Genomic DNA, 144,179 nt, shown 5'->3' on the forward strand with positions numbered 1-144,179 from the left:
TTATAAATATAAGTACATAAGATTAGCTTACATACATAGACTGATTAATGTTTGTCTTTTACATTTCATCTTGTTCACTCTTGACTGGAATCCTTTGGTTTTGGGAAATGTTATCAATGCATACAAACAATATTCAAAAATATTATCTGACAACATCAGAACACTCCAGTTTTCACTGTAGGGAAAACAATCCCACAATGTCACTTTATAGAACCTCTTTGCTTCCACCAATTGAATGGTCCCAATTTGTATTCTGATAATAAAAGGCAGCCCATTTCCTGGAGTGTCTGTATTCATTTCCTGATTGTTTTTCAGAACACAATGCCTGAACTCATCTCAGAGTGACTGTCTGTCAGTCAGTTCAAAAGTTAAACACTGACTATTGAAAATTCTGCATCCAAATACACAAGTTGTCTGCTTCAATGCATTTTTATAAGTTTGCTTCAGTGTAACATTCCCTTTGAAGGATTAAAAAATTAGAAGTGATTTAGTGGTTTGTATAGTGGCCAGAGCTAGATTCATTCATGGTTCGGGGTGTTGAAATAATGAAAAACAGTGCAAAATTGAAAATAAAATGGTCTTATTATTGAAACATGAATACTGTACTAGAAAATGAGTAGGTGACTATTGCTTCAATTCAAGTTTCAAGTTCAAAGCAAATTCATCATTAATGTACCTACATGTCACCCATATGCTGACCTGAGATTCATTTTCTTGCAGGCATTCACAGCAGGACAAATACAATAGGATCAAAGAAAAACTACACACAAAGACTGAAAAAAGAAGACAAATTGCAAATACAAAAAAATTAGTAAATAAATAATACTGAGAACATGCATTGTAGATGTAGAGTCTTTGAAAGTAAACCATAGGTTGTGTTGGGTGATCAGTTCAGTGTTGAGGTGAACGGAATAGTAAAAAATCAGGGTAAAAATGGAAAGACAATTTTATTACTGAAACATGAATACTGGAGATAAAAACAAGTATGTAAATATTGCTTCTACTCAGTATTTAAATGCTTGTGTGGGTTCAATGTAGTCTTCAAACCTAATTCAATGCTGGACCAGTGAGGTGTAAGACTGGTCTCAATCACCAAATCGAGGAGAGGGACATGTCAGCTGCAGCTCCATCTCCTTGCGATTGAGTTGGTGCACGTCAGGAGGAACACCAAAATATTTTTTTCCCCAAATTAGTGATAAATTGGTAAATGTCTGTGTACAGGAATCTGAGCGTGCTGATTCAGGAGACACCAAGTAAACATGTTGGTGTAGAAGAGTAAATATTAGAATGGTTGACAATGCAAGGAGGCTGGAGCCCAACATATGCAAATTCTTGCTGAGATTCTGAAAGACTGCACAATGACTATAATATAGTTTGGGTTTTCGTGCCCGAGGATTTAATGGATTTGGAGCAATTACAATGTAAATTTACAAGAATAACTTCCGGAAAGGAAAGGGCAATCCTATGAACACTGATAAAGGAAGGTTTGACTTGTATTCAAAGTTCAAAATTTCAAAAGTAGACTTTTGAACTGTGCATACAATTCAAACTTCAGAGTAAATTTATTATGAAGGTACATTTATGTCACCATATCATCATCATCATCATGTGTCATCCTCTGCCAGAGCCTTGACGACCGCTTTCTTCCGCTGCGATCTGTCGGCAGTCAAACCTCTTGCATCTCTGGTGGTGAGGCTGGTCCACTTCTTGGTGTTGTCGATCCAGGTTGTCCTCTGTCTGCCTCGGGAGTGGCTTCCTTCTGCTCTGCCTTCAAGCACAGTGTGTTCCAGTGTGTCATCAGCTCTTGAGTTGTGTCCAAAATAGTGAAGTTTCCTTTGGATAATAGTTTCCAGAAGTACTGGTTTCGTGCCAATCCTTTTTAGGATGAAATTGTTGGATTTCCTTTCAATGTGTGATACCCTGAGGATCCGTCTGTATGTCCACATCTCAAATGCTGTCAACTTCTTTTCCTCAGCTGCTTTGTATATGTCACCATACACAACCCTGTAATTCATTTTCTTGTAGGCATTCACAGTGGAACAAAGAAATACAATAGAATTAATGAAAAACTGCACATATAAACTGAAAAAACTAATATGCAAAAGCAAACAAACTTCAAAAAAAATTATAATAATAAATAGGTAAATAAATAATACTGAGAACACAAGTGAGTCCACAGGTTGAGTTCAGTGATCAGTTCAGTGAAATGATCCACTCTGATTCAGGAGCCTGATGGTTGAAGGGTAATCGCTGTTCCTGAACCTGGTGTTTCCTGATGGCAGCAGTGAGAAGAAAGCACAACCTTGATGGTGGTGGGGGTGGGGGGGTGGATCCTTACTGATGGTGCTGCTTTGTTGAGACAATGCTCCTTGTAGATGTTCTTAAAGGTGGGGGTGGGTAATTTTCCCTTGATGGACTGAGCTGATTGTATTTACCGGAATTTAGAAGAGTAAATGAGATTTACAAAATTCCTAAAGGAATTGACAGATCACACACTTAGATTATTTTCTTTAGCAGCTCAGAATTTTGTACCAGTGTCTCAGTTTAAAAGCTTGGCCATCAGAACTGAGAAAAAGAGAAATTTCCTAATGCAGGGCCGATAAACCAGTACCGTATCAAGAATATCACCGGCGTTTGTCGTGAAGTTTGCTAACTTGGCAGCAGCAATTCAACGCAATACATGATAAATATAGGAAAAAAACCTGAATTACAGTAAATACATATATGTATATTAAATAGTTAAATTAAATAAATAGTGCCAAAACAGAAAGTAAAAAGAAGTGAGGTAGTGTTCATGGGTTCAATGTCCATTTAGAAGTTGGCTGGCAGAGGGGAAGAAGCTGCTCTTGAATCATTGAGTGTGTGCCTTCAGGCTCCAGCACCTCCTTCCTGATGGTAACGATGAGAAGAGGGCATGTCCTGGGTGCTGGAGGTCCTTAATGATGGATGCCGCCTTTTTAAGGCCCTGACTAATTTTACAACACTGCGGCTTACTTCGATCCTGAGCAGTAGCCCCGCTCCCCATACCAGACAGTGATGCAGCCGATTGAAATGCTCGCCGCGGTACATCTGTAGAAATTTTAGGTGACGTACCAAATCTTCTCAAACTCCTGAATAAAATATAGCTGTTGAAATGTAATCATTGAAACTCTCCACTGCAGAGTTTCGATGTTGGGAATAGTAGATGTTAGGTATCAGAGTGACCAAGAAGGAAAATGACCTGGAGAGACCTGATCATCCATGATGTTATCGAATGGCAGAACAGATTCAGGGGAGCGGATGGTTGATTCCCTGTCAGTTACCCTCCTGATTATAAGATTATCAACCTCCACTTCAATGACTTGGCCTCCACAATGTATCTAGTTAATCCAGTGACTTCTGCTGGAGGTTAATGAACATCGAGTGTGGGTGTTATCAGCCTTGCCTTCAATCTGTAAGTCAATCAATGCTTTCAGGAAGGACATGATGAAGGCAGCAATATCCATGGATAAATGTACGCTACAACCAAACTCGCCATCCTTCAGTTCAATTTTATTGTCATTCAACCGTCCAGGTGTATAGTAGAGCGATCACGCGAGCTGAGTAAGGAGTTACCTACTGGTGGGTCCTCAGCTGGCTGTAGAGGCTGATCAGGGATCCACATATTCTGGAGCAGTGTTGACACAAACAGTAACAGTGCTTAGTAGTTGGGGTCCTTTGGTTATTTATTCTGTCCTTTACAAACTACTGCTTGTTCTCTGTGGCTCATCGGAGGTCGCTCTGTGTAGTGCAGCTCCCCCTTGGACAGATTCCTCCAGGTGTATCTAGTGAGTGCAGTTTTCAAATGCAAGGCTAAATTCCTTCAGGCTGATTTTGATGTTCCCTTTGCCCACCAGGGGCTCACTGACCTTCCTTCGACTGGGAGTAAAGGATCTGTCTTGGGAGATGCATCCGAAGGCATGACCTATCCATCGGAGTTGGTGTTGCTTTATCATGGTGGGGATGCTGTTCATGTTGGCCTCCTCCAGTACCCTGGTGTTGGTGTGTCTGTCCTTCCAGATGATCCTCAACATCTTTCGGCACAACATTGTGGGCCGAAGGGCCTGTGTTGTGCTGTAGGTTTTCTATGTTTCTTTCGCGGGGTTCCTTGGAGGTATTGTTCCAGGGCTTTCAGCTGCCTACTATGGGTGGTGCATGATTCTGCTCCATGCAATCATGAGGAAGGACAACAGCTCTACAGACTAAAAGTTTTCTTTGGACCAGTAGATCGAGTCTTCAAAGACTCCTTTCTTGATCTTTCATAGGCTTCACTCGCACTCCTCAGTTGATGGTTGATCTCTGAGTCGATGTCTGCCTTTGAGGAAAGAATGCCAAGGTCGGGAAAGTGGTTTACATTTTCTGGAGCAATATCATCAACTTTTATGAAGGGCTGGAGACCCAGGGCCTTGTATGCCTTTGCAAGTACATTCAAGATACGTTGGGGGTCTCCTTCAGAGTGAGCTGTGATGGCACTGTCACCCACATACTGAAGCTCCATGATCGTGACGGTGCTGGCCTTGTTCTTGACCTTGAACTAGTTGAGGTTGAAAAGCCTGTTGTCCATTCTATACACGAGTGGGATTCCCCGTGGCAGGTCTTGGCCAGTGAGGTGAAAGATGGCAAATGGGGTAGGCACAATGATACAGCCCATTATGACTCCTGTCTTGACAGTGAAGGGTTCTGATTCAGTGCCATCATGCAGTTGCCTCAGTATTTGTGAGTACTTGCCAGGTCACCAGTGCCTTGATAATATCTGCCAGGGAGCTTAGTCGTCTACTGTATCAAATGCCTTTGTCAAATCTAGGAAATTCAAGCACAAGGGCTGCCTTTGTTCATGGCATTTTTCCTGTAATTGGCATACTGTGAAAATCATATCTGCGGTATCTCTGATGGGCGGAAACTGCTGTGATTCAGGGAGTACTTCTCCAGATAGTGGAAGGGGACGGCCGGCAGGGATACACGTAAACACTTCGCCTGTTGGGAGGAGGGAGGTACCTCTGTGCTTTCCACAATATGCCCTGCTCCGTTCTTGAATATCAAGAAGGAAGACTTGTGTATACAGCTAAGCCAAACAACGTTTCTCTAGGACCAAGTGCAAAACACAGTGCATACATTACATACAGCACATAAAATAACACTAACAGAATAATATTAACAGATAATAAAAAATATTCTGTAGGTGTTGACGTAAAGTGCATATGCAACATATAGTTACGGTAAGTATACAATAGTATTATGCTACTGGCGCTGTCATAAATAATGTGTACTGGGTGGTAGCGGGGGGTTCAGATTGGAATCGATAAGTATTAAACAATGTCTTTGATTTTCTATCAATAGTCAGATCGTCCATTTGCAGCAGGAAGCCAAGGTTCTCCTGGACATGTGATGGGATTTGAGTTATCCTTTAACAACGTGATCAGCACTTATCATCTCCTTTGGGGGAAAAAAAACTGATGTGTGTAGATTTACTGAACTACGAAAATTACTGAATGCAGGACCTCAATGGCAGGGATGGCTTCATCGTACCCAGGACACACTTCCAAAATCAGCACAGATCTGCAGAGATCCTCCTCACCAGCCACATGCTGTTTGATCCACACCTGCTCCCTGAATCCGTCAGCTGCTTCTCCGTTTACGGATCTCATTGAACCTTACCTTCATCGAATGAGTTTCCAACATTTTTAAACTCAGGCTTCCTCTAAGCAGCCCACAGTACAAGTTGGCCAAGCAACCGCACCGAGAGAAGGTGAGAATTTGGACAAGTCCACAGGTTCTGGAGATTTGACTGCATTAAATAAACAAGACCTTGCTGGCAGAGGAGCTCCTGTTTCCCATTCCCCATTTAATTGGAGTAAACATCATCTTGGAAGATTATTTTTAATAATCTAAGAATAGTTTCTGCAGAATTTTTATTCCACACTCCAGTGAAATCATAAGAGGAGCTCACAACAGCTTCAGAGACATTACAGCTTCATCGTTCACCATGGAAACCATAACCACTGCAACTTTTAAAGGAGGAATTTGATTAAAACAGCTATTGGCTTATTGCTTCTCTGACATCAGCATGTGCACGCAGTGTGGTAACCCAGACTGGAAAAAAAACACAACAGTTTAATACTGGGAACAAAAATACCTCATAATATTCAATATATAAGAATTCTAAATGCTTGTGTCCATATGGCACCTGTAATTTGAATCATTATTCAAGAAAGCACAACTTAAAAATTAACACATTCACAACACAGATCCATAGTTTTGACTTAAGAAAAATTAATATGGTTCCTATTCAGAAATCCACCCTTCGTAGTCTCTTTCCTTCTGAGGACCACAATGTGGGGTTCTTCTGCGACTGGAGAGGAAACACTGTTCCCTCTAAATAACTCGGATGCACAGCTGCGCAGTAACTGAAATGCTTCCACGCACTTAGCCTTATTACCGCACCCATCTGGAATTTTTGTTTATATAAGGTTAATATAATAATAAACGTACCACAAACTTCACTTTGAAACATTTTTGAGCTTCAACGTATTCACATTGTCAGTGTTTCAATTTTCATTCTAAATATTAATAGTATGCGTATTACAAAAAGAAAATATTTAAAGTGCTGCTCAGTGTAAGCATACCCTGCTCAGAGTGACAGAAACCACTGTAAAGAAAATTAGAAGGAATGTTGGGAGGGGGGTAAAGTTGAGTGGGGAAAGCCCCCCAATTATTATAGCAATATACCACACTAATGGGCCACATGTGTGACAGCAGTACTATTAGTGTGTAGGAAGGTAACAGTACTGAAATCATTGACTGTGAATGTAAAGAATGAAAAAGCATTGCACAGTTTATACTAAAAAAAAATTTTATGAATAAAGTTTATCTTGAAATTTTTAAAAATCCTTCTATACTATGTCCTTAGCGGCATGATGCAGGCAGTTACTGTATCCTGATTCCTCGTGCCCCATGTTACAACTGGGATGTCGATGTGACAGCAAAAAATGCAAAAACAAAAAAATTCCTTTCCTGCTCTTTCAGAAGTGTTTGTTACTTAAAATTTGTCTTTTTGTCTTTAATCTTGTTTTGTTTCTTTTCATTCTTTGACACGTGTGCTGGGATGTCCGTGCAGTCGCAAATTCCTTTTCCTGAGCTCCATCCATTGCTTGTCCATCCATTACCACAGTCTGAAGGACACAGACCCCTATTTCTCAGTACCCAGCTTCCAGGACACTCCACTGTCCTTTCCGTGAAGGTTACACCCCAGTCTTTTACATCATTCCACACACTATGCTTGGTTCCCCAACTCAGAGAAAACAGAAATTTCTTTGAAGCTGCTGTTGACCGGGAATTGAATGTTTCACCGTGGTCAGTCCAATAACATAGGAGCAAGAGTAAGCCACATAGCCCCTCAACCCTATCCTGTTGTTCAACACTATCATAGCCGGTCTGCCCCGGACCTCAAATAGTCTTCTTTGCCAGCTTCATGTGTCTTTTGATCATCATCATCATGTGCCATGCTGTCTGATGTAGGCGATCATGGTCTTTGACCCTGATTGTCCTTGGCAAATTTTTCCAGAGAAGCGCTTTGCCGTTGCCTTCTTCAGAGGAGTGACTTTACAAGACGGGTGACCCCAGCCATTATCAAGACTCTTCAGAGATTGTCTGCCTGGTGTCAGTGGCTGCATAAGCAGGACTTGTGATGTGCACCAGCTGCTCATACAACCATCCACCTCCCGTCCCCATGGCTTCGCGTGACTCTGATTGGGGTGCTGCACCCTGACCAGGGGTGACCTACAGGCTAGTGGGGAGAAGGAGTGACTTACACCTCCTTTGGTAGAGATGTATCTCCACCCCCACCCTTGATTATCAACCTCCCCTTTAAGTGATTCAGTCTCCCCAAGAGAATTTCAAAGATTCAAAGTACATTTATTATCAAAGTGTGTATATAGAATACAACCCTGAGATTTGTCTTCCCACAGGCAGCCACGAAACAAAGAAACTTCATGGAACCCATTCAAGAAAACATCAAACACCCGATGCAAGAACAAAGAACAAATCTCACAAACGGTAAAAAGCGAGTGAACACCACACAGAATATCAAACATCAAACCAGGAAACCTGTAGTATTCAGCTTAGTTCAGTTAAGTGCCGCGTCGCTAGCCCACTGCAGGCCGCAGGGACGTTCTTCACCGAATCGCCCCAGTCTGCATCGATCGCCCCGATCAAACTTCTCAAAAACAGCAGGAAAAAAAGAGTAACCAGAATCCAGAAAAACATGCAACATGAGTCTCAAAGACCCCCAAAATGAGTCCACAGTCTTGCTCGTCCATCCTTACCACCTGGATCCCAAGGCTCCTGCATGTTTTTTTTTCTGACAGCAGCCAGCGAGAGGGAGAGGATGATCAGTCAAACGCAGGCAGGCGCCACCAAACTCCCAGTCGTCCTCCGCTCATCCACCACCCTCTGTGAGAAGTTCCTACATGTAGCCACTGTTCCCTGGCCACGAACAAGCGTCCAGGGAAACAGAACTGGCAGCATCTAGCAGTGAGACCCGACGCAGACTGGGAGATCGTTTTGCTGAACACCTACGCTCTGTACGCCAGAGAAAGCAGGATCTCCCAGTGGCCACACATTTTAATTCCACATCCCATTCCCATTCTGATATGTCTTTCCACGGCCTCCTCTACTGTAAAGATGAAGCCACACTCAGGCTGGAGGAACAACACCTTATATTCCGTCTGGGTAGCCTCCAACCTGATGGCATGAACATTGACTTCTCAAACTTCCGCTAATACCCCACCTCCCCCTCATACCCCATCCGTTATTTATTTATACACACACATTCTTTTTTTCTCTCCTTTTTCTCCCTCTGTCCCTCTCACTATACCCCTTGCCCATCCTCTGGGCTTCCCCCTCCCCCTTTCTTTCTCCCTAGGCCTCCCGTCTCATATCCCTTTTGCCAATCAACTGTCCAGCTCTTGGCTCCATCCCTCCCCCTCCTGTCTTCTCCTATCATTCCGGATCTCCCCCTCCCCCTCCCACTTCCAAATCTCTTACTATCTCTTCTTTCGGTTAGTCCTGACGAAGGGTCTTGGCCCGAAACATCAACTGTACCTCTTCCTAGAGATGCTGCCTGACCTGCTGCGTTCACCAGCAACTTTTATGTGTGTTGCTTGAATTTCCAGCATCTGCAGATTTCCTCGTGTTAGCATCTAGGAGTCCCTTAGCCCGCCACTCTCTCAATGAGACCGGTTCTTGCCACGGCCTTCTGCAGTCTCCACACACACACACACACACACACACACACACACACACACACACACTTGTAAGAAATACAGCCTTAGTATGCCAAAAGCGTTACCAACTCAAATCTGCAAACCCTTGTCCTCTGAAATGAAAGCAAAAGATACCATTTGAAAAGTTTAACTTAACTTGATACATTCTTCAAAAAGACCATGAGACACAGGAGTAGAATCAGATCATTGAATCTGCTCCGCCAATCTATCATGGCTGATTTATTATCCCTCTCAACCTCATTCTCCTGCCTTCTCTTCATAACCCCTGACACCATCACTAATCGAGAACCCATAAACCCCAGTTTTAAATATACTCAGTGACTTGACCTCCACAGCTGTCTCTGGCAATGAATTCCACCCTCTGGCTAGAGAAATTCCTCTGCATCTCTGCTCTAAAGGGATGTCCTTGTATTCTTAGACTCTCCCACTATAGGCAACATCCTCTCCACGTCCAATCTATCAAGGCCTTTCAATATTCACTAGGTTTCTTATTCTTCTGAACTGCAGCCGGTACAGGCCCCAAGCCATTAAAGGCTCCTCATACCTTAACCCTTTCATTCCTGGAATGATTCTGGTGAACCTCCTCCGGGCCCTCCCCAATGCCAGCACATCTTTTCTTCGCTATTCCAAGTGCAGTCTGACCAATGCCTTATGAAGCCTCAGAGCTAAGAGAATGTAGGGAGTGCGTAGAAAGACAAATACAGGATTGAAATCCAGCTAAAATTTGAACATGTTTACTGGATACTGCAATAAATAATTCTTGAAACAGTCAGAGTGGAGTTGGGATTTTATTTTATCCGGAGAATGGTGGGATCTGGAACTCATTGCCTGGAAGGGTTGGTGACAGCAAGAGGAATTGTTCACATATCATGATGAAGACCATTTTGTCACACTGCCACAGTAGTGTAGCCGTTAGCATGACGCCATTGCAACCCGGGGCATCAGAGGTCAGAGTTCAGTCCCAGTGTCCTCTGTCAGGTGTCTCCCTGTGAAATGTGTGGGTTTGTTCCGGGTCCTCCAGGTTCCCACAATCCAAAGATGTACCTGCTCTCTCAATTGGCCATTGTAAATTGTCCTCGGATAATGTTAGAATTAAATTGGGGCTGTCAGGATTGCTGGAAGGTATGGCTTGAAAGACTGGAAAGGCCTATTCTGTGCTGTATCTCTCAATAAAATGAAATTAAAATTTTAAAAAATCATAACTGTATACCTGCTACAATATTTGATACATCATAAACCATAGCACTGGATGTGGAGCTGGGAAGTGAAATGGATCTCAAAAGCCTTTTCCCAGTCAGTGTGGACAAGGATAAAATAGTGCCTTCCTGTAAATTCTGCTGATTCTGCAGCTCCAAAATTGCTACCAAAATCCTGATTTCCAGTAATTAATATTCATTTGGATATGTAGTTTGGTTTTTTACTCCAGATTCCAACTGTAAACTAATCCTTCAAGTCTCTCCTTTATAAATGTTAATCTGTTAATTGCTCATTTAAATAGGTCAGTCTAACACGTCATTAGTCACGAAAATCTAGGCTGACATTTCTAAGTCCTGTATTAGCAGACACATTTGTCCTTTGAATATATTAAACTAATACAGTCTGCCTGATTCAAAAGGGTCAGGTAAATCTCCTAGTCCTGTTTGGAGAAGAGCATAGAACTATCCCAGTGACACAACCAGAATTTAAATTTCATTAAAGACCAACACAGAGTAACACAGGGTCTCGGACCAAAATGTCATTCATTCCCACCTACACTGCACCCTCAATTAATGCTACTCGACCCGCTGAGTTCCTCTAGTGGATCATTTTTGGTCTCCAAATTTGAGGAAGGACATTCTTGCTATTGAGGGAGTGCAGCGTAGGTTCACAAGGTTAATTCCCGGGATGGCGGGACTGTCATATGTTGAAAGATTGGAGCGACTGGGCTTGTATACTCTGGAATTTAGAAGGCTGAGAGGGGATCTTATTGAAACATGTAAGATTATTAAGGGATTGGACACGCTGGAGGCAGGAAGCATGTTCCTGCTGATGGGTGAGTCCAGAACCAGAGGCCACAGTTTAAGAATAAGGGGTAGGCCATTTAGAACGGAGTTGAGGAAAACTTTTTCACCCAGAGAGTGGTGGATATATGGAATGCTCTGCCCCAGAGGGCTGTGGAGGCCAAGTCTCTGGATGCTTTCAAGAAAGAGATGGATAAAGCTCTTAAAGATAGCGGAATCAAAGGTTATGGGGATAAGGCAGGATCTGGATACTGATTGTGGATGATCAGCCATGATCACAGTGAATGGCGGTGCTGGCTTGAAGGGCCGAATGGCCTACTCCTGCACCTATTGTCTATTGTCTATTTTATGTGCCATTCATCTTGGCTGTTGTGAGATTTTGCTGAATGTAAAATATTTGAGCCAGAGAAAGAGGCCATTCATAGAACGTGGAACAGTATCACAGAGTACAGGCCGTTCGGCCACAATGTTATGCCAACCTTTAAACTCACTCTAAGATCAATCTAACCTTTCCCTTCTACATAGCCCTCTGCTTTCTATCATCTACGTGCCTAGCTAAGATTCACTTAAATGCCCTTAATGTATCTGCCTCTACCACCACCTGCGTAAGAAATCTACCTTTGACATCCCCCTGTACCTTCCTCCAGTCACCTTAAAATCACGTCCTTTCATATTAGCCATTTTCCCCCCTCGGGAAAAGGCTCTGGCAACCCACTCAGTCTATGCCCCTTATCATATTGTACACCCCTTTCAAGTCACTTCTCATCCATTTTTGCTCCAAAACATGCTCTCTAATCCAGGCAGTGTCCTGGTAAATCCCCTCCCTGAAGTTCCTCATCCCTTCTTGTACTGAGGCAACTGATACTGAGCACAATATTCCAAGTGTGATCTGACCAGGGTTCTTGAGAGCTACAATATTACCTTGCGGCTCTTGAGCTCATTCTACTGACTAATGAAGGCCAACACACCATACACCTTCTTCATAATACCACCAGCTTGCATGGCCATTGGATTCACGCCGACCTCCAGGGAATTCCAGGGAGGCAATCCCATTCCCTTGGAATTTATCCTCACACAGGCATGACTAATAACTCCCCTCTAATTCTTTTTCCTATGAATCTACGGTAAGGAGCAATTTACACAGCCAATTAACCTACTTGTGTGTCTTTGGGTGGCAGGGTGGAGATTTGTCTTGTTGGAAACCGGTCATTTTTTAAATAATACCTTTTATAAGATTTTGTTATTTTTAACAAAATCATGTATTTATCACAGTATGTCACGGTCTGTCCCCTCTTACTGCCAGAGAGCTGTATAGCAGTTAAGCTAATGGTTTGCAGCTCTTTCATTTTCCATTGGCTAAGTATTAGCTCATGACCCACATGATGTAATAGTTTTAATCATGTAGAACATTAACTAGTTTATTTCTATCTAAGGAATTTCCTTACCTTATTTGTAAAAGCAATGGAGTCTTCAGACGCGTCATCTTTATTCCTTTGTCTTCACATTCTTTGCCTTGAACTTACCTCTTAGCATCGTTTCTCAACTCTTTTATTTAGTTTGCTTAGTGTTTGCATGTTTATTTGTACCGTCCTTTGCTGTCAAACATCCACCTGAAGAACAGAGGAGCTTTTTACCAGTGATATTCTTCATTTGTTGATGTAACCTTTTTGGATCAGTAATAGGGATTCTTTCTAGTTGCTCACATTCCTGGTTTAATCATTCTTCTTTGGCTTTTTGACATAAGCTTTTAACTTTTTAATCTAAGGATTTATATTCTATAGGATTTGCTTTCTTCTGTCTCCTTTCTTCCATTAGATTTTTGATTTCATCTGTCTTCCATTTATTCTTTGTGCTTTTTTCTTTTTTAGGAATCACTGACTTTGCTGATTCTACCAAGGCATCCTTTAGAGAGTTAAACTTCATTTCTACATGATTGCTATCATCTTCAGATAGAATGAATACCTATTATATTTCTAGACTTTGAAATCTAGTCCTCACTTCAATTGTAAATTTTTGTCTTAAGTTTTCTTCTTTAATTAATTGTGAGTAATCAAGGGATCGTTCAGGTTTTTGTTTCTTTACTTTTTTAAGTTTTACTTTTACATGACATACTACTGGGTTATGGTCACTATTACAGTCTGCACCTGGATATGTTTTGCATTGAGTCACTGATTTTCTAAATCTTTGGTTTATAGTAATAAAGTCAATTTGATTTCTGGTGTTATCACCTGGACTTTTCCAGGTCCACAAGTGCCTTGGATGGTTTTTAAAGTAGGTATTCATAATGACCTGATTATTCATCTTGCACCATTCTACCCATTTCTCACCTCTTTCATTTCTTTCCCGTAATCCAAATTTTCCTTTGGTATTTCCATCAGCACCTTGTCCTACTTTAGCATTTAGATTTCCCATGGCAATAACAATATCTTGAGATTTGCATCCATTCTTTGCTTGTTCAAGTTTTTCATAGAATTTATCTGTATCCTCATTTGTTCCATCTGTTGTTGGTGCATATACCTGAATAATTGCTAAATCAAATGGTTGTCCTCTGAATCTAACAAGGAGCACTCTTTCTGATATTGCCCAATGTCCTAAAACACTTTTTGCCATGTTTTCATCCATAAGAATTCCTACTCCATTAGTATGGGATGTTCCACAAGAATAAATTAGTGTTTTATTTCTATTCTTACATGTTCCAGCACCTATCCAACAAACTTGCTAATTCCCATGATGTTAATCTTTAGTCTTTCCATTTCATTTATCACATTGTCCAATCTTCCTGCTTGATATAGGATTCTTACATTCCAAGTGGCAATAATTTTCTTTTGTGTTCCTTGAATTTTATGAGCAGCAGCTTGATGACGGTCGGGGATCCCCTGCTGCCCAGAATCAACCCTACCGAGCGAAGCACCTTCGGAATTGAATGACTAAGGGGTAACTCCACTTTCCCCAAAGCTCTGAAAATCCCCAATCAGAGCCTCATCACCGGTTGCAGTTTAGAGTCATACCCAGGACAAGTTACTGTCATAATGCACTTTACACAGCAAGATCCAAAGCACCAGTGAGATACCAGGCGACTCATTTCAGATAGAGACACAAGAGACCGCAGATGCCGGAATCCGAAGCCACAAGCAATCCACAGGAGGAACCCAGAGGGCCCGAGCAGCATTCGTGGGGTGAAAGGAATGGGCATCACCTCAGGGCGAGAACCCGCTTCAGGACTAAGGATGGAGAAAAATGACAGCCACTATCAAGAGTAGAGGGGGAGTGGTGAATGATTGGTGGGCAGATTGGGGCAGGAGAGTGGTGAAGCTGGGAGACACAGGCCACTGGGTGGTAGCTAGAGACAGGCAGAAGCAAAAGGCAGGTGGAATCAGATGAGGGGAGGGTGAAGGTGGTAGCAGCTTATCTCAAACGTTGGCTGAAGTTCAAAAGTAGCCTAGGTACTATCAAACTGCTCTACTGCTTTGCAAGTTGTGCATGGGGATCCTTTACAACCACGGGGGGCTCTGTAATAGCCTCTCCTGATAGAGCATCGTCCCTCTGCACTGCCTCCATGTGATGACCTACAAGCTTAAAACCTTGAACCCCCCCCCCCAGTGAGACGCAGATGGCCATGTGTCAAACGGACCTGAATCCAAAATGTGGCAAAGAAAGATGAAAATACTAAAATATAAAAAAACTAAAAACGTCAAGAAAAAAAAGCAGATTGAAGACTGAAATCAAATAGAATTTGTTATTTAAAGTTATTAAAGAAATGGCAGGTTCTGGTAATGTGCCCAATCATTACTTGGTACCGTGCATACAAGTTCTGTCATGTTAGCGGTTTTCCTCTGAAGAGCTGCCAGACCTTCACTAAGAGTGACTCGGGGTCAAGACCATCTTTCTCTTCCAGAAGTAGACTAGTTTGGGTCAAATCACAAGGACACGGCACTGTGCAAAAGTGTTAGGCATATACACAGCATGTATAGCAGGGGGTACCTCAGACTTTTGCAAGAGCGAGCTTGCAAATCTGGAAGGGGAAAAGGATGCTGGGAATGACGAGGGTGGAGCGCCGTGGGAGGGGTGTGGGACAGGTGGCAGAGGAGTGCCAGGCAAGGGGGTGGCACAGGTGCTGACACACCCAGCCCTGAGACACCAGGCAAGGTCATTTGATTCCAAACAATTGGTTTATTAATTATTACAAAATATCTCCCAAGTGTTTCCTGCTTCTTCCTCTCCTACCTTTCCTTCTTCCAAGCATGATTCCCCTCTCCCTGCTCTCTTCCCATTCTCATTCCCCAACAGTGACCCACATCAGGATCAGGTTAATCATCACTCACGTCTTTTTTTTTGTAGTATAGTGCAATACATAAAATTGCTACAATACTGTGCAAAGGTCTTAGTCTCTCTCCCTCTATATATATTTCAGTATCTAAGGAATTGCAGATCTCCTGGGATTTTCATGCACAATAGTCTCTAGAAACATAGAAACATAGAAAATAGGTGCAGGAGTAGGCCATTCGGCCCTTCGAGCCTGCACCGCCATTCAGTATGATCATGGCTGATCATCCAACTCAGAACCCTGTACCAGCCTTCCCTCCATACCCCCGATCCCTTTAGCCACAAGGGCCATATCTAACTCCCTCCCACAAGGGCCATATCTAAACTCTGGAGTTTACAGAGAATGGTGTGACCAACAAAAAAACATCCAGTGGGCAGCAATTCCGTGAATGAAAACGCCTTGCTAATGAGAGAGGTCAGAGGAGAATGGCCAGCCTGGTTCGAGCTGACAGTCACTCAGACAACAACACATTACAACGGTGGTGTGTAGAAGAGCACCTCTGGATGCACAATCACATTGAACCTTGAAGTGGATGGGCTACAGCAGCAGAAGACAGCGAACATACACTCAGTGGCCACTTTATTAGGTGGAGGAGCTATCTGGTAAAGTGACCATAGAGTGCATGGTCTTGCTTCAAGAAAGAAAACAAAACATTCGTTCAAGTCACTGTAAAGTGGTCACAAATACCTTTTCCAGGCACAACAACAATTCCTAAACAGCATTGTCCCAAAATCATCTTTGGATATCTCCCAACAATGACAAGTCAGGAAAGGTAGCATCAGCTCAGTTTCTGTTTATCAAGAACATCCCCGTTCTAAACTCTGATAACAAAAGCATCCATTGAAATGTGAATTAATATGACATCAAACCCATGTCCTGTCAGGCTGTCCCTCAGGACTTCACAGTCGTAAATACTGCTTGTGCAGTCATTATTGCAAAGGACACAAACAAGGCAAAGAATCTGTGTACAGCAAGCTCCCAGCCACAACCAATTTTAAATATGATATTTATTTATCGCGATACAGTGCGGAGTAGGCCTTGAGCAACAACGCCCAGGAATCCCTTGATTTAATCTGAGCCTAATCACGGGACAACTTACAATGACCAATTAACCTACCAACTGGTATGTTTTTGGACTGGGGGGGGGGGAAACAGGAGCACCCAGAGGAAACCCACACGGTCACGGGGAGAATGTATAATCGCCTTACAGGCAGTGACGGGAATTGAACCTGGGTGCCTGGTACCGTACAGCATTGTTCCAGATGAGTTCAATGCCTTCTATGCTCGCTTTGACCACCAGAACAGAGAGGAAACCCTGCGCACCCCCACAGGTCCCGAATGCGAGTTTGCTAATGACAGCACTGTTGTGGGCCGGATTAAATTTGGTGATGGATCAGCATACAGGAGGGAGTCTGAAAACTTGGCAGAGTGGCGTCATAACAACAACCCCTCACTCGATGCCAGCAAGACCAAGAGACTGATTGCAGACCTCAGGAGAGGGAGACCGGAGGCCCAGGAGTCAGAAAGAGGAGCAGAGGTGGAGAGAGTCAGTAACTTTAAATTTCTGGGTGTCACTATTTCAGAGGAGCTGTTCTGGACCCAGCATATAAATGTAATTGCAAAAAAAGCACGACAGCGCCTCTACTTCCTCGGGAGTCTGTGGAGATTCGGTACGTCATCAAAAACCTTAAACTTCTATAGATGTGCGGTGGACTGCCTGCATCACGGCTGGTATGGAACACCAGTGCCTTTGAGTGAAAAATCCGATAAAAGGCAGCGGATTCAGCCCAGTACATCAAGGGTAAATCCCTCCCAACCATTGAGCACATCTACATGAAATGTCGTCGTAGAAAAGCAGCATCCATCATCAAAGGTCCTCACCACCCAAGCCATGTTCTTTTCTCGCTTCTGCCATCAGGTAGAAGGTACAGGAGCATCAGGACTCGCACCACCAGGTTCGGGAACGGTTACCACCCCTCAACCATCAAGCTCTTGAACAAAAGAGGATACCTACACTCATTCTATTTCTTTTTGTTCCCACAAGCAATGACCTCACTTTAAGGACTCTATCTTGTTATTTATTGCTATTAATTTATATTTGCACAGTTTGCTGTTCATTGATCCTGTTTACAGTTACCATTCTATAGATTCACTAAGTATGCTCGCAGGAAAAGGAACCTCAGGGTTGTATGTGGTCACATATACAGTATGTACTCTGATAATAAATTTTACTTTGAACTTTGTGCTAAGTACTACACTATTGTGCTGCCCCAAGGGTAAATATTGGCCTGGGGCACAGGAATATCTTTGCATTTCAAAACATTGCCACGGGGTATTCTGCATCTGCCTGAAGGAGTAGATAAGGCCTTTGGTAGCGTCCCGGCTAAAGACCTACACTTCAGTTAGAGTGCAGTTAAATTTGCTCAGGTCTTTGAAGTGAGGTGAAGGTATTGCCAAGGCTTAGCTGAGTACCCGGACAAGAAAATGTTCGACTGCAGGCTCACTCCAGCTTAACACCCACCTTCCGACTGGTGTAGAGCCTTAATTGCCTTGTTCAGGGTGTCCAATCAATTTATCTTTTGACATCTTCCGTCTGGGGGAGCACCAGCCCCACCATGTATTATCCCAACTCAAACCAACTGTCCTACATGAACTACATGTTTACTCACTGCAAATAGCACCAGAAAGAGAAATATGTTGGCAAGCTTATGGTATATATACAGTTATATAAAGAAATCACCTCTTCCCAATGAGCACTCAATGGTAAAATAGTAGTCAGGCAAGAGTGATGGGAAAATATGCAAACATCATCTCATTAGACCATAAGGCATTGGAGCAGAATTAGGCCACTCCCCCCCCATTCTAATAAACTCCAGCGAGTACAGGCCCAGAGCTGTCAAGCATCCATATACATTTGACCCTTTCATTCCCAGTATCATTCTTGTGAACCTCCCCTGGACCCTCTCCAATGCCAGCACATCCTTTGATAGATAAGGGGCCCAAAACTGCTCACAATACTCCAATTGCAGACCAAACAGTGCCTTATAAAGCCACAGCTTTATAAGCTAACCAGATCACAGAGCTGGTCAATTTGATTCAGAACCAAAGAAATATTGTTTACATTTTGGAGAAGGTAGAAGTAGGTAAATCTCCAAACAGACATTAAACTGGATGGTTTGGATTCATTGACATATCACGACCCTGATGGAAATGTATTCAAAGTAAATTTCTTATCAAATTACGCTCATGTCACTCTATACTTCCCTGGGGTACAAAGAAACACAATAGTATCAATTAAAAACTACACACAAAAGATGGACAAACAATGTGCTGATGACAAACTCTACAAATATAGAGAACAAATAATAATAAATAATAAATAACATTGAGAACACGAGTTGTAGAGTCCTCAAAGGTGAGTTCATAGGTTGCGGAATCAGTTTAGTGTTGAGGTGAGTGAAGTTATCCACTTTGGTTCCGGAGTCTGGTGATATTAACTGTTTCTGAACCTGGTACTGTGGGACTTATGGCTCCTGTACCTCTTTCCCGATGGCTGGAGCAAGAAGAGAACATGGCCTGGATGCTACTTTCTTGTGACATCATTCCTTGTAGATGTACTTGATCGAGGGGAGGGTTTTTCCTGTGATGGACTGGATGTGTGCATTACTTTTTGAAATAGATACATTTTTCACTCCCAGTTCTAGGATCTAAATCTTATGGACATACAAAGTAGCAGACACAGTTCATTCAGCTCTTTAAGTCTGCTCTGCCTTTTAATAAGATCACAGCTAATCTGGTTGTAATTTCTGTCACTAAGACTGAAAGCCTTAAAAGGAAGAACTGGCATTGAAATCAAAGAAGACAGCAATAAATTATAACAAGGCTTTATATTTTGCATCTTGCCAGTTCATAAAGTTATAATTAGCCAATGAAATATTAACGGTGCATTGGGAGCCAAGGTCACATTTACAGTTGAGTCGAATTGACAAAGTTGGAATTGGGTTACCAGAGAGGACAACTATTAGATGAACCAATATTCTCATGGGGACCTCAAGAAATTTGCTGCTCTGGCCTTTTTAAATTGGTCCCAGTTCCTCTGGTGGAGGTCTCCTTCACTAAGGTAAAGGCACATTGATGGTAGTTATGTTATAGAATCACATCATCTCTTCCATTATTCATGATGAACGTCAACTGCACGGAAAAGTGACGACGTGTTCAATCTCACCCCCGTGTACACACTATTCCCACAGGAGGTTGCTGACACACAATATCCATTTTTCAGTCCAAAACTTGTGTTACTGTACTACCCATACAACTCTTATACTGCTCTGGGTGGCAGAGATGAGGACAACTTTCCACTCAGTCCCCACGCAGAACTAGAGGATCAATATTCTTAGTGCAGACTTGGCTGCTTATACTGTGCCTATTAGAAGTATTCACCACCCCCCACCTCCAAGAATTTTTCATGTTTTGCTTTACAACATTGGATCACAGTGGGTTTAATTTGGCCTCTTTTTTGACACTGATCAACAGAAAAAGACTTTCCTCTCAAAGTGAAAACAGATCTCCACAAAGTGATCTAAATTAATTACAAATATAAAACATAAAATAATTGATTGCATAACTATTCATCCCCTTCAAGTCAGTGTTTAGTAGATGTACTTTTGGCAGCAATTACAGCCTTGAGTCTCTATCAGTTTTGCACATCTGGACACTGCAAATTTTCCCTATTCTTCTTCACAAAACTGCTAAAGCTCTGTCAGATTGCATGGTGATCGTGAGTAAACAGCCCTCTTCAAGTCCAGCCACAAATTCTCAATTGGATTGAGGTCTGGACTCTGACTTGGCCACTCTAGGACATTAACTCTGTTGTTTTTAAGGCATTCCCATGTAACTTTGGCTTTATGCTTAGGATCATTGTCTTGTTGGAAAACAAATCTTTTCCCAAGTTGCAGTTCTTTTGCAGACTGCATCAGGTTTTCCTCCAGGATTTCCCTGCATTCATTTTACCCTCTACCTTCACAAGCCTTCCAGGACCTGCTGCAGTGAAGCATCCCCACAGCATGATGCAGCCACCACCATAGTTCACGGTAGGGCTGGTGTGTTTTTGATAGCGTGTGGTGTTTGGCTTAAGCCAAATATAGCGCTTAGGCTGATGGCCAAAAAGCCTAATTTTGGTTTCATCAGACCATAGAACCTTCTTCCAGCTGACTTCAGAGTCTCCTGCATACCTTCTGGCAAACTCCAGCTGAAATTTCATGAGAGTCTTTTTTCAACAGTTGCTTTCTCTTTGCCACTCTCCCATAAAGCTGCAACTAGTGAAGCACCAGGGCAACAGTTGCTGTATGCACAGTCTCTCCCATCTCAGCCACTGAAGCTCGACTCCTCCAGAGTTGTCATAGATCTCTTGGTGACCTCTCTCACTTATCCCCTTCTTACACGGTCACTCAGTTTTTGAGGATGGCCTGCTCTAAGCAGATTTATAGCTGGGCCATATTCTTTCCAAATTTTGATGATTGACTTAACTGTACTCCAAGGGATAATCAGTGACTTGGAAATTTTCTTGTATATATCACCTGACCTGTGCTTTTCAGTAACCTTTTCAAGGAGTTGCTTGAGTGTTCTTTGGTCTTCGTGGAGTGGTTTTTAAACCAGGATACTGACTCACCAGCGGCTGGACCTTGCAGATACAGGTGTGTTTTTACTACAATCAATCAAAACACCTTGACTGCACACAGGTAGGTCTTCAAAAACAGATCTCCATTAACTAATTATGTGACTTCTAAAACCAGTCGGCTGTACCATTGATGATTTGGTGTGTCATATTAAAGGGCGGGGGGGGGTGAGAATACTTATGCAATCAATTATGTTGTGCTTTATATTGGTAATTATTCAAGTGAGTATTAATCTCACTTTGTAGAGCTGTTTTCAATTTGACATGAAAGTGTCTTTTTCTGTTGATCAGTGTCAAAAAAGACAAATTAAATCCACTGTGAAACAATAAAACATGAAAACTTTCAAGAGGGGTAACTACTTTTTATAGGCAGTGTACATTAGAGTAAGTTTATCAAAGTACATATATGTTACTATATTCAACCATGAGGTTCATTTTCTTGCGGGCATACTCAATAAATCCAATAACCATAATAAAATCGATGAAAAACCACACCAACAACCAGTGTGCAAGACAACAAACTGTACACATACAAAAATAAAGACAAAAAAATAAAAGATAAATAAGCAATATTTTGAACATGAGATGAAAGAGTCCTTGAAAGTGAGTCCATAGGTTGTGGGAACAATTCAGCAATGGGGCAAGTGAAGTTATCCTCCCTGATGTTTGAGGGGGTATTAACTGTTCCTGAACCTGGTGGTGTGAGTCCTGAGGCTACTGTACCTTCTTCCTGATGGCAACAATGAGAAGAGAACATGACCTGGGTGGTGGAGGCACTGATGATGGATGTTTCTTTCATGTGTAGATGAGCTCAATGGTGGGGAGGGCTTTACCTGTGATGGACTGGGCCACATCCACTATTTTTGTAGGATTTTCCATTCAAGGACATTGGTGTTTCCATACCAGGCTGTGATGCAGTCAGTCAATATTCTGTCCACATCTCTATATAAGTCTATCAAAGTTTTAGATGTCATGCTGGGCCCAGGGCAGGTCCCCTGAAATGATAGCACCAAGGAAGTCAAAAGTACTGACCCTCATCTCTTTTGATCCCCAATGAGAACTGGCTCATGGACCTCCAGTTTTCTCTTCCTGAAGTCAATAATCAGCTCCTTGGCCTTGCTGACATTAAGAGGTTGATATTGTGGCACCACTCTGCCAGATTTTGTGTCTCTCTCCTATATGCTGCTTCATCACCACCTATGATTCTGCGCACCAGTAAACATAACTACGGTATTGGACCTGTGCTCAGTTATAAGTGCATGCAAGATGACACGATCTGAAATCAAGCCTCTTCAGTTAATTATAGACACAAATGTATACAAGAGAAGTCTCTCCAATTGAAAGTAATTGATCTTGTTCTATGAACGGAAAGGATAAAGCTGATTGTTTCCAGCCAAACAGATCAGTAAGATCACTGTTTGGTAGAAAGAACAATTTAAGACTTCCAGCTTCCTGTTCCTCAAGGATGGCTTTCAGCTCAAAGAGACTAAAAGGCCCGTGTGGGATCCCATTCATTATTCCAAGAGCCTTTAAATTCTTGAATGGATTAAAGAATAAATAAATTATTATTTTTCTCTGTGCCTTTCATCATCTTTCTTTACTGCAGAACACTACTAAAATATATGCAGAGAAAGTTATAACAGAAGTAATTCAACTGAGAAAATGGATAAGGAAATGGTAGATGGAATTTAACACAGACGAGTGTAAAATGATGCATTTTAGGGTAGGATGTGCACAATGACTGCAGGGCTCTGGGCAGTGCTATTGAACAAAGACTTCAAAATAATTCCTTCAAAACGTTGCAGTTATACAAAACACTAGTAGCACACACATGGATTATTCTGTGCAGTTCTGGTCAACAGATCAGAGAAAGAGCATGATTCAATTAGAGAAGATGCAGAAAAGATTCTGAATTAGAGGGCTTAAGCTACTAGGAGAGATTGGATAGTCTTAGGTCTGTTTTCCCTGAAGTGAAGCTGAGAGGTGACAAAAGAGGTATGTAAAATTATGAGAGATAGATAGGGTAGACGGCCAGAGTCTGTTTCCCATGGTAGGGGTGGCTAAAACTAGAGGTTGCAAGAAGTGAGGGAATGGTGATCTGAGGGGTAAAGATTTCACACACAGTCTAGTTGGTGCTTGGAATGAGCTGTCAGAGGTGTTGGCAAAGGTAAGAGCAATAAGGAGGTATCTAGACAGGTTGAGGGATTTGGAAATAATGCAGGCAAGTGGGATTAGTATAGATAGCATGATGGTTGGCACAGACATTGTGGGCCAAAGGGCCTGTTTTCATGCTGTACAACTCTGATTCTAAATGACAAGTTCTTGCACTAAGTTCTGGTCACTCTAAGCATTCAGACTATTAACTGGCAACAGCTTTTCGAATGATTCTACTACCCTGTACAGTCTGAAGACAGGCTCTTACTCTCTCTCATTAGGAGATTCCTCCAGCCTTGAGTTGGATTCAGGATTCAGGATTCATTACAGATCCTTGCCCCAGTTCCAAGTTATCAAAGCATCAGGAATGATCCTGCAAAGCATGGGGCCTCCCTGGAAATAAAATCTGGTTACAGGTATGGTCCTGGCCAACAGCACCAGATCTGAAATGAAGATGCAGGTTTGGTAATTACAAGCAGACAGAAATAGGGTATTCTCCAAACACCATCCAGTAACTGGATCAAGTTGTATTTACTCATGTCTCCATCTCCAAAGGCTGTCCATCTTCCTTTGTAACTTGCAATGCAAAGGTCACTCTGCCAGACAGGTAGCTTGTGACCCCATACTTAGCTGCAGAACAGAAAGGGGAAAAATGTTTCTAGCCAAACTCACACACCATCTAGTGGCAGATTCCTGAGAAGCAGAGCAAGTAGTTGCCAGCATTGCCACAGATTATCTGGACACATTTTCAAAAAATCACCTTGGTAGTGTGTAAACTGGAGGTTTGCAATTTATTTCTGCATTGCCCCAGTTAGAAAGTGTGTTTTTTTTTTTGGTAGACCTCCCTGCATTCCCCATTCCAATTTTCATACCAGGCTATTTCTCTAACCACAACTTTCCCTCCAACTTTATCAAGTGTCCACCATTATTAGGGCCTGATTTGAAAACCTAGAAGTCCAGTCATTTAAATAGAAAGGGTCACATCTAGTAACAAAAAGAAATTTATTCAAAGTTTCAATAATACATACTGAACAGGTTATCTACAAATCTATGGTCAGGTAACATTTTCTTCCTGCTAAAAGTTACACTGAATATACAGCACAAGATATAAAAGCAAAAAAAAATTATAACACAAGAATTTAACAGAAATAATTTTTTTATCATGACACAGTTTTGTACTATATGCAAATACTAGGCAGAGCAGTAGACATAAAAGGTAGTTTTAAGAATTTAATACAAGCAGAGTATGGCAGCAGGTGTCTTCGCTGCAGATGATGTGGCTTGATAGCAAAACACAGTACATCTATTGTGTTCAAAAACATAACTAATTAAAATACATCTAAAAAAAACATAGGCAATGATGGAGAAAGCACTGACTGCAAGCGCTGACACCTCATGGGTATGCATGGCCAACAGTGCAGTACTGATCACTCCAGATGTTCTCTTGGAAGGGATCTAACTCACGAAACCATACTCCAACAGACTTAGCAAGAGAACTCGTAGTTGGAAGCAATTCACAGATGACTATAATTCTGAATAGGGAGGATTAGCGACTGTAAAAATGAATCCCAAAATGAAATCACATACAGACATTCACTACTTTTGTTATTTTGCTTGCAGACTGCAGTTTTAAAGGGTTAGGAACTATTTTAGTTTCTAGGAAAGCTTCAAGGTCTGTGCTGTGATGTTCATATCCCTTTGTGGACATCACTGCAGGAACAGCAGACAGAAATTTATATATACAGTGCAAGTATTAAGCTGCCCCCATAAATTCATTTGTAAATATTAGTTAGAATTGCAGGCCACCTTCATAACATTAATTACAAGAGTACCTGTGCTTATCAGTGGTAAACTTCATGCAGTGAAGAGTGGAGTCTTTCAATTAAGTTATTGTGGGAAGGGAATAGTTTGCTGATGTTATGTATGAAATATGCAGGTGTACTATAATCACAAACACAAAAGAAAATCTGCAGATGCTGGAAATCCAAACAACACACACAAGATGCTGGAGGAACTCAGCAGGCCAGGCAGGTGGAGAAAAGAACAGTCGACTTTTCAGGCCGAGACTCTTCAGCAGGTGTAATATAATGTAATATTGGGGGAAGTCTGGGACCAGAGGGCAAAGCCTCAAAACAGAAGATCATCCCTTTAGAAAAGAGATGAGGAGCAATTTCTTTAGCCAGAGGGTGGAATTCATTGCCACAGGCGGCTTTGCAGGCCAAGTCACTGGGTATAATTAAAGCAGAGGCTGATAGGCTCTTAATTAGTAAGGCGTCAAAGGTTATGGGAAAAGACAGGAAAATGGGGTTGAGAGGGATAATAAATCAGCCATGGTGGAACGGCAGAGCAGACGAAGAGGGCCAAATGACTCAATTCTGCTTCTGGGTCTTATGCTCCTATAACTAATATACCTCAGGAATGGTAAGCATAGTTAGCAAAATTCACTACAAATTTTAAAAAGTACTAAAATCCAGTTTCCTATAATAGTTGCTGTACTTTTACGAAAAGATTTCAGCACGCTTAAAGTGAGGTTTTCAACATGTGATATTATATATAACGGTGGAAGCTTATTCTTTTGGTATGATTTCTGGTTCAATTAGGTTTTGCATTGCTCATGAAGCTAGCTAAAGGTCAACTAATAGGAAAAAAAGAATTGATTTAGGTGATCCACTCTGTATCAGCATGCCAAAATTTGGCATACAAAGGCAAACACACAAGCTACCCTGGGAGAAATTAACAAATAAACTAATTTGTACTAAAGATCAAAAACTGAAGAGTTTACAACATCATATGCTTGACACTGGGGACTAATATAAAGCAATCAAAAATCTTTTTTTGAAAAATGAATCAAAACCAGATTTGCACCCTTTTGTGATAATATTCCTTGCAACATAAATGCACCTCCCCCTCCACAAGTTACAACATTCCAGGTTCATGGAGAAAAAAGCTGGGCACTTTTCCCTTAAGGGAATATTTTCAGGCCCATTCAAATCAAAAGTATACAAATAATGCCGCAGGAAATCTAGCTCTTTGCAGCACCATCTGAGAAGCGTCATTAGCAAAATAAAAACTCCACGCCATGTTAAGAGCCAGCTGTACATCTTTTTTGAGGTGGTCTTAACGGGACACATATTCAAACATGATGGTAGTTACCACTTTAAGCAGTATTGCCCCCATAAACAGACAAAATAAAAGTACAGATTGTGAACTATACTGGGTTAATTTAAAACCTGCCAGCAAAAGCTTTACTGTTTCAAACAAGTAATTTAGTTTCATCTTACATTTTTAATTCATGGAAGAAACCTTAAAACAACAAGCATTAGCGACAGTAAAATTAAAATATAGGAACTCCATCAGTAAAGTATGCCATTTCTAACAGTCAGTCCAAAGAGATGTTTTATTTTAAAATTCCATTTCATTTTTTTTTAAACTAATGACTTGGAAAGGTTATTGCAATGTTTTTGTACATAGGTCTGAACTCAAATAGTATAAAGCTCACTCCAGTAGAGACTCATCAATGGAGATGTTAAAACATTCCTTCCTAACTTTTGATAGGACACTGCTGCCTGAAATAATGTTCAGAGACCTACAGCAAAAAAAAAAGTGCCATTTATTCACTTGCATCTGCTCTACCTACTAATTTGATCTCGGCTTATTCGTATGTTATTGTCATTCTTGTTAAAAATGTTCCAAATACTTTATCTTGAAGGCTCAAGATCAAGAGGGGAGGTGATTCCAAACTTCTACCATACTGTTAGTAAGAGTGTTTCTCAATTCTAATTTAATTATCTTATGAAAGCTCTACATTCAATAAGACTTTCAATGTAGCACTTCACCGACTTTGCAGGAACAGTATAATCAGGGAAATGTAATGCTGCCAACAAAGTTAGGCCTAAGTATTCACCAGTTACATGCAAATTTCAATTTCTGTAACTATGGGGAATCCACAATGCTCATGCATATTATTGTCAAAATCAAAACATTTCTCCTTAACTCAGAGCACTGAGAAGCACTTTTAGCAGCAGGAAAACGTCAAAATGTGATACTACTTCAAGTTGATTTGAATAAATGAAAAACAAAATCCATGTCACTTCTTTCAAACAGGTTTGTGTCCTATTGTTGGTGTATGTACATTGTAAGTAAAGTTGCCATTAAGAAACTATCCTTAGTTGCCCAAAAGTATATGTGGCCACTTTATAGGTACACCTGCACATTAATGTAAATATTTAATCAGCCAATCATGCAATAGCAACAAGAAAAGCATGCAAGCACAGTCAGGAGGTTCAGTTGTTGTTTAGACTAAACATCAGAATGGGGAAGAAATGGGATCTAAGTGATTTTGTCCAGGGAATGATTGTTGGTGCCAGATGAGGTGGCTTGAGTATCTCAGAAACTGCTGACCTCCTGGGATCTTCATGAACAGTCTCTACAGTTTAGATAAAAAAACAGGAACAAAAAAAAAAATCCAGTGTGTGGCAGCTCTATGGGTGAAAATGCCTTGTAAATGAGAGGTCAGAGGAGAATGGCCAGACTGGTTCAAGCTGACAGGAAGGCGACAGTAACTCAAATAACCATGCCTTACAACAGTGGTGCAGAAGAGCATCTATTAACACACAATATGTCAAATCCTGGAGTGGATGGGCTAAAACAACTGAAGTCCACACTGGGTTTCAAGGTGTACTCAATTAAGTGGCCACTGAGTGTAGAATCAACAGATTAGCATTGTTCTAGAAGTAAAGATCAGAGCAGGTATGAATGGTGTATTCCTCACCTGAAAACATTTGAGTTTTCCCCCATTAATCCAATTGGTTATGCAATTTTATTTTGTGCAAAGCTACAATCATCACATCTGTTTCAATGTATTCATTTTCCTATTCATCAATAACATTTGAACTTGCGAACCAGAACTATTTACATTAAATTTCAGGCTTTCTTGTATCAGCCGTAAACTGCTGCAGATTCAGAAGTCAAACTAAAGAAATCCTTTGAACTGTTACCAGTTGTCAACTGCTGAGCACTCAAAGTGTAGGGCACCACATGATCAATTTATTCCTAGTCAAACCACTATTTGGCAAATGAAGATGCATTATAATTCATGGTCTGTGGAGGTTTTGCCATTAAATGCATAGTGAACGACATGCAAACATAGCAACAGCACACCTAAAGAGAGGAATGGCCAATTATTTAACTGTCTTAAATTATATTTTTTTTATATATAGGTGACAGAACAGTTTAATTTCCTTATAAAAGCTGATAATCTCTTTTTTCCCCCAAAACAGATCACCCAGAGTTTATGTCATCAATTAGGGAAATAAGGCAGTAAGTATCTTGGGCAGCAAAATAGTTATTGTTCAACCATAATTAAGTCATAAAGCAGATTAAGTAAAATAAAATACTGCAGCAATGCATTACATACATACAGAATGCATAATTGTAACAAAATAGGTCTGCAAAAATTAAATTTACAACAGGGTGCATAATTCTTCAACAACTTTTAAACATGTATAATGAGTCACACTGTGTTATTTCCCAAGGAGGAAAGTGAAAAAAAAGGTTGCTGAGGTAGTGAGCAGCGTTACTGTACAGAGCACAGTTGTAAACAGTATTTCAACATATGCACATGAAAAGCAATGATAAGGAAAATTGGCCATTTTCTCTATTTTACAATTATTAATTTCAAACACATGGTGACGTGGCAAAAAATAGTTTTCAGTTATAAATAAATATTACAGCTAAACATTAACTTCCGTTTCCTTGTGCTCCAAAATGAAGGAATGGCTGTACGTTTCCAGCCTTTGACATTTTCCTTTTTTGTTGTTCGTTCCCTCAAATGGTATTTTAGTTTAAAATAAAACCTTTTATTTGAACCCAGGACATTTCTATAATCTTCACACCAGTTGGTTGAATTCCAATCTATTTTTCATTAGGACACTCTCATGAAGAACAACATCTTTTAAAAATATTGCTTTGTCCTTTCAAAGAGTACTTCCCCAATAATCCACTTAATCCTGCATGGAAAATTGGAAAAGGGCCCAAATTTGGAGGAAGAACTTATCCTTAATTCAGATACAATGTACTACATCAAAGACACAAACTTTGATACTCAGATAGTAAAGAAATTGATGTTTTCATGTATGTAAAATTACATTTTGAGTAAAGCAATAAAAATATTAAAACCCTGATGTGCTTATGAGAATTTTTAATTATGGATCATACTATGAGTGCAATCACCAACCATAAAAATGAGGCAGACTAATCCTCTAAGAAACTATAAGCTACAGTACTCTAATGACCTATGGACATGGGATATTTTGGATCTTAAAATGTGTTATAGGACTATCACCATATGAAGTGGCATAAAATTAAACCACAGCCTATTAAGTACTGTAGCTCATTAAAAATACAGGACAGTTAAAACACAGAAGACTGAACTGTAAAACGTAATTAAAAGTGTGATCAACTGTGAGAAATTTCATGTTAGGAAATAATTTCCAAAATGCTGCACATTTAAGAGAACAAAATTACATCTGGTCTTGGACACCACAGGTTCGTAGTTAAACTTCCATGAGAAAAGCAAAAGTGGGTCTTTTTCTTGATCTGCTTGGCATGCCATACAAATGGAAGAATGATGATGGTCAATCAACATTTCAATCAATCATGGAAAATAAATTGAGCAACTCAAAAATTAAAGTGCACAATTCAATTAGTAGTTTTTCTCCTATATTTCTTCCTACTCCTTAAGACACCTACTGCCCTGCCTTTGCAGGCAACCACATCCATTTAATGCCTCACACCATCTATTTGTCATGCATGACCTGTGACAACGAGCATCAGCTGGACATTCTAACACATGGGCTGTTTTATCAATCCTAATCCACATGCAGAAACAGCTAGGCAGCAATCAGATCAGGAGAGGGATTTCTACCCAATTCACCACTTCTCCAAAAATGAGCTTTCATTCTTTGCATGACTCAGGACAGTTATCCATTAGATCCCAAAACATTTTAAATATATGTTCTATTTTTACCCATTCACAGGTGCTGCAAATGCCACCACGAACAAAACAGCAATCCAACAGAAAGAAAAGCATGTGATGCTCAGAAAGATTCTGTACACAGAAATCTCATTAAAAGTAGTCTTTTTAAATAATAAGACATGATTCTGTCAGTTTTGAAGAAATAAATGCAGGGAGCGATGTGCCATCTCAGAGAATCCCAAGACTACTGAAATCTTTAATAACGTCAGGAGAAATAGAGCAGAGACAATGACAACCACTTCCTTCATGAAAAAAAGGCTACTTCAATTTAGGACCTGGACATGCAGAGGAACTACTTCCTCAAGACTACTGCCAGTGATGCAGTAGACAAATTCAGTATAGCATTATAAACTACCATTTGTTTCAAAAATCTGCTGGTTGGAACGAAAATTATCATAATGCTGGACTTCTCAGACCTCAAATTTGACTAAGTCCCAGTACTTATGGATATAAAATTCTACATTTGAATAACACATTCTAGAGGGAACAATTATCTAAAATGGTATAGCAACAGAGATTGGGGCATATGTGCATTAACTGTTAAAAGTAACGGGGCTGAGAAAGCAATTACGTAGCATAGAAAATCTTGCCTTTTATGAATAAAGGCATAGAGAGCAAGAAGTGATGATGAAGTGTGATTAAAAAAAACATTTGCCTAGAACTGGAGTACCATGTGACTTTTTTGGCATCACACTTTGGGAAAGAAATGAAGGTCTTAGAGAGACAACACAATAGAATCATTAGAATGATTCCAGAGATGAGGAACGTTGGTTCCCTGGATGTAGTGGAGAAGCCGAAGTTGAAAGGTGGAGAAGGTTGTGCAAAGTATTTAAAATGATGACGGGTCAAGACAGAGTAGAGAAACTGTTCCTACTGGCAATAAAGTGAAGGACTGGAGAATGTTACATAGAGATGACAGGAAAAAGAGCCAAAAATAAAATAGGATAACCTTTTTTAAAAAAACACAATCACGGTCTAGAACCTGGATTGCACTGCTAGAGAAGGACAGTGGAAAACTGATCCATTCATGAGAAAACTGGAAAGATATCAGAAAAGAAAATATGTGCTGAGTTGTGGGAAGAGGGACGAGTTGGATTGCTCTTTCGTAGCACAACTATGATCTCCAAGGGCCTCCTTCCATGCTGTAACCAACCTGTGATTCTGAAAAGCACAAGGTGGATGTGTGTGTGTTGTTGTGTTGTGTTTTTTTTTACAAAGAACAAACAGCAAAACCAAAAACTGGAGCCACAGAAGAAACAGTACAATAGAAACCAGCACCATCTTGTATTTGATGCCCATTTTCAATCCCTCATTAATATAGGGGAATTCATACACCAGTGCAATGTAACACCAATGTGACTCCGAGCATTCTTTTAAACAAAGTTGCAACTTCCACACTTGCTTATATAGTAAATGACAATTTATGAGAATACAGATTCTAAGATAAGTGCAGGTACTATATAACATTTTAAACACCTGCACATTCCAGACTGTCCATCTAGGAATTTTTCTGTTTTTTCCCCCCTCTTGATGTCTATCGTTCCCCAGCATAATCAATTTCACTTGAACAATTAGATGGAGTATTTATCATAGGTGACCATGTACAGCAAAGCGTATCCACATGCATTTCCTCAGCCTTCCACTAATTGCAATCAGCTTCACATTCCTGTTCTGACAGAACAGTGTCCATCAGTATAACTGCTGTGTGGATTTTTCAGATGTTTGCACTAGTGTCCATTCCTGACGAAACATGGAACACCAACCTATTCCCAGATGGAGATACGGGAATGATGCAGACAGATGTATAACCTACTTGTAACTAGTCATTAAATCCAGAGTCCGGACATTAGACCACAATTTTACATAGTCAGTAAAACCACAAACCGATTCTTTGTTTTTTCCTCCTTGGAGAAAAACCAGAAGATTTTTTTCTTCTTCTTCTTCTTCTACTTGATAGAATTAATTGAAGATCCTGGGTTTAAGTCATTTTGGGGAACAGCGAACCTGCTGATCGGTAAGGTTCTAATTCAGCCACTGATAGCATGGCAGCTGCTTTCAAAACTTTTCACCAAGGTGGAGATGATGGCAAGACCTGGGATAGGAAAGGCACACTATCCACAGGTCTGACTGTTATATTCACAGGGCTTGGAGCGGGAGCTGGAGCTGGAGTATGGCAGACCTCAGCTGTGTCTGGAAAAATAAAAGATTGTGAGGGAGAAAGAGAAAATGAAGTCCATTAGCAAACAAATACTCTTCAGAAAGTAAAGTTTAATACTACAGAAAAAAATAATTTAAAGATGGCGTTAATCTGCTCCATCCCAAATAAATGAAGGAAAACAGATTCTCATTAATTTTCCCACCTCTAAATTTTGGTTTCTGGAAACAAAATCAATGGCAATTCCTTAATATTTCCATCGATAAGACAGCTGGCTTGATATCAAGGTATTTAAGGTTTACAGAAATATTAATGAGCTATCTGAAATTCAAAGACTAGCAGGATAGTCTGCAACATTTTGCACTTGTCACTGTATTTATTGGATTTATTAATATCTTGTATATAGTTTACTCTGGAGCTTTATACAACAAGAAACTTCATTGCACCATGGCGTATATGGCAATAAACTGATCTGAATCTGATACCAAGTGATTGCAGATATTCTGTGTCTATTTCAGATGATAAAAAGATTGTTCACAAACTTAATCTCACATTGGATTTGTCTCTGGGAACTGGATAACACAAAGCTACAGACAAATAAAAAGGTTCATTCAGAAGAATGGACCTCTTAGACTTTTTTACTCGGTGGGTGAAAGTCAGTGCAAGAGGTTGCCTAGTTTAACAAGTTTAAAAAGAGCTCGGGAATTTTTCAGCTATTTTCTCGGCAAGTTGCAATCAGCGCGTGGCCAATAAAAAGAAAGGAGGTCTAAGCAGAGTGGCTATTATTAGAGTGGTCCTGCATTGGCTCAACAGACTTGGGCAAGCACAGGCCAGGTTCTAAGCTAAGTAAGAAAGTTTCTTCTAAGTTTTCTTTTTTGTTAGTACATAGCTAGTGCACTGAGAATGGATCTGAAGGCAGTGGTATGTTCCTTGTGTGAGATGTGGGAAATATGGAAGACCTCCAGTCTGTCTGATAACTACATCTGCACAAAGTGCATCAAATTACAGCTCCTTGGAGACTGAGAATCTTGTGAGTTAGGCACAGAGCTGAAAAGCAGGATCTCCAGGATAATAATTTCTGAATTGCTGCCTGTGCCACATGGCATTGAGGGTAAGAACAGGGTGATTTGGCAGATGAAATGCCAAATTGGTGCAGGGTGCATAGTTGTAGATTTCTGGATCATTGGAATCTCTTCTGGGGAAGGCATGACCTGTACATAAAGGACAGGTTGCATCTGAACCTGAGAGGCACCAAAATCCTTGTGGGCAGGTTTGCTAGAGCTGTTGGGGAGGGTTTAAACTAATTTGGTAGGGAAATAGGAACCAGTGTGATTGGCTGAGGATGGGGCTTTTGGTATACAAGTAGATACAATGTGTACTGAGACTATGAGGAAGGACAAGCAGATAATAGGGCAAAATTACAGTCAGTGGAATAAATTATCCGTGTAAAACAAAAAGGGTGATGAACAGAGGACTGAAGGTGCTATATTTGAATGCACATAGTATACGGAATAAGGTAGATGATCTTGCAGCACAGTTAAGACTGGCAGGTATGATGCTGTGGGTATCTCAGAGTTGGGGCTGAAAGAAGATCATAGGTGGAAGCTTAACATCCAAAGAAAGGACAGCCAGGTAAGTAGAGTTGGTGGGGTGGCTCAACTCTATTTGTAGAAAGAGCTGACAAAGGATCAGCAGATGTAGAGTCCTTGTGGGTAGAGTCAAGAAACTGCAAGGGTAAAAGAAACCCTGATGGGAGTTATATATAGCCTCCGAACAGAAGCCAGAATATGGACTACAAATTACAACAGGAGATAGAAAGGGCATGTAAAAATGACAATGTTAAAATAATCATGGATATTTCAACATGCAAGATAAATTGGGAAAATCTGGTTGGCACCGGCTCCCAAGGGGGGAATTTGGAAAATACCTACGAGGTGGACTTTAGAGCAACTTACGGTTGAGTCCACTAGGGAAACAGCAATTCTGGATCGCGTTTTATGTAATGACTCAAATTTGATTAGGGAGCTTAAGGTAAAGGAACTCTTAGGAGACGGTAATGATAACATGATAGAATTCACCCTGCAGTTTGAGAAGCAGAAACTAAAATCAGCTGTATCAGTATTACAGTGGAGTAATGATAGAAGCAGGAGAATGTAGCCTGCCAAAGTTAATTAGAAGGGGACACTAGCAGGTACGACAGCAGAACAGCGATGGCTAGAGCTTCTGGGAGCAATTCAAAAAGATACACCATAAGATACACCCAAAGGCATAATATTCTAAAGAGAGGATGAGGCAACTGTGGCTGACAAGGGAAGTCAAAGTCAGCATAAATGCAAAAGAAAGAGGATATAATGTAGCAAATATTAGTGGAAGGTAGAGGATTTGGAGGCTTTTAAAAACCAATAGAAGTGAATGTAAAAGGCCATAATGAGTGAAGAAATAAAATATGAAGGATAGCTAACCAATAAAATAAAACAGTTTGGGTTATTTTGCACATTTGCTGTTTTGTCAGTCTTTGTGTGTAGTTTTTCATTGATTCTATTGTATTTCTTTATTCGACTCTGCTTGCAAGAAAATTGCAAGCAAAGGTGCCATGTGTTAATGCAACACTCTTACAGCTTGGGTCGTTTTCAAGAACGGCGTTTAATTCAGGTGCTGTCTCTAAGGAGTTTGTACATTCTCCCCAGGACTGCGTAGGTTTCCTGCAGGTGCTCTGGTTTCCTCCCACTAAACAAAGACCTAACAGTTGGATGGCTAATTGCAATTGTAAATTCTCCTATTACTATGCTAGAGTTATATCCGGGTTGCTGGGCAGCACAGCTTGAAGGGCCGGAAGGGCCTATTCTGCATTGTATACCAACAAACAAATAAATAAATAATACACGACGTATAGGAGGAGTTAAAGAGTAATATTTACATAGCAGGGCTTGTGTATTTGCACAAAAAATCCATTGAGAAAATATTTTTGACTAGATTATGCATTTTATTTTCAATGGGGAAGGAAGGTGGGGCAGCTGAGAGGTGTGAAATGCAAGTGGCAAGATAGAGAAAATAAGAGATGCTAATCAAAGATCAATTAACTTCCCATTACGGCAAAACATTAACAGAGCTAAGGCATCCCTTTCTCACATATCCAAACTGTAAACACAAAGTCCTGGAACCTGTCCAGTTGGCCAGCTCAGACCCATACTGAAGTGCCAATGGAAAAGGAATTCAAAAATGAATTGCTAATTCAAAATGACAATACTTTGGACAGATGCAAGTCTTACAAGAGCAACCTTTATTGGCTACTTACAAGGAGTGGGGCAGAAGGTAGAAAATAATTATACTATTGGGGTAATCTCAATTATTTGGAATCTCTAAAAATAAACCAAAGTGATGAAGCCGCCAATAGTTTCAGAGAATGAAGGTAGCTGCTGACTTCAAAAAGAGTTCCTACGGCAAGAAAACAGCAGACTTTATTTTCATATTCACCAGCGAACCTATGGTGAAGTCAAAGCAAATTTTCCTCAGTGCATTAGTGGAGCTGTGAAAATAAAAATGGGCCTTTGCAACTTTTTTGGCTTACAGAAGTCCACCTAAAGGCAAAATTATACAACTTCTTATATGTTGTCTTATTGAATGATGATGTCCGAAGAAGGATCACTGAATGAAGTACATTAAAATTATTTATGCTATAAGGTTTACACATGCAAGCACTTATCAACTTCCATCCATAGCAAATGCATTTGGTTGCAATAAACACTTGTGACACCATTATTACTATAGTATCAGTTGGACATGCAATATACAATTTATAATCAGTAATATAAAAGAGATATAATGAATGACTTTGAAATGGTAATTGAATTACAACTGTGAACCAGGCATTAACTGCTTCACCTGCAAACTCAGAGGAGATTTCAATTAAATAGACAGTAAAAATGATAAAATGAATTAGGTAGATTCGTACCTGTCATTAAACTAAAATTAATAGTGACTAAAAAAAAATCTTCATTGGATTAATCAAACAAAATTAACAAATAGGAGTTCATGAAATGGGCCAAGGAGACACCCAACTAAAATCTCAGGGAAAACCAAAGTTTCTGCCAATTTATTAACAATCCATAAAATGCTCCCCATTATCAAGCAGTATGTTGCTGGAACCCTGCCAGCTATAAACCCTTAATCTTTTTCTGTCCATTCCATTCCCTTTATGAAAAACCAAAGGCAACCCAACAGCCTCGCAAACGAAGCTCGCAAGTTCGAGTCCCCGAGACTGCCTGTCACTCCAACTCACTTGCCTCAGCTTGGTAAGTTTTGTCAGTTCTCAACTGGGCCGCTAGGTGAAGCGCCACGCAGTACCAATGCATTCCATGTCAGGTGGGGTGAGGCGGCAGGAAGGCAGGCAGAATCCAACTCGCCCCATTTCAATTGCGCTTCCTGCTGGCCAATTGTGGAGTGGCACTGACAGCAGCTGTAGTGAAGTCCTCCCCTGAAGGGGGATGCGAGGGAAAAAGTGGCATCCATGGGAGGAAAATCTAAATTAAAAAAGCAAACTCAGGCAATTGTTTGTTATAACACTAACAAAATAATAAGCAGCGTCAAGTTTTTGTTTCTAATGTCTCTACCTTGGGTTAGTGGATTGAAAATGGAAATTTAGAACTAGAGTTTAAAGATTTACTGGACAGCATTTTAGGAGATGTATATGAAATAAAACGTGGCAACTATAAAACACAGCAATCTTTAACATAATAAAGTCATCCATGCAATATAGTTACCGGATAGAAAACTGGATATTAAAAATACATGGAAAATATTAGTATACAATATATTCAAAGCTACCAGGACAATGCTCTCACTCCCAGATCACTTTTAAAGCCTTGTATTAAAATTCAGCTGTGTACCCAAAGTTGTTAACACTTTGCAGTTTAAATCAATGAGCATTAATATATAGTGCACTGCACTAATTGAATTTGTAAAGCTGCAGTTATGAACGAAATTACTCAAACCAGTATTTCAGCTTTTACCTCCTAGAGGCCTTGACGATTAGACACTGATTGGCAGAGAACTGACAACAGTATGAGTGGATTCTAACAACACTCTTTCAAACAATGACAAGAAGTTAGTTTGGTTTTAGTAAAAATATGATGTTTGAAGATGACTGGTTGTGCTGCTTGTTACTTGCAGACTTGACGTAGTGTGCAACTGTGATCAATAGTTATAAGCACGTTGCTTCCTTTGAATCAAAAAATCACAACCTTCTACAGGTGGATGTGATTTACTGATTGAAAGAACAACAACTGAAAAGTTCCACTGAAAATATTCACTGGCATTTTCCTGACATCAGATTCATACGATATTCAGAACTCTTCCTCCTCACCCCAATGTCAGAGAACACAAGAACACCAGGAAACAAGAGCTAAAAGCCACCTGGTCCCTCAAGCCTGTTTGTCATTGAATATGATCATGGCTGATATGCCCTAGGCATTGTCTCCTCTTCTGTGCCAATTGTCTATAACCCTCAATTTCCCAACCTTTCAAAACGTAATCCATCTCCTCTCCAAATGTATCCAATCATCCAGTCTCCACAATACTCTGGATCTCAAATTCATAGAGCACTCACGGAGCAAGAGCTACAACATGTTACAAACTGTGAGGGGTTTACCACTAAATGCTCAAGACCAAAGGAACAGTACTGCCATATTTCATTTCATATAAAGCCCTTACTATCACAGGTAGAAAGCATCACTTAATTCAATTCAAGATGAATTGAAGGAAAATAGAAATAGTTCCACGCATTTCAACCACCATGGTACAAGTAGATGATTCTACTCTGTCTCTGATGAGGAAGCAGCATCTATCAGAGATCCTCACCACCCACGCCATGCTCTTTTCTCACTGCAGCCATCGGGTAGAAGGTACAAGTGACTCAGGATATGCATCACCAGGCTCAGGAACAGTCACTACCACTCAACTATCAGGCTCATGAACAAAAGGGGATAATTACACTCACTTGCCCAGCCATTGAGATGTCCTCACTACCAATGATCTCACTTTAAGGACTCTTTATCTTATTATTTCATATTCTCGTTATTTATTGCTATTTATTTATCTTTGCATTTGCACAGTTTGTCATCTTCTTGTTGATCTTTCATTGATTCTGTTATAGTTACTATTCTATAGATTTGCTGAGTATGCCCGCAGAAAAATGAATCTCAGGGTTTTATGAGGTGACATACAAGTACTCTGATAATAAACTTTACTTGGAACTTTTAAAACTTTGCACAGCGTTCCAGCTGCTCTATCAACAGACTACACAACAACAAGAGTTAAGTAGTACTCCTCTGGCACATGAAAAACTTACCCGCAATTCAGCAGTTGCACTCGATAAGGGACATCCTAAGTACTCGATGGTATTTCATGATGGAACATGAATTCAAGTTTAACACAGCACCACTGGGTGTTCAGAATATAGCAATAGACAGATGACTATAATAAAACAAATGTACTATCCCATATGTTCTGAAGGTTAAGTATAATTATAAAATTAAAAATACAATGATTGACATACAGTTGTTAAAAACAAAGCTCCCTTGTTTTATATAACTTTAACAAAATTAATTTTAATTACACGCAAATCATTTAATAAAGTGTAAGGTGTTGTCATGGCTTGATTCCCAAACATTAAGAATGAGGATTTGGTTATTTGGTTTTAAAAGGAAACCAGTGCTCTATAAATTATAATAAAGAAAATTAACAGAATTCAGAATTACATACACTTTAAGTAAAATAAGATAAATAATTTCTATTTGTTCATCAGTCAAAATTCTGCAAGCACAGGTTTAATTAAGATCACTTCCCAAACAATTAAAGGAAGATCTAAAATGTGGTTATGAAGATGAATTTTAGGGCATAGAACTGAAGACAACCGACAGTAGCTTTTCTTTTCTTTTTAAATCTTTTTATTGAGTAAGTATACAAAAAAGGTAAGCCATATAAACATTAATACAATGTTAAAGTATAATAAAATTCCAAAAGATAACAATACCAAAAAGAAAATACTACAAACAATGTAATTTAAGCATAAGAAACCAAGATAACATAATAGTATACTAGATTTTATATATATCAATGGAAAAAAAAAGAAAAAAAAAAAACCCCAAAAAAAAAACCCACCGTGCAACTAACTAAAAGCAAAGCAAAGCAATGGGCTAACTTGAAACCAAACAGAGTTAAACTTAAAATCACGTCCTCAATCCCGACCTCCATTAAAACAGTGAAGAAAAAACAAGAAGGGTAAATATTACATTAAATGAAAATATCGAATAAAAGGTCCCCAAATCTGTTCAAATTTAAATGAAGAATCATAAAGGTTACTTCTAATTTTCTCCAGATTCAAACATAAAATCGTCTGAGAAAACCAAAAAAAGGTAGTTGGAGCATTAAGCTCTTTCCAATGTTGTAAAATACATCTTTTCCCCATTAAAGTAAGAAATGCAATCATTCTACGGGCTGAAGGGGAAAGATTACTAGAAATTTTAGGTAGTCCAAAGATAGCAGTAATAGGGTGAGGAGAGATATCTATATTTAATACCTTAGAAATAATATTGAAAATATCTCTCCAAAAAGTTTCCAAAGTAGGGCAAGACCAAAACATATGAGTTAAAGAGGCTATCTGCCCCGAACATCTATCACAGAAAGGATTAATATGCGAGTAAAAACGCGCTAACTTATCTTTGGACATATGTGCTCTATGAACCACTTTAAATTGAATTAGGGAATGTTTAGCACAAATAGAGGAAGTATTAACTAATTGTAAAATCTGCCCCCAATCATCCACAGAAATGGTAAGCCCCAATTCCTGTTCCCAATCTACCCTAATCTTATCAAATGGAGCTTTCCTAAGTTTCATAATAATATTATAAATCATAACCGATGCACCTTTCTGACATGGATTAAGGTTAATTATCGAATCTAAAATATATATAGGAGGAAGCATTGGAAAGGAAGTAAGTATAGTACTTAGGAAATTTCTAACTTGTAAATATCTAAAAAAATGTATTCTTGATAAGTTATATTTATTAGATAATTGTTCAAAAGACATAAGGGAACCATCTAAAAATAAATCCAAAAACCGTAAAATACCCTTAGTCTTCCAAGTTTGAAAAGCGCGATCCGTAAAAGAGGGAGGAAAAAATATGTTACCTAAAATAGGAATCGCTAACCCGAATTGATTAAGATCAAAAAATTTTCTGAATTGAAACCAAATGCGCAAAGCATATTTAACTATCGGGTTAGAGACCTGCTTAAGACGTTTCGAATCAAAAGGAAGAGAGGAACCTAAAATAGAACCAAGTGTATAACCCTGAACAGATTGTAATTCCAATGCTACCCATTTAGGAATAAATAGTATGTCCCGGTCAAGTAACCAAAATTTCATATGTCGAATATTAATAGCCCAATAATAAAATCTAAAGTTAGGTAATGCTAAACCTCCATCTCTCTTAGCTTTCTGTAAATGTATTTTACCCAGTCTCGGATTCTTGTTCTGCCAAATAAATGAAGAAATTTTAGAGTCAACTTTATCAAAAAAAGATTTAGGAACGAAAATTGGTAATGCCTGAAACACATATAAAAATTTTGGCAAAAAAAACATCTTAACTGCATTAATATGACCAATCAAAGTTAAATATAAGGGAAACCATTTAGATGAAAGTTGAGTAATATGGTCTATTAATGGTAAAAAGTTAGTCTTAAATAAATCTTTATGTTTACAAGTAATTTTAATCCCAAGATATGAAAAGTAATTATTAATCAATTTAAATGGAAATTTATAATATAAGGGAAGATGTTTATTAATCGGAAAAAGTTCACTCTTACTAAGATTTAATTTATAACCTGAGAAAAGACCAAATTGTGCTAATAACTCTAAAACAGCAGGAATGGATCTCTCAGGATTAGAAATATATAAAAGTAAATCATCAGCATAGAGTGATAATTTATGGGACTTTAATCCCCGAGTTATCCCAGTAATATTTAAAGATTCTCGAATAGCAATTGCAAGAGGTTCTAATGCAATATCAAATAATAGGGGACTAAGAGGACAGCCTTGTCGAGTACCACGAAAGAGAGGAAAAAAAGGTGAGTTTAAGGAGTTAGTACGAACCGAGGCTACAGGGGAGTAATATAACAGTTTAATCCAGGATATAAATTTCAAGCTAAAATTAAACATTTCAAGCACCTTAAATAAATAAGGCCATTCTACTCTATCAAAAGCTTTCTCGGCATCTAAAGAAATAACACACTCAGGAACATTTTGTGAGGGAGTATAAACGATATTTAACAATGTACGAATATTATAAAAAGAGTAACGACCTTTAATAAAACCCGTTTGGTCTTCCGAAATAATAGAAGGAAGTACTTTTTCTAGTCTATTTGCTAATAACTTAGAAAAAACTTTAGAATCAACATTTAATAAAGATATTGGTCTATAAGATGCACATTGAGCAGGGTCTTTATCCTTCTTTAGTATTAAAGAAATTGATGCTCTATTAAAAGATTCCGGAAGTTTACCAAGTTTCAAAGAAGCCTCAAAAACCTTATAGAGCCAAGGAATCAATAAAGAAGCAAAACATTTATAAAATTCAACGGTAAACCCATCAGGGCCAGGAGCTTTCCCCAGATTCATAGAAAAAATAACATTCTTAATCTCATCCATTGTAATGGAAGTATCTAATAAAGAAGACATATCCTGTGAAATCAGAGGGAAGTCTAACTTATCTAAAAAATCATTCATATATTTAGAATCTCGAGGAGACTCTGATTGGTATAAAGAAGAATAAAAATCACAAAAGGTTTGATTAATCCCCACATGATCCAATATCAATCGATCATTTTGGTTATAAATCTGATTGATTTGAGATTTAACATAATTAGATTTCAACTGATTAGCCAGCAGCTTGCCAATTTTATCACTGTGAACATAAAAATCACTTCTTGTTTTCTTTAATTGGTTTACAATCGAGGACGAGAGTAGTAAACTGTGTTCCATTTGAAGTTCAGTTCTTTGTTTGTATAGCTCCTCAGAAGGAGCCATAACATATTTCTTATCAATTTCTTTAATCTTGTCCACAATTACCATCTCCTCCTGCTTCTGTTTCTTCCTCAAAGCAACGGAATACGAAATAATCTGACCCCGAATATAGGCTTTAAAAGTGTCCCAAAGAGTGTTAACCGAAATATCTTCTGTATGGTTAATTGTAAAAAAAAGCTCAATCTGTTCATTCATAAAATTAACAAAGTCCGAGTCCTGAAGCAACAGCGAATTAAAACGCCATTGTCTATTGTTTGGTATATTGGCCATAATTTTAATAGAAAGCTTAAGTGGAGCATGATCCGAAATGGTTATAGAATCATAATCACATTTAATCACTGAAGGAATGAGACGAGAATCAATGAAAAAATAATCAATTCTTGAATAGGAATGATGAACATGTGAAAAGAAGGAAAAATCTTTTTCCTGAGGATGCAGAAAACGCCAAATGTCCGTCGACCCAGAATCAGAAAGGAAAAAATTAATCAAATTTGCAGATTTATTAGGTAAAGTCCGTAAAGGAGCCGAACGGTCCAAAGCTGGAGATAAACAGGTATTAAGATCTCCGCCCCAAATCAATGAAAACTCGTTCAAATTCGGAAACTGATCAAACAATGATTTATAAAATTCCGGACAATCCATATTAGGAGCATAAACATTAACCAAAACTACTTTTTTATTAAATAATAAACCACTAACCAATAAAAATCTACCATTCGGATCAGAGATAATATCCTGTTGTATAAAAGTAACTGAGGAGTCTATAAAAATAGAGACGCCTCGAATCTTAGCATTGGAGTTCGAATGAAATTGTTGTCCCTTCCAAAATTTGAAAAAACGTAGTCTGTCCCCCCTCCGTACATGGGTCTCTTGTAAAAATAAAATTTGTGCTTTAAGTCTCCGGAACACTTTAAAAACTTTTTTCCTTTTAATAGGATGATTAAGACCATTAGTATTCCAGGAGACAAAATTAATAATAGACTCCATAAATCCTAAAGTCAACCCATAACAAGGAGGATTGACAATAGGCGCGACCCACAGACCCGGAGAGGAAACAGAACATACAAAAGATACCGGGGAAAAGGACGTAACCAATACTTCAATAATGTATATAGCCCAAAGAGAAACAAACTAAAACGTGAAGCCCCTCCCACCGCCCCCCACCCCAGGACCCCAAGGCGAAATCTAAAGCAGACCCGCCAGAAAGAAGCAAGCGCTAAAACTACCCCCATGACTTCCGGTATACGCTCCCTAAAAAAAAGGTATAAATATGAAAAGGATCAGCTAATTGTAAAACAGTAAAAAAAATAAGTAAAAAAAAGTTAGCTCAATTAAAATACACACAGAACAGAACAAAAGCCGGAAAGTATATATTAAAAAAAAACCACAATAAACCTCAAACTCATGAATAGACACAGCAACAAAAAAAATAGGATTATTAACATAAAATGATTATAAAAAGCAAAACAGAATAAAATTTAAAAAAAACTACAAAATTTAAGGCCGCACAGGAAATACGTAAGATGACAAAAGGGAAGTAACCACCCAGAATCCCCTGGAAAAAGAAAGAAATGACGCAGTTAAAAAGAAAGTTTAGCAGCCATATTAAGAAATCAAAAGTAAACTTTTCTGCCCAAATAGGGCACAGAAAAGTTAAAACCAACCAATTCACAGCCTCCGATCAACGGAGAAAATTAAAAAAAAAGGCAATTAAGATGTTGAAGATGAAAGTTGATCCAGATAACTCTGGGCATCCGATGGAGAATCAAAAAAACGAAGAGCTCCATCTAACATGCGAATCCTTAGACGTGCAGGGTACAGCAGCGCTGGTCTTAAATCCATCTTATAGAATTCCGACATCACGGATCTGTAACGGACCCGTTGGTCCCAGATTGGTTTACTGAAATCTTCCACGAATCGGAACTTAAGATCCGAAAAATCAATGAAACCTTTAGATCGAGCGAATCGAAACAGTCTCTCCTTGTCTTGAAAGTAATGAAAACGTAAGATAACATGCCTAGGTCTATCTGACCTAGACGAGTATGATGGGATTCTGTGAACACGATCCAGTAGCGGTGGTTGGTCAGGAAATACAGTAGGGAATGCATCTTTTAAAAGTTGAGAGAAATATTTCATAGGGTTGTTAGCTTCCACGGCTTCCCTGACGCCAATCATTCGTAAATTCTGCCGTCGCATTCTAGATTCCAAGTCAGAGTTTTTAAAAGTCAAAAAGTCAAGTTTCTTCTTCATTACATTAATTGTTTCTTCGACTTTCCCCATCTTAAGCTCACTTTGTTGCGCGGATTTTTGAAGACCAGATATAGCCGACTGATGTTCCGCAATACATGTTTGCATCTTATCAATTAAATCGGCAATTTTCTGGAAATTAGTTGAGATTTCCATATGAATCAGGTCTTTAACAGAGCCCATAATTTCTGTACGAATCATCTCCCTAACAGAGGTTGAAATTTCCCTCTGAATTAACTCCGATATAGCTTCCAAAGTCACCGGTGATTCAGTCGGAGGGAGATCCGTAGCTTTCGGTTTAACCGGAGGTTTACCATCCTTGCCGTCTTTCCCGTTCTTAGACATAGCCGATCTCAGTATCATCCAATTGTCAGAGAATTCAGTTTAATTCAAAGTATTGTAAAAATTGATGCCTTAATAGTTAATTAAAGTATAGCTGACCATAGAGAGAAAAAACTCAGAGGTAATGGAGCGAGTCAAGAACGCGACTTCACTCCATGAGCGCTACCGGAAGTCTCCGACAGTAGCTTTTAAGGATAGGAAATAATTGAATGAAAAATAAAAAAAAGAATGCAGGTGAATAAGTCTTGGTGATTATCTGCAAAATGGATCCACAATGCACAATCAACAATGTACTTCAGAACTCAGTATTACAATATTCTGTCCTTCTATAAAATATTTATCAAGGCCCAGCTGGGAAAGCGATTGGAAGTTTTAGATGACATAACATTATATTGTGAAAGTGTGAAAGGGGAAAGGAGTGTTGGTGAAGAAACAACAGGTTTCTGGTCATGTTTCTGCTACATAGTGACTGCTCAGCCTTACCTAAAAAGATCTGAAGAGTAGAATAACTGATCTACACTCAGTCTCACACATTAAATACTGTCACTTAAAAAAGAAACTATATAGTGAACAATGACGTATAACTGTATAATTGGATGAATATACACTTCAATTTTTGCCCAAGTTATACAAGCATTTTTAAGCAATTTCTGGGATCCAATGGAGTTTTTGAATCAAAGGAAGGTGTAGGTTAAAACCGTAAAGTTCCCACCATTAGAAAACGCAAAGAAGTGGATCAAGGAGATAAATTAAGGGAATAGGACTGATAGCAATGTTCTAAGAGCTAGCACAAACTCAATGGGCCTACATCATAGGGAAATATGGAACAATTAAATTCGCTAAATGGACTTCCAGATCATTGAAGAAAAGACACAAAGAAGCTTCTATCCAACTGCAAATGGGAATCACTTGTCTGCAGATTTTCATTGCTGCCATGCTTCTGATTTCCCCATTTCCCCTCAAGGAATGGTGTAATTTAAAGAACAGATTTCAGAACAGCACTTGCCCAAATGGCTGTTCTTAGTGTGTCAATGTAGAGCATTACTGGACTCTACACCGACAGAGCTACAACACTCATCCAGTTCAGATCTACAATATGACAGATACATCAGCGCACTTCAGCCACCATCTCAAAAAGGATTTGCAAGCGATTTTCCACACGGGGTTTTATCTGACACCTCTGCATTTTAATTACAAAAATACAACTGTTCATTAAAAATTAAAAAGATCATAATCACAAAATTATAGATCATCCTATCAAAGTGATTACTACCAAGCTCTCAGGATAACAAAGCATTTATATACCATGACATTCCAGCTCTTATAAATTTCCTGAACTGCATCAGGAACAGAATAATAAACAATGCAACCAAGAACAATTAGCCTGAAGATTGGGAAATTTTCAAACCAAGGGAAGGGAAGCAATGACACCAATCAAGCAAAGAACATTAGACTGTCAATTTGCAAATAACAATTAACAAAGGCTAAGTGCTACCTTTACCGACTGATGGAAGAGAAATTATAATGAGAAAATAACACAGAAGTATTTTTTTTGTTTCCCCTTTGTGGATGAAGGCATAGAAAATTTCCCAGAAGTAATGGAAAACAAGAGATCCAAAGTGAATCAGGAGTGAATGAAATCAGTATAAAATTGAACATTATATTCCTAGTATCCAATGATCTTCATCTCAGGATTTTGTAAAAGGTGGCTAAGGAGATGGTGATTGTTTTTAAATTCCTTAGATCTGAAAATGAATCTCTTATTATGGAAAGATATAAGAGATTCACTTTCAGATCTAAGGAATGTGAAAACAATCACCATCTGCAGAAGGGAGAAAATGGTAAACCACACTATCAAGTTCCATAAGCATTCTATATATTTCTATGAGATAATTTTTCATAGGTCCAGTTACTCAGGTATCACTGGTAAAGATGTTTCAATTATCAAGGACATGTTAGCAGGCAGTTAGAAGATAACAACCAGACCAGATACAGCCACTGTAGTAAACCATTTTTGATAAATCAGTCAGTATTTTTTCAGAGGCAGGAACCAATGGATGTCATAAATTTGGACCTGTAGAACATCTTCACTACGGCCCCACACAAAATTACAGCATATAGGATTAGGCTAAATTACTCATCTACACTAAAGATTGGTTAACAAACAGCAGGAATAAATAGGTCATATTCCGATTGAGAGACTGAATTATGGGTTGCCACAGAGGTCTGTGCTGGTGGTCCAGATTCACAGACTACAGTAATAGTATGGATGACAGAAGCAAATAATTATCAAATAAACTAACTGCTGGAGGAACTCAGCCAGTCAGGCGGCATCTGCAGAGGCAGAATAACATGCTTAGGTTGCATCAGGAGAACATCAGATGCTGCCTGACCACGAAGTTCCTCCAGAGGTTTGGTTTTAAATCCAGATTATAACATCTGCAATCACTTCGTGTCACCAGGGAAATACCAAAGTTTGCTGATGGTAAAAATGTTAGTGAGGGTTATCTGGAGCTTCCAGAGATCAAGGAGCAACCAGAAACCATCAAGGCGATATTGACAGGCCGTAAGAACACAAGACATAAGAGCAGGATTAGGCCATTTGGCCCATCAAGTCTGGTCTGCCATTCCATCATCTCTGATTTATTATCCCTCACAACCCCATTCTGCTTTCTTATTGTAACATTTGACACCCTCACTAATCAAGAACCTATCAACCTCCACTTTAAATATACCCAATGACTTGACCTCTACAGACATCTGTGGTAATGAATTCCAAAGAATCACCACCTTCTGGCTAACTTAATTCCTCCCCAGTCTCTATTTTAAAGGGACATCCTTGTAATCTGAAGCTGTGCCCTCTGGTCCCCACATCCCCACTGTAGGAAACATCTTCTCCTTGTCCATTCTGTCTAGGCCTTTCAATATTTGATGTTCCAATGAGATTCCCCCTCATTCTTCTAAACTCCAGAGAGCATAGGGCCAGATTCATCAAATGCTGCCCCTTCCTTCTTGGGAGCATTCACATAAACCTCCACTGGACCCTCATCAATGCCAGCACATATTTTCTTAAATACGGGGTCTAAACCTGCTCACAATACTCCAAGTGTGGTCCAAACAGTGCCTTAAAAAGCCTCAGCAATACACCTTTGCTTTTATATTCTTGTCTTCTCGAAAGGAATACATTGCATTTGTCTTCCTTACCACCAACTTAACCTTTAGGGAATCCTGCATGAGGATTATCCGAAAACCTCCAAAATCTGATTTTCTTTCGAGCGCTGACATGACACACACAAAAGGAAAAGGTGCTGGGAAAGTTCCCAGGTGATCCGCAGGTCTCAGTGCACCACAGACTTTTCTGAGAAGTGACTTTACATATGAACAGAAGTTAATGAAAAATAGAAAAATATTGCAGAGAACGAAAAATGAAGATCTTGTTGTATTGAAAGAATAAATTGTCAGCAGAGTAAATATATATTGCTTAAAAGATATGCTTATTATGAAACAACCAAAATCTATGACAAAAAACTGAAAATTGAAGGCAATTGTGAAAATTCAGCAGGCCAGGCTGATTGCAGAAATTTAAGAAAAGGCACAGCATTAATTTTTTTAAGATTTGCCGTGATAAAGTGTCTGCTGTTCATGAAGCAACAGAGAAATTCATTGATGAGATTGCCAAGATCATTGCTGATGAAAATCTAACATGATGAACAGCTGCAACAGTACATATGTATGATGAACAAGTGTAAGATAAAGACTTCTTACTGGTAGCACATAAATTCAAAGTTGGAAATGATGGCAATGCCAAACAGCTACTAACTGTCCATCTGGGCGGCTGAGATAGACAGCTATTAAAAATATTGTATAAAACTACTCTGAGTATATGTAAGAGCTGTTTATGTAATCTAAATGGATTTCATGTTTAGACTTGGGTCCCATCCCTAAAGTATCTCATTATATAGACACAATAATTCCAAAATCCAAAAAAAAACTGAAATGCTTATAGCCCGAAGCATTTTGGATAAGGGGTGCTCAACCTGTAATATGTGAATGAGCAAGGCTACAGCAGATGAAATACCGTACAAAGTGATGTTTATCCACTTTTATAGAAAAATAAATGAGGAGAGATTGAAAGATGTTTGTGTTCAAAACAATCTGGGGCACTTGAACATGCATGACTAAAAAATGCAAGAAATTAGAAAAACTAACAGCACACTGGCCTTCACTGCAAAATATTTTTTGAGCATGAGCAAAATCACTGCAATACATACATGGCCCTGGAATATGGTACCTGCATTTTCTACTCAAGAAAGCCGCAATAGTGACACAGAGAATGCAACAAAGGCTTCCTGGGATGGGAGCTTGTACTGAGGAAAGAAAAGGCACACTTAGATTATATTGACTTTATTTTTGGAAGAACGAGAGGCGTTTTCCTATTAATAAAAAAATCTTATGGACCTGACAGGAGATATAGGGAGGTGAGACAACAGCAAATTCCCTGAATATCTATGCAACATCTAATTGAGTGTGCTATCAAGGAGCCTTGTAAAACTAAACTGAATCAACAACAATAGCTTAACACTCAAACAGGTGGAGTCATCACTTGCAGAGAGGAGTATGACTTGTTCCTGACGGACAGTCATTTCAGCCCCAGGACATCATAGCAGGAGTTCCTCAGGGCAATATCTTATGCCCTGCCAACTTCAGCTGGTTCAATGACCTTCTTTCCATCAGAAGATCAAAAGTGAGTACATTGTCTGATGATTTCAGAGTTTTATTTCTAGTTGCAATGCTGAGAGATAGCAATCCAGCCTATATGCAACAAGATCGGACAACATTCAGGCATGTACTAATAAGTTGTAAGTTACACTTACGAGCCAGTCAATGACCACGACCAACAAGAGAGTCTTAACATTCAATGGCACCACAATCAATTAATCATCTGTCGTCAACATCATGGTGGAAGTAGGTGGTGGTGGGATGGAAACGTAGGGAAAAAGGGGTGGTCACCCTTGACCAGCAACTCAACTGGACACATCACATAAATATTCTGGCTTGCGAGCACAGGTTAGAGGCTGTGTGTCCTGTGGTGAGTGACTCACTCCCTGAGACCTGAAAGTCTTTCCACCATCTACAAGACAAGTCTGGAGCATGATGCTTGGATGTACATGGCTCCATAACTGAAGAAACTTTGTTCTTTGCAGGCCAAAGCACCACAACTTGACTAGTAAACCACTCTTCTCCCAACTACACCATCGTACAGTGGATGAAGTATGTGCCATCTATACAATGCAATGCAGTTGGCTAGGCTATGGCTGACCTGCAATCTCTATTGCCAAGGACAAAAACTTCAAGCACATTGGAAACTTTCAACTGCAGGTTCCCCTGCAAGAGCATGCCATGCAGACTTGGAAATATTACCCATATTTTGTTATTCACTGGGTTAAAATAGGACAATACAGGAACCTTTCGCCTATATTGTCCATGGTAACCATTAAGACCATTTAATACCAATCTCATTTACCTGCACTTGGCCTGTGATCTTCAATGCCAAGGCAATTTAAGTGATCCTCTAACTAGTTAATCTTGGAACTTCCAACCCAACAGCATTGTGGAAATACTTTCACCAGGACTGCAGTTGTTCACAACCATGACGCATCATCACTGTCTTTTCAAGGACAATTAAAATGGGCAACAGATGTTGGCCTTGCCTGCAGCAGCCTATTGGCAAAAAATGAATTGAAAACCCTGGACAGCACTTCTTGGTGCAGTTTAGCATGGAAATGGCAATTAATTTAAACAGGTAGTAATATTTCTATAACCTCAAAATAAGGCACAAAAGAAATTAACATTTTATATTGAGTGCTACCATTGTCTACCCCCAATATGAAGATTTCATGCAACAGCTATCTACTGCAACTAAAGGGAAAATCATGTTATTTTAAATGCAGGACTGTAGAGGGTTAAAATAAAACCTGAGATACTGGATGCTTATTTTGATGAGTAAATTGCAATGGTTTTATTTAAAATCACTGCTCCATTTAAACTGGAAGTACAGTTTCACAATTCTTGCAAGGCTCTCAAAAGAAATGATGGAAAAATTGTGATTGAAATGATTTTTGCAAACCAATCTTTCAATCAGTGCCAAAAACACTGACAGGCAGCAAAAAGCATAAACAGCTTGAATTGTACATGATTAAATAAATTTATACTTAAAAAATGGTGCCACTGGTCCCAGATAAATAAAAACTGATTGTCAATTACACTAAAAAAGGAACATTTCCTCTTTTACTGAAGGATTGACTCAAGACTGCAATCTTCGGGATTACCCACCACCCCAACCACCACCACTCAAGAATCCCAAAGGGCTAATCTTTTGATTACAAAATGACCTGGTAGGAGTGGAGCTTTCTCCAGGTGACATTTATGGAGATGCTTGCCTTTTAAAGCCACTGCTGCCACAGAGGAGGCACTGGAAGTTGGGGTCTCTCCCATGTGACTTTTCTTGTGGCCAATCAGGTGATTGTGGGACTGACACTGCAGGCCACACTGCTCGCACACAAATCTTTGAGACTTGTAATGGACACCGTGGTGATTTCGAGCATGGACCCGAAGGTAGGCAGCCGTGGTGAAACCTACACAAAGATAGGGATTTTAGGTGATGAAAACTAAACACAAACAGCTTCACATCCACAACTTCAGGGGTATTTAAAAGCCTTATTTCAAAAAAAAAGTTCATAATGTTAAACAAGTCAGCACATTTTATCACAAGACATCAGGATTACATTTAATGAAACCTGTTAAATTGTATTTTAACTGGAAATACAAAATTCGAGAATTTTTATGCAACTGCAGTATGCAATGTCACTGATTTATTACACTAAAGATTTGCTTCAGTAAGTTGCTGTCTCATTGCATAAATAATACGTCAGAATTATTGTAACGTTTTGAAAACAGCTGTAAGCAAGGGAATCCAAGTTTTAAAATAATGAAGCAGAAATTACTTGTTGGAGAAGTTTCGGGAACACTGACTTCGGGAAAAGGAGTTAGAGAGAAAAATAGCCAAGCTGCGTTCTCAAATAGGTGAGGACTTGCAAATATTTTTGTTATCATGCCAGAGTCAGGAATTGTGCCCTAGGATTGAAAACTTTCCTCTGTTATTTAAGACTAAAGGTAAGATAAGATGAGGAAATTATAAAACAATCTAACTTTAATTTTAGGTAGCCGTGTTGCAATATATCATTGGGATCAGAAGAACCGAGCACTTATATGAATATGGAAAAGGGCACTTTGGTGTGGAAATTAAATTAAAACTTTTGGAAGCTACAGCTTCATTGGCAAAAGCATACTTCAAATGGAGCTCAGTCAGGCTATTTCTTCTAAAAAAAAATGCATCAAGTAGTTTGAACAGAACATTTTTTAGGGACTAACTGAGTAGCAGCAATGGGACTCTAAACTGGAACTTCCATTTGAATAGCTAAGCACTCTTAACCATGGAATAAAATTTTCTGGGAATTGGCTTGTAAATTTAAAAAAAAAGGAATTCTTTTAAAAATGCGCAAGACATTTCCAGTTACAGAGTAACTACCGCAGAAAAATATCACATCACAACTGTTCAAACTTCATGTCATTACTTTCCAATTTTACCAACACCTGACTTAAGGGTGAGAAGGAACTCGTTCAGGGAAGCACTTGATAATTTATGTCAAAAGGTGGCAATGTTAGAAGCTGTATTTTTTTCTTCCAGTGTTTTTAATTTCTAATTGTAGTTTGAGCACAATTTAAAAGCACTCAGTTGGCATGATGACTGTTGACTAAAAGTTCTCCACTTAAAATAGAAACCAATTTTCTCAACAAAACACCTGCAATAAAGCCAATTTTTTAAAATTGATTTTTGAAAAATAAAACAGTGGGCTAATGCCTTTCTTTCCAAGTTTACGTAATTATAATTTGTGACTATCCAAGAAAATTGCGATAAGAAACCACTTTTACTAAACACCTTCATCAAGAGATACAAAACTCTTTTGCCCAATTGCAGAAAGTGGAAGCAATGACTCTTAGCACCAAGGAATTAGTTTTTTAAGCATCTCTATATTTGCTTCAGATTCCAGAATGTGCAGTTGTATGTTTTCCTTTAAAATGTATCCAAGAATTCTACAAGAATACCATACCTTTGTTACAGACATTGCAGTTGTGATTTTGATTGTGATTATGCATTTTGATGTGGTTAGAGATGTAAGCTGCACTCAGCAGTTTACCACAGATGTGACAGGACACCTTCCCTTCGTGGCGGATCATGTGTGAACGCAGGCGATCTTTGGTGGCAAAGGCTGCATCACATGTCTATGAGGATACAAGACAGCTATCAGTGACTTCATTTGCTTCACAAAATGTATTAGCTAAGTCACATTTTCATATTGAACAACTAGGAAAAGTCAGCATACTTAACATTATACCACTATATAATTTCAATTATTTTCCAAATGAATATCTTCTATATATTAAAACTAAATTTAGTTCCAAGAACTAATTCCTATAGGCATTCTATTAGTCTTGACTGATATACTGTAGAACACAACACACAACTCTTCTATTGTTTCACACTTCGACTTCTCTGTAGGGACAAGATGCTGTAACCAACTTCATATGAAACAAAGCAGATGTTGGATAAACAGGAATTATTTTATTATCATTAATGAAGAGAGCATCACGGCTGGTTACAATGACACTGACAGAACCCCAGATGCTGGACCCTGCTTGATTATCTAGATGGAAAATTATGTAGTTAGTACAAAATGTAAAATAACGTGAACCCCATGTGGGTTTGCTTACATAATAAAGTTGGTATCTCATTGCCATAAGTGTGGAGGAACTGGAAGGTTTTTAAGATATAAACTCAACTTACTGTTGAAAATATTTAACAGTATTAAGGAATTAATATCTGATGATCTTTGATGATCGATTACTACAATAAATTACAGGGAGTCAGTGTATTCAGCTTTGGTGTTCAAGTGAAGTCAGATATATGGCCGGCTAGAGCCATTTTAGCACATATTTGCTACTCACCCTCTCACTTCTATCAATTACTGTATAACACGACTTACCTGTTTGATAACTCCATTTGCTCACCTTGGCTATGATATTTCAACCAACAAATGCCAATTTAGAACCTTTTAGAGGATCTAATCTAAATAATTTTAAATTTGGGTGTGCATGGGAAATGGGAGAGGGGATGATGATGAGAATCGAGTTAACTAGGAATTCTGATATCACTCCTGATATCAAAACACTTGCTTTAATCAATCACAGGAATAAATTATCTTTTCCGTTTGTGATTGGAAGTAGGGAGTAGGGACAAGTATTAGGACCAGAATATCATAAAATAGAAATACTCTTCACATCAATCATTTGCTTGGAGCTTTAAAATAAAAAGGTACCAAGTAGAAGCCAAAACTCATTGAAATCAACCAAAAACTGAAAGGCTTAGATGGAGAGAACATGTAAAGGATGTTTCTAATACTGGGAGAGGACAGATCCTTGAATTAGAAACACTTCCTTTTAGAAGAGAGATGAGGAGGATGAGGAGAGATGAGGATTCCTTTAGCCAGAGTTTGGTGAATCTGTGGAATTTGTTGCCACAGATGGCTATGGAGGCCAAGTCATTATACTTAAAGCGGAGACAGATAGGATCTTGATTAGTAAGGATGTCACAGGTTACAGGGAAAAGCAGGAGATTGGGGTTGAGCATGATAATAAATCAGTCATGATGGAATGGCAGAGCAAACTAGATGGTCAAATGGCCTAATTCCGTTCCTCTCTTTTATTATCTGAATAGGGGGAGAAATAAAATAAACAATATATTCTCATAAGACACTTGCTTGCAAAGGTTTTGTTTAAAGATTTCTAATGCTTGATACTATTGCCTTTAGTACACTGAATTCTCCTTTTAACTAATATTGTTTCATGAACTATATGTGTAATTACCTGTATTTCCACCACCCCAGTCATAATAGGAAACCTTTTAGAATCAGTAAGAATGTAGTTCTCCCTATTTATCAACCAATTCAAGAAACATTCCCAGTAATCTGTTTTCCCTTTCTTGAAACCCAGGAAACAGCCTAACCTTGCTGCAATTTCAAAGCACACAGTTGTTCGTACTCATTTTTTGAAATTGTCCTCCATTGCACAACATTAACTTTGGACAGCTTTAACTTTTTCTCTGTTAACTTTGGAGAAACGTGTAATAACAATAATCACAACCCCGCTTAAAGATGTGCATTTCTATAATACTTTCCCCAAACCAGAAGAACGTTAATTAAACACCACAAAGCAAATCAAGCAATTGTGATCCTCAGTGAGCAACAGGTGGACACTAGAGCACTTGGTTTGTAATTGGAAGACCTTCTCTTTTGTTTGTTGAGTCAGTCTTCCCAAAGGAAGGGAGGGATGAAATACGTGCAGGTTGTGGGAGAGGGGCAATGGGGAAGGAGAGAGAGGAAACAGCATTGAGTAAAGTTTGGGTAGCAGCCCTTCCCCGCATTCCTCAACTGAGCTAGCTAGTAACCCAAGGGAATGTCCTGGTAGCACTAGACAATGGACCACTTCTTCACCTCCCTCCCGTAGGAATCGCAAAGGTGTGCAGTAAGAAAATTATATAAAATACTTTGATTTAAAGAACAGTTTTGGAACTTTTGACAGCCTTTTGAAATTGACAATCTTTGAACATTTCTTTATCCATTTGGACAATACCTCTTAACTGGCTTTAAAACAGAAAAATAGGAAGTTACTTGGCATTTGAAGGGTCTCTCTGTGGAATGAACATGTTTGACATGACAGCTCAGATGATCAGGCCTGGAGAGGGAAAAGAAGGCAGCGGATTAGATTTAAACAGAATAAATACCACATTTACATTTTAAAACTATCAGAAAAGCTGTTTGATGATTGTATAAGCATATGCACACCCCAAGATAATATCTGTCCACATTACAGAGAAGCTCCAAAGTATCAGTCTGTGATGTTAGCTGATTTTGCCTGAGACAAATCCTCAGTGTCTTAGCAGAGTCCCCAGTCAAGCCAATATCATAGTCATACTTTATTTATCCACAACAAAACAGAGTTAGAAGTCAAAGGGTTAAAGAAAAAGATGTCCAATCGTGTACCAACCAAGTTGAACCTATAACATTTTCCTGTTGATATTTCAACTTATTGAAACTAGTGTTTATTAAGGGTTAGCCAATAAAAAAACAGCCTTTGAAACTCTGACAAGTTCATAAAATTATATATGTACTAAGTAAAAATTATCTTCCAAGTTTCAAACCCTTTAACCAAAACATATATATTCAATTTGCAATTACCTATATATTTTAAACGAAAATATTTTAAAACATACAACATAAATTCCTGATAAAAGCTTAAGAGATAAGCATAAATCCATCTGGCTGTTGCATGGAGAAGCTGAAATGGTATCTCTGAGCAAAGCCCCTCAAAAAAACCAAACTTAGAGCATGTTGTACAGCACTGCTATGGCAACTAAAGCAGTCGAAGTAAAATTTCCCTCAGCTGTTCCATTACCATTTTCGCCCCAACATCACTTACTCCACCTTTATTTTTAATCTCCCCTCCCATACTGACAAAGGGTCTCTTAACCTGCAACATTAACATGAATGGTGAATGGTGATAACCTGCTGATTACATTATGCTACATGCCTGTGATGCTATTGCAAGTAAGTTTTTTTAATAATTTTGCATACACATACTTGCGCAAGTGACAATAAACTCGACATTGAGTGTTTTCAGCTATTTCTCTTTTGCTATTTGTACTCTTATCAGCAATGACCCCCGCTCTTTTCCACATCATCCTACTGAACCTCGTCTTGTTTACCTGGAGAATCCCTTTCCACAAAGGCTGCAGATGTAAGGTTTGTTGATGCCCCCTTCGTGTGACCGCACGTGATAACTCATGCGATCCTTTCTCTTGAAACGCTGCTGGCATATTGGACACTCAAACGGCTTTTCGTCTGAGTGTGAAAGTTTGTGCCGGTTGAGGTGGTAAACGTCACGGAATGCTTTGCCGCACAGTTCACAGCCGTGATTCTTCTTCACTCGCCTGTTTGCATTCTTGCTGGCTGTGACTGCCGAGGTGCTGCTGGTGACGGTGGATGTGGAGGCAGCAGTTGTGGTCAGCATCCCTGCTACGGTCGACACCAGTGACGCCGTGCCAACCACACCGGGCGTCGATGACATCAATGAAACCATGGTTGGTACTTTCCTTGGCCGTGAGACCAACTTGATTCCTGTGTGGCAAGACTCATGCCGCCGCAGGTGATAACTGTCTCTGAATGCCTTGCTGCAGTAACTGCAGATCACTGGTGTTCTGGTTTTCTCCTTCTTTTCCACCGTCACAGCAGGCTTTGGCGCTTCTTTGGGATCAGGGGTTTTTGGAGCTGCAGGCAGTGTTGTCACAGGGACTTGCTCACGCGGCTCACTGGCTGAATGCAATATCGGCAGCAGGTTATTCTGCACATGTTGCTGGTGTTGCTGCTGCGAGACATCAGCTGCCTACAAAACAAAGTGAGAGTCAGCTGAAAACTGTTGTTCTTCAATACCACCTCTCTTTGTTCAGATGAACTGATCCCACCTACATGTTGAGAAGCTGACACACTGTTTAAAGCCCTTCATATACTTCATGTACTTGTATAAACTTGGTGTTCCCTTACCCACATAATAACTCATTAGAAGATTAACTGAAATATGGAGCCCCAAAGAAATGTGAATGCTGCAATCTGGAGCAACCCGACTGCTTAGGAACTCAGCAGGTCAGGCCGCATCCAGGGAGACAAAGAAATCATCCAGATTTCTTGTCAAGACCCTACTTCAGTACCCCAATATCCTGATGTAGGGTCTCAACTTGAAATGTTGACTATTGTTTTGCCTCAGCAGCTACTGTCTGACTCCGAGATCCTCCAGCAGTGTGTTTTTTTTTGTGTTAACTGGCATGATTGACTTGGATTGGCTTCGTGCAATCTGAACTTGTAACAGCAATGGAACATTGGTGAGTGCATCCATAACCTCAGCCGCCATTGTACAAACAAGTATTTTTACAATACATCCCCAAATGACTGTCTCAAACCTCCAGAGCCCCCAAATTAAATTCTATCCAGATCTGATCTGTTTTAGTTGGCACAAGACTAACAATTATATGTGACTGTGCGGGTTCCCTCTGGTTTCCTCCCAGAGAGCAAAGACATAATAGTTGATAGGTTAATTGGGTATTGTAATGTGGCCCATGATTAGGCTTGGATTAAATCAAGGGATTATTGGGTGGTGTGGCTCAAAGGTCCGGAAGGGCCTAATCCACGCTGTACCTCAAAAATTAAATACACTGACACTGTTTCAGATTATATTTTGATGACAATCACAGAGTCCAGACATTTGGACATGATACCGGCAAAAAATAGCCCCCAGTGTATCTTTAAAATAATGGATTCTCAGGACATAAACAATCCTTGCAAGGTCAAGGTCAAATGCTATGTCAGAGTTCACTGAGAAGTTTGTGGTCAATGTTCAAAATCAGCTGTAGTCCTTGTAATGAACATCATCCTCAAAGGTGCAAGGTAGAAAACTCACAGATTACTGGGTAGAAAATGCACCAAAGTTAGAATTGTGTTCAACTCGGGGGGGTGGGGTGATGACATCCCCTTGACATTATCATCATTCTTCTTAGTAACAGAAATCAAGATGTCTGTTGAAGTTTATCTCAGCAAGTCAGTATAATACATTTGGCAGATCACAAATACTATAACCATAGCATGATCACAATGGGGTGGGCAGCCGGCGAATCAGTCAAGTGTAACAGCATATCCTGAATGCCATCAAGCCACTTGAAAACAGGTTAATTTTTAACAAATCAAAGAATTTTGCGTCATGGTGTTGCTTGATCTAGGGCACCTCTGGAGCTAATGGCTTTGGTTGAGACAAACCTGTGAAGCTTTCAGCCAACACCAGCAAGTGGGAATTTAATGGCCATCCATTTGTTCAGGACTGTCATCAATTGGATACTAACACTCATCACCTGCTTTAAGGATCACAGTGGCAGTTTCATTATCAGTGAATGATGCCAACACTAAGTCCTATTTCTGACCTTGCCAATTATGAAGCAGCTGGGCAAAAAATTGAGCACACTACTCTGAGAACTCCTGGGAAACTTTCAAAGAACACTCTTGAGTTCACGAGTGTCATAAGTGATTTGAGCCAGAGGGGTTTAAATTTCCTCATGTTTGCATGTTTAAAATTATTCTCAGTCACTTTGAAAAAGGACTCCTTGGTGCTCCACCCAACTGATGATTACTTTGATGTCAAGGCAATCCTTTTCATACTCTCAATGCTATTCAGATATTGCATCCACAAAATCTTTTTTGCACAAAGTGAATTAAGCATCAAAGAGATTATTGCAGTGTCTGAGTAACAACTTGACTGAGTTGTCAATTACATTATCACCTCTATAATGATAGGGTGTTAACTGCCCAGGTAATATTTATCTTACTTGTGGATAGGTTCCATCTGGGTTATCTCTATTATTGTACTGAACAGCTTATTGAGATTGAGGAACAGGATAGAGAGACATTTTGTTCCTTAAATTTCCTCTCATCTATTGTCATAAGTGACCTAACACTTCACATGAGTTTTTGCTCAATATCCTCCAGTTAATTTTCTTTTTGAGATTATCAACCAGCCCAGATTTATATAGTTTGCCAAAGACAATTCTAAACTTCTATGACAATTTTGTAGAAGTATTCTTGCTTGCATTTTATAAGACCTTGTTTAAATTTTAGAACAATGCCCTTGCCGGCAACCTCCCCAAACAGTGTCTCTCTTTCTTCTTAGTATTAGTTCTTTTTAATATCTGGACAACTTCAAATCACCTCCTCAATGTTCTGAATTTCAAGTTGTACACCCCTACCTTGTGCATTGTTCCCCATAAGCTGCGCGGGTGTGAGGCTACACAGTAACTGAAATGCTCCCACACACGTAGCCTTTGTTGCCATGCAGCTGGAATTTTCTTAACACAAACAATTAAGGCGCCACGTAGTTTTTAGGACGTATAAAAAATTTCTTGCTCGGAGCAATGCTGGGCCGTCACAGCTGTTTAAAAAAAAATTTAGAGGGAACATTGATCATGTGTCCAAATAATATTCTGGCAATCTACCTCCAATCCCTCCAAGCACCTTTCATGCCTCTCAGGTTTGCAGACTGTACTCCCTCAACATTGACTTAACCACAGCATATATTTCTACCACAAACATGAAAAAATCTGCAGATGCTGGAAATCCAAAGCAACACAAACAAAATGCCGGAGGAACTCAGCAGGCCAAGCAGCATCTATGGAAGAGTAAACAGTCAATGTTTCGGGACAAGATCCTTCATCAGGGCTGGAAAGAAAGAGAAGTCAGCAGAGTGAGAAGGTGGAGGAGGGGAAGAAGATGTACAAGGTAGTAGGTAAAACTGGGGGAGGGGTGAAGTAAAGAGCGATAAAGTTGATTGGTGAAAGAGATAAAGGACTGAAGAGGGGGAATCTGATAGGAGAGGGCAGAAAACCATGGAAGAAAGGGAAGGAGGTGTGATAACCAGGTAAGGAGATAAGGTGAGAGAGGGAAACAGGAATGGGGAATGGTGGAGGGGCGGGGTGCAATACCCAGAAGTTTGAGAAATTGATATTCATGCCATCAGGTTGGAGGCTACCCAGATGGAATCGTTGCTCCTCCAACCCAAGTGTGGCCTCATCGCAGCTGTAGAGGCGGCCATAGACTGACATAATTTCTACCTACCTTGTACTTTAGTATAACTGGTTTACAATAACCAGCGTTCACAATCTTTTATGTTCTGTACCAGATCCCTGGTATAAAGTGCATTGAACACCACCCCATTTCCCAATGTCTCTCTCAAACTTCTACCATTACAGATGTATCATTATTTAAAAGTTTAGATCCAAAGTGAATGACCCCATATCTATCTACACTGAAACCAATGTTAATTTATTTAAATTTATTAATACCTCTGTTAAGTAATATTTCCATCCATGCTGCTTACAATGTAGCCTACCTTTGTGGCACTGCCAAACTTACATACGTGGGTTTCTATCACACGATCCAAATATAACTATGGTGATCAGTTGCAGCTTAAACAAATCCTGGCAGGAAACCGCAAGTCACATCCTGCCAATTTAATCCTACCGTCACCTGCCTCTCACTCAATTTCCTTAACAGTCAACAATCTGGCTTCAATTCTATGAATTTAACTTTAGCCAGTGGTATTTTGCACAGGAATTCACTGTAGACTTCCTTCAAGTGCATTTGGTGTTTGTCATCACATGGACTATGCAATGGTTGTTCTTACCAAGGTTGATACCAGTGGCCAGATCTTCAATCAGGTGGAAATAAAACAAGTTTCGGATCCTTCATCACATGACCCATGAAGATGAGTCACCTAGGTCACCTAGCTTTCAATGGCATTACCTGAAGCATTCTCCAGTCCCCTATCAAGAGTATATTGCTTATTTTTGCTTTCTTCATCTCCAACAAGTTGAATTCAATATGGGAGAATATAATTTGCCAGTTAAGATTTGAGACACTGGAGAGAATGAGGGGGTGACAAGAAAATCTTCAAGTTTGTTTACCCTGAAACCACAAGACTGCTTGGGAGCAAGAAGCAATGCTGAGGCTGCCAGAAACATTCTTACTTTGCTATGGGTCTCACTGCAGGGATATTTTATTACAGTTATATGTACAAACGTAGTAAGTTATGTGCTCCCTCTGTTGCATATAGCTCAAGATGCAAATAATGAGAGCTGATGGCATTAAGGCCATATAAACACTATGAATAAGAACCCATGACATAAACAATAGGGAGAATATGATGCTACAAGTACAATGTCAAGCTATTACTTGATAGGCTTAAAGAAGAAGAGAAAAAGACAAAAGACAATCTCGTGGGTGGTGAAGACGAATGGTGCACGGTGTATACTGACTTGCCATGTCCACATGATTAATGTTGCAGCAGGATACATTAATCTTTTGAACAGGTACAACAACATACACTACTTAATCTTTCTGACAAAATAGAATCAGAATTTTTAAAAAAACAAATTTTCTGAGTAGCTGCACTCAAAAAAAGTTACCTCAGGATATAGGTCATTAAATAATGTTTTCATTAATAATTAAAAGGGGCTCTAAGTGAGTTTACACGCAAGTTCAGTTTCTAGAGATTCTGGGACAATACAAGCACCTTTTTGATATAAAAGTACATAAAAGTATTTATACTACAAGTACTTGCCTGATCTTAGCTGCAATACTACAATTCTCTTCAGTACTTGGAAAGATACAGAAGCCATAACAAACACCAAGGCTTTAACTTACTACAACAGTGGAATAACCTGGCTACACAGCAGAGAAGTTGCTTCCATGAGATGAAATTGGCTGCTGCGGATACACTAGGAAACATGCCCAGCAACAGTTGAAGAGAGATGACAAGATTGCTGAGAGAAAAGATCAGTAGATGTTTAAGGTTACTGATTACATCACTACACTCAATTGTGCCAAGAGTCATCTAACCCACACAAACAACCAGAGCCTTAAGGCAGACTCTTCATGAGAATTGCCATATGTTTTCTGAAAGAAAAACGTAAGGTATGTTTGTGCACTTGCAAATCCTGTAAGTAACTGTGCCAAAACGTTTTATCCATTTAAGGAACCAAATCATTGGCCCTGGTCTGGAATGCAACCTCCATGCACCACTATCTTACATTCATGCATGAATTGGTTCTGGTCTCTACACTGGTGAAAAGAACGACCAATTGACACCATAAACTGGTGTGAGCACTTCAACAATGTGTATGTATAGAGAGTAACTGATATTGTGTCAGTTTTAATCTATCAACACCTTTGCATCAAAGCAGTATGTAAACAAAGTTGGATCAGCACATTCAAAAGGCTATCGACTGAACTGAAATTCTGACCTCCTACAAGACTTCAAAAATCTTTCTGCAATGCAGGTCTTTGTGAACTGATGTTGTTCACTGAATGAGATGCACATTTGATTGCACTGAGGGCAGGAAAAGAATTCTCACTTGACCTGGAAAAAAAGCTGCATTTCCTTCTCCCATAAATGCAAAATTAAAGTGTTATCACCTGTCATTGGTTAAGACAGAGAACATAGTGCAGAATTGGTGAGTGCGATCGACATCTTCAAACAGCAGTCTCCATGAACTACAGACTAACCAACTTCTAATTTGTGAGTTTCAAATTATCAATGAAAATTGTTAGTTTAAGATGCATACTCTTCTGGATTCCAATCAATAAAAAAATATATTAAATACTGGAAATACTCAAGTCAGGCAAGCTTCGTGGAGAGGACTCACGTTTCACAGAAATGACCATTTATCAGAAACCTCAAAAGCATTCTGATGAAAAGTCATCAACCTAACATGTTAGCAACACACACAAAGGTTGCTGGTGAATGCAGCAGGCCAGGCAGCATCTCTAGGAAGAGGTGCAGTCGACGTTTCAGGCCGAGACCCTTCGTCAGGACTAACTGAAGGAAGAGTGAGTAAGGGATTTGAAAGTTGGAGGGGGAGGGGGGGTCTCGGCCTGAAACGTCGACTGCACCTCTTCCTAGAGATGCTGCCTGGCCTGCTGCGTTCACCAGCAACTTTTATGTGTGTTGCTTGAATTTCCAGCATCTGCAGAATTCCTATTGTTTGCGAACCTAATATATTAATTTTATTTCTCTCTGCCTGGCTTATGGATCATTTCCAGCATTGCAACATTTCACTTTTCAATTGTGTACCTAGCTGAATTGATTCAAAATTAACACTCTAAGAGTTACTTTCATAACAGGAGTTGGGAATGCAGGACAACAAGGACGACTTGTGACTAGTTACGATGGAAGCCTCAACTACAGAGAACACAATGAGAGGATGTGTGCTTAAACTTCACGGGGGAGCCTTTTCCTTTTGGATTTTCTGTGTACCCATTACAGTGGTAGGTAAGATCCACTCTCTTTCACGATAACCTCATGAGCTCTACCGAAAACTGCAAATAAGGAAGTAAGGAAGGAGGAAGAGGGGTGTTAAAGGAAGCAAACAACACTGAGAACTCCTCATTGCTCACACTCTCAAAACTCTCATCAGCTTCACTGCAAATGGTACGTTTCAAGTAACAGAAGTTCTAACATTAAGCATGTGAAAAGCAGGCATCTACATTAGAGATTCAAGATTATGTTGAAATTATGGATGGTTTTGAAACTTTCCAACAAGTTTTTTCTGGCATAGGATTTAATATACATACAAAATGACATGTCTCACATAATAATTGCAAAAAACTGTTTGTGAACCCTTGGTAATTACCTGGCTTTCTGCATTAATTATTCATAAAATGTGGCCTGATCCCCACCTAAGTCACAATATTACACAAACACAATCTGCCTAAACTAGTAACACACCAACAATTGTACTTTTCATGTCCTTGTTGAACACATTGTTTAATCAATCACAGTCCAGGCAGGAAAAATATGTGAACTCTTGTATTTAATAACTGGTAAAACCTCTTTTAGCAGCAATAACCTCCAAACATTTCCTGTTGTTGATCAGACTTGTAATGGTGAGGAGGAAGATTAGACCATTCCTCCATACAAACCTGTTTCAGTTCATCAATATTTCTGGGACACCCTACCTCAACAGCCCTCTTCAGGTCATGCCACAATTGGGTTAAGGTCTGGACTCTGACTTGGCCATTCCAAAACATGAATTTTCTTCTTTTTAACCACTCTGTTGTTGATTTACTCTTGTGTTTCAGATCATTGTTTTGTTGCATCATCCAACTTCTATTAAATTTCAGGTGATGGACTGCTACCCTGACATTCTCCTATAAAAGTCTTGATACAATTTCAAATTTATTGTTCCCTCAACAATTGCCAGCTGTCTAGGCTCTGAGGCAGCAAAGCAGCCCTAAACCATAATGTTACTTCCACCATGCTTCACAGTTGGGATGAGTTTTTGGTGTAGGTGTGCAGTGCCCTTTTTCCTCCATAGAGGTGTGCATTTCTGCCAAAAAGTTCTACTTTCATCTCATATCTCCAGTCTCCTCAGAACATTGTCCCAGAAGCGTTGTGGAACATCCAGGTAATCTTCTGCAAATATGAAACATGTGGCAATGTTTTATTTTGAAGAGCAGTGGTTTCCTCCGTGATGCCCTTCCACGAACACCATTCTTGCTCAATGTTTTCTTATAGTGGACAAATGAACAGAGATTCTAGCAAGTTCTAGAGATTTCTGCAGCTCTTTGGTTGTTACTCTTGGGTTCTTTTTCACCTCCTCCAGCATTGCACATTGTGCTTTTGGTGTGATCTTTGCCAGATGCCCACTCCTAGGGACAGTAGCAACAGTACTGAATTTCCTCCATTTGTAGACAATTTCTCTTACTGTGGGTGATGAACACTCAGGTATTTAGAAATGCTTTTGTAGCCTTTTCCAACTTCACGTATCTCGACAATTATTCTAAGGTCCTCTGAAAGTTCTTTTGATCAAGACATGGTAATCTTTCTTGAGAAGAGCAGGCACTGTCAGTAACCTGACTGTATGTCTTTTTTTTATATAGGGCAGGGCACCTTCACAACCCTCACCTCCAATCTCATCTCATTGATTGGAACATCCAACACCAAATGGCTTTTGTAGAAGACATTACCCCAGAGACTCTCATACTTTTTTTGAATCTAGACTGTGATTGTTTAAATGGTGTACTCAGTATTGACAAGAAGTACAATTGTTTGTGTGTTGTTGGTTTCGACAGATTGCGTTTGTCTATTATTGCCACTTAGATGAAGATCAGACCACATTTTATGAGTGATTAATGCAGAAAAGCAGGTAATTGCAAAGGTTTCACAAACTTTTTCTTGCAACTGTAATTATGTCTGGATTTGGACCTTTGAGACAGCTGTCATCCTTACTTACTCTGTCACCCAGCTGACAGAGTCCCTCAGATGACTATACTTCTGGTTAACTAATCAACGGCAGAACATGTCCAGCCATGACTTTTCCTCTCATGACCTCAGTCTCCCGAGATCCATCTTTGGTCCCCTTTCCACCCTCAAACATGTGCTGCTACTTAGCAGTCCGGTTCAAAGACACTGCCAGCAACACACAATCCCCACCCTCTTTGATCCATCCCACATTAGATGTCAGACATCAACTCTTCAATTAACCACCTTGTCTCACACTATAACCTAGAGACCAATCACCACCCTGACTCCAGCCACTGAGTATGCCAAAATTAGATAATTTTAAAATTAAGTTAATTTGACTAGCTGCCATCTTCCCCTTCTGCAACTTCGCTCACCTGGACAGTGCCAGCTCATCTAACATTTGAGAAATCTAGTCCAAATATTTATCAACAGGTTGGATAATTTCTTTACTCTCCTGGCCATCTTCTCAACTATTATTCTGATAAACTATACCCCATCCAAACTCTTCTCTCTAAACCACATTGCATGATCTCATTCTAATCTACATTTTCCCAAATTCTGCATTAAAAATCCTGTGGTCCAGTTTATGTCTCCGTGTGACCTTAGCAGACTTGTCTAAAACTTCAGCCAGTTTTGCACACCTTCTTCTGCTCCTATTTGGCCATAGTGCTCATGGCTATGGAGAGCTCATTTGTTTGCACTCCCTACTTAAGAGCAAAAAATCTGCAGATGCTGGAAATCCAAGCAATACACACAATGATGCTGTAGGAACTAAGCAGGCCAGACAGCACCTATGGAAAAGAGTAAACAGTCAACATTTTGGGACAAGGCCCTTCATCAGTTCTCGGCCTAAAACATCGACTATTTACTCTTTCCTAAAGATGCAGTCTGGCCTGCTGAGTTCTTCCAGCATTTTGTATGTACTACTCTCTCCTTAATCCTGTACTCTTTAAAAAGAATCATTCTGATGATTCTGACCACTGTTCCTTACTATGTTCTCCACTACAGTGTTTACTTATGTCTGATTGTGCCTCACGAACAAATCGGTTGGAGAAGAAGCATAAAAAATACAACACTTGCAAAGCATCTTGACCAATATGCATTTTTCATTAGGGAGTTAACTCAGTCCCAGAAACAAACAGCACACATGAAATTTCAACTGGTCCATTCCAACAAAACTAATGTTGTAAAAATATTGAAAATTGCAAATGGTGGTTACACAGCTACATGACTTGAATTGAATATTTTGTTTGAAACTGGTGCTCAAACTTCTCTTGACTTTCAATGGAGCCTGTCAATAGACTCCAGTCAGAGCAAAGTAACTAGCAATGTCAAATCTTTCATTTTATCCTTTGCTATTCAATAGTTAAGCCACTGATTCCTGCAATATTGCTCAAGTAATTTGTCTAAGTGAGTCATTGTTCACCTAGACAAATTACTTTTAAATAAAGGGCTGAAGATCAAACTTTGTAATCTAACTTTTTACAAAATCACACTTTCCAGGACTCACTGGCTAATTTTTCTCTCAATAAACGTGTATGTATTTATATATCACTGTCAGCTGAGCCCAAAGGGTGCACCAAGATCTTCCCAGCTGGCACATCCAGGTACCAAAACAGATGCAGTCAGCCACTGAACCACAAGGGAAAACATTACAATTTTGTAGAATTGCTTACTGTATTTTCAAAATTAATAATTACAGAAATGGAAGCTAAAATTGCTCATTTTAAAATAATGACAGGAATATACCCAATTAAGTGTGCCTTTATTTTTATGCATATCCTGTTGCAGTACAACGTCAGGGATTATGATATTTTCAAAGGTAGTGTCTTTCTGATTGCAGCAAAACCTTGTCTGCTTGTTCTAGACCAGGCCTTCCCAAACTTTGTTTTTAGTACATTAGCCAAGGGGTCAGTAGACCCCAGGTTAAGAACCCCTGCCAAGACATTAGAGATGCCAAAACAATAGTTATAGCCGGAGAGACAATAATCCAGTTAACATTGCCACTATAAGGCTATGTGATTCACCTCACTATGTGGTTTCCATGTGAAATAGCTGCCACATATGACAATGTACAAGCCACAGCTCAAAGAAATTCGATGTTTTTGACAAGTCCGGTTCTTCTAAATAAGATTTAAAAGAGACTTCATTTTCATCCCTTCTTTATCTAGGTGTCAATATTTTGCTTTCTGTCACATCATGGAATAATCAGCTGCCTTTAGCTTTATACACACAACCATCATTTTATTCAATACACCGGCTTGTTAATGCAAATATCTCATCAGCCAATCGTGTGGCAGCCACTGAATGCATAAAAGCATACAGGCATGGTCAAGAGGTTCAGTTGTTGTTCAGACAAAACATCAGAATGGGGAAAAATATGATCCCAGCGACTTTGACCATGGAATGATTTTGGTGGCAGACAGGATAGTTTGAGTTTCTCAGAAACTGATCTTCTGGGATTTTTACATAAAACCATCTTGAGTTTACAGAGAATGGTGTGAAAAACAAAAACAACTAGTGAGCATCAGGTCTGTGAGCAAAAACACCTTGTTAATTCAAAAGGTCAGAGGAGAATGGCCAAACTGGTCATGCTAAAAGAAAGGCAACAGTAATTCAAATAACCACATTACAGCAGTAGTGTGCAGAAGAGTATTGATAGTACACATCAAACCTAGAAGTGGATGAGCTACAGCAGCAGAAAACCACAAACATAAACTCAGTGGCCTCTTAATTAGGTACAGGTGCTATCTAATAAATAAATAAAGGCATCCGTTAGTCTTGTGAGACCATGGATCTGCGCATGGAAAGTCTTCACTCTCCAGGGCGCAGGCCTGGGCAAGGTTGTATGGAAGACCAGCAGCTGCCCATGCTGCAAGTCTCCCCTCTCCACAACACCGATGTTGTCCAAGGGAAGGGCATTAGGACCCATACAGCTTGGCACCGGTGTCGTCGCACAGCAATGTGTGATTAAGTGCCTTGCTCAAGGACACAACGGCTGGGGCTCGAACTCACGATCTTCAGGTCACTAGTCCAATGCCTTAACCACTTGGCCACGTGCCCACGCTAACTAATAAAGTAGCCACTAAGTGTATAAATACTTAAGAAAACATTCAACACAAACATAGGGGTAGATTGCACTTTAATTTACAATTAATAGTTATTGAAGTAGAAACTAATGACCACACTAAGAGAGTGGGTCCACATTTGGGCAGGAGTACCAACATAAGTAAAAGATAATCTGCTACAGCTGCAACAGGACTAGCAAAGATAGAGATAGACAGAGGTACTAAAATCCCCAAAAGTTTCAGTCAACCCTGTGATCGCTGCATATTTAGGTCAATTGCTCACAGCAAGTTAACTAATGTAAATATGCCAATTTGAAGCATTCTCTGGAAGAATTTTCCTTTAAGAAAGTGATGATACTGTAAACAGTCACACAATACGAAAGTATATTAGAATGAGATGTTAGTATACAAAGCATGCTGTGAGCTCACTATAATTTTGTAAGAGTCCCAGGCATTCAATTGAAACGGATGATAAAAAAACATGGGTGTAGTGCCTTGCAGAGTTTGCAAGTACCAATAAGGATCTTGTTACAGTGGAGATCTATTACATACGCTAACCTGAAGAGTCCACAAAGGTGATTTGACGGTGCTCCAGAGTGCCAAGTACCCACCAGTTTTGAGGTATCACTTCCATTAGCATAATAGAAATTTTGGTCATATTTTATATGGATAAGAATTACATAGCACCACAGTTAGCTTACAAAATATTATGTCAGACAACATATTCAAGCTGGGATGCTGCTCACAACTGAACTTATGTAGTAAGCCCAACAGAAACCGAGAAGGATATTCTGCACTACCACCCACAATAGTTAAGGGCACAATGTGACATTGAATGCACCAAATTTGCCCAGGAATGGAGCCTGTGGAATCTTCAAGAAGCTCCTTTTACCCATCTGATACGATGGGGTGCTCCAAGAAATACACTCACTGGTTACTTTACGAGGTACAGGAGTGGAACCTGGTATGGTCTTCTACTACTGTAGCCCATCCACTTCAAGGTTCGATGTTCTGTGCCAATCAGAGGTGCTCTTCTGCACACTACTGTAGTAATGCGTGGTTATTTGAGTTACCGTAGCCTTCCCGTCAGTTTAAACCAGTCTGGCCATTTTCCTCTGATCTCTCTCCTTAACAAGGTGTTTTCACCCACAAAACTGCCGCTCACTAAATTATTTCTTTTTTTGTTTTTCTGTACTGTTCTCTGTAAACCCTAGAGGCTGCTGTGCATGAAAATCCAGGAGATCAGCAGTTTCTGAGCAGCTCAAATCACCCGATCTGACACCACCAACCATTCCACAGTCAAAGTCATTTAGATAACTTTTTTCCCCATTCTGGTGTTTGGACTGAACAACAACCTCTTGACTATGTCTGCATGCTTTTATGCATTGAGTTGCTACCACATAATTGGCTGATTAGATATTTGTGTTAATGAAGTGTACTAATAAAGTGATCATTGTGTGTTTGCCACAATGAGTTCCTAACTTCACATGCACAGGCACAACCAAACATTTTTTTTTAAATACATGAAACAAAAAAGTTCCAGCTTTTCCACAACATTCACACTAAACACTGCTGCCATAGCTAAAGTCTGATCTAGTTCATTAGCTAGATGAGATTGCAGTTCTACTCAATTCAGTCCAAAACGTGATTCGATTACTAAAACCAAAATGACAAAATTTTAAATAACATCTGAGTTATTTAGAATGACATCAAAGTTACAACTGAATTAAAAACCAACAGCTCTAAAATGCAGCACTGCTCAGTTGTATGACAGCCCTGGGGAAAAAGCTGTTTTTCAGTCTGGATGTCCATGCAGAGATGTTTCTGTATCACCTGCAGGATGGTAGGAGATTGAACAGGTGATAACTGAGATGGGATGAGTCATGAGTGATTATCATTAAAAGAGACATCATTGAGCCAATCAACCTGAACCAAAATCACTCCCTGGTAAATCCCCACAAAACACATGTCAACCAAGTTTGCCTTCTGATTGAAAAAAGCAGTTCAGGAAAGCCTGACTGTTAGACAAGTTCTGAGATAACAGAAGAGGAAATCGAGAGCAGCACAACTGAATTTGCCAGCTGCAACAAAATACACAAGGCCAGTACGGCTCATCAAACCACAATTAAACATTTCAGCATGAATACCGCCATGAAGCAGTAAAACAATTCCACAATCAGAAACTATATTATTTGTAAAACAGTATAAAAATCCAGTTCAAAAAAAGAATAAGATTTTTCCAAATTAATTCAGCTGTCATTCCATTAAAAACTACTGAGCCATTCAATGGGTAGTCCTGACTAAAATAATTTTAAACTTTTGTGATTCTGAAAATCATAAAATTTAAAGTGAAAAACAGTTCCTCAATAGTTTGACAGGTGAATATTTATGGGTAGGGGATGTATTGCTTCTGGCAGGAATATTTTTCTCTCAGATATAGATATGTCTGTTGGGTAGTGCAGTTTCAATAAAATTATAGTCAGCTTTTTTAAATACAGGATTTGCTGCTAAATCCAACATTTATTACTCCATCCTGAATGTCCTAGAGAATATGACGTGCTGCCTTCCAAACTCTTGCAATCCTGCTGGTCATGTAATTCCCCAATTTATATCTAATGAAGGAAGAAGAATGCCAATAGCATTTGTTTTAATATACACGAGTTCAAGGGAAGCCTATCCTTACTGATAGTGTTCACACGTAGTTAAGGAACTCAACATCCCCAAGAATGACCAAATAAATCTTGGCTCTTCCCAACCTTCAAGTAAGTCAATTTATGGAAGTATATAACTTGATCGGGTCAAAAGTTCGGGTTCAGATACAGTACTGATATCCCCACTACAGGAATCAACAGGAGAAAAAACCCTGCCAGGAATTCTGCTACTTTAAAGCAAATGGACCCATGAGTACACAGGAACAAAAATATGAAAATTCTAGAAATGAATCATAATCAATCCAAAACTTTGTCTACCCGACATAGACTGGGAGACTGCTGAGCAACTATGTTCCGTCTGCCAGAAAAAGCAGAATCTCCTGGTATCCACCCATTTCAATTCAACTTCCCAATCCGACATGTCAGTCCATGGCCTCCTCTACTGCCGCAATGAGGCCACACTCAGATTGAAGGAGCAACACTTTATAGTTCATCTGGGTAACCTCCAACCCGATGGGATGAACATTGATTTCTTGAACTTTCAGTAATTGCCCCCCACCCTTCACCATTCCTGTTATCCTCTCTCACCTCATGTCCTTACCTTTCCATCACCTCCCTCTGGTGCTCCTCCCCCTTCCCTTTCTTCCATGGTCTTCTATCCTCTCCTATCAGATTACCCCTCTTCCAGCCCTTTATCTCTTTAACCAATCAACTTCCCAGCTCTTTACTTCACCCCTTCCCCCCTCCCAGTTTCACCTATCACCTGCCACCTTGTACTTTTTCCTCCCCTCTCTCAAACTTCTTACTCTGACTTCTCTCCTTCCTTTCCAGTCCTGAAGAAGGGTAACAGCCTGAAATGTTGACTGTTTATTATTTTCCATAGATGCTGCCAGGCCTGCTGAATTCCTCCAGCATGTTATGTGTGTGACTTTGGACTTTCAGCATCTGCAGATTTTCTCATGTTTGTGTTTCCAAAATTTTGTCCTGTTTCTTTTTCTACAGACCCTGCCTGAGTCTCTGAATATTTTTTCGCAGTTTCTAATTGTATCTTCGATTTACAGCATCTACAGTACTTACCTTTTAAAATTTAAGCATAGTAAATGGATGTGGACAGTCAATCCACATTGTAGTCTTCACCCTTCATCCTCCAGGTTAAAACAATTTGCCATTTGCAGGGTTAGGGTTAGCAATATTTGACAGCATATGCTACCTAATAATAAGAAAAATACTAATTCCAGAGCAGTGGAGAAAATAATCTCTACCAGTCTTCTATAACTTAATTTTTTGGTCAAAAAGTTTATTAACATTCCAGTTAGCACATTTACCCTGAAAATACAGTGGCATGCAAAAGTTTGGGCACCCCTGGTCAAAATTTCTGTTACTGTGAATAGCTAAGCAAGTAAAAGATGACCTGATTTCCAAAAGGCATAAAGTTAAAGATGACGCATTTCTTTAATATTTTAAGCAAGATCACTTTTTTATTTCCATCTTTTACAGTTTCAAAATAACAAAAAAGGAAAATGGCCCGAAGTAAATTTTGGGCACCCTGCATGATCAGTACTTAGTAACACGATGTGATGTTTGCTTCCAGAATTTGCTGGTATTTAACTGAATTCATTCTTCCCTCTACCAGTAAATGTTCTCTGTGCCACTGGCTGCAACACAAGCCCAAAGCATGAAAGATCCACGCCAGTGCTTAACAGTTGGAGAGGTGTTCTTTTCAAGAAATTCGGCACCCTTTTTTCTCCAAACGTACCTTTGCTCATTGTGGCCAAAATTCAGCATCAGAAGTTTGCAAAGGAACATTTAAACAAGCCTGATGCATTTTGGAAACAAGTCCTGTGGACTGATGAAGTTAAAATAGAACTTTTTGGTCAATTACATGGTATTCAATTAAATACCAGCAAATTCTGGAAGCAAATATCACACCGTCTGTAAAAAAGCCAAAGATGAAAAGAGGATGGCTTTTACAACAGGACAATGATCCTAAACACACCTCAAAATCTACAATGGACTACCTCAAGAGGCACAAGCTGAAGGTTTTGCCATGGCCCTCACAGTCCCCCAACCTAAACGTCATCGAGAATCTGTGGATAGACCTCAAAAGGGCAGTGCATGTAAGACGGCCCAAGAATCTCACAGAACTGGAAGCCTTTTGCAAGGAAGAATGGGCGAAGATCCCCCAAACAAGAATTGAAAGACTCTTAAACTGGCTACAGAAAGCGTTTACAAGCTGTGATACTTGCCAAAGTGGGTGTTACTAAGTACTGACCAGGCAGGGTGCCCAAACTTTTACTTTGGGCCGTTTTCCATTTTTGTTATTTTGAAACTGTAAAAGATGGAAGTAAAAAAAGTGATCTTGCTTAAAATATTAAAGAAATGTGTCATCTTTAATTTTATGCCTTTTGGAAATCAGGTCATCTTTTACTCGCTTAGCTATACACAGTAACAGAAATTTTGGCCGGGGTGCCAAAACTTTTGCATGCCACTTTTGCAGTTTAAATAGAAAATGATCTTTTCATAGAAACATACAACCTACAGCACAATACAGGCCCTTTGGCCCACAATGCTGTGCTGAACATGTACGTACTTAGAAATTACCTAAGGTTACCCATAGCCCTCTATTTTTCTGAGCTCTATGTACCTATCCAGGAGACTCTTAAAAGACCCTATCATATCAACCTCCACCACCGTTACCGGCAGCCCATTCCACACACTCACCAACCATTCTCTGCATAAAAATACTTACCCCTGACATCTCCTCTGTACCTACTTCCAAGCACCTTAATACTGTGCCCTCTCATGTTAGCCATTTCAGCCCTGGGAAAAATCCTCTTGACTATCCACACGGTCAATGCCTCTCATCATCTTATACACCTCTATCAAGTCACCTCTCATCCTCCGTCACTCCAAGGAAAAAAGGCCCAAGTTCACTCAACCTATTCTCATAACGCATGCTCCCCAATCCAGGCAACATCCTTGTAAATCTCCTCTGCACCCTTTCTATAGTTTCCACACCTTTCCTGCAGTGAGGCCTGATGAGTGTCCTATATAGTTGTAACATTATCTCTCGACTCTTACACTCAATTGCAAGGTTGATGAAGGTATGCCTTCTTAACCACAGAGTCACCTGCGTAGCAGCTTTGAGTGTCCTATGGACTTGGACCCCAAGATCCCTCTGATCCTCCACACTGCCAAGAGTCTTACCATTAATGCTATATTCTGCCATCATATTTGACCTACCAAAATGAACCACTTCACACTTATCTGGGTTGAACTCCATCTGCCACTTCTCAGCCCAGTTATGCATCCTATTGATGTCCCGCTGTAATCTCTGACAGCCCTCCACACTATACATAACCCACCCAACCTTTATGTCATCAGCAAATTTACCAAATCATCCCTCCACTTCCTCATCCAGGTCATTTATAAAGATCACAAAGAGAAGGGGGTCCCAGAACAGATCCCTGAGGCACACCACTGGTCACCCACCTCCATGCAGAACATGACCTGTCTACAACCACTCTTTGCCTTCTGTGAGCAAACCAGTTCTGGATCCACAAAGCAAGGTCCCCTTGAATCCCATGCCTCCTTACTTTCTCAATAAGCCTTGCATGGGGTACCTTATCAAGTGCCTTGCTGAAATCCATATACACTACATCTACTGCTCCACCTTCATCAATGTGTTTAGTCACATCCTCAAAAAATTCAATCAGGATCATAAGGCACTGTTGTAGTCTGGCGTACTGACCTCTACCTTGCCGAGGCACAGCGACAACTCGCAGATACCTCCTATTTACCCCTCGATCGTGACCCCACTAAGGAGCTCCAGGCCATCGTCTCCCACACCATCACTGACTTTATCCGCTCAGGGGAGGTCCCATCCACTGCTACCAACCTTATAGTTCACACACCTCCTACCCAAGATCCACAAACCTGCATGTCCTGGTAGACCTATTGTCTCAGCTTGCTCCTGCCCCACAGAACTCATTTCTGCATACCTTGACACTGTTTTATCCCCCCCTTGTTCAACCCCTTCCCACCCATGTTCCTGACACTTCTCACGCTCTAAAACTTTTCGATGATTTTAAGTTCCTTGGCCCTCACTGCTTTATTTTCACCATGGATGTCCAGTCATGTCAGGAAGATCAGGAAGGTCTCAAAGCTCTCCGCTTCTTTTTGGATTCCAGACCTAACCAGTTCCCCTCTATCACCACTCTACTCCTAGCGGAATTAGTCCTTACTGTTAATAATTTCTCCTTTGGCTCCTCCCACTTCCTCCAAACTAAAGGTGTAGCTATGAGCACCTCTATGGGTCCTACCTATGCCTGCCTTTTCGTTGGCTTTGTGGAACAATCTATGTTCCAAACCTATTCTGGAATCTGTCCCTCACTTTTCCTTCTCTACATTGACGACTGCATTGGCACTGCTTCCTGCACGCATGCTGAGCTCGTTGACTTCATTAACTTTGCCTCCAACTTTCACCCTGCCCTCAAGTTCACCTGGTCCATTTCCGACACCTCCCTCCCCCTTCTAGATCTTTCTGTCTATCTCTGGAGACAGCTTATCTACTGATGTCTACTATAAGCCTACTCACTCTCACAGCTATCTGGACTATTCCTCTTCTCACCCTGTCTCTTGCAAAAATGCCATCCCCTTCTCGCAATTCCTCCGTCTCCGCCACATCTGCTCTCAGGATGAGGCTTTTCATTCCAGGACGAGGGAGATGTTCTCCTTTTTTAAAGAAAGGGGCTTCCCTTCCTCCACCATCAACTCTGCTCTCAAACTCACCTCCCCCATTTCACGCACATCTGCTCTCACTCCATCCTCCCGCCGCCCCACCGGGAATAGGGTTCCCCTTGTCCTCACCTCCCACCCCACCAGCCTCCAGGTCCAACATATTCTCTGTAACTTCCGCCACCTCCAACGGGATCCCACCACTAAGCACATCTTTTCCTCCCCCCCCCCGCTGCTTTCCGCAGGGACCACTCCCTACGTGACTCCCTTGTCCATTCGTCTCCCCCATCCCTCCCCACCGATCTTCCTCCTGGCACTTATCCTTGTAAGCGGAACAAGTGCTACAGATGCCCTTACATTTCCTCCCTTATCACCATTCAGGGCCCCAGACAGTCCTTCCAGGTGAGGCAACACTTTCACCTGTGAGTCGGTTGGGGTGATATACTGCGTCCGGTGCTCCCGATATGGCCTTCTATATATTGGCGAGACCTGACGCAGACTGGGAGATCGTTTCGCTGAACACCTACACTCTGTCCGCCAGAGAAAGCAGGATCTCCCAGTGGCCACACATTTTAATTCCACGTCCCATTTCCATTCTGATATGTCTATCCACAGCCTCCTCTAATGTCAAGATGAAGCCACACTCAGGTTGGAGGAACAACACCTTATATTCCCTCTGGGTAGCCTCCAACCTGTTGGCATGAACATTGACTTCTCAAACTTCCGCTAATGCCCCACCTCCCCCTCGTACCACATCTGTTATTTATTTTTATACACACGTTCTTTTTCTCTCTCTTTTTCTCCCTCTGTCCCTCTCACTGTACCCCTTGCCCATCCTCTGGGTTCCCCCCCCCTTTTCTTTCTCCCTGGGCCTCCCGTCCCATGATCCTCTCATATCCTTTTTGCCAATCAACTGTCCAGCTCTTGGCTCCATCCCTCCCCCTCATCTCCTCCTATCATTTTGGATCTCCACCTCCCCCTCCCACTTTCAAATCTCTTACTAGCTCTTCTTTCAGTTAGTCCTGACGAAGGGTCTGGGCCCGAAACGTCGACTGTACCTCTTCCTAGAGATGCTGCCTGGCCTGCTGCGTTCACCAGCAACTTTGATGTGTGTTGCTTTGTCAAAGTCATGCTGATTATTCCTAATCATATTATACTGCTCCAAATGTTCATAAATCCTGCCTCTCAGGATACTTTCCATCAACTTACAAACACTGAAGAAAGACTCACTGGTCTACAATTTCCTGGGCTTTCTCTACTCCCTTTCTTGAATAAAGTAACAACATATGCAACCCTCCAATCCTCTGGAACCTCTCCCATCCCCATTGATGATGCCAAGATCATTGCCAGAGGCTCAGCAATCTCCTCTGCTCCTGGAGACTTATCCAACTTGATGCTTTCCAAAAGCTCCAGCACATCCTCTTTCTTAATGTCTATATGTTCAAGCTTTTCAATCTGCTGAAAGTCATCCCTACAATCACCAAGATCCTTTTCCATAGAGAATAGCGAAGCAAAGTATTCATTAAGTATCTCTGCTATCTCCTCCGGTTCCATACACACTTTTCCACTGTCACACTTGATTGGTCTTATTTTCTTTCGTCTTACCCTCTTGCTCTTCATACACTTGTAGAATGCCTGGGGGTTTTCTTTAAGCCTGCTCACCAAGGCTTTCTCATGGCCCCTTCTGGCTCTCCTAATTGCATTCTTAAAATCCTTCCTGCTAGCCTTATAATCTTCTAGATCTCTATCATTACATAGTTTTTTTGAACTTTTCGTAAGCTTTTCTTTTCTTCTTGGCTAGATTTTGTACACTATGATTTCTGTACCCTACCATCCTTTCCCTGTCTCATTGGAACGTACCTATGCAAAACACCACACAAATATCCCCTGAACATTTGCCACATTTCTGCCATACATTTCCCTGAGAATATCTGTTCCCAATTTATGCTTCCAAGTTCCTGTCTGATAGCTTCATATTTCCCCTTACTCAATTAAACACTTCCCCAACTTGTCTGTTCCCATCCCTCTCCAATGCTACGGTAAAGGAGATAGAATTGTGATCACTATCTCCAAAATGCTCTCCCACTGAGAGACCTGACACCTGACCAGGTTCATTTCCCAATACCAGATCAAGTACAGCCTCTCCTCTTGTAGACTTATCTACATGTTGTGTCAGGAATCTTTCCTGAACACATCTAACAAACTCCACCCCATCTAAACCCCTTGCTCGAGGAAGATGCTAATCGATATTTGGAAAATTAAAATCTCCCACCACAACAACCCTGCTATTATTACACCTTTACAGAATCTGTCTCCCTATCTGCTCCTCTACTACTGTTACTATTGGGTGGTCTATAAAAAAAAACACCCAGTAGAGTTATTGACCCTTTCCTGTTTCTAACTTCTAACCACAGAGACTCAGTAGACAACCCCTCCATGACTTCCTCCTTTTCTGCAGCCGTGACACTCTCTCTGATCAGCAGTGCCACACCCCCACCTCTCTTGCCTCCCTCGCTGTCCTTTCTGAAACTGACTCTCATTGCAGTGTAATTCCCTGCATTCCCAACATTAATTCAAATTAAATGCTAATGATTTTGGCAGACGAGCTCTCTGGGACAAGTCACTGAGCCAGACTATACAAAACAACCAATCTACTGACGAAGGGTCTCAGCCTGAAACGTTGACTCTTCCTAGAGATGCTGCCTGGCCTGCTGTGTTCACCAGCAACTTTGATGTGTGTTGCAACCAATCTACTAGATCACTCTTTCAACTTTCCATTATATCAATCTGATACAGGAGCTCCTCCCTCACGGAACCAGACTAGGTAGTTCACTGAGGTCACTGACACCAAACAACGATCAGAAAAATGACAGATCAAATCAGTCTCGATCTTTCAGTTTAATTGCAATATACAAGCACTTTCCTCTCTAATTAATTTTGTGACAATCAAACAATGAAAGACTGATTAAAAGAGAAGCAAAGGAGATACAATCCTAGAACCTGGAGAAATAAAAACTGTTTAGAAAGCTGGTACAGGAGCATCAGGACTGGGTAATAGCTTCTTCCCTCAGACTAATGAATACCCTGCCCCCAAGATCTCATCACTTAGACAACAAGTTGTTTACTGTACTGTTTACCTCTGCTGTACATGACATGCATGTTGGGTTATATTTTATTAACTTGTGGTAACATCTTGTTTTTCCTGTGCTGTGCATGATATATGTACTGAGGGTACACCATTTGTTTAGTTTGGTTGTATATATACAGTCAGATGACAATAAACTTGAACTTATTGAACACAGCAAGTCAAGCAGCATCGCTCGAAGCAAAAGGATGTTTGATGTTTTGGGTCGAGACCAGCATCAAACATCAAAGGAGCCTCCAGGTTAAAAGCTCACTGAAAGTGGCAGAGATACGTTAATTGCTCTCAATGAGACTAACAATGGGAATGGAATAGGGAGACATTGGAGAAGAGGACAGGATTTCCTTCTGCCATGATGTACTCGATAACAATAGGCAAGAACAAGCTCATAGAAGTGAGGCATTTTGCTAACACTGACCATCAGGTTAAGTAATGCAAGGCTACTTTGGTGACTGAACAGAGGGTTAACCATCTGCCATGAAACCTTACTCCACTTTGCCATTTTACTTACTTAAAAAAGCAAATCAAAATTGGACAAAAGTAAAACAAATGCATGTGCTGAAAATTTTGAACTGAAAATATGGAACAAGCTGCCAGTGTAAGTGGTTAAGGCAGGCACAATAACAACATCTGAAAGCCATTTGTACAAGTACGTGCAAAGTAGGGGTTTAAATAGGAGCCCAGCGGAGCCAAGTTTAATGGCTGACATGGCAAAAAGGTCAAAGGACCCATATCAATGACGTATAGCTCGATGGATGGAAATGCTCAGTAGGTCAGGCAGCACCTGTGAACAGATAAACAGGATTAACATTTCAGGTTGATGAGCTGTCACTGACCTCAAACGTGAGCACTATGTTTCAGCTCTGCAGACGCTTGCTGAACAATAATTAACTGGTACGGTCACTCTTTAATACTGAAACAGCAATGCTCTGGCAAAATGTATGCTTGCTGCTTTAATACAGCAACAAGTTAGATTTACAAAGAAACACGTTATCTTCAGCTATTGATCGATTTCTCTCACGTCTGCTGATGTCCGAAGCTCTCCATATGACACTTCTGGAGAATTGGAATCAAGCTCCATGCATCCTTTAATAAAATAGGTCTCATTCATCAAACACGCTCATTCTCAGTAACAGCAAATCCAAAGGTCTCTAAACTTTGTACCAGTCTACCTATTCACCAGTTCTGGATTGCAGTACGTACCTTTCCCTATCTTCCTCACTCCAGAGAACGTCAGCCCACTTCCTTGGATTCTCCTACTTGTCGACAGCCTTCTACCAGACAATTCCCCAACACCCAGCCCCAACTCCTGCCTGTCCTGTCTCTACCCCATCTGCTCTGCCACAACTCTTTCAACTTGGCCTTTACCAGCAAGTTGTTTTACCCACCTCACGCCCAAGTAAAGCACTGAGGTGATTTATGTGAAAAGACACCACACAAATGCAAGCAGCTGCTACATATCAAAAGAGAAGAAAAGCTGTAGGCCATTAAATCCTTAAACGAGTTCCATCATTTAATGACATGACTGAACTATGACCATACTCCATCACATCATACATCAAAAATCCATTACAGATTAAAAGGTAATAACTGGCCTATCATCTACTTTTTACAGGGTTTTAAACAGCTACATCCATTCCAAATGGAAATGTTTGCTAACTTTTAACCCTCTGACATTCCAACTTTAAAACCAGTTCGCCTCACTAACTTCCCTGGAGAACTGAAACAGCTTTCTCCAGCTTACCAGGAGTTACTGCCAGTATTCTGACTTTTCCTTAAGGCAGTCCAAGTTTATGCAAACTTTGTAATTTGTCACATCAGAGACCGTCTTGGTCATTATTAGCCATAGCAGTCCAAGGCTAATATCTCTTTCCTAAAGGAACTGGTTCCAAGCCCTATGCAATTTCCACAGTCCACCTATATGGTACTCCATCCATGCCTTGAACATCCCTGCCCTCCAACAGCTCACTGTGGCTGCAATGCACCTCTTCTGCAAAATGCACTCCATTCAACATCGTCAAGAGTGTCCTGTTGGGCTGCATCATTGTGTGGTGCTTAAGCTGCAAGGTATCAGACTGAAAGATCCTACATAGGATTGTAAAAATCCCGGAGAGGATCACCATAATCTCCCTCACCCCTTTTTGTAACATTTACTAAAAGTGTTATATACAAAGGGCCCAAAGCATTGTCTCTTTGACCCACTACCATCCGGAAGGAGGTACAGAAGCCTCCTTCTGTAGTAGTACAGAGGACAAGGAATGCCAGACTGGGTAAAAGCTTCTTCCCTGCCTCCACTGAGATCTCACCACTAGAACAGCGAGCTGCTAACCTGTACTGTGCACGACATGCACTTTGAATTATATTTTAACAACTCATTTATGGTAATATTTAATTTTTCTGTGCTGTGTGAGATGTATGCATTGAGGGTGCACAGTGGTCCAGAGGAACGCTGTCTGCTATGGTTGTATATATGTAGTCAGATGATAATAAATTTGAACCTCTTCAATCTGAATTGAATAGACTTTATTACTTACATCCTTCATATACATGAGTAAAAATGTTTACATTATGTTTCCATCTAAAGTGCAACGTATAGTAATTTATAATAAATAGTATATACAACAATATAACATAGAAATACAGTTGTGTCAGCATGAATTAATCAGTCTGATGGCCTGGTGGAAAAGCTGTCCCGGAGCCTGTTGGTCCTGGCTTTTATGCTGTGGTACCATTTCCCAGATGGTAACAGCTGGAACAGTTTGTGGTTGGAGTGCTGTGGGGAGTTTTGGTCTCCTTATTTAAGAAAGGATGTGCTGACGTTGGAGAGGGTACAGAGAAGATTCACTAGAATGATTCCGGGAATGAGAGGGTTAACATATGAGGAACATTTGTCCGCTCTTGGACTGTATTCCTTGGAGTTTAAAAGAATGAGGGGAGACCTCATAGAAACATTTCGAATGTTAAAAGGCATGGACAGAGTGGATGTGGCAAAGTTGTTTCCCATGATGGGGGAGTCTAGTATGAGAGGGCATGACTTCAGGATTGAAGAGCGCCCTTTCAGAACAGAAATGTGAAAAAATTTTTTTAGTCAGAGGGTGGTGAATCTATGGAATTTGTTGCCACGGGCAGCAGTGGAGGCCAAGTCATTGGGTGTCTTTAAGGCAGAGATTGATAGGTATCTGAGTAGCCAGGGCATCAAAGGTTATGGTGAGAAGGCGGGGCAGTGGGACTAAATAGGATAAAATGGATCAGCTCATGATAAAATGGCGGAGCAGACTCGATGGGCCAAATGACCTACTTCTGCTCCTTTGTCTTATGGTCTTATGGACTCGGGTCCCCAATGAATCCTTCGGGCCCTTTTTATACACCTGTCTTTGTAAATGTCCTGAATGGTGGGAAGTTCACATCTACAGATGTGCTGGGCTGTCCGCACCACTCTCTGCAGAGTCCTGTGATTGAAGGAAGTACAATTCCCATACCAGGCAGTGATGCAGCCAGCAGGAAGCTCTCAACAGTGCCCCTGTAGAAAGTTCTTAGGATTTGGGAGGTGCATACCAAACTTCTTCAACCATCCGAAGTGAAAGAGGCACTGTTGTGCTTTTTTCACCACACAGACGGTATGTACAGACCCCGTGAGATCCCCGGTGATGCTCTACAAAGAGCAGCAGGTACAAGGAATGTCACCATCTTCAGGTTCCCGTCCAGGTTATAGGTTAGCCTGACTTGGATATTATCACCATTCCTTCATTGTCACCGGATCTAAAAGTCCTGGAACTTCTGTCTTATGGTCCAACTCCCTACCCACCAGCACTGTGAGAGTAACTCCATAACAAGGTCACTGGGTATTCAGTAAAAGCCAGCCTTAACACTGCCCACACATTGAGAAATGACTAAACATAAAGCAACAGTAGAAGTACATAATTCAGGAACAGATACTATTTTCCCCTCTACTATAACATTTCTTGATAGTATTTGGTTCCACAGCTTCTATACTTCAAGTTATTATTTTATATCTGAATGTTGATTGTAAGGGAAAGCACTTCCAAATTCAATTTACATACACTCAGAAACTGATCTCCTCAGTTTTTCCACACAACAGTCTCTAAAGTTTACAGGGAATGGTGCACAAAACAAAAACCATCCAGTGAACAGTTCTTTGGGTGAAAATGTGCTGTTAATGCGAGAAGTCAGAGGAGAATGGCCAGACTGGTTGAAGCTGACAGGAAGGTGACAGTAACTCAACTAACAACAGTGGTGTGCAGAAGAGCATCCCTGAACGCACAATGCGCCGAAGCTTGAAGTGGATGAGCTATAGCAGCAAATGACAATGAACTTACTCAGTGGCTACTTTATTAGGTACAGTAGTAGGTATCTATTGAAGCAGACATTAAGAGTATAAGTTTCAATCTACTTTTAACACTACCAGGAGAGGTTGTTTAAGAGTTCTTGCATGGCAATTTTTCTGCTTCCTCACCCAAAAGGACTAATGCTGATTATTACTACTCCTGCACCAGCTGATTCAACAGATATCAAACGTGACTAAGACTGCAGCAAAAACTATTCAGATAGTCACTTTCACTACCTCCAGCATTTTATGTCAAACTGCAGAAACAAATACCAGCTAATACCCTGAAGAGTAGAAGTGCAAAAACATGCAGGATTTGACATGAAATGCTATGCTGACAAATTTACAATTTAAACTATGCACACACACACACACACACCAGGATGTTCTCGTCACAAGGAAAAACTGACCAAGTAACTATTTAATCACATTTGTTGTGCACAATACACAGTGAGAATCAGCGTTAAGTTCCAAATAAAAATCTGTGTTCATTTACAGAATCTGTAAAGTTGGAAATTAACATTAACACTAATGCACAAACGTCAACTGAGAGCAATCAGACTTACATCAATAAAGCAGATTCTGTCTTAACAAGACCATCACATCTCTACACTGTATATGCTGAAAGTCAACTGAAGTCCTACACTTCAGTAAATTAGTATGTTTTAAGTTTATTCACTGCAAACAAAAATGATCTTTTAAAGCTAAAAAATGTTGAAATTGACCTGCTTGATCTATATCAAATATTGCAATCATTGCAACTTCTTGTAAGGTCATGGCGGATAGGAAAAAATTGAAAACAAAACCTATTGCTTGCCATCATCCCATTTAAAATACAGAAGAAATGTGTTACCATTTTGCAAAGTTAGAAAAGCAGATTACCAAAACAGTGGATGATCTGCATCACACTTTAAAATTGCAGTTCAGCTGCACAGTGAAATCAGATATTTTGTTTTGTTGTACAGAATCGAAATATATACAAAAGGGTCAAAAAAATGGGTATCTGTAGGTATGGACTGGATCCCATCCGATTGAAACTATTTGGAACTTATATGGGGAGAGGTGGACATAACAGCTATTTGCTTTTACAAATAGAAAATTTACTTCTGTAAAGTTGATTGTTGGGCTTGAGTTCGGAGTAAATAAATTCATTGTAACTATTGGGCTGCAGTTCTGCCTAAATAAATGCACTGTAACTATTGGGCTGAAGTTTGGAATAAATAAATGCACTAACTGTTCGGCTACAATCTGGTGTAAATAAATGCACTGCGTTGATGGACTACAGTTTAGAGAGCAGATAAATGCATTGCTGTTGAAGGGTTTCAACTCGAGATGATTGCATTACATTCTGCGTGTTTGTGTGTGCAGGGAAGGAAAGTGTTCTGTTTGCTGCGTGTTGCACTGCCGGGTTGGAGCCCAGCTGGGTGCCCGCCTGCCCGCCTGGGCCATTATGCTGCTGCCTGGCCGGGCTTGTCTGCAACTCAGCCCCAAGCAGAGCACACACACAAAAAAAAACCCTCCTTCCTCGTCGCCGTCTCCTCCGAATCCCGCCTCCCCACCGGCCAAACCGCCGCGCCCGCCGTTCGCGGCCTCACCTGAAATATAAAGGCGCCCCAGGTCGCCTCCATTTCAACCGCGACACACGGAGGAGAAAGAGCCACAACAAAGCTGCTCAGAACACGGCGCCGGGGCAAACATGGCCGCCGCCGCCACTTCCTGTCACCTCTCACCCCTCCCCTCCCCTCCCCTCCCACGCCGGCCGCTCCGACCAGCACTGCAGCATCCTCGGGCGGGAGGGCGGCCAGGCCGCCGCGGTCACCGGCCGAAAGCAAAGGAATAGGGAGTTTCAGTATTTCAGATCCTCCGAACCCCTCAGAAAGACCGTCCTTCCCTTCAACCATTCGGTTCACGAACCAACCTGCACAACCCTAATTACTACCCCTATGGCCACCTATAGTACAGCGAACTTTGTTTTATTTTTGCCTCGAGTGCGTTCTTTCCCGTATAATTGTTTAATTTACGTTTTTCTTGTGGATGTTTTGTATGTGATTCTGCTGATTTTTTACTGCACCCGTGCATTACATGTACTTGCGTACATGACGATAAACTCAAACTTTCCGACTTTAAAATATACGAATCACTAATCAACTGATTATTTAAACTTGCGGATTAATTTCTATAGTTATCACGATGACATTCAAGCCCCAGCGTCGGCTGGATAGACACTTCCAAGCAACTAACTACTATGTCTTCTCAATAGTGGGGTACGAAGGCGCAACCCTCTTTCTGAATATTCTTGACTGGCACAATTCAAATATAATCCCACAGACTCACTTCACATAACTGTTCCTTCCTCATTTCAAATACTTATTCAGTTATTTCTCCCAGGGTGCAACGTCCTCTGCTCCAACTGCTCTTTACATCAAAACATTTCAAGGAGGTCCCTTGACGTGAATTTGTGATCGACTATTTCTCATTAGCCATGGCTACTTCAAAAGTCGCTGGGGATGGCCAATTAACATTTCAAATAGATACAAGCTCATCACAGGTCAAACGCCAGGGTAACTAAGATTTTTTAAAAATCTCTCTGGCAGGGCCAGGCAGAATATTAATTCTCTTTTCAAATGAAAATAATGGAAATAAATTACCAGAAGCTTATAGATAAAAGCATTTATACTGTTCTAAGGTCTGAACTACTATTGTAGTAACTGGTGGGGAACCCTTAAATCTTCCATCTCATAATTTAACTCCCAACTGAAATATTTGAAAAATAATATCCCACAACTGCAGTCTGGTCCATTTCACACGCTTATCCAAATTTCTCCTACATAAGATAGCCAATCCTTTTTAATGGATTTTAGATTCTTTAAATCAGAAGTGTTGATCCTATCAGGTCAATATGTTATCTGCTGCCAACAGACAAAAGCCAAGCAATCAGTTGTGAAAAACTTCCCTCTCCCTCCACCCAGAGAATTCTCAATAGGACACCAAACCCATTTTCTCTCCTTAGAGCCACAAATCAAAAGTTTAAAGTAAAATCTATCATCAGAGTGTCACCATATTCCACCATGAGATTATTTTTCTACAGGCATACTAGGCAAATCTATAGAACAGTAACTGTAAACAGGATCAAGGGATAACAAACTGTGCAAATACAGATATGAATAAATAGCAATGAATAATGAGCATGAAATAACAAGCTAAAATAGTCCTTATAATGAGTTCAGCTATCTATCCCCATTTGTTCAAGAGTCTGGTGGTATATTCCCATACCAGGCCATAATGTAGCCAGTCAGCATACATCTTTAGAAGTTTGCCATGGTTTTTGATGACGTGCTGAATCTCCACAGACCCCTAAGGAGATAGAGTCGTTGTCATGCTTTCTTCGCAATTAAGTAAATAACATTGTTCATGTCTGGTGCATTATGCAGTTTTTCATAAGACCATAAGTCATCTGCTAAGGACAGCCTTGGATATAAAGACATGGAATCCCACGTTTGCCTCAGAATATTGTTTAAATTGCTTACATATCATTTCAAATGACATAACTTACAGTTACACTTCCTGTTGGTCCAGAAAGTCCTTTGTAAATGTAAAGACACTGGCTTGCAAAATTATATACAGAGCATCCCAGGGTTACTAAAGCCTGACTTACAGACAATCCTACAAACTAACTCTCATAAACAATTTCAAATGTCTGATGTACTTTTGCTTTTACCAACAGTATAACTAATTTCCTGTGTCTCTCCACTTTTAGTATTTGTTCTTTCATCATCAGTTTTAAGAGCTTTTGAAACCATTCAGTGCAATAATCTGAAGGTAAGGTTACCTTCAAGTGAATTTTGTGTATTTTCCAAATTAAGGATAATAAAAAGTCACTTACTTACATTTTTAAGTAGGGAACCAGTCCATCTAGGAGAGGCCTACAAAACAAAATGAGCAGAATCTAATTTCCAAAGGTATGGAGAATCAGACTTTTTGTTATTAGACAATGCTGGACAGCATGTGATGAAGCTTGGTTGGTGATTAAAAATCACATTCTATAGTAAATACCCTGTGGTTATAGACCACCTTTAATATAGAAAATATTTCAATGCTTTTTCTGGATACACAATAAGGAACAGATGATCACTAAACATTGAAGAGAGATCTGGGAAAGATGTCTAAAAGGTATAATCTAGATAGAGAGTTAACAACAATTCTATTTTTTAAGACTGAGACATCTGAAATTTCTGCCACCGACCACAGGCCGAAGGATATGCCAGAGTTTGAGAACTAAAAGATGTAGGAAAAGAAACAAAGCTGAAGAGTAGAGGGTGAAGACGATAGAACAATTACAGTATGGTGATTTTAAGAAGTGCTATCAGCCATGTCAAGATTTTCTTGGCTCAGTCATAAGGTATAAACAGCTCAATTGTGACCTCTAATTCTCAGTCACATCTCCAAGCAAATGAGAAACACAGAAAATATTAAGCTCTTTCTGGAAGGGCAAAACATACTAAGAACATCATATTTGTGTGGTGAGCAGTGAACCCAGCTACTCACCAGTTATTTATAAAATAACCTTCATATTGAATAATCACAGTGAACACATACAGTACCTTATAGTCAATAGAGATTCAGAAGAAACTATCGAACTTCTTACAGTTCCAAACCAGCTATAAACCACACACCCCTGCACTATTGTCTGATATTTTAGAATTCTAGTGAGAAACATTGGCACAATGAAACACGAGCACTTTTAGACTTGCTAGTTCATTCCATCATATGATGAAAACTTCACTGATCTGTGTGACCTGATTTCACAACCCAGCATTTTATCTATAATCATTACAGAAGATTGTCTTAGAAATGTCTGCCAGCCTCATGGTCATATTTATCACTGAACGAGACTGAGTTTGCGATGGACCTCACAGTCATTTCGTTATCTGTGAAACCCCTCTTCTGGGTATTGAAGGCTATTCAAAAGATCTTCTTCCTTATTACCATTGGCTTCTCTCAAAACCTTTGGAACTGTCCTTAAATATCTTGAATAATCAGAGACATGAAATCAGTTCAAAAAGTTTGATGTTTTAATAATTAGAATTATTTGAAAATAGCCAATAATCTTAGAAACTAAGGCCAAATAATGAAAAATCTTTTATTTAGAATCAGAATAATTCCAGAATAAGAGGCTGTTATTAAATCTACTACAGCAATGCTGCCTCTTTCTCAAAGCAACACACTATTTCCACTCCCTGGCCCCTTTTCTGTAGCCCTGCAATTTTTTTCCCTCATTAAACATTTACCCAATTTCAAAGGCTTCAATGGAGCCTGTCTCCATTACCCAGTCCATTCTAGATTCCAGCTATATGTATTTGCATAAAAAAAATTTCCTCATGTCTCCTCCCATTTCACAGCTCTAACTCTAAGCCACAAGCTTTTCACCAGAGCCTCCCAAAGTTCATCCTGTCTTAGCCCTTCATTATTTCTTTATATTTCCATCAAATCTTCTTTCAACCTTCTCTAAAGCAACAATTCTTATGCCTGCAACCCTTCATCCAAAAAAATTATTCTCATAAATTGTTTCTGGACTGTCTCCAATGTTTATGGCCAGAGACACCATTCAAATGGATGCAGCTGCTCGGCTTACATCTGTGAGTTGCAGTAGCTGGACTCATTTCTGTGCAGGCCTACATTCCATTAAGTTCCGAGATTATTTTCTGTAAGTATAATACTTCTTGTTTTTTATGTCCAAGAATTTGGAGCATCAGAAGTTCATATGGGTCCCACGAAGCCTTTGTCCCTTATGGATTTTCTCGGTATACTCAGGTACTCTGGTCAACATTATATTTCATAGGTCTGCATTGAAAAGAACTTGGCTTGCAAATTCCATGTTTAATATATCCTTGTATTTTTATATAGTGTGTCTACCAACTCTGATGACAATAATGCCAGTAAGGGCACTGAGTATAGGAGTTGGATTGTTATGGTGCAGTTGTACTAGACATTGGTGAGACCGCACCTAGAGTGTTGTGTACGGTTTTGGTTACCATCGCAGGAAAATCATCACTAAACTGGAAAGAGTGAAAGAAGAAAGGCCGTGATAGAGAGGAAATTTCCAAAAGTGGAAGAGTCTAGAAACAGAGGGCACAGCCTCAGAATAGAAGGATATCTCTTTACAACAGAAATGAGAAGGAATTCCTTTAGCCAGAGGGTGGTGAAGCTGTGGAATTCATTGCCACAGATGAATTTGTTAAAAAATACACGTGGACTAAGATGTTAACTGTCCTGTGCTATCACCAGTGAGATCATCAGTTGATCTGCCACCTGTCTTCAGGAGTTTCGGCCCGCTTATGATCAAGACTCCCTCGAGGTGGTGGGCCAGCAGTGCTAAAACACCACCTCCCACTGGTGAGCTTAAAAACTTGGCATCTGCCTCTATCAGAGTTGTTGGTCACTTCCATCCAACAAATAGTCTACTCTTCAGGTGTCTATGCAACCACTGAAGGGTTTGCAAGATATGTATACACTGTCAGACTATCTGCCCCTCTGGACATACTTGGTCCACACCTATGCTGATCCTGTCTCCGCTGCCTCAGCTACAGCCCTGCTGGTTGACTTGATCTCTCTTCTAGTGAAGCCAAGGTCACGCAGCCACTTCTGGAAAGTGAACACAATAAACCCATATAATGAATATATACATTGGGTATATTGAAAGCAGAGGTTGGTAGGTTCTTGATTAGTAAGGCTGTCAAAGGTTACGTGGAGAAGGTAAGAGATCTAGGTTGAGAGGGATAATAAATCAGACATGATAGAATGGCGAAGCAGACTTAATAGGCCAAATGGCCTAACTTTGCTCCTAGGTCACATGGCCTAAGATTTACAAGAATATTGCCAGGAGTCAAAGGGCTGAGATTGGGCACACCAGGAATTTGAATGTAGGAGACTGAGGGGTGACCTTATAGAGGTGGATAAACTCATGAGTGGCATAGATGTCCCATCTTGGTCGGCATTAGCAAGTTGAGCCAAAGGGTCAGTTTCTATGCTGAGGTACTCAAGGCCTACCCATGTGTCAGTGGTAAGTTTGGATCTGTTACCCTCTGCCCCATTATTTATGTAATTTAGTCACAGTCTGCCAATTTGATTACACGCCCATCATCCTCACTCTCCGCTTCCTGCCATTCAGCCAATTTCCCAATCGGGTCCTCAATTTACCTTCACTCCCATCAGCTTTAATAGTCGTTGTCTGAGGGATTTCATCAATTACTTTCTGGAAATTGGTAACAACCAATATGCAAAGATACTCCGTCACATTCACCAGGTGTAACCAGCTCTTCACACAGGTCTTCCCAGATCGTCTGAAAATTTAAGGTATTCAGTTACATCATCCTTAATTATAGATGTTGGTAACATTCAGAAAGAAATTTTAGGCAAATAATTCTTTGGGTTCTTTCTCACACATTTTAAAATTGTGGAATGTCATGCAATTTTCCCATCTAAATGAATAGTTCCTCAAATCAGTAACTCAAAGATGGAAAACCAGTTGGGAATCTTGACCAGGTGAAATGTGAATACGAATACTTGTCCAGGAAGTGACTCTGCACCCTAACTCTGAATTTCACAATATTGTCAATTCTTTGTTTGGAGCTCTCTTGGTCTATGGGCAAATTTATATATGGAACATTATCATTATGATTGTAACAACGTCTGGTAGATATACAGGAGCAGAACACCCACATTTTGAGTCTTGAATAAGCTTTGTAAGGAAGCTTGATTGCTGATTCATATTCCCCAGAAGTGACTGAGAAAAACGCCATTATCCAATTTTTAATCTAATTTCAACAGTCTAACGTGTTGAACTCAAAGAATAAATGACTAACTTACAGCAAGAATAACTTGGTTCAATTACACTACATCCATTCATGATTGTGTCCATGACTTCATGACATCCCAAGTAATTATCTATAACATACATTGTGTGACAGTATTATTTTTCCAACTGTAATAAGGCTAAGATCATACTGGTTAGATATTAGAATTGTTCATTTATCGACTCTTCCTCAGACGCACAACTGATTGTGAGGGCATCCTGAGAGAGAGAAAATGGCTAGAACAGGTTTTAAGGAAACAACATGGTATGTTTGACACCCTCTATGAACAATTACTGTGAAAAACACTCGACTATTTTTTAAACATTCAACCAGCTTTGGGGGAAAAAAAAGTTGTGTAATTGTTGCACAGATTAAGATTCTTCAGCATATTTTGTGGCAAACATTGCAATTCTTGATGCTGTAGTTAAGGAAGTGCTATATTTGGAACAGATTTTAGGTGTAAGTAAAATTTTGCAATTTTCATTGGCAGTTTTGCTTAACATAATCAATCTGTCTTATACTCCAGCACAACAGAAAACCAATCAAAATGAGCTTTGCTGATATTGTGAAAGTAGGGCAGGAACATTTAGAACTGAAACCATTGTTGATTGCAGAATGCTTTAGGTTTCATAAACAGAATCAAAAGGAAGGACATTTTAACTGTATTTTACAGCAGCACCATTGAGAGCATCCGGATGTTGCATCTCCACCTGGTACGGGAGCAGTCGAGCATCGGACCAGAAGGCCCTATGAAGGACTGTGAGAACAGCTTAGAGGATCAGAGGGGTCTCCCTACCATCCATCGGAGACATTTATCAGGAGCACCACACACACAGGGCCCTCAGTATTATTAAGGATCCCACCCATCCATCCAGCATCCTCTAACTTTCTACCATCAGGCAGGAGACTATGATGCATAAAAACAAGAATGGTTTCTTCCCCCAGGCTGTTAGATTTCTGAACTCTTGGCCGCATTGTATTCGAGGTGTCACTAGTTAATCTGTTCTGTACCTTAAAATATTTAATATTAATGCACTTTAGATTTCCTCTATAGATTTTATCCTTACCTTCATAACTCACCCCTGTGTTATGTGCTTTACACTCTGCTTCATACATTATATACATGTAGTTAAATGACAAACTTCACTTGACATTTCAGCTTAAGTGCTGAATGGAAGAAATTGAGCTTAACGATGCACTGAAAAATCATTTATTTTGTGGACTCTTACAAGAAAGCATTCAAAAACAACTAACTGAAGCACAAGTCACATTTAAAAGAGCAGTTGAAGTCACTGTATCAATGAAAACAGCAGCTAGAGATGCAATTGAGTTTCAGTCAGGAATGAAAGTGAGCACAAACAAAATTGCAACATCTAAACCAGAGTTTCACAAACTTTTTTTTTTAAATGGCATGGACCCCTGCCATTAACTGATGGACTCCAGCTTGGGAATCCCTGATCTAATCAGAAATCTGCCTGGCTGAATAAATTGTGCAGCCGTTGTGGCAGAGGCTCACATACACCAGAACAATGCAAAGGTGAAGCTTGCAGAAAAAACAACGAAGTAGGACGCATAGAAAGAGCATGTTGGACAGACAAAAATAAATGGACTGCACAGGGAGGAGAAAAGGATAAAGAGTCAAGTTGCAGTTTCAAAAAGAGCATTAATCTGCACGCTTTTGATGAAAAATCTGATAATGACGAGTGACACAGGACTGAATAGACTTGAGATTTACAATGTGAAAACTAACATGAGATGAGCAATATGGCTTACACCAGAAGTGAATGGCAAATTAATGAAATGAATTAAAATGGAATTAGACACTGGCTTGGCTGTTTCAGTCATTCCACTAAATGTGTTTGAGTGGCATTTCAAAGATTCTGAACTGAAGCCTGCAGGTATCCTGTGGGAATCGTATTTGTTATAGTGAAATACAACAACTAACAAGCCACATTGTGGTATGTGGTAAAAACAGGAGGGCCAGCGTTGTGTGGTCATGATTGACCAGGACAACTGCAAAAGCCCGTGTTCAAGGATAGAATTGGAAAACTCAAGCACATCAAGGGTAAAATAGTGTTAAAGGAAAATTTCACAGAGCCCATCCAATTTCTTATACCATCTGTGATAAAGTAGCCAGCGAGCAAGATCACTGGCTACTTTAAGCTCAAGGAATTCTTTCTGAGGTTGAGGTAACACCATTGGTCGCAGTAGGGTGGGTCTGTCAGGATTTGTGGTGATTTCAAGGTCACTATCAACCTACTTGAAGTAGATCAATACCCCCTGCCCAGGACAGACATCTTTGCAAACCTTTCTGGAGGGAAACACTCCAGCAAAGTAGACTTAGCTTAAGCCTACCTACAGATGAAATGGAAGGGTCCAAAGTGCTTCTCACCATAAAAACTCACAGGGGAGTAGCATCTGCACTCTGGCAAGAAAGCTACAGACAAGTGCTGCAGGGCTGCCCAGGCACTCAGTGTTAGTTGGATGACATAATTGTTACTGGTAAGGATGACAGGAACATCTCCTAAATCTTACAGGTATTAAAAAGATTATAAGATTATGGGCTCAGAACATGACACATCAAGTGTGAATTCTCTAAACCAAGCATCACTTTGTGGTCTCACCATTGACGCACAAGATTTGCACAAGTGTGCTGAGAAAGTTCAAGCACTGGTGGATGCCCCAAGGCCAAAGGATATGTCACAGTTATGATCCTTCTTAGGATTTGTCAATTACTATAACAAGCTCGTGCCAAACCTGGTTACTGTGCTTGAACTGACTACTAGAGATAGGGAAGAGATGGCAATGGACAAAGCAGTGAGAGGTGGCTTTCCAAAAGATAAGTGGTGCTATCAGACACTATACTCACACATTATGATCCATGTCATCCAGTGAAGCTTGCCCGAGATGCCTCGCTTTATGGTATCAGGTGCAATCATGTCACATGTTATGAGGGATGGAAGTTCCCTTACTGCTGCAGAGAAAAAGACTACACATAGATTGACAGAAAGGCTTTGAATCTGGTTTGGGGTGTAAAATATTTCAACTAATACTTGTATGGGAGAGAGTTTACCCTCTTTACTAATCATCAACCACTAGTGTCCATTTTTAATCCACAGGATGTTCCATTAACAGCAGCAGCAGGAATACAGACAGGCACTATTTTTTGGAGGACTCAATTAAGAGATCGAATTCAGAGGGCAACTAATCATGGAAATGCTGATGGATTGTCACATTTACCCTTGGAAAATGGAATACCTGAAAAGATTACAAAAGAGGACACAACTCTTTATTCTCCTAGTGCAAATCAAATTCTTCCTATTACAGCAGAGATGATCCAAATTGAAACCAGAAAAGACCCCACACTGTTTCAGGTCTACATGGATAACTTAAACAGCTGGAAGCTGCAGAAGTTCCAATTCCCCCACCTTTATCAGCTCTGGGATGACCTTGCCCCTGACAGGGGTTGACTTATGTGCTGATTGAAAAGTTGTTAAAACATCTAAATTGAGAGCTTAAATGTTGGAGGAGCTAAGCATGGTCAAAATGAGAGTGTTGACTTGAAGCTTTGTCTGGTGGACCGGGACAGATCAGCAGATCAAACATCTTGCCATACACCGATCAGATGCCAAGATGTCCAAAAGGTGCCAAGATTAGCACCTCTCCAACCCTGGGAATGGCCTGCATTGTCCAGGCAGAGGATTCATGTGGATTTTGTGCCCAAGCATGGTCCAGCAAATCTCTTGATGGTAGTGGATACAGCTACAAAGTGGCCAGAAGTATTCTCAATAACACCCATGACAGCCTTGCACACTGTTGATGTGTTGAGAAGCATCTTCCCAAGGACTGGTATTCCAGAACACTTAGTCAGTGACAATGGACCACAGTTTCAATGTTTCACTCCTGGACAAGCAGTCCGTGAGGGACTACAGCCATGATTGAAAGTGGGTATTTGGAAAGATCAAGGTCAGAACTGGACCATTCTCCCACACAGTGGAGATTGCATCTGAGGTCTCCCGGAGACAACACAATGATCAGTTGAGGAGAGCAGAGTCATTAATAACTACTAGAGAGCAATGTTACATATCTGAGTTGTGATGCATTTTATAGCTAAGCAGGGAGGAATTGTGCATTTATTATTTCAGTATATTAGAGTAATATTGTAAATATATTGTTTGATTAAGCATTCTTTGTTCACATAATTCATTACAGATCATAGGTAAGAAGTATATGAATGGCCTATGGCATTAAGTGCACCTCTATACAGGTAAAGTTAAGCATATACGTTCTCCTGGGCTTACGTTTTTCATACAATTAATTTCTGGAGTTACAAAACACAACAAAAAACATGATACTTCTGACCAAGCACCCTTTCTTGTTGATGAGCAACAAGCTGACCCATAGACAGCATTGATAAAAGATCTTTTGGCCTACCAAGTTGATGCAAACATTAAGTCATTTATGACACCAACAATTCTAACTTTATTTCCATCATTTCCCCTCAAGTTTCTTCCACACACAATCTATAAAGGCCTATTAACCTTCCAATTGATATGCCTTTGGGATATGGGAGGAAAGCAGAGTACCCAGAGAAAACCTATGTGCTCGTGGGGAGAGGATGCAAACTTTAAGCAGACAGCACTTTAAGTCACTTTGAACCTGGGTTACTGCTGCTAAGAGGCTATAGCTGTACTGGAGCAGCACAGGGACAAAGCACAAGTTCTAGCAACCTACATTTAATCCCGAGTTCTGGCTACATCTCACTGGATCTTGTACGTTTGTAGAGATACCTTGTAAATGTAACCATCACATGCATTAACATTAACTTTTAACTTAAGAAAGCCCAGTGTTCCATCATTTCTTCCAAAGTGACTGTATGCGTTTCCTCCCACATTCCGAAGACATGAGTTAGAGTAAGTTGTGAGCATATTTTATTGGTCTTGGAAGCATGGCATCACTTGCAGGCTGCCCCAGCACACCACTGTACTGCAATGGCTGTTGATGAAAAAGATGCATTTCACTGCATGTTTCGATGTACGTGTGACAAATAAAGCTGATCTTATCTCTTTAAAGCAAAATGCTCTTCAAAATCTATCTGCACTGTTGCTTGATTGGATATGTAGAGACCATCGCACTTACCTCTGTGGAACAAATCATCTGCTTCATTAGGCCTTTTCATCAGATATATGTAGCTTTACTCCATTCCCTTGTAAAGCATAGTATTCATGTTTTCATTCTCCACGATCATTCCGTAAGAATTCCAGTTAATGGGCTTGGTGTCGCTGTGTGAGTATGTGAGCTGCATGATAACTCTGGAGTTCACCTGTACAGTTGTGTTTTGGGCAAGGTTGATGCACCCCATAGCTTGAGTGACTCTAGGATTTCATCACAATTCTTCAAAGCACATAATCCCCTAATTTAAGAACTCAGTCCAATCAATGACTGTGATTGCTGGATACAGCACTGGGCCATCATTGTGTTAGATAACCAAACTCAATTTACTCTGCCTCAATTAAATGTTCTTTAAATATTTCTCTGAAACTCAGTATCTTGTAGCAATGTCGATGTGTATTCAATTGCAAAGAATACCACCAATACATTATTGCCAACTACCCATAAGATATAGGAGCAGAATTAGGTCACCTGGCCCATCCGGTTGGCTCCATCATTTCTTCATGGCTGATCCATTTTCCTTCTCAGCCCCAATCTCCTGCCTTCTCCACATATCCCTTCATGCCGACTAATTAAGAATCAATCAACCTCTGCTTTAAGTATACCCAATGACTTGACCTCCACAAGTGCTTGTGGCAACCAATTCCAAATCCACCATCTCCATTCTAAAAGGTCCACCCTCTATTCTGAGACTGTATCCTCTAGTCTTAGACTCCCCACTATAGGGAACATCCTCTCTCCATCCACTCCGTCAGGGCTTTCAACATTTAATGTGTTATTAAATAAGGTCTGAATCACAGTGGGTACAAGCCCAGAGCCAAACACTCTTCACATGACAAGCCTTTCAATCCTAATGAACATCCTTTGAATCTTCTCCAATGTTAGCACATCCTTTCTTAACTAGGGAGCCCAAAACTGCTCACGTATACCAAGTGAGAACTCACCAGCACTTTATAAAGCCTTAACATTACATCTTTGTTTTAATATTCTAATTTTCCTGGGGAAAAAAGATAGCATTGTATTTGCCTTCCTCACCCCCGAGTTAATCCGCAAATTAACCATTAGAGAATCCTGTCCAAGGATCCTGCACCTCAGATTTTTAAATCTACTCTCCACATAGAAAATGATCTATGCTTTTATTTCTTCTACCAAAGTGCATGATCATACACATCCCAAGTTATTCCATCAGCCACATTCCCCATTTTCATAATCTAAGACCTTCTGTAGTCTCTCTACTTTCTTAAAACTACCTACACCTACCTTCATATTGTCTGCAAACTTTGCAACAAAGCCATCAATTCCATCATCCAAATAATTGACATATAACGTAAAAGGAATCAGTCCCAACACACTCCCGTGGTACACAGCAATCAAGGATGCCTACCGTTCCATCCACGACCTCACTTTGGAAAATCGGACCATCAGGTCGTACTCCCCCTCCTGGCTTACAAACAGAAACTGAGGCGGGAGGTCACGGTGTCAAAAGTAGTGTCGCGTTGGACGGAGGAAACGGATGAGGTCCTCCGTGACTGCTTTGAATCAGTGGACTGGTTAGTAATATTGGATTCCTCTTTTTGTGCATGGTTCACTGGCTCTATATACTGCCCTTCCCAGAACCCTAACATTACCTCAACAACAATGTCATCTATTCTATCTACAGAGAAAACAACAACCTCATTTCCCTGCAATCTGCTATTACTGCTGCTTTCTACACTCATGTACTCAATCACTACCCTACTCCTCCAGCAGCATCCCATGCTCATCAATAGTGTTCTTAAGACACTTCAACTTGCTGCTTGGCAGGACAATTAAAGAATAGAGCTACCAGCCGTTTTGCTTTATTGATGGTGAACAGCACTCAATAGCAATAAACTATAAATACAAGTCAGTCTGCAGATGCTGGAAATCCAAAGCAACACACAGAAAATGCTGGATGAACTCAGCAGTTCAGGCAGCATCTATGGAAATTACTAGAAACTTGACGTTTTGGGCCGAGATTCTTCTTTAGGACTGATGAAGCACCCCTTCAACCTGATGGCATGAATATCAATTTTTCCTTCCAGTAACCAAATTCACGGCACCCCATTCCTCCATTTCCCATTCTGGTCTTTTAGTTCTTCTCACTTGCGTATTACTTCCCACTGGGTCCCTTCTACTTTCCCTTTCTCCAATGATCCTTCCTTTCCAGCCCTTTACTTTTCCTACCCACCTGGCTTCACCTATCACCTTCCTCTTTCCCCTCCCCCCCACACTATTCTAGTATCTTCCCCTTTCCTTCTCAGTCCAGAAGAGCGTCTTGGCTAGAAACATCACCTATATATTCATTTCCATAGATGCCACCTGACCTGCTGACTTCCTCCAGCATTTTGTATGTGTTACTCGATAGTAGTGATTGATACATCAACTTATCAGAACTCGCATGACACACAGTACAGAATTAAGGTATATATACACTGAATAAATACACAATAATGTGTTTCTAATTATGGCTGATTCAGGTCAACCTTAAGAAAAATAATGGGAAAGGTTGAATTGTAACAGCAACATTTTTTCTAAAACTGATTTCAAATATACAAGGTTGAGCTTTTTTTTTCTCCAGTGTACAAAAATATTCTTTCATCATTCTAGGATCTTTCAATTATAGTTATTTTCCATTTTTAAGTAATGATCTCTCAATCCCAGCTTCCAAATATAAAGTTCTGATCCCAGTCATAATTGTGGAATCTGTAACCTGCCTAAACAAGTCTTTTTAATCACAGTCTTAGGTCTGGAAAACAAAATTCCTGGAAGTGGAACTCACTAGATTGTACTTTAATAGTGACAGTGGAATCCAGACATTTATATTATTCTCCAATAAACTGAAGGATCAAGATTCTTTCATGGGCACAGACCACAGACAGAAAATGTTGTTCTAAGCATTGAGTAACTAGACTGATTTTTAAAATTACATCACAATCATTATATCAGTGGAATATGATCAGCTAATTCATGTTAAGGATTTCACAAATGTTAATTCACCAATTTTTCTTTTCAAGAGCAGTATCTGTTGCAAACTATCACAAAGTTGTAAGGAATACTGGAGTGACAGTGACAAATTTCCAGAAGGTAAAATGTTCTACTATAAGGCACTATCTATAAGGCTTTAGAAACCCATCTGGTACCATATGCTTTAAGTAAGAAAATCGGCTTTACCCAGTACAGTATAGCCCTTTTCTGCCACCAGGTGGCTAATTCCGAGTGGGCTCTGAAACCGATTCAGAGTTCTCAAATTCTGGTAAAGTAGGACTATGTAATCTATCACAAATCAATAGGGTCACATCTTATGATGGAATAAGCAGAGGAAAAAAGTGGCTATTAACAGCAATAGATTCAAACACAAGGAAATCTGCAGATGCTGGAAATTCAAGCAACAGACACAAAATGTTGGTGGAACACAGCAGGTCAGGCAGCATCTATACATCATCCTGACAGGCAGGGTCTTGGCCTGAAACGTCGACTGTACCTCTTCCGAAAGATGCTGCCTGACCTGCTGCGTTCCACCAGCATTTTGTGTGTGTAACAGCAATAGATTGTTGTCTTTAACTGCAGTCTGGACATACAAGACTCTTTTGGAAAATATCAAATGTATTGCATACAATGGGTGCTTTTCTAACAGAGTTTTTAAAATTTCATTCACTTCCCCCTCTGAAACTAAAAAATACCGAATTCAGTGAATTGGCTCAAATTAGTAGCCAATTTGTATCACATTTATATTCTAACCAGCACAATCTATTTGCAGTGGTATAAAAATAAATTGTCTACATAAATCAGCATTGTAGGGCATACATATACTGTATCTATTTTTCAAAACTAATCAATTTAAGAGTTATGTCTATGGGATCAAATTTCTAGGCTTAATCACACGCACAAAGTATAACCACACTGTATAATAACCTAGCCACTGAAACAAAACAACTAAAATATTGTGCTTTCTAAAATAATCAGAAAACCCAGATATCAAATGCAAAATTTCCATTCTGAAGGTGGCAAAACACAGCATGTAGAAGTTGCTGCAAAACTAGGCCTCTAAATGTTATAGAAATTTGCATTATACAGCAACTATAATAGAGTAATAGAAAAAAATCAGCTAGTCCATGCTGAGTAAGGTACCCAGCCCAGCTAATACCAATTTCCTGTTTGGCCATATTCCTCCAAGCCACACCATTCACGTACCTATCCAAGTGTTTCTGCATCAGTCTTATTGCCTCAACCACTTCCCCTTAGAACTTGCTTCATACTCTGAACACCTTCTGCATGAACAAGCTGCCCCATCAGATCCATTTTAAATCTTTCCCCTCTCACCCTAAATCTATATCTGCTAGTTATGGACCTTACTTATGGCTCTCACAATTTTAAATATTGCTGCAGGACACAGTTTCAAGTTCTATGCCAACCCCTCCCAACCCACTATTCTGTATAACATTCAGAATTGTTTACCCCTTTAATAGGATTAAATCTGACACTTTTACTGATAAAATTTAAGGTACCTATATAAATGGTTGGACAACTATCTTCACTGATTTTTCTGGCTGCATCTTGCTTGCACAGTTGTTAATGAGACTTGTTTGGCATTAGGAGTGTTCTCCTCCTTAGGATTCACTATACTCACAGGTAATATTTGCAAATGAGTTATAAAGTTTGATAAATTAAAATACACTAAGTTTATTCTACAGACCAATAAGGGAGGCGTGAGAAACATTGATTAGCTCAGCTGTTTCTTCTTCTAAGGCACTGACAAGCCTACATGACTAGTTATACATTCACAGGAAAACCTCTGTACAGCAGTAGGGGCACATGGCCAAGTGGTTAAGGCATTGGACTAGCGACCTGAAGGTCGTGAGTTCGAGCCCCAGTTAAGGGAACATGTTGTGTCCTTGAGCAAGGCACTTAATCACACATTGCTCTGCAACGACACTGGTGCCAAGCTGTATGGGTCCTAATGCCCTTCCTTTGGGCAACATCAGTGTCGTGGAAAGGGGAGACTTGCAGCATGGGCAACTACTAGTCTTCCATACAACCTTGCCCAGTCCTGCGCCCTGGACAGTGAAGACTTTCCAGGCACAGATCCATGGTCTCGCGAGACTAACGGATGCCTTTTTTTTTACAGCAGTAGAAGATTCAAAGCCGAGAATGAGTAAGAGTATCAATCATTGACTTTCCAAGGAATTGTTGTTCTGTGAAGAAAGCTGACTGCAGTGATAACAATAAGCAGCCCTACATTTAAAAACAAATCGCCAACTTAAGAGTTTATCAGGCAATACAAGACCATATGACACAGAAGCAAAATTAGGTCATTCAGTCCATCAAGTTGACTCCATTGTTTCATCACAGCTGATCCATTTCCCTCTCAACCCCATTCTCCTCTTCCTTATCTCCATAACCTTTCATGCCCTGACAAGAACCTATAAATCATGCCTTGTATGCACCCAGTGACCAGGACTCCAAAGCCGTGTTTGGCAACAAATTCCACCTCACCTGCCGGCTAAAGAAATTCCTCATCTCTGTTCTAGATGGATGTCCCTCTATACTGAGACTGTGTCCTCTGGTCTGAGACTCCCTCACCAATGATCCCTCTAATTTGCAATGACCAGTGTGCAAAAAAAATCTTGTGCCATTATTTTTCCCAGTGACAACATGTGCGCATTGAATTTTTAAGCGGACGTAAACCTGAAGCTACTCTAAGAATAATAAATAAGTTCAGCTTGTTGTTCATTGCTTAAAAGAAATAAAATAACTGTCAATAAGAATTTTTATCTCCTCTGGGTTTCATTGTCTTTGCTCTCATTCATTTGCACTCTCATAAAACATACATAGCAGGCTTTCAGTGGATAATGAAAGATTTTCTCATGGGAGTTTTTGCACACTGTCCATGTGTGATTTGCTTGCTAAATGATGTTTTAAAAAGACAAGTTTCCAAATATCACTCCACTTCTTCCCACTTGCAAATTCCCCAGCAGTTTTTGCATCGCAACAATACACCCAGGTAACACCAGTTTCTGCATTGTACATGAATATTTCTCATAGCTGCACATTCCTGACTTCATGAGCTTTAAATGAACTCGTTCTTCTACACTTCATGCTCTTAGCTTATTCGGAATTTAACACAGTGAATCAATATTTTTTTTCAATAAAAACAGTACAACTAAGCCAGTTCTACAATGTGCAGACAAATCATTACAAACTCCATATTGTCAACACCATCTGCATTAGAAGCTGGAAAAGGAAATATGATTCTGCGCAACTGTGAAATACACTTTAACATGCCAATGACATAGAGGGTGATAAGCTTTTTTGCAGAGTTTAAATTCCTTTGTGTGCTAGTAGCAAAAGATATGTGCTCACGCACATCTTAGAGGGAATACCCTCTCCCCATCCACTCTACCTAGGCCTTTCAACATTCAATGGGTTTCAAAGAGATTCCCCCCACCCCTGGCATTCTAAATTCCAGAGCACAGGCCCAGGGCCTTCAATCATTGCTCATCTATCCATTTCATTCCCAGAATCATTCTCCTGAACCTCCGTTGAACCCTCTCCAATGCCAGCACATCCTTTCTTAAAAAAGGGGCCCAAAACTGCTCACAATTACTACAAGTGAGACCGCACCAGTGCCTTATACAGCTTAAGCATGACATCCATGCTTTCATATTTTAGTTCTCTTGAAATGAATGCTAACATTGCATTCACCTTCCTCACCACTAATTCAACCTACAAATAAACCTTGAGGGAACTCTGCACAAGGACCCCCAAATCCCTTTTGCATCCCTTGAATTTTTAAATTTTCTCCCCTTTTACAAAATAGTCTATGCTTCTATTCCTTTTACTGAAGTGCATGACCATACACTTACCGATTTTGTATTCCATCTGCCATTTCTTTGATTCTCCTAATCTGTCCAAGTCCTGCAGCCTTCCTGGTTTCTTAACACCACCTGCCCCTTCAGCTATCTTCATATCATTTTCAAACTGGACCACAAAGTCAACAATTTCACGATTCAAATCATTGCCATACAATGTAAAAAGCGGCCTCACTACAGACTCCTTTGGAAAACTAGACACTGGCCACCAATCCAAAGAGGATCCCTTTATTCCCACTCTTTGCCTCCTGCTAATGAGCCAACGTAATACTCTGGGCTCTCGTTTTATTTAACAGCCTCATGTGTGGCACTTTGTCACAGGCTTTCTGAACATCCAAGGGCACCACAACTAACTAACTCTCCTTTGTCCATTCTGCTTGCTATACATGCAATTCTTCAGTCCCCCAGAACCATGCCAGAATCTATTGATTCTTGAATGATCATTAGTAATGGTTCCATAATCTCTTCTGCTACTTCTTTTAGAACCCTGGGGTGTAGTCCATCAGGTCCAGATGACATCAACCTTTGGATCCTTTGTTTCCCCAAACACCATCTCCCTCATAAAAGCAATTGCACTCACTTCTGCCCCAACACTCTTGCATTTCCTGCATACTACTTGAGTCTTCAACAGAGGAGACTGATGCAAAATACTTAATTCAGTTCATCCATTTCCTTGTCCCCCATTACAATCACCCCAACATCATTTTCCCAATGGTCCAATTACTCTCGCCTCTCTATTCTTTCTATATCTGGAAAAGCTTTTGCTATTATTGGCTAGCTCACCTTCATATTTCATCTTCCACCCCCATGTTTCTTTTAGTTACTATCAGTTGTTTTTGAAATTCCCAATCCTGTAACTTCCCACTAATTTTTTACTCCATTATATGCCCTTTCTTGCTTTTATGTTGGCTTTGACTTCCCTTATCAGCATTATTGCCTCATCCTCCCTTTAGAATACTTCCTTTTTCGTGCAATGTATCTATACTGTGCCTTCTGAGTTGCTCCCAGAAATTCCAGCCATCGCTGCTCTGCCATCATACCTGCTAGTGTCCCCTTCCAATCAACTTTGGCCAGCTCCTCCCTCATGCCTCTATAATTCCCTTTACTCCACTGTAATACTGATACATCTGACCTTACCTTCTCCCTCTCAAATTGCAGTATGAATTGTATCATATATGACCTGTTTCCTAAAGGTTCCTTTTAAAATTGTGTATCCTTGGATATTAAGCTTCCGACTACAAAGGCAGCAGCCCACAAAGGCATATGAAATAGTTTCTGCAAGAAACTGCATATCATGCCAAGATGAGTATCATTTAAGAATGATTAACCACTTATAACCTCCAACAGCACCATAACCTTATCATCCTTCCGAGGCTTGCATACCTCAATGACTCGGAGAACTGTGCTGGCTGGGGTCAGGGCCTTATGATTTGGCTCTTTGTAGGGTCACCCATGTCGAACAGGTCAAAGGGTAGAGGCCAGACTAAGAGTGGTCCACCAACCCTGCAGGTCTGGCTCAAGGATGACAATCCTGACTAGTCAATCAGATCTTTTATGGAAACGGCACTGAAGAGTCTTCTTACATCACCCTGCAACAATATTCCTAAGTCTCCAACCCAGGATTTGGATGGCTGACAGTAGTGAAAACCGAAAGGAAACTACTGGCACAATAATGGAAGCCGTGAACAGTGCCAAGACCAAGAGATGGAGGATCTTCATTGCTGCCACAGCAGGCAAGTCCACTTAAGTCAATTTGACTGCACACTGTTTTACTAAAATTTACTAGCAATTTATTTGGAACAATTTATATGAATCGAGCCTATTGGTAAAAGTAAATAAAAATGATCAACTTCATACTATATCTTCGTGGTAAATAAATTGAATTCCTTTCCAGCTTCATAGCGAACAAATTTATGGAGAAATTGTACTTGGAGAAACTGGATTAGCTGGAGTTAACTTTTTTTTAACTGGAAATCAAAAACATAAACCTTAGCCAATCAGGCCACAACTGAGAAGAAAGCAGTTAGCATTTCAGATCCAAGGTCTTTCATCAGAACTAGGAAGGAGAGTAACTTGTTAAGCTGCAGGGAAAGGGGACATCTCTGATGGGGAGAGCCTGAGTGATCATGGGGATAAGAGATAAACAAGGTAATCTGTCCATGCAAACACAAAAACAAAATGTGGGTTGTAGTGGGGGATTTGTTTGAGTAAAACATTCATTCTAACATTGAACAATTTCTGCTGAAATGCCAGTAAATTTTTCCAGATCAAAGGTGTAATTATGGGCCCAAACTATTCTTTGTTTCACTTTACTCAGGTCTACTTTCCTAACTTTTTACAGTGCATCAGTAACTGCATTGGCCTTACTTCATGTACTCAGGAAAAAAAAATTCTCACTACTCTACTGCCAATCTCCAATTCATCCTTTTCTAGTTGGTTTGTCCCTAATATGTGCACCTTATTGACTCCCACAACTCTTCACTCAAACCCGCCTCCTATAAGGATGTCTTTCCTCTGTACTTCAGCCTTCATTATACTTCCTGAGGCTTTCTAATAAGGTGCCTCTTAATCACAGCTGTCTTCCTGGGGGTGGGGGGTGGGGGTGGGAACATTGCCTTTCCTAGCTCTCATACACCTCCACATTTTATACTCAAATTCCATCCACCTTCAAAGTAATTCCACCACCAGTCTCTGCCCTCTTCCCCCTTAGCATTCTGCACAGTGCATTTGCCCCGTGACTACCCTATCAACTCCTCTGGTCACTACAATTACCACCCCATCATAACAGCATTTCTCTTCGCAAATATAGGCATTGCATACTTGCCCTTCCCTATCCAGTATCCAGAAACCAACACAAACTGGAGCAGAGTATTGACCATCTGGACTTAATGCAACTTCAGTTAGCTCTTCTTCTTCCTTCATCTGCTGTACATCTGCAAAATTGGCTAAGCACCCCCCCCCCTCCATTTTTCCCTGCAACTGAAGGATCTGCTGGGCAGGTCTTCCTACTCGGCATTTTGTAGCTCCTACATTTCTGACTTTTCTCCCTCTCCAATGCCTTCCACTGACCACATAATCTTCTTTCAGTTTATCAAAGTTCAAAGTAAACATATTATCAAAGTACATATATGCTACCATATACAACCGAGATTCATTTTCTTGTAGGCATACGCAATAAGTCCAATAAGCATAATGAAAGATCGCACCAACAGTGCAGACAAGTGTGCAAATACAAAAAGTAAAGAACAAATAAGCAATATTGAGAATGAGATGAGGAGTCCTTGAATGTGAGTCCATAGTTTGTTGGAATAGTTCAGTGATGCAGCGTTATCTTCTCTGGTTCAGAAGTCTGATGGCTGAGGGGTAGAAACTATTCCTAAACATGGTGATGTTAGGGTTAGGAAAGCTCCAGTACCTTCTTCCTGACGCAACAGCAAGAGGAAAGCATGACCTGTGTAGTGGGGGTCCCTGATTATCTCCATAAGACTGGGCACTTAGATAGCTGACCCCATTCCATGCTTCCTACATGTTTTTCTCTCCTTCCCAGTTCGTCTTACACCTAAAATGTCAGTAATTTGTCTTCCCACAGATGCAGCCTGAAACACTGAGCAGTTCCAGCACTTGGAAAAAAAACTATCAGTAGGCCAGTTCAATAAATAGCACTTGCATAAATACAAGATTTATGAACTTCGATTCACTGCCTTGAACAGTATATTATTCAATTGTATTTTATTTAAACAAAGCACAGGTTGATGTGATAGTACATTACACTCATTTTACAAAAGGAGAATGTTGCACAGGGTGAGAATTGCAATGTGGAAAATCATAATAAGAACCAGGTCTATGCAAGTACTCTGCACAACTACAGCCACCATATTTTAAAAAGATTAATAAAGTACCGAGAGACAATAGCTCTCATAAAATTGAGTTAACTGGATGCCTGCATTCCTTAAGTCTTTGAAGTAACTGAATAAAACTGTTTTTGCTTGCAGGGAATCTAACACAGGAATCACAAGTATGACAGTAATTCCAGTGAGGCAGAATTTTCTTTATCCAATGGTGCACAAGGAAAACCATTTAAGCAGTGACAAATGATCCCGATGAAGTTCTTAGGAATATTGGCATTGACACCTTTAGCCAAGAGACCTGCATCAGTGCAGTACTATCATGTATTTTATCATCCAGTAACCACCACACTTCCCATGCAATCCTGGGTCTTGGTATCATTTACCTGGAACTTCAGCAGGGCATCAGATACTCTGCACTCCTTGGAGCAGCTCTTGATGCTGAACAAAAAATATAGAAACACGACAGCTAGGTTACAACTGCATATCGAAATGCGAAAGTTTCAAAGTGGATCTTGGTAATCAAATGGGAGAAAAACTAAACTCGCACAATCAGAAAAGCACACCACCTTAGATGTTGTAATTCTAGAACAAAAACAGAATAAATGTCATGTTCAGCAAGAGGCAGTGTTTCAGGTTAATATATTCAAACTATTTTGCTTTTCAATCCCTGGCTTGCTCTTTTAAACCTTAGCACTCCGTTCCCATATGCTATTTGGCCTTCCCAGTTTATTTCAGATATCTAGTGACTACTACTCTACATTGCAACCCTAATGGATACACTGCCCTAACTTGTTTTCCCCGTTAATTTGGATCATCTTCTAAACACATTAGGCCTTCGCTGCCTCCTCAGTCAACACCAATCATCTATTTTCAAAGTGCACCCTGGCCTTCCTTCTCCACAGATGCTCAGATTTTCTGTTATACTATGAGAACGGTAGATACGATGAAATACTTGCTCCATTGTGTAAAATAAATAATTGTAATTCCAAGTCATGTTTTCCTATTATTTTCAGTAGGGTGGTCTTATTTTATTGTAATGTAGATCTAAAATTCCACCGAATTCTGCAAATGGTCAACAAAGCACTCAGCATTTTCCTCAAAGCTTGAGGAAAGCATTTTTAAACTATGTGAAGCCAAATCCAGGGTTAGATAAGCAAATGTACCATCACTTAAAACATTAATATTTCAAAATCGCTTAACTGGAAAAGCACTAAATTTCCACAGTGGAAAGCACCCTATGAATTTGGCTTTCAAAGCTTATATACTCAGAATACTCTAAACAATAGAAAACACATGAATGGTATGATTATCAATGTGTAAACATTATAATTTCACATTTGGAATAAATTATAGATAACTGATGTGCAAAACTTGTAATCAGCAATGGGTTATAGCAATAAAGGGGGAAAAAATCTAATCTGGACTTCTCATTATCCCAGAACCAGATGCAACTAATAACACAGGTAGTCTTTGTTCGAACTTCCAGGTAACAATTTTGGAAGCCAAAATAAATAAATAATGACAGAAACGCTCCATTAAGTAGCATCTGCGTACTGGTAGAGTAATATTTCTGGTCAGGAAGAATCTTACATCACCCTAGTAGCTCAGAAACAGGGTGGTTTGGAAGGGGGTAGTAAACAAGGGCCACAAGTTGAAACCAAAAAAATTTAACAGCATCCCGGGCTTCACTCAAACACTCCAGTAAACCAAGAACAGAATAAGGAATTAAAATACCACCTATCTAGAAACCTCATCACTGAAGCAAGAAACAAAGCTATTTAAACACGCAAACACGAGGAATTCTTTTAACCAATCTATCTCTGGACCCCAACGTTAAGTGAACGTCATGCCTAAGACTAACAGCAAACTTAAAATTATAAAAACCTGGAAGGAGCATTTGATTTTACCAAAACCACCTAATCAACCAAGAGACTCATCCCCCCCCCCACCATTAAATCAATTATAACAAAATAATTATAAACTGAGTCTAAATGACATGGAACAAACCATACTCATGTAAAACAAGTTTTCTCATCCTGGATTGCCCCCTTTCACTATCAGTAAACCACATGGACAAGCACCTGAACCACCAAGACAAGGAAGTGCTGTCAGTTGGTAGTACTAATTCTGCAAAATGCCTTTGATTTATCATTTCCCAAGCTCCTAAAATTCGATGACCTTGAGCATCTGCAGCTTCCACAATTTCCCATTCACAAATCAAAGTGTCTTGTTTGGTGCCAGCATTTAAAAAAAAATTAAGGTGGTGAAATTTCAGGCATTTTTCCAGCCACAGTTCATTTATGCAAGTACGACGACGCAGCTATACTCGTAGGTAACCCATGTACTACTAAATTATTCCAATTCTTGAAATTTCACAAAATGCTCAAAATAAAATTGTTCACTTGCAATGTTGTGGAAAGGTACCTATGTAGTCTTCTCTGAATCTTATCCCAAAAAATCAATGCTTCTCCCTGAAGGTCTACTGACACAATTGTAAAATATTTGCAATTAAAAAAATATTTTTGAGTAAAACGTGAAGACAACTCAAGTTAAGAACAGTATTGCAATTGGGGAAAAATCTCCAATGATACACACTGACCTTTGACTTCTTTCAGCTTTGGAGAAAGGATCTAGTGCGTTCCCAATGTACAAACGTTTGTACATGATAAATAAATTCAGGAAGCCTGAGAAACTTATTCATAACATTCCCGAAAGGTAGTCACAACAGACAGCATCAAAGATGCATAGCAACTTTTGATGGTTAGCTTAATAAGCCAAAGCACCCAACTTGCTTTCCAGACCAATGCCATTTTCCTTCTCAGGAATCCAAAAGAACATTTCATCCTCCAGTCCGGGTAAAGCATCCATGAGACAGGGTCCAAAAATTACGTGGATGCTGAGTCACTCAACGGTATTAGTTCGTCAAAATAACACTGAATTAAGGCTCTTCTAGTGGCCAGCTCCAAGCGTGCCCTCCAGTTATCAGCCTATTTGTCAACGAAGTTCAGGCTTGTTGCAGGTTGTCTATTCAATTCTTGTGTTCTAAACAAACCCCCCGCCCTGTCAGCTCCCCTTCTAAATTTTATAACCTGTAACCTAGTGCTCATAAATCACTGCACTATCCTCTCAAGTGTGGTAACCCAGCACTGTGACCTACAGCTGTCAGCAAGATCTCATTTACCTATCACAATCTTCAGTGGTCTTGGAACATTCAAATTTCCAGTTCTTCTAAACGTGGGATTTTACCACTTCACCCTTTGGTATGTTGCTGCTTTCAGAAGACAGCACCAGCGCCAAGTTACCATTGCTGCTTGTACGCCCAATTCTTGCATGCAAAGCAGCCTTAAATATTAATGCAAATCTATCCTATTTACCAACTTTCAAAGTGATTTATATTTAGACAAAGGTAGTTCTTTCAAATCATAGCAAGCATGTTGAAATGCTATTTGCTGCTACTTTACTAGCTGGTTTTAGCTGTAACATGTACATTTGCATACTCCACTGGTGGTCAAGTCTCAGCCAATTGTTCATTCGGTTAAAAAAATCAATGAAAAATGCACTTTTCCAGCATCACTGCTTAAAGGCATACAGATCCAGTACTCTTTAATATTGATCTAAGGTAGAACTACGTAGATTCTATCTCGGAGTTTCTTTTGAATTAGATTAGATGGAATAGGAGTCTATGTGATGGAAGAGCAAAAATTAGTCACAAAATACTTTCAAATAATCACAGCATTATTAATCACACAAACAAGGTTCAGCTGCAGAAAGCATTGCTCCAAATTAGTTCAACTCCAGTAATTATGTATTCAAGGGATTTGTGATGTGTAACTTTCCTTATAAACACTTACCTTTATATTTTATTACTATAGAACATGTCAGTGTTTTTATTTAAAGTGGGTGACCTCTAAAAATCACTTTCATTCTCCCTCTGCAGATTCATAAGGCAACGTATTGTGCCTATAGAAACCCAGCAAACTTCGACAGCAATACTGACCACTATGAAACTCAGTCCAGTTGAAATACAGATTTTAAAAATTCACAGGGAGCAATGGACATTGACGCTGAACTTTTTGCTTGAGAATGTGCGTGTGATTTGTATCTACTTGTGAATGTTGTTTTAGCAAAATCAAAATATCTTTTATTTCTAGGACATTCGCTTGCTCAGAACATTTTGCAATCAGATACCTTCTGAATTTCTCCCTATAGATACTGTTCTACTAACATTTAAAAACCATGAAACCAAAACCTACTCAATGAGCACTTACAAGTTTTCAAATGTGCAACACCAAAAACTCTAAGCAGGTTAGAATTCATTACCTCTTACAGAGGTAATTTTTTTTTAAGGAGCAATGAATTAGTCAACTGGAAGGAAAAAGTACTAGTGATCAGTCTGTATCACGCTTTGAAAGACTTAATTCTCCCAAAATAATTTTGTCAATGCCATGATGCAACACCTGCATAACTGGACTTCAGCAATTGTTCAGAGCTACTTTCCAATTCAAGGTCTCAAAACATTTTAAAGGAGCAATACAAATATAATTTTGCACTGATCTCAGTTCAGGCAATGTTTTCAAAAGTTCATTATCTATTCTTTTAATCTACCTCACTACTAGTTATCCTTCTAGATGTGATTAAATTTCCTGGCAACCAAATGCTGTTATCAAAATTCCCAGTAATTGCGTCACAATTGTTAATCCGTCAGTTAACGTCACCAAGCATCAACTACATGGAGCACATGGTCATTTCCATCCATGACACCTGCAAAAAAAAGTCCCAAAAGAGTAAAACCACAATAAACATTTATACTAAGTAACTAAACTATAATTCAAAGGCAGCAATCTTATTTATCTATTTGTAACCATTTACTGAGATCATTGCCTTATCTAGTAACTAGTTGAACCACTTGTACCTCCTCTTCACCCCGCCCCCAAAAAAAAGCATTCATACTTTGAAGACTTGTGGTCAATAAAATAACAAAATAAAGCTCCACCTCCCTTTAAGGTCAAGTTTAAGTTCAATCGCTCAAAATAAACTCAGAAAATCAATTTTGAATACAAAAGGATTTTAATATCTGGTTCCAGAGCTGAACTATTGTCATTACAAGTAATCCCCAAGCTAAGAATTCCCTTTTAGACTGCAGACACTGTATGTTGGTAGCATTAGTTACATTGGACAGAATTTAAGACTCAAGTTTTGCATTGGAGATATTTTTCTGCTATTTCTAGTCCAATCAAATGAAACCCTTCACATCTGTGTTAACCCTATTATTGAACATGCTTGAGGTGGTTTGAAGGATGGATAAGTGATACAAGCAAAAGCATATCTTGGACACAGTAGATTATTTTAAATACATGGATGCTTGGAAGATTAGATGCCAGGTATGCATCCTCGTGACAGTTTTTTAGTAGGTGTGAGAATAGAGGTGGCTACAGCATTAGGAATACTACACACATGGAATAGCAATCTAAGTTGAAAATGGTGTTAACATTTGTGCAATTTCTCTCTGGTAGGTCAATTCTGTTACTTAGGAAACAATGCCTCAAACTTTCAAAGGGGCCAAGTTCAGAATAGACAAATGAAGGAAATTGTGACAAAAATAGATTCAAGTCTCTAAATGACCCCCCACCCACCCCAAAGCTAGAAACAATACTTCCCAGATAGCAGTAACTACACAGGGCTTCTTAGATAGCACCAAGAACATGTATAGAATGGTCTGGAAAACATCTCAACTACCAAACCAAGGCCAAGTATACATCAGAACTTACGTTTCAATTCCAACATAGATTTCAAGCAATTAATAACTGTTGCCTCAGATCACAAATGGGCATAGCACAAGTGGACAGGAAATGTTGGGAATCATCTTAGAGAGCTAGCTTATGTTCGCAAAATACATAAACCAACTCAAGATTCGATAAGGATTTATTGAATTATGTCAATGACACTGTCTTTTAGGCACACAAATTTTGTTTGAGCTCTAGAGAAAGGCTAAATATTTAAATTCCTGATGCATCTTAAGATTTCTGTGCCTTAATATGAACCTAACCTTTGGTAACAAGCAATTCGCAAGCAAATGCAAGGTTGATTTACTACTCTACAATGAAAATTTCATGTTTGATGGAAATTTGGCATCAGAATAGGCAAGTCTGAACTATTACACATCATCCAGTATAGTTAAAGACAGCAATGAAAACACAACCAAGCATACGTCTGAACTCAAGGATGTTGAATTACAAAAAGGATAAAAAGAAATTTAGAGCAAGTGGCTCATGTAGCTCAACTGAATGTCTTGTTAAAATACGTATTTTGGGGGCAATAATTTCTATTTCAAAAGCAATGAATATGACTGAAAATGAAAGGGACGAAGATCACCTTTCTACAGAGGGAAGGTGCCATTTGTAAAATTTAACATAGGCAGTGTGTAAATGGAGGTCAATAGATAATTATTGCAATGAAAGGCAAAATTAAAAAGAACAGCAACAGCTTTGTTGATCCTTTATTAAAATTCACAACATTCTTCGCTCACTGTGTTCTGCTATTACACTTATCTCGGTCGTGCTATCTAATGTCTCAAGGAGCGAGCATACAATGTACACAAATGATGCTAACCACAAGATGTCTCTACTGCACTTTAATTAAGTGCTTTAGGGACAACTAATGGCAACACACCACATTCTACTTTTCCATCCCTTTGTTAACAAAAGTAGCGATTTTCTGGAGCAAATGAAAATTAACCCAAAAATGATCATCCCCATCTTTATTAGAAATCACCATTCCATGTGGCAAGTTTTTTTGATATACAAACTAGGAAAATGCATTATTACATTCTAATATATTTGAGTTGTAAATTACTCTGAAAAAGGTTAACAATTTAGTAGTGGAAATACACACTATTGTAGATTATCTTAATTACCTGTTAATTGTTTCATTTCCATCATGAAGCAGACAAAAGAATTAAAACTGGAAACTACTGGCTGGTTCCAGCACAATGAACTTAATACTAATACATTACACCCCCGTCAATTAACCAACTTTTAGAATATGAATTTGCAATGTGCTAATAAAATTTGTATATGAATGGGAATATATAAAATGTATAGTATTTACAGCATTTTGGCGTGAACAGTTTTGGGATTACTTAACACCTGACAAATTACATAAAATGGAAGCCAAACATCTGTCCACAAAATAATCAATCCAAACATACAATTAAAAAGTAATTTATTATCAAAGTGGATGTTAAACATTAAAGTCTGAGACATAATTCTTTTGGGCCAAAAATAAATCAGTTTTGTCTATTCCCTTAAATTTAGAATGCATAGCCAAATCATAACTTTAACAAACACCCCATAAGAAGATACAAAAAAGTTAGATATCACCCTTGTTAAATTGTTACCAAATCCTGAACGTTGAATCCATCCAAGGAGATTGCTCCAGCGTACCTCTCCTGGTCCTGGGTTCACTCCATTTACGATAAAAGGCAAAAGAAAAAAAAATTGCCAATCCCACGGGGCATCCTTTGGAATCCAACTGATAAAAATAAAAGGGAAGGGCTTTTCGAATAGCCAATTGTTGGTATGAGGGGAAAAACAAAAACAGGAAACAAAAAAAAAAATCCACAAATACACGATTTGTTTGGGGCAGGAATCCACTCCTACAGCTCCTGGTAATATGATCCCGCTCCATGAATCCATGTTATGATCCTCCCTATCCTATCCTCACAATGAATTGAATCCAAAGATCCAGCTCCAAGGATTGGGATCCAATGAGCCCTCTCCAATCCAAACCTTTAATAACCAGCAAAACCAAAAAAGGAGGCAAACGTTAGATACAACAAACAACAAGGTTTATATGGGATGGGACAGTCATAGCTGTCATCTGGTCAATATATACAGATGCTTTGACAGATGAACAGCACAAACTGCATCACATCCCTACAATGTGAAAGCTGTTACATATTTTAACAAGAAATTTTATTTCACAATACCATTAAAAATGACAGCTTACTTCTGTAGTTAAGTATTCACTAACCCAACATCATGGTAACCCACGAATGGGCACATGATACAAGTGTTACACTCAGTTTACTTAGCTACATTAATGTCTATAGATACTGCTCTTTTATTAGAATGCAAATGAAACAAGGACATGATGTTGGTCTAGTGGATTTCAATTCAAGCCCTGATAGCATCTACTACATGTATTTCAGTTAGAACAAAATTTACTGGTGCAGTATTTACTTTCATCAACACCTTCATTTCTAGTTACCCAGTGAAATCTAGTAATTGAGTTGGACTATACATGTAATTCACCACTTAACTGTATTACAAATTAAATTGATGTATGTTCAATCCAGGTAACCAAACTGCTGAGTCAGCCATTTTACTTGTATTTCCTTTAGAAGATTGTAAAGTTTTATTTAATGGGATTTCTGCTCAAAATGGTGAAAACCAATGCCAGACTAGTCACACAGAACATGCAAGCTCAGCAGTATTGATGCTGCACAGAACTTTGTAATGCAACACAGTAACACCATAGTTTATGGATTATACAACCTTTTGTACAAAAGAGAAGCACAACTTCAATACTGCCAAGTTTAATTGTGACAATAGCACTTGGAGTCATACCATTGCCTCCATAAATGATCAGATTCCTCCTCCTCCTCCAATTAGACACGATTTGACATTCCTAATATGACTGAAATGAGCTCCACAATCCTTTAATCCAAAGAATGCTTAATCCATCCTCAGTTGAGATATGTCTATAGGAAGATACATGAAAAGGTAAGATAAGGTACAACACAAGGTTTTCACAAACATGTTTCACAACAGCCCTACCTACATTGCCTCCTACAATTCTTACATTAGAATCTATTCAATTCAAATGAAGTATAAACATTAACAAATTACCGCAACAGTTTACTGTTAATTCATGTCAAGTTGACACCATTTGAAAACTTCCCAAACTCCAACCCTATTCTATCTATACAATTACCAGATTTCAGTAACGACGAGGGAATGTTAACAAAAGAGACTCAACCCTCTTTATGTGGTATCAGTTTAAATTGTGTACTAAACTTGAATAAAACAAGTTAACGTGGATTTAAAAATAAAGAATCCATTCTATTTAAGGAAAAGAGTGGTGATGTTCTACAAGAAATTCCAGCAATGGATTTACAATCTAGCTACGAGAACGCGATCTGCTATGACGGGGTGAGTAGCGGGGAGATCCTCTGCTTCGTCTGGGAGAGTAACTACGGCTTCTGCTGCGACTTCGGCTACGGCTTCTGGTTCGACTGCGGCTACGTGAACGAGATCTTCCATAGCTTGGACTTCTTGGACCATCAACTTTCACACGGATATATGCTGTTTCTCCCTATTGAATATGTGAAGAAAAATGTTCACTACTTTTAAATGTAATCCACAAAAGCCACTGAATAAGGCTAGTACTACGTTTATTTCTTCTGACAAAGAATTATGTCCTTATACCATTCAATGGTGTCTTTCAACCAAAATAGTTTGCTTTTCAACTTATGGTATGTTAACAAGAATGCTGTAATCAGGTAACTTTTCATTAAGACAAAAAAAAGGTTTAATTATAAAAGCCAGCACATTACATTTGACTCTACAAAAAAGGGCCAATCACCACAGTAAATCTAAGATAGTTTTATTAGCCATAAACAGAAACTCATTTTCTTGAGCCATTCCTTGTGATTCCTTTGCCTTACCTGAAGCTCCAAATGAACAGTTAAGTTATGGCTCTTAGTGATCATCTTTAAGCCTTTCAGAATTAGGTAACATACCTCATGTGATCGGAATTTTGTGTTATCCAGCTTTCGCACTGCATAGCTCATATCTTCTTTGCGAACAAACTCCACGACACCAGTTCCATCACGAAAAACATCAGCGTAACATACATCACCTGCTTCCCGCATGTGATCTTTCAAATCCTGCCAACTACCACTGGGAGGAAGTCCTGGAAAAAGATATAATTTGCAGTAATTAATAGCTGATATTCAAAAACAAAACCATGAAAATATTACTGAGGTCTTAAATCTCACCTGATACCACCACTCTGTACTCTGAGCGCCTAGAGGGGGGTCCGTATCTTCCCCTTGGTGTTTGGCCACCTCCACCACCACCACCTCCTCTTCCAGTCCCTCTCCCACTCCGTGGAAATTCAACACGCAGACGGTAGCCATCGTAATCGTAACCATCGCGACCATATACAGCATCTTCGGCATCTCTGAAAGTACAGCGAAATGCTGAAATTCTCTCGGAAATTGACAACGAACAAGCATTGTGATGGGGCATATTTAATAAAAGAGAAAAACCGCCAGAATGTTATCATTATAAATTCCCATTGCTCTTAACACTTATTTTGGAGAGCCATAGCCATGTGGTCTACAGCATGCCTCGGATCAATCACACCGTATTCCATGATCAGCCAACAACACGCTACTGAATCCCGTGTTTTTCCTGTAAATTCCACTGGATCTTGCGTTTGTCCCCAAAGCATGCAGTCTTCTCCCGCTCATTTAGCTCTGCAGCAAATCCTCGCTAAACAAAAGGGCTGCGTGGCGCGCTTTCTCTTCCAGCAAAATGGCGTTCAGACTTTAACAGACACAACCAATAGGTTAAATTTAAAATAAAAAAAACCTCTGAACGGCGCCGAATAACGAGCGGGTGCTTTGAGTGTGCGGCGTACAGTGGATTAAAAACAGCCTCTACCTCACCGTGGAAACCATTCATTTTCCACAATAGATCCTAAATACAAATCAATAAATCCTGGAAACACCAACCCAGCGGGTAGCACTATTAGCATTTTATCAAATGGTGGTCTCCCTCTTAAAGGACACCTCCACTCCTTAAAAAGATAACAAAGCTACGCCAAATGCAATTCCTCCAGGAGTTAAACCGGCAGGATGAATGATTATATCCCGACTGAACTGAACGATTCCATACAAAGGCATTGAATTTACCGCAGTCCCTCCCCCCAGCCCCGGGAATCACAGAAAACCAGTTTCTACAATACTATGATTACAAACTGAATCCCGTTACCTATCCCCATTATCTGTCCCCACAGCAGTCCAATTGTAATGGGAAATCCACGGCCCCAACACCTCTCCACCCCTAAAAAGTTGTAAGGAAAATCGTCCCTCGAAAACAATCCCTACAGCTTTTCCACCCCATGTTAACGGAAGATGCAAGTAGATCGCACCAGTCCCTGCAGAGTTTGCAAAACTGCACTGAACACGACCCACTACTCCGAAAACAAAGTCGTGGAGGGCCAAGCATGCAATTCCCGACACGTCCATAGAAACTGCGAGGGTCGCCCCGCCGAGTCGATGCTGCGGGTCACGCCGATGGCTGCGGGCCAAGACGACCCGCGGGTGGAGTGGAGTGGAGTGGAGTGGCGTCGGAGCCCGGGAATAGAAGGTAGCGGCGGTGTGGGGAGAAGGTGAGGGAAAGGGAAAGTCACATTTTGCCCACGCGGCCCTACCTCGGGTCCTCGAACTCGACGAAGGCGAAGGGCGGGCCGCCGCGCCGATTTTTCAGGTCGATGTCCCTGATGCTGCCGTACTTGTAGAAGACGTCCTCGATGTCCTTGGTGCGGATGTCCGGCGGCAGGTTGCCCACGTATATTCGACAGTCGTTGTTGCCCGCCGGCCCACGGATCACACCGCTGTGGTTCTGCATTCCGTTCCCCTCCAGCCCGACGGTTGGTGTGGCTTAAGCTATATGCGTAAAAAATATAAAGGCGCGAGTTGTTTGCGCGACTCCGGCAGCGCAAACAGGTTGCAGATTTTAAAACAACTACGTATAAATCGCAGAGTAAAAGAAAATGGGCCGACTAATTAATCTTCCAGCCACAACGTGTCAGTTCAAACCGCCGACCTCCACGCTCCAAGATCACAACAAAATGGCGGCCGCTCCCCTTAACTCATTCCCGGGGAGTGCGGCGGCCGAAAGTAGTGCCGGATCGGCGGATGTCTACCATAGCAATAAAAGAGTGCGGCTTTCTTTTTTCAGAAGCTTTTCCCGCACAACGTTGTCACTTTGGCGATCCGAGCTGTGGAAGACGGCTTTCATCGAGCTTTGAATTTTTAAAGCCTACCATATTCTCTTTCGCGGCCCCCTCTTCCTACTTTCGGTGTATTCTGGTAACGGGGCATGCTGTTCGCGCCGAGGCTGTGACGTCACGGAGCTTGGCGCGCTAGGCGGCCCCTCGCGCGTTTTTTTTAGTGGCTCCCCTTCCCCCACCTTGCTCTCTCTCGCTCGCTGCCAGCAGGAGCGGCGAGGCGAGCCGGCCCACAGAGAAGCGTGCGTTCCGGCAAAATGCGAACTGAAGAAAGGCAGACAATGCTGTTACCGCCAGACAACACGTGTTTTATAAAATAGAGGGGGAAACAAGCTGCATTCAATTGCTGCTTGGACCCGAGGGAGACTCGGTCTGCTGAGTTAGGGCCAACCATCCTTTCAGTTTTGCTGTTTTCCTTCTTCCCAAGTTCACCAATCGACCAGATGCTTTAGCAACTGTTTGTCCTCATTTCATTCTCCGGTTGCACCACTCACCTGCAATTTGCAGCGGCCTATTTTCTACCTGCACGCCTTTGGGATGTGCAAATTATCTAGAAAGCCACAAGATCATGAAAGTCCATGCAAGCTCTACATTTCCAGCATCCCGGGTCAGCACTGAGGCAGTAGTAATACCACTACATTCTTACTCAATGTCAGCAAGACTAAGGAGCTGATTATTAAACTTAAGGAGAAGGAAACTAGAGATTCATAAGCCAATCCTCAATGGAGGATCAGGAGAGAGCAGGCAACTTTTAATTTCTCTTGTGTTCTTATTTTGGAGGACCTGCCCTGGGCCCAACACTTAAGTGCAATTATGAAGAAAGCAGGGCAGCACTTCTACTTCCTTAGGAACTTGCAAAGATTTGGCATGACATCTGAAACTTTTTACGAACTTCTGTACATGTGCAGAAGAGAGTATATTGGTTGGCTGCATCAGAGCCTGGTACGAAAGCAACAATGCTTTTAAACGGAAAATCCTCCAAGAAGTAGTGGATCCAACCCAGTGAAGCCTTCCCCAGGGGGAGGAGGGATATCTATATGAAATACTGTCACAGGAAAGTAGCATCCATCATCAGGGACCTCCACTACCCAGGACATGCTCCCTTCTTGCTGCTGCCATCAGGAGGAAGGTACAGGAGTCTCGGAGCTCAGCCCAACAGCTTCAGGAACAGTTACTAGTCCTCAACAATCAGGCTGTTGAACCAAAGGGGATAACTTCACTCAGCTTCACTTGCCCCATCATTGAAATGTTCCCACAACCAATGGACTCACTTTCAAGGACTCTTCATCTCATGTTCTTGATACTTATTGCTTATTTATTTTTGTATTTGCATGGTTTGTTGTCTTTTAGTCAGTCATAGTAAAGTACAGCACAGAAACAGGCCCTTCACCCATCTAGAATGTGCCTACTCTCATCAACCTGCACTGGGACCATAGCCCACCATACCCTCCTGTCAATGTACCTATCCAAACTTCTCTTAAACATTGAAATTGAGCTTGCATTCACCACTTGTGGTGGCGGCTCATTTGACACTCTCATGACCCTCTGAGTGAAGACATTTCTCCTTAAACTTTTCACCTTTCACTCTTAACCCATGACCTCTAGTAGTAGTCTCACCCAATCTCAGTGGAAAAAGCCTGCTTGCATTTACCCTGTCTATACCCCTCATAATTTTGTATACCTCTATCAAATCTCTCAATCTTTTACGTTCCAAAGAATAACATCCTAATCTTGCCTTATAACTGAGGTCCTCCAGACCCAGCAACATTCTTGTAAATTTTCTCTGTGCTCTTTCAACCTTATTTACAACTTTTCTGTAGGTCGGTGATCAAAAGTGCACACAATACTCCAAATTAGGCCTCACTAATGTCTTAATACAACTTCAACAAAACATCCACTTCAATACTTTTTAATTTATGAAGGCCAATATGCCAAAGGCTTTCTTTATGCCCCTAACTACCTGTGAAACCACTTTCAATGAACTATAGACCTGTATTACCAGATCCCTTTGTTCTACCACACTCCTCTGTGCCCTCTGTCCCTTTGCATACCGATTGAACACCCAAGTTGGTGTGCTCTTTCATTGATTCTGTTTTGATTATTATTCTGTGGATCTATTGACTATTCCCGCAAGAAAATGAATCTCAGGGTTGTATATGGAGACAGACATGTACTTTGGTAATAAATTTATTTTGAACTTTCAACCTTACAAAAGACTTTACAGCAAAATTTTTAAAGAATTGTCATTTCTAAGTAGTGCCGAGGTTGTAATATTCTCTTTCTTGTTTTCAAGTCTCCACTCCTATGTTAAGTTCCATTCCCACCAGTTACTCTCTTCTATACTTCATTAAATTTGTTTCCTCTGCCATTGATGGCTACACGTTCTGCTGTCAACTAAGGACTGGTATTCTCATTCAGATTTCATTACTACGCACAAATTCCCCTCCCCTTTGCACATTGCGAAGGGATAATTCCCTCTTCCGTATTCACCAAACTTTCCCTTTCTCATCGCACTTTCCCATTCAACAATAGGAGGTGCAAGGTCTGGCCTCCTTGCCTTCCTGCTAACCAGGGACGCAAGAACTTACTTAAGTCTAGAGTACCATTTGATGCTCCTGATTTGGACTGTTATACTGAGGAAACAAAACATGGACTGGATGATTGTTTTGTGGATCTCTCATGTTTGTCCCACAAGGGAGACCCTGAGCTTCCATTTGCCTCTCATTTTAATTCTCCCTTACTCCTACTGTCTGTAAACGGCTCCATTCTAATGAAGGCAAAAGTGATCTCAAGGAACAATACCTTATCTTCTGTCTAGGCAAGTTATAGTCTTCCAGACTCAATAATTTTGATAACTCACTTTCCCTGTTTGCATCAGATATGACCACGTCTGCTCTAAGTCATCCATCTGAAATAGTAGCATAATTTTTCTCCCTTTTTACTGACTCTGCCTAATCTGCTGGGAATTTGCTACAATTTTGAATACAAATTTGCTACAATACCTTTAGTTTGTTGATACTTTCTTTAACCCACTTATTAGGCCATCAACCAGATGATTCGTCAACTGTTTATCTTTCTGCAATCCTGACTTCACCCTAACAGAAATATTCCCATTTTTTATATGCGTCCCTTCCCACTTACCGTGCAACCTAACTTGAACTTGTTCTGTCTCTTTCCCAGTTCTGACAAAAGGCCTTCAACCTGCGAGGTTAACTATGTTTACAAACACAAGCGGTTCTGCAGATGCTGGAAATTCTGGCTTTTTCCCTCTTCCTTTCCAGTCTTGATGGAAAGTCTCAGACTGAAATGTCAACTGTTTGTTTATTTCCATGGATGCTGTCTGAACTGCTGAGTTCCTCCAGCATTTTGTGTGTTGCTCAGGTTAACAATGTCTCTCTTTCCATGGCTGCTTCTGATCTGTTGAGTGTTTCCAACATTTTCTGTGCTTTATGTTAGATGACAATCTACTTGCCCTTTGGATCAAATCCATCTTTAAGATGCTAACAACCTAATGCCTTTGCCTTCATTAAATCTATCTATCCACATTTATAAATAGAAAGGGGCTGAATAATGAGACAGAGATAGAGGGGAATAAATTATTTAAGTGTCATTGGGTCTTGGCTAAGGTGGGATGACATGTCATATAACAAGGCAGCAGAAACTGAAAGTAAGTTTTATTAATTTATGTTTGTGTGGCGTGCTGCTCCATATTTATGTATCGCACATGAAACCTTCGTTTCCTTAGGCTGCGTAAGTCTAGGGAATACACACTCAGGTCCTGCCAAATCCGTGAGATTGGGACATCTCTCCCACCCAAACCCCAGTTTGTGTGAATGCTGTGTAATTTGCTACCTCATTACAAGAAATAACAGACAGCCCACTGCATACAATTACAGGAATTATATTTATGAATGCTAACTAAAGAGTTAGTAAAGGGAAGAAAGTAAAATACAAAAAAGGCCCATTATAGTTGAAGTCAAATGTGCACAGGTTGGAGCAACATTCCAAAAGTCATATTCACTGATCCTCAGCAGACTTCCACACCTTGCTCAAATTGAACATGGTCCCCACCAGGTTGAATGCTATGACCGGTTCTCTCCAGCGTCTTCTCTGTCCATCTCCTGCTGAACAAAAGCCCCAGTTCACACTAGTGTCAGGCACTCAGAGAAAAAAAAGTCCCCAATTGGATGGCTCGCATTCCGAAGCACCCGTTATCTCTAACCTTAACTCAAACACTGCTTCTACAGAAAGACCATTATGCTAACAGTGAAACCTCTACCAGGGCATTACACACAGAACTGCATCCACAAAACAACACATTTTATGACATACATACTGATAATAAATTTGAGTCTGATTCTTTACCTGCTTCTCCGGAGGGTGCAACAAGTAAGGTAATCATGCCTCTCTTGGTTGCCATTTCCAGATTCTCTAAGTTGTCAGCTCCTGCTTTCATTGAATGAAGTACTATCTTTTCACCACCAAGGAGCAAAGTCATATCATTTCAGGTTTAATAGTAAAAGTACTAACCGGCAGAAAACTGAAATGACTTCTTATTTGCTTTGTCATATTTTTCTCAATTCTGCTAGGTCTGTAAGCTTACCCAAAAGCAAATTTACGTAATTCTCCCCTAATTTCAAGTGTCTAGCTAGAAAGTTGTCACATACCTACACCCATCCCTGTCCAGCTGAGCTAAATTACATAATCCGTTTTACCCCATTCCTTATCATTCAGAAATAATGCATAATCTGGAGTGGAGCTGCTGCCCTGAGTCACTGCCACTCCAGATGACTTGGTGGAGACGCAGTTTGTTATTAAGGTAACTTTATAACCCAATAGATAACTATGAAGTAAATTGAAGACTTTTCAGGATTCTGTCATGGTATTTTATATTTTAATTCATGCATCTGTTGAATTTTGATATAGTGTATCTAAAGTAACAAAAGAGGACAAGATTTCAGGAGGTCATGCAGACAGATGAGAGAAAGGTACAGAACATTTTGTTAATTTAAAAGTAGTTTTAAGAAAGCTGCAGTATTCCTTTACTTATAAAAACTTAATAAAATTTCTCCACAAGTTTTTTTACATTCAAAAGGATCCTATAAAATCTTTCCATATTTATCTTAATAATAATCTTTCTGACATTAAAGGCTGCTTTAATTTTGAAATAACCCATATTATTTTTTTCACACTATAGTAACTAGAAAACCTTTGGGATATATGCCCTTCTGTCTATTCTATTTTAGCATGTGCACTAGGTTTGCTGAAAGAACTTGGTGAGAAATTTTAAAAATGTCCTTTCCAGACATGATCAAAATCCTGTAAGGCATTTTAAAAATGAAGGATCAATGTAGGAAGCAATTGAAAAACATCTAGCATTGTGAATGTAGGATGGGATGAAGGAACCCACTTTAAATATAGAGTGTATATAGGTACAGGCTGCCTTACAAGGTGATATCAAAGGAGTTTGTAAGATTACATTTCAGCAAAGATGCAAACTGGGTAAAATTGGCCACAGTACAACAAAGATCTCCATTAATTCTTAAGCGCTAGATTGTGAAGGGTGTCAGTCTTCATCTGTTTGAGATATCTCCAAATCAGTCAACTCTGTCCATCACACACATTTCTCAGTACCACTGGCTTTCCCAAAGTGCTTGGAGCCACCAATGGATCCATATTCCACTGAAGACACCCTCACTACAACCACGTCTGGAACTGACGCATCAGTGGCTTTTCCGGCCTGATACTGAGAGCCTCTGAAGGAGCTTTTGGATCATATGGATACAAACACGGCTTCCATTTGATGGAGAAAAAATATATAAAAATTCTCAATGGTAGAACCCACTTATCTGTAACATCACCGAGGATCATCCAGTCTGTGTTTAGTTTCCTCATTATGGGTGACACACACATTTCAATAATGCTGACAGTCAGACCCACCTCGTTTCACTCCTGAATGGAGACCAGCTATTAAACAGATACAGATAAGCAGCAGCTGAATGGTTCTCTCTTGATAACTGATTGCCACTTTCAATAAAGTTACAACACTATTGGTACCTGATGGTTTGCACTTATTCTAAGTTGCTTTCCCTGTTCATAGTCGCCACATGTACCCTTCAGAGACTGTAGTACTAAACAGATGCTGGAGTTATGGGAAATTCCATTAACAAGCTCATTAAAAGTCAGTAGATAACAGCATATGAGATATGTTTTGATATACATGTGATAAAAATAATTAACCGGAATCTGAAAGGCAAAAGCTTCATTTTGTGTCACTGATGACAAAATTCTCAACCAATACGATAGTACCTGAAGAACTTTCCAAATTCTGTAATAATGCAAGGACAAACAAACTAAGCATTAATGGAAGTTACACAACAAATTAAAAAACTTGTTAATATCCCAAGGATCTTAATATAAGAGCAATGCATACAATACACTGGAGGAGCTCAGCAGGTCAGGGAGCATCTGTGGAGAGGAATAAACAGTTGACATTTTGGTCCCCCTTGTAAAGAAGCAAAGTTAACATATTGAGTATACTCTGAACATTAAAAGGAAAGTGAACTCAATTATAGTCTACCAGGCATACCAGGCTATGTGATTCCCAATGGTCATGAAGGTCACATGTTCTCTCCTCAAGGTTATCTAGGCTGTGGAACGGACATTAATCTGTGCCAAAATAACTGCAGTTAATATATTAGATACCAAGTATAATCAGGATACCTGTTCTCCATGTTAAATCTTAGGATGTGCTCATTTGAAAATGATATTCATATGAACTAGTGGTCATTAATGGTCCTTGGCAAATGCTACTCCATGTAGCAAGGAGATTAAACAGTGTGACCATCTGTGAATGTGATTGGAATAGCAGTCAATGCCACCCACTCTCCTTACTTCTGTGCACTGAAGGATCTGTGTTAAAATAGATGGATTTCATATAACTATTGTTTGCTTTGTTTTTCCACTGGTTTCCATGGCACTATGTTTAGCCTCCACTTACTAACTGCTTATAGTAGTAAGCCCAGCCTGCCACAGAGCACATTTACAAGGAGAGCTGCCACAAGAAAACAGCATCCATCATCAAGGACCCCCCCCCCCCCACCACCACCACCACCATCCAGGCCATGCTCTCTACTCACTGCTGTCATCGGGAAGGAGGCACAGGAGTCTTAGGTCTCACACCACAGATTCAGGAACAGTTATTACCCTTCAACCATCAGGCTCCTGAACCAGCGTGGATAACTTCACTCACCTCAACACTGAACTGATTCCACAACCTATGGACTCACTTTCAAGGACTCTACAACTTATGTTCTCAGTACTTAATATTTGTTTTTTTTGGAAATTTGCTGTTTGTCTGCTTTTGCACATTGATTGTCAGTCTGCATTTCTGTGTAGTTTTATTGACTCTACTGTATCTCTTTGTTCTACTGTGAATGCCTACAGGAAAGTGAATCTCATGATAGTATGTAGTGACATATGCATAGTTTGATAATAAATTTACTCTGAACTTTAGAAATAATTACATGATTAAACTAGGTACAGGGAAATCATAGCCATTGACACATAGTTCATCACATTTTGTTTTACCTGTTTGGGGAGTTCTGTGCATGAACATGATGTTGGACTAGTCCTGTTCCTGTTTCCTACGTTCACTTGAACCAGGAACTTTATAGCTGCATTTCAATGGCAGAGTAATAACAAATCTTGGAAGTGTATTACAGAAAAGTAAACTCATATAGTAACGTATCAAAAGTAAAACTGACACAAGTGTTGGGATTATCCAATGCAGTTTACGTAGGAGTTCACAGCTGTTGTGTATTGCTGTCTGAGCTGTGGCTGCACTGAGCCCTAACACCATCTGTCCGCTACTTATAATTAGTTGAGTGAGAATGAGTAAACAAGGCAAGGAAGCTATCAGTGTCTAATTTTATTGAAGTATATAGTGTAATTTCTTCGGTGCTAGGGTTGGGGTGACCTGTCTTTTTGCTATTTAAGTGTCTTTCAGACTGAATGAACATTTTAATGTATAATATAACCAACCAAAAACTTAACTGCTTTCACTCACAGGCTTTATTGTTACTCTTTACCTTTCCACAATGCCTTATTGTCCCTGCTGTTAGTTCTTTCTTCCAATCTGTTTCTTGAGCCTTTTGCAGTGCACACATTGACACATCAACATCAACAGGCATACCAACAGGATCCTTGTCAAGACCTTTCAATATGAATACAATGAAATACAATTACTCTACTTTCTTCCAATGCATTTGAGAAATTGTAGGCTTTGTTCAACTTATTTAGTAATAATTTTTAAATGTTGAGCAAACTCTTTTAAGACTTGAGTCTCAATCTGGACAAGACTAAAGAGGTGATAGTGGACTTTTAAAAGGTGGGGGCTGACTATTCACTACTCACTGCACATAAATGGCTCCTCTGCAGAGCGAGTTAGGCGCACGAAGTTTCTGGCAGTGCACACAACAGACCATTTCACCTGGTCCCTCAACACCACCTATTTGGTCAAGAAAGCACAGCAGCATTTCCTGCAATTCCTTAAAGCAAGTGAGGCTCCACCCCCCCCCCCACCAAAATTCTAACCAAACCAATGGAGCACTATTGGGAATGTCCTGATCAGCTGCATCACCATCTGGTACAGGAGTTACAAGGCATCTGACTGCAAGTCCCTAGAAAGGATCATCAAGCTCTCTCTTCCACCCACCAAAGACATTAATCAGGAGAACTGCATAAGCAGGGGCCTTAGCATTGTCAATGATCCCTCCCATCCGACCAACAATCTCTTTGACCCCCCATCATCAGGCAGGAACTACTATATCATTAGGTCAGAGACTGTTAGGATGTGAAACAGCTTTTTCCCCCAGGCCGTGAAGCTACTGAACACCCAGCCACTACCCAGGTCTCGTGACGTATGAAGCATTATACTGTTTTCTTTTTAACTTGTGTCATAAAGACACCTTATTAGTTGTTAATTTATTTGTAGTAATATTCAAGTGTTGTTGTGTGAGTGATATGTACCATGTTGTGCACCTTGGTCCAGCGAACATTGTTTCGTTTGGCAGTATACATGTGTATGGTTGAATGACAATAAACTTGAACTTAGGATCAGAAATTGGTATTCAAGGATAAAAGACATTTCTGACACAACATTGCACTTATTAAATGTAGATTGTGAATATTGTGTTACTGTTTGCTTGTTTTCTAACATTATCTTTGGGTACTTCTAGAAACCAGATAGACAGGTGAGTTAGTCCTGACGAAGGGTCTCGGCCTGAAACGTCGACTGCGCCTCTTCCTAGAGATGCTGCTTGGCCTGCTGCGTTCACCAGCAACTTTGATGTGTGTTGCTAGACAGGTGAGCTTGCTTTTGACATGAGCACTGGAGAAATCTTTACACCTTAATCAGCTTTCTTCAAAGTTGGCATTGAAATGCTTTTCCCTTTTTCATGATCAGCCAATATTTTGTGAAAAGAAGACACAAGTAATTATGGGAGTCAACATGGTTTATTGGGGAAATGCATCAGATTCTTCGATGAGAAGGGAAACCTATGGTTAGAACGAATTGGGAGCAGTTCTAGGACCACTTCTTGGAACGGTTATATAGGTTTTGGAGTAGATCCAGCATAGATTTACCAGGATTACAACTGAATGGCAACTGTTAAATTGCAAGGAGAGATCATATAAGCTCAGGTTATAAACTGTCATAGTCAAGGGGTTAAAACAGCTGCCACGGAGTAGAAGAATGGACTTTACATAAGCCTTAACAGACATTTGGAGCTTGCTTTATACATGGATGATTAAAGTTTTGGGAAGTTTCCTGACAATTTTAGGAAATAATTGAAGGAGCAAATCACCAATATGAAGTGAGCACAGGATTTTGAATCAGGAGTTTTGAGAAGTTATCAATGGCAATGAAGTCTATGAAATAAGCAAATCTACAGACTGGAGAACCAGACCTGAATAAGATAAGAGACAATACTCCAATGCAACTTTTTCTCAGCTTGATTAAGCTGCAGTAATGGAATTAAGAAGTTAGCTTCTTTTATTAAGTCTCAAGGTCTCAGGGACTGAATAAATTGGAAGTAACAAGATAGTGGCCAGCTGTTCATAGTGAGATAAGAAACATTGGGTCGACTCAGAGACATCTTCAATGACATCCAGGACCTCAAAGGCAGTGGAAGAGCTGCCTATTACTCTTGTAATAATGAATAACTGGAGGCCTGGGTTAAGACTGAGAAATACTTAAGTGATGATTCCTGATTAAGACACCACTTAGGGAATGAGGCCCTTTATAAACTGCTGAGGGCAATCAAGTAAATCCATGCTTCTCTGTACCTGAAAAGGCTCAGTACCAATAATTAGAATACTACACGTGGAGAAGTGAAAGTGAATGTGAATCTGTGGCAACAAATTATTCAGCCGAAACAGGAATAAAGATGACCTTAGCCATTGGATCCGGACTGGACTGTCAATGTATTACCATCTGATTGAAGGAGAACAGAGACGATAGGAGAGATATAGATCTTGGAAAATGGATTTATCTCCTTAGCAAATGCTGGAACAACACAACATCACTGAGAGACCCCAGCCTAACACCTACAAGGAGAGACCCTGAATGTGGGGCTCAGAGAAGATAGATAAATCACTTTGTGTTTTTAAAGATAGTATACTGTGCAAGGTGCGAGACATAGACTGATCACTTTGTGTTTTAAAAGATAGTATACCGTGCAAGGCATTTGCATGTTGTCTTCGCAATTAAGAATTTCAATAAAGCCAAGCACACCACTCACCAGTTGTCACTTCTGTGTCTCTAAGTCAAATTTGGCACAACAGTTTGCTGGAATTCAGGCTAAAGTATGACTTGATGAACATTTTCAAACTAGTCTGGTATCTTGCTAAGCATAACAGCACAGAGTGCTAGTTCATTATTTTGCTTGGCGGTCCTGCAGACTGAGAACTCACAGGTATGTTCACCCTGCCACCATTCTTTAAAAAAAAGACACTAACTTGGGTTGCATACCTCAATGGCAGGCACCTGAGTGAATCCCAGGCCTCTGCTGGTGCCCCTGCAGCAATGAATTGTCACAGGGAGACCCAGATCTCAGTTCTGAATGACAACACTACTCACCTCAAACCATTGTCCTCACTCAGAGGCAATCTCCCCAGTCTGATTCATCGCTGAAATGAATCACAGCAACACAGTGATACAAGGTTATCAACAGACCAGCACTGTCAATAGCACATCTCCATATATAATGCCATAGTGACTCCTTTTGGCACTGATTCCATGAATGCTCTCTTTCCTGGGAACAGAGAGTTAAGCGAGGTATCAGAATCAGGTTTAATATCACCAGCTTATGTCATGAAATTTGTTAACTTTACAGCAACAGTACAATGAAATATATGATAAAGAAATGTATCATGTATTCTAGAGAAAAAATACTGAATTACAATTAAGTACATATGTCTATTAAACAGTTAAGTTAATATAAGTAGTACAAAACAGAACATAAATAAAAATGTAGTGAGGTAAAGTTCATGGGTTTAATGTCCATTTAGCAATCGGATGGCAGAGGGGAAGATGCAGTTCCTGAATCACTGAGTGTGTGCCTTCGGGCTTCTGTACCTCCTTCCTGATGGTAACAACGAAAAGAGGGCATGTCCTGAGTGGTGGGGGTCCTTAATGATGGACACCACCCTCCTAAGGCACTGCTCCTTAAAGATGTCTTGGATACCGCAGAGGCTGGTACCCATGATGGAGCTGACTAGCTTTATAAATTTCTGCAACTTACTTAAATCTCGTGCGGTAACCACCCCCCCTCCATACCAGACGGTGATGCAGCCAGTCAGAATGCTCTCCATGCTACATTTGTAGAAGTTTTTGAGTATTTTAGTTGACAAATCAAATCTCTTCAAACTCCTAAAGAAATATCTCAGTGGCACTATAGGACAGAACGAGTGTAAATATTTCAGATGTTTGGGGTGTTCCGGATGAGAGATTATAATCCAGCAATTAGAATTAGAACTTTCAAAGGTGAAGCTAGGAAATACTTGTACACTCAATGATTGGTTAACATTTGGCACATATTCTACAAAGGCAATTCATGCTTGGTTAATGATTCATTTCAACTTTTGAGAATTGATGGATTTTTGCAGTCCAAAATTTTTCAGGAATATTGGAGAAGTAATTTACAGAGTTAAGTTATTAATCAACATTGATCTCATCAAATAGTGTAAGTAGGTCATGGGACTAAATAGCTTGATCTACTCCATGTCTAGAACACTGCTTGCCAATATTTTGCAAGTTTACAAGATGACATCGGAAGCAAATTCTGTACAAAATAATTTTACTTATGTAGCTGTGTACTGTGGGCACAGAGCTTGGTTTGAATGTGGCTTTTAGCTTTCCTTATGTTTGTTGCTTTGGAGAAAGCGACTGGAATCAGATAGGTGACGATGTATAAAAAGCCTCTAATTTGATCTGCATTTTTTCCAAAGAGAAGTTTATCCAAATAAACTTAAGACTCTGCATAATGAATGGGCTATTCTTAGTATTCCTTCAGCTAAGTTGTGCAATAACACTTCATTCTATGTAACAATTCTTTAAATGCAGGATCCTATTTTGAGTGGCAAATACACTGTTTCTGCTTTCTCCTGACTTCCATACCCCTATAAAAATATTCACTGTCCTTAAGAACAACACACAGCGGGAATATAGTATCAGCTTTCTCTCCTCAGCCACCAGATGATTTCTTAACGGTCCATGAACACTACCTCACTATTTTTCTTTCTTTTTGCAATATTTACTCACTATTATATTTCTTTTTGTAACTTCTAGTTTTTTAAAAACGTATTGCACTGTACTGCTGCCACGAAACAACAACTTTCATGACATGTCAGTGAAAATAAACATGATTCTGATTCAGAAATGGCAGAGAAAAAAGAGTTAACATGTTAGATCCGTGAAGTTTAATCAGAAACCTGATGAAAACTCATCAACCTGAAAAATAATCTCTGCTTTTCTTTGATTTCAGTGTGCAACATCGACAGTTTGTTGCCATTCAATTACTATTTAAATGAGATGGCCCTTAGAAGCCAGCTGAATATCTGCTTGTTGAGGGTGTGGGCCCTTGTTTGATTACACTGGAGATGAATCATACAAACCTATGTGTACTTGGCTCTTGTGAAATTGGTAATTCAATCGTTGTGGTCCTGAATAGACTGGCCAGCTGTCCAGTGATGTGGAACACTGCTACCCAGGTTAATGCTCCCTTTATCCAATGCCAAACAGACACACTTTCTAGCTGGGTTAATGATAGTAATCATGAGCAGGAAATATGCTTGATTATTGGTCTATTCTTTACCCAAGAAGCCAGAAGCAAATTATAACACATCTACTATTGTCACCGCTGAGATCAATGAACTATGAAGTTTAAGCATCATTTTACCATCATGGCACAATTCCACCCTGCTAAGGACTAAAGTAAGCATGTCTTTTGGAATCTGAATGAATACCACCAAACTTTTACACCTGATGTCCACTCTCTGTCTACAAAACTTAGTGCCACGTTGGCGTGTTTCTGTCACACATTAACAAAAAAGTAAATGATATTTAAACATCATATTCCTTTCAAGGTATCTCAAAATCAAAATCAAAATCTACAGGCACTGGAAACCTAAGATAGAAAATGTTGGTAATTGAGGAACCTTGAACTGAAATGTTACCTCTTTGCTGCCCAACCCATTGAGTGTTTCTATTTTCTGGTTTTATGTCTCAAAGTACTTTACAACTGATGGAATCCTTTGGAAGAGCTGTTACTGTTGTAGTAGCGGAAGCACACACAGCAGAGTCCCACAACAGCAACCACATCATATGCTTATCTTAAACGTGGTTGATTGAAGATTAAATATCAGCAAGGCAGGAAAGATCATTTTTTTAAATTCTGTTTTGAAATACAGTAACAGCATGTGATCACTGCCCTGAATGAAAAACAGAGCATCACTTCCAAATGGTTTGTTCTCTTTCAGTGCTGTATTAGAGGTCATCTTAGATTTTCATGCTCAAACATTGGGATTGGAGATCTGAACTGTAATTTTCTATCCATTTTACCAATTCTTAACATTTATAAAGAGCTCTGCCTATGTACGTTGTTGTCGATGTGTGAGATCAAGCCATGATTTTCCAGTGAGTTATGCAGAAGGCTTACTGGTATTTTTTTCATTGGATATCGGGTTGGTGGGACTTGACAGAACAACAGTATGGCATGGACTAGATGGGATGAAAGTGCTCATCATGCAACTTACGTTCCTGTCACCTGCAAATTGCTCTCTGCAACATTCACAGATGTTCTGCACCAAGCCATTGAGGTTATATCAACACCTACCTCCACAAAATCTCAGTAACAAGGATGATGTTCCCAGGATATCAATGATATCAATGATATCCAGGGAATATCATCATCTCCCAGTTTACCTCCAGTAAACTTCCTAATCCCATAGTTTGAATAACATTTTCAAGTCAAATTTCTGTTAACTATGTAACAATTAAACTCAATATGTAATCCTCACCTCATTCCTGTTTTGGGCTACACCACTGGAGATTTACTTGTATACTATAATGTCTCAATAATCATCAAATGGTTTATCATTTCTGCACTTAGCAATTAGGAAGCTTATAAATATACTCTAGTCAAATGGTCAATTAAAGCAACACTGATTGCAACGTTAAAAGGATAATAATACTGAAGTGACCCACATTAGAATAATGTCATCAGTCTTTTTACTTAGCTGTCAGAGCCCTATTCAATTTGTTTCAGCAATAACTGCAGCAAACCTTCATCACCTGTACTCGCAAATGGAGTCATTGTTATTGCATAATCAACTACAAATGATTTTAAAAATATATTGCCTTTGCTTCAAAAGTAATTAAAGTGTTTTGTGATATTCTGCAACAAAAGAAATCAAAGTGCTTTGTCATATCCTTAGAAAGTGTAAGTCATGATTAAGTGCATGTTTTTTGTGTGTGTTTTTTTAAATTTAAGGTATGAAGAGTTGCAAAACCAAAACAGGTCAATAAATTTGGCAGCAATGACACAGAAAGGCACAAACCATGATTACACACATATCATTTAGAGGAAAAATTGTCTTTAAATGGAAGGAAGGACCTTTATTAAGCTCAGCATGTTAATCAGACAAAAACTTATATTTTTCCTCATATTCCTTTGTGAGAAATTTTCCCTTGTTATTGTTCTTGTTTAAAAATGTAAAGATAAGGTTAAGGATGCAGTGTAAGAGATTAGAAGAGGTTGCATTTATTGCCTCAATTTTTAAGGCAAGAGTTTTGGTAAATTCTTACATCAACGACTATCACCCAGTTGCACTCACGTCTACTTGTGATGAAGAACTTTGAGAGATTGGTCATGGCCAGAATCAACTCCAGCCTATGCAGGGATCTGGACCCACTGCAATCTCACTCAGCCTTCGATTCCCTGGACAACAGCAATACCTACAGTACATTAGGCTGCTGTTTATTACTTGAAGCTCAGTGTTCAACACAGTCATACCCTCAGTTCTAATCAACAAGCTCCAAAACCTGAGCCTCTGTACGTCCCTCTGCAACTGGGCCCTTGACTTTCTCACTGGGCGACCACAGTCAGTGCAGATCAGAAATAACATCTTGTCCTTGCTGGCAATCAAGAATGGCACACCTCAAGAATGCCTACTTCGCCCACTACTCAACCCTCCCTACACCCACGAATACAAGTTTGCCGATGACACAACTATTGTGGGCAGAATTTCAGATGGTGATGAGGAGGTGTACAAGAGTGAGATAGATCAGCTGGTTGAATGATGTCACAACAACTCAACATCAGTAAGACTAGGGAATTGATTGTGGTCTTCAGGAAGGGGAAGTTGAGGTAACACACACCAGTCCTCATTGAGGGATCAGCAGTGGAAAGGGTGAGCATTTTCAAGATCCTGGCTGTCAACATCTCTGAAGATCAATCCTAGATCCAACATATTAATGCAATTACAAAAAAAGGCACAGCAGTGGTAATATTTCATTAGGAGTTTAAAGAGACTTGGTATGTCAGCAAAGACTCCCATCAATTTCTACAGATGTGCTGTGGAGAGCATTCTAACTGGTTGCATCACTTCACTGGCTGGTATGAAGGGACCACTGCACAGGATTGGAAAAAGCTGCTGAAACTTGGAAACTCAACCAGCTCCAACATGGTCACTAGCCTCCCCAGCACTGAGGACACCCGTAAAAAGATGATGCCTAAAAAAAGCGGCATCCATCATTAAGGACCCATATCACCCAGGGCATGTCCTCTTCTTGTTGCTACCATCAAGGAGGAGGTACAAGAGCCTGAGGACATATATTCAATGTTTCAGGAACAGCTTCTTCCTCTCTGCCATCAGATTTCTGAATGGAAAATGAACACATCATATGCCATCCTATCAACTTGAGTGGCAACTTTGAGGGGTCTATGGATGTAGACCCCAAGATCCCATTGTAACTATGACAACTTTCTATATTGTCCATAACATCACCAACCTCATGTTTCTTCCTACATCACAAAGCTATGCAGATTAGTTAGTTAATTGGTCACTGTAACTTGCTCTGAAAGTGCAGGTGGGTGGTAGAATGTATTTGTGCTATATACCTCTGATCTACATGCACATGGTCCAAATCCCACCATTCGCTTCCAGCGCATGTGAGTGAAATGGTTCACTGACCTGTGCCAAAACTACAGGTCCTACTTCCCTTTCTGCCAGAACAAGAGTCTTTGCAGCTCTGTCTTCCAGTTTGGAGCAATATATGCTACACCAGTGGGACTGCAAATGAAGTGCACTTGGGGTCAGGTGGGAGCCAAGAACTGAGCGCTGATCCAGGCAGCAGGAGGGAGACTTGATACTAATGTGGGACCACTGAAAGCAGCCATTTCCACCAGCTTTAGAATTAAATCTGTTGTCAGAAAAGACATTTCAAGGTAATTTTGGAGCTGAAATGCGAGCTAAAGTGTGGTGGGAAATGGCCAGAGGTCTGAAGGGCCTGTTTCCATGCTGACTCTGTAGCACTGAAGATTTCTCTTTCAATGCAGGTACAAGGCATCTCCTGGCTCAGTAACCAGCAGCTCCACCCTTCCTTCCACAACCATGAATGCCAAGTCCCCACCCTTGAGCGTATTCACAAGAAGCACTGCTGCAGGAAAGCAGCATCCATCATCAAGGACCGTTAACCATCCAGGTCACGCTCTCTTCTTGATGCTGCCATCAGGAAGGAGGTACAGGAGCCTTAGGTCCCACACCACCAGGTTCAGGAACAGTTATTAACCTACATACAACCATCAGGCTCCTGAATTGGTGTGGATAACTTCACTCATTTCAACTCTGAATTGATTCCCCAACCTACAGACTCACTTTCAAGGACTCTACGAGTCATGTTCTCGGTGTTTTTTTTATTTGCAAAATGCATCTTCTTTCGCACATTGGTTAGTTGTTAGTCTTTGTTTATGTAAAGATTTTCATAAATTCTGCAGTATTTCTTCATTTTCCTGTAAGTGCTTGCAAGAAAATGAATCTCAAGGTAGTATCTGGTGACATATATGCACTTTGATAATAGATTTACTTTGATTTTGACTCTTTAATTTGTGTTTTCTTTTCACAGTTCTGATGAGGTTGCAGTCTTTGCTGTTTCTCTCACTTGCCTGACCTGCTGAGTGTTTTCAGCATTTTCTGTTTTTTATTTAATCAGTTAATTGTTTAGTTTGTTTATTGTGTAATTAGAACAGAACAAATCCCTCCTGGGATAAAGTGATGTTGGATTAGGAAAAACTGAGCAGCAATGGTTTTACAGCAGAATGTAGGGTCACCTAATCAACACACACATGAACTGTAAAGGGAGCTTGAGAGGTTTGATTCTGTAAGGATGTTTTCCCATGGGAAAGTTTAGCAATAAGGGGCACATTATAGTAGGATGAGGGGTCTTCTTTTTTAAAATGAAAAAGGGAATTTGTTTTCTTCTTTGATAGTGGGGCAAATCTTGGGAATTATTCACCCTGGATAACTGTGGATGCTGAGTCATTCAAGGATGATTTGACAGAGAAATGAGGGAGGAAGCAGCTGGCTAAAAGGACGTCTAGCTGTAGGGTGATTCAGGTGGAAGCAGATAGTCAGTGCTTGTCCAAAGAACAGTCAAACCTAGGTATTGATAGACAGGGTTTCAGTGTTTTATTATTTAAATTAATAAAGCTTGGATGAATTGCAGGATCCTGTGGTGAGCTCCATGTATCTGCAATCGATCTTTCTCTTTCTCCTTGTCTCTCTCATATACACACACAAAGAAGTGTCACATATAAGACATATCATACAGACATTACAAATGTTCACTTTGCTTCACGTAACAGGAAATTAATTTGTGTCCTACTATCAATGCTTTTTCCTCTGTTAGAAACTGCTGGGATGAAAGTCTGTAAGGATCACTATCATGCCCCAGCCGTTTATTAATTGATGTATCATTACTATTAATTAAAAAGTTGTGTTTCAAAGAATTACATATTTATATATTTTTATATTTTGCAGAAGGTTGAAACAACTTTTAAAGTTTTAGTATCTATTTGTTTCCCTACAGCCATATAACAGTCTCTGATGCTGGGGATGATTGTTGCCAAAAGAATTATTTTGAGGGAATGGAAATCACCCTGTCCCCCTTCCTTTCGGAGATGGATGGCTGATATGATCTCAGTCACACAGATGGAGAAACTTGGGTTCTTGAGAACCAATTCAATTAAAACATTTTTGTCTATCTGGGATCCATTTCTTGCCTACCTGGATGAGGCCAGAATGAGAAATTTCCCCCCAGCTGATTTCTCGCAGCCCTCATTTGAGATTTAATGTTTAGTATTTTTGAGCACTTTGTACAATAGGCATCCCTCTAATGTTATGTCCCTTCTTTTTTGCTTATTTCCTTTTTACACATGTCTGAGCTGGTATGTTCTTGTTGATTTCATTGGGTTTTTTTTGAAAATTTTGAAAATAAAGTATTAAAAAGAAGTTTTAGTATCCAATGATTGGAAACATGTTATCATCATCATCATAAAACAATAGCTTAAGTTTACATTGCAATAATACTTTGTAATTTAGAAAATATAAAGTACTGTGAAAAGGTTTTAGGCATATATATATAGCTTGAGTGCCTAAGACTTTTGCACAGTACTGTATTTGTCAATGTGGAACAGAGAGGGAATTTGTAAATCTAGCAGGAATAAAAGATGTTGGGAATGGTGAGGGTGGACCACCATGGGAGGGGTGTGGGGCTGGTGACAGAGAAGGAGTGCCAGGGATGGAGGGTGGCACGGGTGCGAACACACCCAGCCCTCAGGCACCAGGCAAGGTCAATGTTTCCAAGCAATCGGTTTATTGATTATTACAGATTGTCTCTCTGGTGCTTCCCGCTCCCTCCCCTCTCCCGTTCCCTTTTCCCAACCATCATTCCCCTCTCTCTGCCCCCTTCCCTCTCTCAGTCCACAATAGAGCACCATATCAGAATCAGGTTTTACATTACTCACATGTGTCACAAAATTTGTTTTTTTTTGTGTGGCAACAGTACAATGTAATATATGAAATTACAACAATATTGTGAAAAAGTCTTAGGCACTCTAGCTATATACAGTAGTGTATATTTTATTTAACTACTGTATAGTTTAAGGCCTTAAATTGTACAATGAATGACAGGAAAGCTGTGGCTGATTAGCAGACAAATCAGCTAACCATTACTCTACTGTGGGGCAGCATGGTAGCGTTGTGTTTAGTGCGACACTATTACATCTTAGAGTTCAAGAGTTCAATTCTGACGTCGTGAGCATCTGAGTTTCTTCTGGGTGTTCCGGTTTTGTCCCACATACCAAAGACATATCGGTTGGTAGGTTAATAGGTCATTGTAAGTAGTCCTGTGATTAGGCTAGGATTAAATAGTTGGATAGCTGGGCAGTGCAGCTGTTGGGGCAGACGGGCCCGTGTTGCGCGTATTCCTAAACAAACAAACAAATAAATGAATAATGTATGAATAAATAAATAGATAGATAAATAAATAAATCAGGCAAAACAATATTCACTTTCGATTAATCACAGAAGTCCGTTGAGAGGAAGGTCAGAGACTCTGGGAGCTCTGAGAACTCGGGAGCAGCTTAGGAGGGCCAACAGTCCTGCTAGGGGGATGCTGATCGTTTTCTGAACACAAGATTGGCAGTTGGGACGACTTGGCCCATTGCTGTATAGACTACATATTGAGCGAGTTGTGATTTCTGCTGCTTCAATGGAGTGCTATTAACGGATATTTGTTTCATATGTTTTCACACATCTGGGCAAAATTTTTATTTACGTGTTAAAAATTATCCCAAGGTTATAGAACATTTTGTTATAAAGCAATCTTAGTGAAAGTTAAAAATTGCCTTGTCTGACCTTCCTACTGTTTGTGAACTCTATGTAAATAGAGCTCCGATGTTGAAAACCTGTGCCTTCAGCCCGTGATTCTGCTGTATCTCTTGGTTTTGGTTCTTAAAGTGTAGAAGAGGGGTAAGCAAGCTTTTTTACGCCATGGATCCCACCATTAACCGAGGGGTCCATGGACCCCAGATTAGGGACACTTGGAGAAGGGTCGCCTCTGACTGACCCTTTCAATACTTATGCATCTCTGGATGGACTGGAGAATATTTCGCAACCTGTCTGAGAACTGAGGAAGTTTTAAAGACAGAAAGACTAGCTTTATTTGTCACCTGTACGTTGAAACGTACAGTGAAATGCGTCATTGCGTCAAATCAAATCGACAAGGATAGTGCTGGGCAGCCTGCAAGTGTTGCCATGCTTCTGGTGCCAACGTAGCATGCCCACAATTTACCAACCCTAAATGTATGCTGGCATGTGGGAGGAAGCCCATGTGGTAATGGGGAGAACGCATAAACTCCTTACAGACCACGGCAGGAATCAAACCCCAATCAGAGATCACTGGCACTGTAAAGCAATGCACCAACTGCTACACCACCGTGCCGCCTGGCCTTGTCAATGGCATTCCTCAAGAGCACATGCACTCGATCCACCTATACTCACCTTTGTCCTACAGCACCAGTTGCCTTAACAGGGAGCTGTGCAAAATGCCTACGTTTTGCTCAGTGGAATTACCATGATCAACATCAGCATGTTCACTTCCAAGAAGTTCAACTGTGCTTGAGCTCTGCATACTGTGTGGAGTGAAATAACTTTCCATTCAGCCATCTTTCAGAATACCATCTATTAATCACCTTCATCTTGAAGAATCCCAAGCTGAGAAGCTTAGTGCAGCTTAATGGGTAGGAGAGTCAATAGAGGGCATGGGTTTAAGATAAAAGGGGATAGATTTATAGAGGACCTAAGGGGTAAGTTTTTCCATACAGAGGTCAGAGGCTATATTTAATGCACTGTAAATGCCAGCAGCATCACTTTGACCATTGGCATCTACTGAAAACTCCAACTGTGGGGCTCAGGTTTTGTAAACTTCCAATAATGGGATATGCTGTCCAGGATTGGGATGAAGATATAGGCGAGGGGAAGAGGGCAGTGTTTTGGAAATTTCGGATTGGGCAGAATAGTGACAGTGAAAGAATGATTTGCACTAGCAACATGCACACAATGTTGGAGGAACTCAGCAGGTCAGGGAGCACCTATGGAAATGAACAAACAGTTGACATTACAGGCTGAGAACCTCCTTCAGGGTTGGAAAGGAGGGGGAAGAAGCCAGAATGAAAAGTAGGGGGGAGGGGAAAGAAGACTAACCAGCAGGTAATAGGTGAAGCCAGGTGAGTGAGAAAAGTAAAGGACTGGAGAAGAAGGAATCTGATAGGAGAGGAAAGTGGCCCATGGGACAAAGGGAAGAAGGAGGGGCACCTGAGGGTGGTGATAGGCAAGAGAGGAGAAGAGGTAAGAGGTCAGAGTAAGGAATAGAAGAAGAATGAAGGGGGAGGGGGAAAATTACCTGAAAGAGAAATTGATATTCATACCATCAGTTTGTAGGCTACCTAGATAGAATATGAGATGTTACTCCTCCATCCTGAGAGTGGCCTCATTGTGACAAAAGAGGAGGCCATAGACCAACATGTTGGAGCGAGAATGGGTATAAGAATTAAAATGACTGGCCTCCAGGAAAGTCTGATTTTGGTGGATGGAGTGGAGGTGCTTGGTTGGGCCGCATCAGGAGCACTGGATACAATAGATGACCCTAACAGACTCATAGATGAAGTGTTGCCTCACCTGGAAGGACTGTTTGGGGTCCTAAATGGAAGTAAGGGATGAGGTGAATGAGTAGGTGTAGCATTTGTCACTCGCAGGGATATGTGCCAGGAGGGAAGTTAGAAGGGAGGGACGAATGGACAAGGGGTCACAGAGGATGCAGTACCTGCAGAAGTGGAGGGGAGGGGTGAGGTACAGATGTATTTGGTAGTAGGATTCTATTAAAGATGGTGAGAATTACGTGTTGGATGCAGAAGCTCATGGGGGTGGTAGGTGAGGACGAGGAACTCTATTCCTGCTGAGGCAGCAGAAAGATGGGGTGAGTGCGGATATACGGGAAATGGAGGAGATGGCGACAGAGAGATTGAGGAAGTGGAGAGAGGATTCATAAATGGACCAAGTGAATTTACGGGCAGGGTGTAAGTTGGAGACAAAGTTGATGAAATTGATGAGCTCATTATGGGTGCATGAAGCAGCACCAGGAAGAGTTGGGGAGCCTTACCAGGTTCTGGTAATTCTTTTGGAGCATTAACCAACAAAAGATGGGGACCATTCCTCCTGCATTTTGTGTATGTTGCTCTGGATTTCCAGCATTTGCAGAATCTCTTGTGCTTATGATTTACATTGGCATAGTGTTGGGTGGTTGGTTAAGATTAGGGAGGAATCAGAGCACAGAAGGTCAACAGCTTACGGATCAGATCTCTGTGATTTTGTGTTGAAGGCCAGTTTGGAAATTGGGAGGCAGTGGGGGCAGGTCATAGGGTGTATTGGCCAGTGACGTGTAGTAATGGTAGTAGGGAATGGGGGAGTGGTGCTTGTACCTGAAGGATGAAGTTAAGTAATTAACTTATTTGGTGACTATCCAGGTCTGATCCAGGTAAAGACTCGGTGACCCAGGAGGGCCCAAACACAAAAAGAAAAATAAACAACATGGTCCAAGTTCACCTGCAATGTTCTGAAAGTACTACATGGGAAATGATGTTGTCCCCCGTATGCGGATGCACTCATCACAGTCAGAAACACAAGATTATAAACGTGAGAGCACGATCTTGAGCCCGCTTTGCCGTTCAACAAGATCATGGCCAGTCATTCACTTCAAAACTTTTTAAAAGCCCTTGCCCCGATATTGCTTAATTCCATTGATATTCACTAATTTATGTTTCGAGATGACTCAACCATAGAGTGTCCACAGGCTTTTTGGTAAAGCGTTCCAAAGCTTCATCACCATATGAAGGAAAAAATGTATCTTCATTTCAGTCCTTAATGCCATACCCTTTTATTTTGAGACTGTGATCCCCAGTTCTAGACTATTTACAGCTACTACAGCTCAGAGTTCAGAGTTCAATTCCGGCGCTGTTCTGTAAGGTGTTCCTGCATGTCCTCCCGGTGGATTGCATGGGCCTCCCCCCGCGATGTTCCGGTTTCCTTCCACAGTCCAAAGACATACCGGGTGGGTTTATCGGTCATTGGTCATTGTCTGTGATTAGGTCAGGATTAATAGGGGTTGCTGGGGTGGTGTGGCTCGAAGGGCCAGAAGGGCCTACGCTGCATGGTATTGCTAAAATAAATCCAAAAAAAATATTTAGCCAGGGAAGCGTCTTTCCTCTTTCCATCCTGTCAAATCCTCTAAGAATTTTGTATGTTTCAACGAGATCGATCTCATTGTAATAAACTCCAAAAATTAAAAAAGGTTCAAAGGTTCATTTTGTTATCCAAGAATACAGCGACTCGATCATTCCTTGCATGAGACCCACCATTCCAGGAATCGGACTGCTGAATCTTCACTGTGATCCCTC

The 144,179-nt window shown here is 40.1% G+C and overlaps 2 protein-coding genes and 1 long non-coding RNA gene across 8 annotated transcripts; 1 reads left to right on the forward strand and 2 right to left on the reverse strand.

Annotated features, from left to right (window-relative positions):
• Positions 1-12,782: 12,782 nt before the first annotated feature.
• Positions 12,783-85,972, reverse strand: LOC134336972 (vascular endothelial zinc finger 1-like). Of its 6 annotated transcripts, none has more exons than XM_063031710.1 (6): positions 85,857-85,972; positions 57,188-57,864; positions 56,094-56,157; positions 53,478-53,649; positions 51,747-51,941; positions 24,490-32,677 (listed from the first exon to the last, which is right to left on the reverse strand). In XM_063031710.1, the coding sequence occupies exons 1-6, from the start codon at positions 85,887-85,889 to the stop codon at positions 32,553-32,555; spliced, it is 1,266 nt and encodes a 421-aa protein (XP_062887780.1). In that variant the 5' UTR covers positions 85,890-85,972; the 3' UTR covers positions 24,490-32,552. The 6 variants fall into 6 exon arrangements, with proteins under 6 accessions (XP_062887785.1, XP_062887780.1, XP_062887781.1 ...); XM_063031711.1 differs by lacking the exon at positions 85,857-85,972 and adding an exon at positions 60,266-60,399; XM_063031712.1 differs by lacking the exon at positions 51,747-51,941 and adding an exon at positions 36,926-37,162 and having other exon boundaries at positions 32,544-32,677.
• A 28,535-nt stretch (positions 85,973-114,507) lies between these two features.
• Positions 114,508-120,098, reverse strand: srsf1b (serine and arginine rich splicing factor 1b). The gene is given in 5 exon segments (XM_063031455.1): positions 114,508-117,323; positions 117,325-117,399; positions 117,827-117,999; positions 118,085-118,269; positions 119,527-120,098. Coding segments are annotated over 5 exon segments (756 nt in total). The 5' UTR covers positions 119,724-120,098; the 3' UTR covers positions 114,508-117,197.
• LOC134336868 (uncharacterized) lies at positions 118,277-139,117 on the forward strand. The gene is made up of 4 exons (XR_010015898.1): positions 118,277-119,484; positions 125,032-125,093; positions 129,345-129,472; positions 137,226-139,117. It is a non-coding gene; the product is annotated as an uncharacterized LOC134336868 (long non-coding RNA).
• Positions 139,118-144,179: the final 5,062 nt, after the last annotated feature.

Source organism: Mobula hypostoma, chromosome 23, assembly GCF_963921235.1.
Source record: "Mobula hypostoma chromosome 23, sMobHyp1.1, whole genome shotgun sequence".
Lineage (NCBI taxonomy): Eukaryota > Metazoa > Chordata > Chondrichthyes > Myliobatiformes > Myliobatidae > Mobula > Mobula hypostoma.

Bases quoted from the DNA above. Each gene is read 5' to 3' on its own strand.
- LOC134336972 (XM_063031710.1), bottom strand. From the start codon at position 85,889: ATGGAGGCGACCTGGGGCGCCTTTATATTTCAG. The intron at 57,865-85,856 runs GTGAGGCCGCGA...TTTGTTTTGTAG, and splicing joins GGGGCGCCTTTATATTTCAG to GCAGCTGATGTCTCGCAGCA. The intron at 51,942-53,477 runs GTATGGTATTCT...ATCTTTGTGTAG, and splicing joins CTGCAATGTCTGTAACAAAG to GTTTCACCACGGCTGCCTAC.